Here is a 144,179-nt window from a genome sequence, read left to right on the forward strand (position 1 = left end):
TACTGAGAATAATTTGAAGGGGTTTCTGTGTTAGCAAATATAATCTCTTTTATTTAGACACACTACTGGTCTAGATGTGTTGCTATCACTGTATTGTTATCATTGCAGTGGTAATCCTAAAAGGAACTTGTCTTAAATGAAATCCCTTAGGAGTTTCACTTTGCTCTGGTAGGATGTTATCATATTATTTGAATTTCTAAATATGAGAAAATCAGAAGCAATGGCACACTGAAGAGATGGATTCACCCATGCCCTCTCTTCCTCCTGCTCAATGGGTGTTCAGAATTGAGGGAGGCTCAGCCTGTTGAACTCACACAAATGCCAAATGCTACTCACACAGACCTTAAAATTTCAGTCAGGATTGGACCTTACGGCTCACTACTACATTGATTACAGAATCACTGAATGGTTGAGGTTGGAAGGGACCTCTGGAGGTCATCTGGTCCAAACCCCCTGCTCAAGCAGAAAAGTAATTTAAGCAATCAAATCATTGTTTCAAAATTTGGAAATCTTATGAATATCAGTTACACTAATTACTGTTAGAAACCAGGTGAAAATAGCCCATATGCAACCAGGCATTTAAGGAAAGAAGTCCAAACCCTGTACCTTTCCTTATAATACCTATGGCTGTAACAACAGATGAACATTTTCCATGTTTCCACACCTCCCATCCCTTAGAAATACATGTATGTGTACACACAAACCCATACAGCAATTCTCTGAGACAGAATCCAGCTTTGACCATCTACTTACGTTCTTACCTATGCCCCATATGTTCAGCTGTCACGTTACCTACGGCACAGTCCGACATGCAAGGATGAGAGATAGAAGGAGAATGCTTTGAAGCTACTCTGTCAGTGTTTGAGAGTGAAAGATTATCCAACTGTTCTCAATAGTGCAACCAGCTGCAATGTATTCTCACCTAGACGTTCTTGAAAGCAAAGGTGTCTGGTCATCTGGAAAGGTGAAATATCCCATCATTTTACTCCCTCACTGAGGGGACACTGAGTGTGATTGATATGAAAAGAGTCCTAAACGAGAGGTCCCAGATGATCTTTGAGGTCCCTGGGGTTTTTTTCCCCAGCTTTGTTGACCAAGGAATGTAGGTGTTTTATAACTGAAACAAAGACCCCTACGCAAGTTATTAATATTTCAGGGGTATAGCAAGGGTACCATGGTTTGGCAGGAAATGTGAGATTTAGTTAATAATTTGTACTTTGTTGTTTTATTGCATTTGTCTTGTAAACTTTTCATAAGAAATAGGTAGAAATTTTACTAATTTGATATGGAGTTTGTCTTCAGCCTTTTTAGGAGTAAAACCAGAGTGGGCTATTTACCCAAGAAAATATTATTGCAAAGGAAAGTGATTGTCATTCGGGATACTGTCACCTCAGGAAAAAAATTATGGCAATATGATTAAATTTTCTCTCTCTCTAGGGTTTCTGTCAAGGTCAAAGTCATTTACACAATATGTCTGGGATTAAAAGACACAATTTTAATACAGAAAAAGGAGGTGACCCAGAGTGATGATTCACAGTGATGGAACCCTCACACAAAAGACACCTCCAGACTCATCACTCCTCCATCCTCTTGCAGTGCTCTTTCAAGCACTTCCCAAGCATTTCTTATGCTGCTTCCTTGAGCTATTTCAATTTTTCATCTCCACCTGCCTTTGCTTTCTTCACATCCTCCCTCAGTCTCCTTTCATCTGTCCAACTCTCTGGCTCAAGATCTTATACCAAATAAATGATAAAACATAACAACAAAAAATATATATATAAAAGAGCAGACACTGACTTCAAGCATAGAGTGAATGTAATGTGTGTGTTACAAATTGGTGACCTCAGGAAATGATTTTGTGTAATCCTTGACCTCTCCTTTGCTATTCCAGTCATGCTTGTTTCTGTCCTGGATGTTAAATCATGACTGCCACATATGGGGGGGAAGGCATTTTAATTATTATTTTTAGTCTTTCTGATCCTTTTATTCTGGCTCACTTTTACAGTGATGATAATGTATCATTGCTCCTTCTGACACAAATACCCCATTCTGACAAAAGTGTCTCTCCACAGAGCAATAGCGTAAGCCTGAGGCCCTGTAAGTCAGCTTTGCAGGGAAGGAGAAACCAGTGACACAATGTCTGGGTATATTCTAAGTATAAATTGTTTTGTTTACATATATAAACCAGGCCTGGTAGTAGAAGTGGTAAAACAGCACTTTGGGCAATTATTTCCTTAAGGAATATTTGCTTAACACCCGTGTTTAGTTGTCAGAGTATAATTATCTCAATTATAAATATTTAATCAGAGAAGAAAGGACATAACAAATACCAGGGTTCTCTACCTTTTTCCAGACCCTTATTCTAAAAAGGCAACATTACGTGTCTTCTCAAATTGAAAATTTGCACACGTGCTGGGAACTTGAAAAGCTAAATGTAAAAGTAGCACCTAGAAACACTTGCCATAATAGTATTTTCTTCTTTAGCCAATATTCCAGGGTATTTCTTGCTTGTCATTACTTCAAACTATTGGACTTTGACCCTCCTTTGAAGTCTGTGGCATATGCTGAAAATTAAGCAAGTTCTTAAGTGTTTAGAGGATTGGTTTCACTTAGAAATAGTCAGTACATTTAACTTCCAGCGCTAATTCTAAACTTCTGTCTTCAGCAAACTGTCTCTAGATGACATTAAGTGTACCCATGCTGTAATGCCGTGACTTTTTACGGTCAGTTATATCCTCTACTTTGACTGAGATTGTACCCAAAGTGGCTTATGATCAAAGCACATGGTTGTGTAAAGCCATGGCACAAAAGGTGGTGCCACCTTAAGCTGCCAGCTGTCAAGCTTTCAGAGGAGCACGGAGACCAGAGTATAAAGCAAATTACAGCTTTGGTCTGATAATAAATGCGTATGATTAGCCAAGAACTAATATGTGTGGATTAAAACTGATTTCTTAGAAGTAACTGATAGGACTCAAGATTTGTGATCAGAATTCTTGGCAGAATTGAAAATCGCAGCCCAAACACAGTGTGGTGAAGATTGGGATCATTTAGCAACTCATTATTTCAGAGTTTCTTTGGCAGAGTAATAATAGTTGTTCTTCTCTATCCCCTAAATCCCCCAGCCCTGGAAGATCTCACATCAGGTTTTTGCAGGAGAGTTTCTTTACCTATGGAGACAGATGGGGAGCCCGCTTCCTTACTCTAATGGGTTTCTGCTGAGCTGAGATCCTGCTTATCTATAGAAATAATTGAGGGTATGGGGTAGAGGAGGAAGCAGCAAACAGTCTGCACTGATTACCTACATAAATTTTCTCAGGAGCGAGCAGAAAGGATGGGTGATGGCTTTCCGGATAAATATTTTTACTTTCTCTGTTGTCCCCTTTAATGTCACTTCCATCTCTGTGGTACAGAAGATGGATTGAGCCTTAACAGATGGACTTCAGCCAAAGTGGTAGAAGAGGACTGGAGGGTTCCTTATTCCTTGTGCTCAGGGATTTTTTCTGTATGATGATACAATCAGAAATGGAAGACCTAAACTACAAGCTGCAAACTTACTTTTCTAGTGTGATGCATCCTCCCCCTCATATTAACACAATACTCATACAGAGACCTTGCAGTTGCCTTTAGTAGCTGGACAGTTTAGTTTTATGGGACCTGTGAAGTCTGTAGTCTGTTTGTCCAGGTATAAGTTGCCATCCACATAATATAAATGCACAGGACATAGCACTGAAATCCTGTTCTCCAGATTGGTATATCCCATTTTAAAGCAAATTGTTTTCCTCTATCAAGTCACACACCCGCTGAAGAAGACAGTGGGTCATAAATAGTGAGTTGCACGTCAGCATGCCAGAGTGTCCTAAGCAGAATACAATTATATTGGAGACAATACAATGATTGCAAAACCCTTAAATCTTTTCCTAACATTAAGCCTGCAATTATCCCACTGACTTAATGGGATTGCTGTCATAATTGAAGTCAGGCATTGCTTAGTTATCTTCATGATCATCACTCAGAATAGATAAGACAGTTATTAGTTTCCTTAAAAAATACACTGCATTTTATTAGAAATTCCCTGCTCTTTTGCTGTGTGGTAGGGTTTGAAGAAAAAAAAGAACTAACAAAATTTTTTACTCACTTGAAAAGCCTAAGTCAGCCTCAAGCCTTGAGTAGCTCTTCTGGGTATAGATAAGAAATACCTGTTTCTGGAGACAACATGCACAGAGGAGCAAAGTGATTAGTGTCACACCTGGAGGCCTTCCATTTGTTGTCCTCAGCAACCTGTACTCCTCATACAGCTGGCCATATGGGCACCTGTCCAGAGCCACGCTTAACACACCTGAATTTATAACAGGTTTTCTTACCCGCTGTAGTACTGCATTTCCTCCTTTTGGGCAGGTTACAGCAAAAGCATCACAAGGTACAAGAGTTGTTCCAGAACCAGCCATTTCATGAGTTGTTTCATTCTCTTTTTGGCAAGGTGAATATTTCAAATGAGATATTTAAGTTGAATATTGTAAATTGCCTTAATTATCTTAAATAATGCACACCGCTCAAAATATAGAAGATCTGGTGCTAAGGTCATACTAGCTTTCTATTGAGATTCGTATTTATTCAGTTACTGGGTAAGTTTTCCTATGTAAAGCACAGGCCCTCTCCTCCGGTCAGGGAAATTAGCAACAAATTTCCCCACAGAGTTCACTGTGCTATAGAGGTCTGTTAATGACTTCTGCTGAAGGCTGTGAAATGAAAGATGTCTTAGACAGTAAAATGTCCTTTAGTTCTATTTACATTGAAGTTATGTTTTTTTTCAGCACTGCAATATCCCAACAAGGTTTCATTTCAGATGAGTTAATGATGAATTTTTTTTGTTTTGTGGCCACATCAGAAAAAAACTGATTCATGTCAGAATTAAAATGGATTTTGGTTGCACACAGAGCAACAATGAACTGTGAACCAATAAAAAATGAATTATGAACCAAGTAAAACTGTTTTGCTCCACCTAAGCCCTAATTGTTTTTCATTTTCTTTTTTATTTTAGGTCTATTTGAAAGCCAAAAGAAAGCCACTTGAATTAAAAGATAATCTTTAGAAACTAAGAACAAAATATTTGGTCATTTTTGAGTTAATGCCTCTATATTTTCCAGTTCTTCCATCCCTCTTATTTCCCCGACTGAAATGAGTTTCAGTGTTTAGCCATTTTAGTATTTTAATTAAGTGTTAATTTCTGCTGCCTGTCTTACTCCAAAATTCCATTTCTGGGAGAATATTACTTGCTAACAACCTCCTTTTCAGCTCTCAATAGGGAATGACATGTAAAAAGTGGAGAAAGCACTCTGAAAATGATAGATTTCGTATGAGTAGCAGGAATAACTCAAACGTGTTTTTGTCAACTGGGCACTCTTGTGAGTAGTAGGTGAACGGTAATTTTATTAAGTAACCTAAAACCTAAAATCAAGGAGGAAATCAGGAGACTTAGAAGGCCTTCTACCTTTGACAGAACAGCCAAGTATTAGGACCTGACAGGTACGATAAAGAGCTTAGATGTTCTTCTGATATTGTTCTTAGCCATAAGCCCCCAGGCTTTGTTCTACATGCTTAGTTAAACTGTTTTTATCTTACATAAATCCTGGTAAGCTACTTTAAGACCCATCAGACTACCTCAATTGCCATTTAAGTGTTTTTTTTCTGCACTAACTGCTTCTTGTTAAATAGTTTGACATTTATGTGTCTAGACTTGGGTTGTTTTGATATTGATTTTGTACAGAATGATAATGGAGCACAGTGGCAATATTACTTTTGCTGTCATACCTAGTAGCAATATATCTCTCTGAACTTCTTACGTTGGGAGCAAAATCTACATACGTGTAGGTCTAAATTTAGGCAGTTCCTCAAAGCTAGGATTCTGCTTTGCTTATTTTTCTGCTGCAACTAACATTTCCTTCCTTACGGTGTTGAGAATCTTTATTTTGAGGGAAATCTGTCAAAATGCGGAGCTTCCAGCTCAGTGTCTGCACAGGAAAGATGATTGTGGTATCAGCTAACTCTCTCCCTCCCTCTCTCCCTCCCTCACTAATGACCTTACTGTGGATATGGAAAGCTGCTTTCTGTAGATGCTTAAAGTAGCCATAATAAGCCAATCACTTTTAAGATAGTTGCTGCTATCTGTTAAATGAGATGAGCTTTAGGTTGCCTTTTTTTTTCCCCATATCTTTTGCTGTTTGCCTACCTCAGATCAAAATATTGGAATGAGTCTCATTTGTCTGGCCATGATTTAAATAGAGTTACATAATGTACAACTCAGACAAAGATTTTTAGGCAGAAATTAAGAAGTCACTAATTTTCAGAAAAAACACAAGGTAGGAAATCTTTTACTATGAGATCCACAGGCCAGTAAAAGGAAAGTCAACCATCAACATTTTAGGAACAAAATAGCTTTACTCTTGAGGCATTCACATTAAATATTGTACTCATTTTGTATGCTAAAATTTCAGAGCCAAGCTGATGACAGTGCTGACCTTCAAAACTGCCCAGGTATTCGCCTCAGCATTTGTTTCAAGCCTTTGATAGTGCAAGGATCTGGAAGTCATCTTTTGTGAGTGGAAGGAAGGAGATTTCACATGGAAACAACTGCGTTAGACTTTTTCATGCCTTTTCTTCCTCTGCCTCTCCCACCGGTGTACAGGGGCTTCTGTTCCTCTGTCCTCCTCACCTTCTTTCCCCACCCTGCTGATAACTGGGGCAGTGGAAGCACATGGGGATGTGTGCATGGGGATGGCAGCTCAGCTGCTTGCCTACAGCTGAGACTCCTGAAGTCCTCAGTTACACAGTTTTCCAAGATGCAGTTTGTTACAGCTCTACCTTCCTGCCAGTAAGTAGATACAAGCAATTTCAAAAAGGACATTTCTGGTCTAAGCTAATATATCCTGAACAAGCCAGCAAATAAATCCACCAATATTAAATACACAAGTTGAGAACATGTAAGATAATAGTTTCCTATTGTTTTCTGAAAGTGAAGAAAATCACATATAATCTGCCTTTTTCTGTATACCTCCATTCGTATTAACTGGGAGAAATGTCTGTCCAAGATTCTCATCATTCTTCTTTTTCAGCACTTGTGTATGTAGAGCTTTTTATCCTAAGGAAATGAAAATACTGGCTGATGGATGAGGTCTGGCCAACCTTGCTGCAGTGATTTAGACTTCACATCCCTTGGCTTGAGGTTGCTGCCTCACAGTGAGATGGGCAGGAGGGAAATGGCCCCATGAAGCTGCCATCTGAGATTACTTCAACAGGAGTTGCCAAACTTCATACTCAAGAAACGGAGTGAACTTTAGTTCAAAAGTACTGAGTGCTGCTCAGCCATGTATTTACCCTCAGAAGATGGTTAAGTACTGCAAACCCCATGTTTTTATCAGTATGAAAATATAAGAAGCACCAGGCCATTTTTAGATTTATTTAAGAAATCGCCAGTAAGCCTTGGTTAACCATTCCACTCCCCATGACACTATCAATCTTAGTGGTGTTCAATTTGTAAATTATGTGTTTGTAACTGAAAAGAAAATCTCATGGGTATTTATCTCATTTGACAATGGAAATATATGGCTTACAGTCAGTTCTAGCTAAAGCTAGCCTAAATAAGCAAATCAAACCCTTTAAACCCATGGACTAAGGCCAAAGTCTCCATGTCCATTTGTGCATACTAACATGCTATTTTTGTTGAAACCTGTGATACATCTAGAGCTACCTTCAGTTTTCACCGTAGTGATGTAAAATGACTATCTCAACAACCTTCATGGCCACTGAGAATCTAGTTTCCCACTAATTCTAACAACATTTTAGGGCTTAAGGACCCTTGAATTATTTATTACTTTCCTTCTCTCAGATATTTTGTGTAGACTGACAGCCAAGTTCACTGGACATTTTTACTCCATAGTTGGAGTACAACTGCATAGTTGTACTCCAGACTGAAGGCTTGACTATTTAAAATAGGTATGAAATTTCCAAGGAAATATATCTATTCCAGGTGCTCTGGTGACTACTTCAGTTTCCTGTGATCCTTGTGTAAACTTGATGGTTTTGACTTCTAGCTGTAATTACTTTTACAGAGGGAAATGCACATTGCCTCTAGCTTTAGCCCAGCAATTCCTGTCTTTGTCGAGGGCTGTTCAGCAATTCCAGTCCTCTCTGGTTTCTTCTCAGATAAAAATTTCATGCCTGTGAACTTCAGTACTCTTTATAACTTCAAAATCATAGGCTTTTCTTATGATGAACATGACAGACCAGTACAGGTAGCAAACACATAGAGAAATGTTTCTGTAAGTCACGTTTGAGGGCCATATTGAGACATTGAGGCTAAAAAAGAGTTGGTATCAAATATACCTTCTAAAATTTCACTCTACATAGTAGGAAATATCCCCTTTTGATACAGTTATTTAACTTTGCGCAGCTCTATACATATACAAATCTTTTTTCATTTATCAACCAACAAGTGTGTCCACTTATTCTGGGGTCCTCAGGACTGCGACAGGATCCAGCCCCTCTTGCAGCTCCTGCCTCCAGGGGAAGGCAGCCTCCCGTCCATCCACGTTTCCCTGACTCCTGCCTTTTCTGAGCTTTCCCTGAAACTGTTTATGAAGAAGCTTCTGTAGATTGCACACCTTAGAATGATACTTAAAATACACTCTAGACATCATGTTTTTCTCTAAATTGGGTGTCTAATCAAGCTAGTTGTCCAGGCTTGCGCTATACTCAGCAAAGAGAGGTGGGAGCTTCTAGAGGGCTATTTCACTCAGCTGAAACTAGGTGGCTAAGACAGTGGCTGAATTACCCTCTGAAAATGCTTGTTTTAAATGGTTATCAAGAAAATTTGGACAACTAACTTAGAATAAATGTCTATCAGCAAAAATTAAGTGAAAGGAATCTCTTTATTAATTAAAATATAAGATACCGGGTGTTTCAGCAGTCTGAGCTCTCTGGAGTGCATTTAACTTGCCTAAATTTAGCCTTTCACTGTAAATTTCCATTACAGTCAGTTAGGTGAAACAGGTATTTCAAAGATCTTTTTCACCTGCTTTAGACAGCTATAATTAATCCCACCTACCAGTTTCAAAAGTTGTGTCACTGCTCCCACTACCATTTAATTTAATTCTTTGCTAGTGAGAGAAAAAAATCACCTAGAACTGATCAGTCTGCCTTATGTGATAAAAGATTACCCATTTAAATATTAATGTCAGTGTGACTCAATGCTCTACTCTTTCAGGCATTTGTCTGGAGCATGTCTGTCAGCGGAGATGGGACATCTTCCCTGTGTATGATGAGCAAATGTGAATGCTCCTCAATGTCTTTTCAGCCTGTCTGGGTAACCAGTGAGCTCCATACCTGAAGCTGTATAGTTATGCCGGCAAAGGACAAAGCCCAAATCTTAAAAAAACAAGTGAGAAGCAGACTACAGTAAATGGGACCTAGTCCTTTAGTGATGTAATTAACCATCTTGGAATCAGAATTAGCTCATGGGCAACATAAACCCATGTCTGTTTAGAGCCTAACACATAGATATCTTTACTGCATGGATAATGGTCTGTTACTGGGGAGTGGTAGATGAATAAGGTTTATCATCATCCCTAATTCTGGGTGAAATCTTAAAGTGGTTGCTGGTTGTGATATTTTATACAGTTGTGTGACTAATTTGACCTCAAATTGTTTTAGCTTAAGTAGTTTTGTTTTCATTGCATTATGTTTTTTTTTTTCTATTTAGTTGCTTAATGTAGTTAACAAAATAGATACAAATGGAAACCTTCATGGACCAGATGTTTCTTTCCTAGACTGCAAAGACCACAGGGTACATTAGAGACAACTTAATAAGCCTAATAACACAGTGGTGGTCCACAGAACCTGACCATTTTAGTTCTCATAAAGTCTTATTAAAAGGCCTAGTCCCATAGGCTTCACTGAAAAGCTCAGACTTGTACTTCTAGTCCATAAAATTGCTAAAATATTTTGGAACTTTTGAGGCTGGTTTGTAAACACTTGTCAAATCAGCTGAATACAGAAACTAGAACAGAGTAAGTAATTTAAAATGAGTCAGGCTGCCATTTTGGTGGCTGAAAATACAGCCGTATCGCAACCTGTGGACTTGCTGCAGCATCTAAAGGTCATCTTACACTTTTCTGTGTAGGAACTGACATGGTATTGAAGCAGCCACACGTTGCCAACTACTTTGGTAAAGCTTGCAATATAGACTTGTGATGAGTGTGGTAGCAGGAAAGTGTAGACCAGTGAAGAATGGCATGTTTCCTAACAGCTCATGTGGTGGTCACATGGAGAACTGGGGGTTCTCAGGGTCTGGGACTATCCTGGTGTCAGGATAGCTTGTAGGTCCTTGGACTGCCCACCCAGTATGTTATGTGGTACCATCAGCACACCGGAGGGTCATAGGCTATCTCTGCCTTGGAGGCGTCTGTCCATTATCTGCCCCAGCAAGCAACGGGAGGAGCTTGGGAGCTCGCAGGTGCTATAGCCTGGGATCGGCTGAGGTCTTGAATATGGCTGCAACTGGAAGCAAGTTTGGAGAGGCAATGACAGCTTTGGGGGAAGAGACACTTGAGGGTGGGACACTGGACAGAGGAAGAAGGAAAAGAAAACAGGCAGAAGCCAGAGATATCAGCTCAGGGGTACATCAGAAAAGGACCAGTAGACAGAAATGCAACATGAAGGTGATACCTACTGTGAAATAAAAATGGAAAGGGCAGAGGAAGGTAGCAATTTGGAAAGAGGAAGCAGACGTTAAAAAAAAATGTGGGGAGGGACATACATGATAAAGAAGACCAAGAAAAAATTGTATTGTTCAAGTCAGTACTAGCCAGAGAGAGCAAAGGCTGTGCCAACAGGGCCTTGCCCAGAATGTACTGTGTGTTTTAAGAATGGCTATATGTCATAGAATCATAGTCATAGAATCATAGAATCATAGAATCATAGAATCATAGAATCATAGAATAGTTTGGGTTGGAAGGGACCTTTAAAGGTCGTCTAGTCCAACCCCCCTGCCGTGGGCAGGGACATCTTCAACTAGATCAGGTCGCTCAGAGCCCCGTCCAGCCTGACCTGGAATGTTTCCAGGGATGCGGCATCCACCACCTCTCGGGGCAACCTCTTCCAGTGCTTCACCACCCTCAGCGTAAAAAATGTCTTCCTTATATCTAGTCTAAATCTACCCCCCTTTAGTTTCAAGCCATTCCCCCTTGTCCTGTCACAACAGGCCCTGCTAAAAAGTTTGTCCCCATCTTTCTTATAAGCCCCCTTTAAGTACTGATAGGCTGCAAGAAGGTCTCCCCAAAGCCTTCTCTTCTCTAGGCTGAACAACCCCAACTCTCTCAGCCTTTCTTCACAGGAGAGGTGTTCCATCCCCCTGATCATTTTCGTGGCCCTCTTCTGGACCCGCTCCAACAGGTCCGTGTCTTTCTTATGCTGAGGGCTCCAGAGCTGGACGCAGTACTCCAGGTGGGGTCTCACCAGAGCAGAGGAGAGGGGCAGAATGACCTCCCTCGACCTGCTGGCCATGCTGTTTTTGATGCAGCCCAGGATACGATTGGCCTTCTGGGCTGTGAGTGCACATTGCTGGCTCATGTCCAGCTTTTCATCCACCAGTACCCCCAAGTCCTTCTCGGCAGGGCTGCTCTCCATCCCTTCATCCCCCAGCCTGGATTGACACCGGGGGTTGCCCTGACCCAGGTGCAGGACCTTGCACTTGGCCTTGTTAAACCTCATGAGGTTCACAGGGGCCCACTTCTCGAGCTTGTCCAGGTCCCTCTGGATGCCATCCCATCCCTCTGGTGTGTCGACTGCACCACTCAGCTTGGTGTCACCTGCAAACTTGCTGAGGGTGCACTCGATCCCACTGTCTAGGTCATTGATGAAGATATTAAACAGTACCGGTCCCAATACGGACCCCTATGGGACGCCACTCGTCACCAGTCTCTGTCTGGACATTGAGCCGTTGACCACTACCCTCTGGATGCGACCATCTCACCAATTCCTCACCCACCGGACAGTCCACCCATCAAATCCATAGCTCTCCAGTGTAGAGAGAAGGATGTTGTGGGGGACCGTGTCAAAGGCCTTACAGAGGGCCAGAGAGACGACATCTGTAGCCCTTCCACTGATGTAGTCACTCCATCATAGAAGGCCACTAGGTTAGTCAGGCAGGACTTGCCCTTGGTGAAGCCATGCTGGCTGTCTCGAATCCCCTCCCTGTCCTCCATGTGCCTTAGCATAGCTTCCAGGAGGATCTGTTCCATGATCTTCCCAGGCACAGACATGAGACTGACCGGCGTGTCATTCCCCGTGTCTTCCTTTTTTCCCTTTTTAAAAATGGGGGTTATGTTTCCCCTTTTCCAGTCAGTGGGAACTTCACCAGACTGTCTTCAAAGGAGAATTTGGATTCTAGCTGCCTTTGATATCTGAATGATCATGCATTGTCTAAGTGAGCCTCAGAAATGTACCAGGGAGTTTTTACAACCCAGGAATTGGACAACCATTCCTGCTTTTTAATGTGATAGCAATAAACAAGTATCAAGTGTGGGAACAATTAAAAAATAATAAAAATGAGATGAAGAATACGGTACATGTTCGCTTCTCCCATAAAAAAAAATAAAAATCTCTTTGTTGGAAATTAGACTTTTTCCAGCAGGCTGCAATGATAAATAGGAATGGGTGTAGTTAAAATAAAAATAGCTATGAGAATAGCAGTTCTGGTTCTTTGTAGTCCAGTTGGAAACCACTCTAATTTAAAAACCGGACACATGACAATGGCAAAACATGCTAACTTGATAACTCACAGGCTCTACAGGTGGACCAACTATGGAGTTATAAGACCCAATAAAAATAATGGTTGGACAGATATTGAGTCCATAAAATGATGGCAGCCAGGCACACAGTATAATATGGTACAGATGTAGGTGTATCGCTCTGAACAGTTTGCACTCTATTTCAACAATAAAAATGTGTGATGTTTCCAGTACGCGCCACCAGCCATATGAGAGAATAAGTTATCCAGCTGTTTTCAATACAAAACACACCATCCTAAAATCAATTGATATTTCATACTCTTTGTATTCTTCTTTCCTGCACATGCAGGAAGTATTAATGGTGACATGATTGTATGTTACTGTAGTTTAACAAAATGATCAGGAAGACAAGCTATGTTAGCAACATTATTCAGACATTTAATAGCATTTATCCTTTTAACTTCATTATAGTGCAATGCCCCAAGGCCCAAAGAGAATTATTTTTAACATGACTTCAGACAGAAAGGAGTAGCTTCTCATATGGACATGCACTGGCCTCTTTACGGAGATATATTACCAAGGCTCCAGGGTAGAAAAATAAGGGGCTGCCACTTCTGTCTGTCTCCCCTCTGCCCTCACTCTTCCTTGCAACCACTCCATGTGGTCAGTACTCTCCGGTTTCTCCCTAAGGTCAGAAACAAAAGTCCCTGGCCCTGAGGCCTTCACAGCTGTTACCACTCTCCAGATGTCAGCACTCGCCTGTCCCTTGTCCCACCTTCCTCCTCCAAAAAACCCACCAAATCTATTTAAGCTTGCATCTTTTCCCATGTCCCCCTTCAGAACACAGTACGAGCCACCCCAAGAAACTGAGCATGTGTGCGTGCATGTGCAAGAAAAACAACCTTTTTCCCAGTGAGAATCCCCCCCTCCCAAAAGGGGAGGAGAGGGGATGAAGAGAAGGAAGGTGAAACCTTGTCCCCTCTTGCACACAGCAGAGCCATTGGATGCCATCAGATGTTGGTGATCCTGTTAGTCCCACATGGTACAGTACCCCATGTTACCCCCCCCGCCAAATAACCAGCCCCACCATCACCATTCCTCACTTGAATGAGAGCAAAGCTTCCAGCAGCACTGTTACTGCTCTGGAGCAAGCCACTGATAATATCTAATCATGTTTATAGATCTGACTGCATACTGCCTTGTTTTATTTCTTTTCCTCTTTTCCCCTTTTCCCCTTTACTCATTTAATTTGCTTTTTTCCCTTCTGTCTCCTCTACACTTCTTCATCACCCTTTGAGTTTTCAACCCTTTGCCCCTCAGTTCCCATTTTCCCGTTTTCCTTTGCTCAACTACTCTGCTGCCTCAACCATATTTTTTCTTTCGTCTCCGCCTTCACTTCTCCTCATCCCTAAGTCCATCCTTAATCTTTGTTTATTTATTTGGTGCTGAGGTTGGCTGATGACATTTCTGTAATCACAACCACTAGTGCCAGCAGTTACTCTTTTGCTCTTGCACCTTTTCCTACCTCTTAACTTCTTTTCCTCTTGAAACACAAATTTCAGTACTGATATATTTACACCTTTTCACCTCTTGGATGAGATAAAGGAGATATGCTTTGCTCTCAAAGGAGCCACTCTCTTTTCTCCCTTGTCTCTATAACAACATTCACTTTTTATGGACTCTTCTTTCATTTCAGTGATGCAAAGGAGAAAGAGCAAAGCCTATCTCAGTATTGCCATTCATGGATACTTTTCTTGCTTGTTCTTTCTTTCAGGGATCTGCACTGGGTTATCCACTGTCCGTGCAAAGAACTCAGCAGTTTTCATGGCAGCGAAACACTGTACATGTTGCTCACAGACCTGTCTTCCCCCATTCTACTATGATTCTCCCGTATGGACTTCTCAGCTATTTCCCATATTATACCTTGCTGAACCTGTAATTTTCATCATTTCTCTGAAGGCATCCATATTGTTCCTAGTTTTGTCCATTTTCTCACATGGTTCTTCCATGGACTCAACCAGTCTCATATCCAGTGTGCCACTTAATATTTAACTGTCTTTCCCCTAACATCTAGGTTAGCATTAGGTGCAGTTGCATGGTCTTCTATAGCTGTTATCTAGCCTCGTCCCTTCCTACTTCAATGTGTTCAATGCACTTCAAGTAAAACAATCCTTGTGTCTATCACTTTGTTCAGGTCATGCTCATCTCCCCTCCAGCCTCCACCCTGTTAAGGTTTTTTCCTCTCTTATTAAACATGAAAGGTGGTGTTTTTTTTTTTTTAAAAAAAAGGATCTTATACCCTTTTAAAACCTTATGTCCATCCTCTTCTAGAAAAAAGGAAAATACCAAATACCACACCGTCCTTCTAATCCTGCAACACACAGCCAGTTGGCTAGTGCACCAATCAATTTATATTTTCAACATACAGCACTTCCTTATTCTTCCAGTTCTGCAAAATTATTTGTAATAAAAATTACCCTTGACCCTGTAAGCTATTCACCTTATATGTTCGTACTAAGTTCCTATTTCAGCTACTGGGAGAAATACACATACCTGCCAGCTGATCTCAATGTAATAATATCCCAGTTTTTATTACAATAGTGCCATACTATTATTTCAAAAATCACTGTGCTGAACTGATGAGCCAGGGAAGGAAGAAATCCCCAGAAGTTCAGGACGCCAACCTCTTCCATAAACTAGGACTGACCTTTCTCAGATCGCTCCACTGACTCCAGCACTGGCAGGGTTGCTGAGGGATGGCAGCACTTTTTCAAGCAGGCAAACCTTCAGCCAGTTCCATACTGTATGAGCTAGTCTGATAGAGACAAGGATATATGTCTGAAGCTCTATCACTCTCTGTCTTCTACTTTTTTCGTCTTTGGATATTATGAGTAATGACTTCTGCCTTCTCCCCAGCTCTCGTTAAAACCTGAACACTTCAAATCTTTTGACATAGTCTCCTTGGTTGAGATTTACTACACCTAATTCTGGCCATGTATAAATATATGTTAATTATTAATTAAAATGATGCATTATGTTTAAAAATAGCTATTAGACATGAAGAGCGAACATTACAAAAATGCTAAAAAATCCAAACAATTAATTTTGACTATTCAAAAAATACATATATTATCCCTCAGAATTTGCCTACTACACAATATTGTTTCATGTTCATATCAAGAAATCACTTTAAAAGAAAATTATAGATGTGTAAGAACAAAGGATTAACACAGGATCATTCAGCTGATTTACATGCAATGGTAAACAACAGAGGCAACAAATATGGTGGGAATAATATGCCAAGTTGGCAGAACTTTACTGGTAAGTGTCCAAAAAGAGAAGGTGGGGTTTTCCCCCCTTTTCTTATCTTCTGTTCTACCTGGGTGGTCATGTATCATGACCCTGACAGCCTACACTGCTCGTTTTGGTAAGAGCATTGCAACATATTGTCCTCAGGCTTCCATTGCACATTTGTTCCCAGACGAGGCAGGTTGTTGTAGGAGCTCCTTGCACACCTCTGCCCTTTCCCTCCCAGCTGAATGAATGCATCACCCACATTGAGGACAACAGCACAATGGGCTGATGAAGGAAGGGGAAGATGAGGAGGATGGCTGAGGACCCTGCTGTACAGAACCCCAAGGAAAAGTGCTGCAAAGGGTATCAGAGACCACCACATCACTGTGGTGCAGGATAATGCCAAGGAAACAAGAGGATAAAATGCAACTTATGAGTGGGAAATAGCAGATGTTCTTCCTCAAGGGCATAAGCAGAACTATAATTACAGAAAACAACGACATCCTATCAAGCAGAAGAGCATTAGCTGTGCAGCTGAGAACACCACAAATAAATTGACAAGTATTATTGTTTGCCTTTTCATAAAGTAAGTAAAGAAAAATGACGCAGGGGCATCCCCAGTCACAAAGAAATGGGCATAGGGCATACAGAACAGGCTAAGTGCACAAAAGGAGAGAACATTTTCTTTACAAGGATACAACACGTCCAATAGCATATCAATAGCAAAATTGTACATGGTGTACTTTAGACAGAAGAAAACTTCATACACACTTCATCAGACCCCGGTGAATTAGTCATAGTCTACCCAAATCATAATTTATGTGAAAGTAACCACCAGGTCACAGATGTGTCAGTGCAGTCTCACTGCATTCAGTGGGAACATGCTTGTATGAAAGGCTACTTGGATGTATTTTTAAAGGATTAATCTCCAAGACTACAGTAAACTGCACTTAATGTATTCAAGCACTTACCCCCATCTCAGCTAACTAAGCAAAAAAACCTCCATGACAAATTCACCTGTTGTGAAACTATAGTTTCATTTTCATCATTCTTTGAATAACACATTGTTTCCACAAAGAAACTAACTCAAAAGGCACTCTTCCACTGGGATTCACTATATCCATAAACATTTGAAAGTAGTTTATTTAATTTCCTTTTTTATCAGAGTCCCCTTTTGATAGCAAAATACTGGTATGAGACTGAAGTGATACAATTCAGAGTGAAGCTGTCCTAACCTCCTTAGCCCCACTTCAACTTTGGTGTAGATAGATGAGAGGTGGGCTCAAGCCCAAGGGTGCGCCAGGTAGTCCCTGCTAGATCCATAATTAGGAAGATGTGCATCCACCCTTTCCTACTCTAAAGCTTATTCAGTAGAAGAAACTGAAATCTTTTATGAATCATCATCTACAGAACTGTTTAGTAAGTTCCAGTCAGTAAAAATGGTGATGTGCTACCAAACGCAATGGACATCTGTGCCACAGAAGGTATTATTTGAAATTAGTAGAGTTACACAGTTTGGCCTGTAGAGCCTTTTTTCCTGATATTAATATTGGGAAAAAAAATGTATCTTAACATTCAGAGCTGTCTTTGTTTGCAAGAGGAACATTACATTTTACTTGCAAACCAAGAAAATTTGATATGGGGCCATTGAAGTCAGAGCAAAGAATTGTTTGAAAATCCCATTCCAGTAGGAAACCTGATGATGTTTCTACGAAAGGCATCAACTAACTCAACAGATCTGCCTCTTCAGTGCATTTGGAATCATACCTGCAAACTTCCATAGGAAAAGCTTGTTTTGTTTATGTTTTGTTCTTTGTTTCATTGCAGGCTCAGCATAACCGTGGGAGAGGAAATTTGGCCATTTCACGCATCTTGCAAGGCATAAGTGAGTGCTGAGCTAAAAGGGTGGCCAGATGACAAATGGGGACAAGGACCTTGAGTCTGACCAGCTGCTGCTGCTCCAAGAAAGCAGTGCCGTTGGTGAGGGATAGGAAGTCATGATGGCTGGGGCTGGAGGAGCCTGAGGACACCAAACTTGTGCGAAGTCCCACGGACTGAGTACCCGTGGCAGTGATGCCACGTGCTGGGCTGATTCTGTTCTCTGCGTGTGTGTGCACTACTGGTCACCCCAGAGTGATCGGGACACTGACTGTTTGGGTGCAATGTCTCAGCTGGAATGGACATCAACACATGCTCACAAAAACTTTGCAGGTGTATAAAACAGACAATGACCAAGTCAACTGATAGACCTTGTGGCGAAATGGTGGACTAACCAACAGAAAACGATATACATATTTCTAGGCAAATATATAGTCTTTAAATACCATAAACAGATAAGCCCATTATGCTGCTTTACAGTTGCACTTCAGAATAGACTTTTTTGACTGTAAGATACAAAACCAAGTAATAACACTGAGGTCAGCTGAGTTGTATGGGAGCATTGGCCAAATGTCCTTAAGAACTGATGAAGGCTGCTACTGTGCTCTGTTAACCTTCATGTACAAAAACATCCCCCAACAGCCCAAGGAGAAAAACAAACCTGGAGCTGTTGTTTACTTTTCACTTCCCTGTCTATCCACCCTATTTTGATGTGCAATTGACGAGTGCAACCCCCACCCCTCAAAAAATATCCATACAGACAAAAGAAAAATCTTTAGTTCCATAAAGTATTAAATCGGCAAAGATTATCAAAACAATATCCTAAGGGGGAGAGAAATTTTCACTGACATTCTGTCAGCTGTCAATCATACACTTTTATTATCCTTGTCTGGCCTCTATAATTTGCCCTTTCTGTGGGTTAGGAGAGAAATTTACTCTTTTTACTTTCTTTTTTGGTTTATTTGTGAAATGGAAATTTTGCTATCAGCATCTATGTGATGATCCCTATGCACCTGAAATGCGGCAGCACATAATGCAGTAGGACAGAAAAGCAAACAAAGCATCCACAAACTAGAATGGTTCTCAGAAACACATTCAAAAAGTTCAAAAATGTCCTGTACCCCGCTGTTACTCACTGTTCTTCTTCAGAAACCTCTATCCACCTATTTCTAAACTCACTTTAAAAATCCCTATTTCTCACTTCCCAGATCAAATTTTCAGAGGCAAATGGAGCAGTCAGTCTTACATTGCAAAGTGGCTTTATGGTGGAAAGAAAGGAAAGAGATTAAGAAGCACCCACCTTTGCTTGAAGAGATTTGCTTTTGAGATGTTAAAATGGTCTTTGGAAAAAAAGTAATTAGAAAATAGTTTAGAATTATGAAGGAGTATGTGAATGATTCAATTTGTTAAGCTTGTTTTTTTGTGTGAATGGCAGTCTTGGGCAATGCCACCTTCACAGTATCAAGACACAAAGGTTTCTTCAGTTGGAATTATTATCCTGAACTGTACTGGAATTTTTTTTCTTCTCTGGCTTTAATGAAACCCTAAAGTTGATGACTATTTTCCATTCAAAAAGGGGAAAAAATATAGCAAAACTTTTGCATAGGTCTAGAGTGTATAGCAAAAATAACGTGGAAACATACTGTAAAAATCTGTTCATAATATATTTGCTGCATTTTAGCCAAAAGCCTCTGCCAAGATTTAATACTTCTTTGTTTTAAAAAAAGTGTTTTAAAAGAAAATAGATATGTAAATTGTGGATTGCTTCTTGGCAAATTATATTTTTAAAAGCAGAGTTGGCAAGTTAGGTTGCCTCTAGAGACTTTGCATCCTAAGTTTGGTTGTTATTAAAAAGAATTTAGTAGTTTAATTCTGGTCTCCAGTTGTCAACATCACAAAGTCATCACGCAGTCCCAAACTACTGCAGTCTGTGGTTAAAAGGAGCACAGAAGTGAAAGTTCAGAGGTGCTATTATTATAGGTCACAACTGACATGGCAGGTACTGGGGCAGAATTACACACACAAGAGATTGCATAACATCTGCTCACATTTTGTGTTCCTCAAGTCCATGTTACTGGTTTTGCTCTTTAATGAGCCCTGAAGTCACCCATTAAAAGGGCAAAATGTAGCTTAGGGAAACTAAAAGCAAGACGGCTTTCCTTTATTCCACAATGACCGGAAATGCCCCAATTTCCTATTTTATGATGACTCACCACAAGTTCTTCTTCTGAGGACCATCTCAATGCTTCTGAGGTCTCCAAGATGTCAGTGTCCATAACTCTTCTGCTGCTTTTAGTCCTTCCCACCCTCAACTTTTCTGCTGTGCCGGCAGGTGAAGGGCTTTTCCTTCCCTTTCCCCCTCAGTCTGTTTTTCCTGTCCTTCTGCAAAATTCCTTCTGCAAATTCCACCCCATTAACCTGCTTCATCTGGTTATTTCAGTGTCTGCCTTCCTTATCCCTCAGTGCCCATGGAGAACACTTGCAGCTTTCCTTCACTTCACATATGTATTTGCCTAATCCTGTGCTTCCATATTCCGTACAAATGCAATCCTATCCACAGAGTATTAATTCCTCTCCTTGTTTTCTGTGCATGTCTGTTGAGCAGTCCTGATTGACAGACCTGCTTGGAACCACTCAAAACTCTGACAGCAAAAGTGATTAACAGGTTAGGTTGGACAACTGATATAAATTCCATTGGAACAGTATATAAAAGCTTTTATTATTGTATATCTAAAAAATCGAGACTGTGTGATGGAGTCATGCCTCTTCAGCGATTAACACCTTGTAGTGGTTATTTATCATCATATATAATTTCAGTCAGGAGTCAGTAGCAGTCTGCTTTCTGTAAAATATGGTTGTCAACTGCATGTTAATGTGAGCTATATGTTCTGGAGAACTGAGACAGTTTGTCTGATATTTGCAAATTACTTTATCAGGCACGAAGAAGTATACCACTTTTCTACAGGTAAGGATTTCCCAGAATTATTGTCAAACATCTAGTTTGCAAAGACATAGTAGTTATTTCCAAAATATTGAGGAAAGTTATTAGGCTAGAAGTTCAGAACCGTCTTCCAAACTGAGGTCCAATAATCTGAGGAAGAAGAACTGAGAAGGGGGAAAATACGATCATGCATGAACCCTCTGACAAACCTCAGGAAAGAGGAACAGAAGTCTGTACACATCCCCATCTAAATGGGCAAGAGTGAACACAGCCTCACTGCATAAGCACAAGGTGCTGAGAAGTGCTTATTAAAGCTGCAAGTGCTTGAAACATGCTGGGATATCCTCTGCCAGATGTATGTGTCCCTTACCTCATCTAGCCTTCTGCAGGTTTTTTTTGTTTACAAGCCATCCACATGGCAGCGCCATTAAGCATGTCATAAAAAGACTACTCAAGTGGTTGTTTTGTTACTGTAATGAAATTACATGTTTTTTAAAACATTGCCATTCCAACTGCCATATGTTATGAAAACTCAAGCCTACTGGGATGCCATTTCATGTAAAGTTCAAGTGCCTTGCCGGTGAATATAATTAATGATAATAGCATTTTATTAGCTTTAGTTACAACCGCAACTAAAATAACACTTTGCAAGTCATGCCAGCACACAAAAAAGAAAGCAAGAACAATGCATCAGCTAGGAAGGAGACAGCTACTCCTAGCGATTGCCCTCCTGTCTGGCCTAACCAGCAGGGGTAGAGGATAATCCTTAAAAATCACTGCTATAGGGCATAACCGTTGCCATCAGGAGGAGAGCAAGGCGGGGAGTGACTGTTGAGGAGTGCTGCGGGAAGCCAAAACCAGACTGAACTGCAGGAGGAACATGCTGGAGAACCACACGAGCAGAGAAAGCTATAGCTGCTGTATGGCTGAAAAGGGTTTCTTGGCCAATTTTACAGACTTGGCTTCTTATTGCTGAAAGAAGATGCAGTGCTAACACTAGATGCTCGGCTGGCACTGGGAGGATGGTGATATCTAGAAAGACGGCCATGACATGCCGCTGGGATACAGTAGCCTCTTCAAATGGCAGAGCTGGAGCAATCACTGATATTAAACCCCCACAAAGCTAGATTTTCCACTACACAACTTCATCTTTGCCTCTCCAAAGTAATCTGAGCATCCTGATACATCCTGATACATCTGATGCCCCAGATCACAGCTCGGAGAAGACAAACAGGAAAGAGAAATAAGGGATGATAATACTTACAGAGGGGAAGAGGGTAGGAAAAAGTGGGCAAGGTAGAACAAATGGAGGGAAAGTGAAATGTTTGCACAGGTGTAAGCAGCTACACCAGAGGAGAGCAAACATTCAGGAAAAAAAAAGCTCTTAAACCCTGTGTGCTGCTGCTGATGTCCACAGGTCCTTGCTGAGGCTGCTGAAGCTAGTTAGATCTTTTGTGTATGTAGGAACCGTAAGATTATATGTGAACCTTTTCTTACTGCCTAGGAAAGAGCTAAAATATCCTGGGATGGATCCCATTACACTGTTCAGAACCTGGGAATACTCCAGAAAAGAGCAGTTTGGCTGTATCTGCCCACTTCCCCTTTCCATTCCTTGTGACCCTTTCCCACCTTCTGTGGTACTCACTGTAACGTATTACTGTCATCACAGGTCTGTTTCTGCTTAGCTAGTTACTACTAGTAGTGAGAAACAACAAAAATGATAATAAAAACTGCTTGAAACACTGGAGATAGACTGCATATGGCAAAAGGAAGCAAGATTTTGGCTGAAATCACCCCTCACCTCTTTCAAAATACTCTTTTAACAAAATAAATTTTCTAATGAATAACGTGATGAAATATAAAGCTAGTTAAGGAAAAAAATGTACTTCTATAACTGTTTTAAATAGGCAAGTTTAGTTTTTACATCATGAAGAGGGGTGCTATTCATTTCAATGAGTCTTAACCTTCCCTTAGGGTGGTGAAGCATGTAATGGAAGAACTTGATGCTACCTTTGATCATGTTAATTACCAGGGCAGGGTTTTATCTTTATATATGTTCAAAACATAGAAAAAGAAAATAAAGATATTGACATTTTAAAACTTATTTTATGTATTATAGCATTGCAGTTAGATAGAATCCTACTGTTAAAGACTTGACAGTTGACAAAAATATTTTAGTTAAAAGACAATTGACAAAAAAAGCAGCAGATGAGGGACCACTAGCCACTTGGATGGATAAGTATCTGAGGCATTTACTTTGTTGTAATTCATTCAGTATTACAGTAGACTTGGGAACTGAACCCAGATGTCTTGATTTCCAATCTTGTAGTGAAAAAGTTGGCTTTATTTTGCATCTGTTTATCCCCTTTAATAAGTTTTCCTGTCATCATAATGTTCCTGGGGAATAACAGAAATCAGAGCTACATGATGTTGTCCAAGAGCTGCAAGTTTCTACGAAATCATTGGTGCGTTGGCCTTCCGAATAAAACAGGGTATTACTGTCGTGTTTTCTGTGCACCAGTGTGACTGAAAAGCCCAGTGTGTGCATGGCACCATTTCTTACCACATCTACACATGACATAAAGGGAGATCAGAGCTTCAGTCTGCTGAACCTTCCTTTGCTTTTCCTGCTATCTCTCTTCCTGTGGCTCACTGGACTATTTTAAAATGAGCCAGTCTATACTGAAATGCAACCCTATGTGGGCTGGCTGCTCTCAGTATGTCTCAGTGATGTGCAACGAATTTGGTAGAGCTAACATTTCAAAGACCTCGTTTGATCTGAAGCTTCATGCCATCCAACTTCACTCTGATAAATCAACCAAAAGCTTCCTTGGCTCTCCTGACACCATCCAAGACAGGGCATCATTCAGGAGTCTGTCACTACAGTAACAGCCTTTGACCTTTTTGGCTGTGCTTTGCCCACTGTGACTGTTTGTTCTTTGTATTAGCTTAACCAGGATCAGCTGACATGGTGGTAACGTTGATGATTTAATCTTCAAAGTCTGATGACATTTCTTCAGTTTTGAACGATTAGAGGGGTAAAAAATCCCACCCTGTAAACTCTGTACCTTCTCATCATGTTTTTTTAAATTCCTCTGCAAATTATCATGGAAAGAAGACTAATAAATTTTAGAGGAGAAGGAGACAAAACAACGCTTTGAGATTCTTAGGAACAATTAATTCCACTTGAGAGGCACAAAGACAACGGTTTTTCACTATTGCTTTGAAGTAACACCATGCCTTTTAAATCCATAATCTGGGTGATTTGATGTTCTATGCACCTCAAATTCACTGCTTGCATCCCTTTGAAGCACACAGCAACAAGACTCTTCAAGCATCAGAAAGCCTTTCCCGAGACCTTGCAGGACATCAGATTTGAATTCTACTCCCCTTTCTCTCCTCAACTTCTTACCTAGCTTTTGCCATATTAAATGCCTGTTTTCTTCGTCCACATTTTCTGTCCTGTCCATTGAGATGGCAATCTTTCTGTGTCAGAGTCTGACTGACACAGGCACTGGTTTCATCTGGACTGCAGACTGACATCATGACAGATCAAAGCAGACCATTGACTCATTGGTCATAGACCTGTCACAAGTAGAGCCCGTGATTTCTATTGATGGGCTTATTCTTCAGAAGTAGGGCTTATTCTTCTTCTGTTTCAGCAGACAAGCTACTTAACTATTTGCTGGTTTTATTACAATATTCGCTATTTATAGCATGTGCCTGGTTATTCAAGGAAGTAGCACTATCACAATTTCCTACCTGGATGAGAGATATTCTTTAAAGAAGAGTATAAGAAATAAAAAGTCTGTTGTATAATTTTTATATAATTTCTCTATCATATTTTGATCAAATACTCCCAACTTCCCAAGGTCCTATATCTTATCTATCCCTCTTAACACCAGATGGCACACTGAAATAAGTGGTGTCCACATCCTTCAAGCAGCTGGAAACTCTCTATGGACTCTTGGAGAAATCAGGGCAGAATATTTCTGAGAAAAAACAACTTGTACCATACATATCTGGTATCGCATGTGTGACTTCCAGATACAATCAGAGATGAAAAGGAGTACAGCAGAAATTTCAATATGTATATTTGTTTAATATTTTTATTTTGGCATTGCTTAGCCTTGAATTTTTCACTGATAAAAAGGAAAGAAAACTTTTAAATACACATTGCAAAAATCTAGTCTCCAGTTCTCTCTGTGCTCTGTGGCTTTTCTTCAGCCATCCAGACCATCATTGCAGAATCTCTGTAAGGCCTCCAAACTGGGTCTAGTATTTACATTTACATCTGGCAGTACCTTTAATAACTCCTTGTACCTTCAGATTTTTTCTTTCATAAGTAGCTAAATTCATGAAGTCCCTGTCACCTATATCACTCCAAAATTCCAAATCTTCCCCTAATTGCTGCTCCTGACACTTCTGCTAGAAACATTTCTCTCTGGAATACATGCTTTTGCTTCTGCACTACACTGAGATTTTTGACTGAAGTTTCTATAAAGTATATTCTTAAAAACACTGAATTTCACACAGGGCATAAGAGGGTTTTATCGTTAAGTTAATGATGGTAGTATTAAACACCTAAATATTAAAGTACTTGGAATGCCACACTGTTGGCTTTGTTTTTTTTTTTAAATACTACTCACAAAAAAAGCCTGGATTGCAGTTTCTCTCTTTTATAGAGAATAACTATAAGGAAAGAAGCAAAAGAATGTTCTTACATTAAATACAGAAGAATATTTTACAGTAGTATTGCTTTCAATATTGAGTTCATGCATAATAGGGCATGTAATCTAATAAATGTTTCGTTCAACAGAGGATAATGTAAAACAGATAGAAATAATGTTCTCTGTCTATTGTCAAGCATTTAAATTGGTTCTCTACTTGTTGTTATATCTTAGGGCCTATGTCTCTAATGCTCATCCAAAACACATCTTAAGTTTCATGTACTTTCTCTTTTCTTCCTATATCCTTCCCCCTCCTCCATCCAATCCTACAGTCTTTTTATCCTCATCTTCATCCAATTCCCACCCATTCTCCTTCTTTGAAGCAATCTGCCTGCTCTGGCTTTGATCCAACTGAGTAATGAGCTGAAAAATCTCCTCTACAAGCCCTGTTTTTCCAGGAATCTTTTCCTGGTTATTCTCCTCCCTAGAATTCTCCACAGTCTTCTTCCTGAAATTTATGTGATGTTTTGAATTGCCTTTTGATAGTGAGGGTTGAAATCAGAAAACATTTCTGCAGAGGAACAGATCTGTACAAAATAGGTTCTAAAACATTTAAAACGTAATTCTTGCATTTCCTCCCTCTTTCATCTGTAAGCCCTATTGAAGATACCTATTACATTATACTATATAATGACTATAGACATTACAATTTGGACAATTATAAACCTACAAGCCCTACAAAATCCTTTGAAAACCATATCCTGACCTTTGAGTATTGTCCATGCTTGCTCCTTTTTTTTTTTTTGTGAAAGTGATTGAATTTCCTAGCCACAGACGAGTTAAGTGGCTACAACTCTATTTACATTGAGGTATAAACTTACTTGTCTTACTAAACCCACTGTGACAGGACTAAATTCTCAAAAAGACTAGCCAGTTAAGGTTTTCTTAATAGTGGAAATGCCACTGATTTTTTTTTTTTTTATAAAAGTATCACTTATTTAAAAATTAAATGGAAAATCATTGCCATCCCATTCAACCTCATTTGGGAAGTGGTAACAAAAATGCCCAAACCAAACAAACTGGAACCTTTGCAATGTGTCTGTATATTAAATAAGAGTCTCTACAGTGATATGAGTCAGAGTCATATCAATATAAATTTATATTTAGTGTTTTTAAAGAAAACCAATGCCCTTTATTAATTTAATGGTAAAAGACATCTTTGCAAGTTTCACAGTTTCTCCTTGCATAACAATTTCACTGCAAATCTGGGATCTGGTCTAATATCATCAATGCCAGTGGGAAAACTCCAGCTACACTTAGTGGGAACAGGTTCAGCCCCTAAGATTCCCTTTAGCCTTGTCCACAAGCTGCCATCAGTAAGCTACTCATTTGTTTCAGTTTATTCTAATTTTCAGTATTTTTTCACATCAGTCTTAGTAACTCTCCTGTAATTCTCAGGCTGTACCAATGAGACAAGGTTGTAAAAAGTAGCTCTCCTATACTATTAATAAGCATATAAAATTGTGCATCTGTAATTTTTGCAGCCATATAAATAGTATATGCTGGCAAACGAGGAATGACTGAATTTTCAGGCACGGTGGCAAATGGAAGGTCAATGTAAAAGGATAGTAAAATAAAAATTGTAGGAAGAAAAAGCCTATGAGGAAGGAAAGCTCTTTTATTGAGGAAAAGATATCAACCTCAAAGAAAGCTAAAAGACTGGCTTTTGAAAAAACCTAGGATGTAGCAAATGTTTCTCCAAATATGTCAAAGTCTGTGCCATGCAGCATGACATGCCATGTGACTGAGATATTCCAACTCTATCGTCCATAGAATCATAGAATCATAGAGTAGTTTGGGTTGGAAGGGACCTCTAAAGGTCATCTAGTCCAACCCCCCTGCCGTGGGCAGGGACATCTTCAACTAGATCAGCTTGCTCAGAGCCCCGTCCAGCCTGACCTGGAATGTTTCCAGGGAGGGGGCATCCACCACCTCTCGGGGCAACCTGTGCCAGTGTTTCACCACCCTCAGCATAAAAAATTTCTTCCTTCTATCTAGTCTAAATCTACCCCCCTTTAGTTTCAAGCCATTCCCCCTTGTCCTGTCACAACAGGCCCTGCTAAAAAGTCTGCCGCTTTCAATGTCCAGACATTGAAAGTACTAGTCCTTATACTTGCCTGCTTGCCATATGGAAAATATGACTTCCAGTAAGCTTGTAGCAGTAAATGACATACAAGAAGTTATGGGGACCATGTATTTATTTTGTGAAACACTATTTAACAGATACCACCTTTTATCCTAGAGGTGAATTAACTAGTAAGAGGAAGAGAAGATGAAAGTGAGGTACAAATCAAGGATAAAATAATCCCAGTTATGTTTTGGGAATTTTTTGAATTTAAGAAGACATAAATAAATAACTATAAATATATATGATGGCAGTGTATGTGAAATAGTATATTCACAGTCTAAGGCTGGGCTGCTTTTGCCTTTCACTGTAAACTTGAAGTGGCTCACTTAATTTCCTAGAAACTTTCTTTACTGATGTGAATATTACCAAGCAGAAACGTACTCATTTTCCAGGGAAAGTAAAAGGATGTGTAATCAAAACCAGAATTATTTCTGAAAGGAAACTGGCTCATTTTTAAAATGAAAATATGTCTTGCGTTAGGGAAGTGTGATCATTCTTGATTCTGTGATTTCCAGAAAGCAAAAACTCCAAACCCCCAAATCCTATTTGTGAAACAGAAAGAATAGAACTTTCCATACTGGATCAAACCAGAGGCCTGGGTAGTTCAATATCCTGTTTGTCACTACCTGAGAGAGCAGCTTCAGAAGAAAGCATGAGAACTCCCCCAGGGAGCTTGTTTGACACAATCTATCCCCCCCAAGATAATTTCTAAGGGTAATTCTAACTTCTAAAGTTGGGAAATGATATAAGCTCTTAAATTAAGAGCGTTAATATAAGTTTCAGAAATTTAATATAATTTACAAGACTTTTATTGAAGGTATTTTTGTATACTTCTGCGACTATAAGTCGCCCTTGCTTAATTTGGTAGTAAAGAAGTGTGTGCAGGCACATATATTATTTTAAGATTTGTAAGAAAAAGTTGCCAGAAATTACTCTAATCGTCTCAATATCTGCAACCAATTAAAGCATTTCGCTTATTTCTATTGATGGTTCTGAAATATTCAGAGGGGAAAAAAAAAAAAGGAAAAAATGGAGAAGAGGGAAAAAAAAGTTACCTGCTCAATGGTGAAGCAATTAAAACAACCCCCAAGTAGTGGGGGTGCAGCTATGTGATGCACGAATGTGTGGGGATGGCGAGCGGCGCTGGAGCGGTTGTGCCGTAGGGCAGGCATGAAGAGCCGCTCGGCGGGACAGGGAGATGCTACATCGCTGCTTTGTCAATTGCAAGCTGAAGAACATCAGTGACCGGCAGTGAAGCATTAACTGCGACGGCCTACCTGCAAGTGGCCTGATGCTAATGTGAAATGGCAGCTGAGAGCAGCTCCATACAACTTTCTCAGCCTCCCTAAGTAATTGGTAACCTCTGAACCCTGCTCACATGAGTAGCTGGGGAGAGCTGCTCCCAGTTAGGCAGAGAGGTCAAGCCAAAGCCTGATTGTCTGGACCTTCAAACATGTGACCTTCTTTCTCAAAACTTTCTTTCTCACACCTAAAGATCATGCCACTGGCCCCCAGAACTGCACTTTGATCGGTGCTTGGGGCGCTTTGTTTACCTTATGTATTAAGCCCCGTCAAATGTGCTTGAACTGTACAGTATCAATTTTTCCCAGGTCCTTTAAGTTTGGGCAAAGAGAAACTAGCCTGTCTTAGCAAACTTCTACCTTACTTAGTGCTGATCTTGGACTTTTGCAAAACTGACAGTATCACTAATCTAATCCTGATGTCTGCAATGAGGTTTAACACTTGGAACATCCAAATGAAGTTTAACCGGAGCAATTTACTGAACTTTTAGGTCCAGCATTTTTCTGGGGCATATTCTGCTTTTAGATTGAATATGACTGTATGTCCTGATTAGCGCAGTGTTGTGAAAAGTGGAATCAAAGCCTCGTTCCAGGCAGCTACCAGGTACTACAGCATTCCCAGTCACACTTAGCATTTGACCATGCATGCACTAAAGTTTTGCCAGGGCTTTTGAGAGGCCAAATCAAGTCTTTGTTTTTTAAACAGAAATGTAAAAGAATGGAAGTCAATCTCTGTTTAGTTTTTATGGGCTTTAAATATTTTTATTTGGAAAACCATCCAAATATTCTAGTTGCAGCACAAAACCGTTATTTCTTCTTTGCTTCCACTACCAACATTTTCTGGAAATACACTTCACTGGCTGATCATGCTCCTATGTTCCAGATAAAGGTTTCGCTACATGCTTTTCTCTGGCAGAAACTCTCCTGTTGCCCAGTATCCTCAACTCTAGCTCATGTTAAATATCTAATTTCCTTTAATAATTAAGAAGACAGTTTGGAGGCAATTATTGCTATTTCTCTCCTCCCTATTCATCTGCTCTACTATCAGCTTCTTTTCTTGCATTTTGATTTCTGTTTTCGTGGAAATCATTTTCAAAGCAGGTCACTAATAAACTGGCAATGGTCCTGCTCAGTGGTATTAAGAATAACTGTTCTGGCATTCTCTGATGCTGAATTTCACATAGCAATCACTGGCAAGCCCTACAATTGTTGCAAGTTTTACCAGTACAAAAGGACATCCCGGTACTCCAAAAATTTGGTACTCACTTAACCTAGTCAAATTCTTTTACAGTTTAGAAAGCCAGCTGCCTTGCAGTGACCGTCAATTTTATTGTACAAATCAATTTGTCTCCACTGACGGAAAATAATTGCAAAGCAAACAAATTATCCATGCTACATTGAACCCTATTCACTCCAGGGACACTGAGCTTACAGCTTGAGAAGATTTTCCTCTGCCTGTCTCAAAAATAGAGCTTGCTATTAAAAAAAACCCAACAAAACATTAAAAAATCTTACTGCTTTTACTCTTACTGCTGCTGGAGAACTTCAGTATATTAATTTTGCATTTGTCTAGGCATTAAGATGCCATTACGTGGAAGTTTTCTGAGTATACTCAAACCCAAGTCTATGATAGGGCTTTATATACTAAATTTTTAGTACAAAGAGCACTGTTGTTGAAAGTGAAGGATTTGGAAGCTGCTGAAGACTTACAAAGTCACTCAGGATCTTATGTAAAAGCACAGTCCAGCGGCTTTTTATATAGGCCAATATACACACAGGGATTTAAACTCCTGAATAGACTGTAGGGTTGGAGCGCATTTACTCAAATTTCACTCCTCAAAATTACCACCCTCTTTTCATCTGCCACTAGAAACACTTAAATTCCTTCAACACGCCTAATGCCCCAGCAGTTCTGCTCCTGCAAACCCCCCAAAGTACCTCTGCTCAGAGTGTGGGTCTGGCTGCCCTGCTTGGAAGATGGAGAACATCAGCTTGAACTCTACAAAGTGTGGGTGCAGGTGTCATTTCCCAGCAAACACCTATGAGTAACTAGGGTTTCCCAGTAAAGGTGGACCGCCCCTGGAGCTGGTCCCAGCTGGACTACCCTTACTCGAGCAATGCCATGTTCCCTCTTTCTCCCTCTGGCGTAACAAATATTTAAGTACTTTGGTGAAATTAGAACAAACTTAACTCCTCCTCAGGAAGACTGTCAGGCATAGGTTTCATCCCCTACTCCATGTCCCTATGAGGCCTCCCCAAGGACAGGGTAGCCTCCAAGGTGGTGGCTCCAGCCAGCTCCTGGGAGGGTTGAGATGAAGTCAGCACCAAATCCCAGAAAACTTTGAAAAAAGAGAGACCTACCTTTAGAGTAAGGTCTGCTCGTAAGCCCTAAGGGAGAGGGAGGCGCTTCATCCGGCTGGGAAAGTCATACAGCTGCCAGAAGAAATACCTTGTGCCTTCAGCACTCCCTAAGGAGTTGGGAAAGTCCATGACTAAAATTTTGTTGCCTTTGGGAGTCAAAGTCATAGTATCTACTATAAGTGCAGATCACAAATGCCAGCTCACAGTCCTAACTGAAGATGTCCAGCTTCAGACCATATAGTCTTTACATGTTCTTACCCTAAATTCAATGAGTAGAGAGTTCAGTGCCAGGCCTTGCAGAGTCCTCCAGTATCCAGTGGAAAAAAAAATTATATCCAGTGAAAATAATAATGATGATAATAATGATGATGATGATAATAATAATAATAATAATAATAATAATAATAATAATAATAATAATAATAAAAAATTTACTTCCACCTGATTAGATTTCAGGTGCTGAAGGTGAATCTTCTCATTTGAAATACTTTCTCATTTTCCAATTCTAGCTCTGTGGAGCTATTTATAACCAACATTCAGTGGTATGGCAGAAAAAAAGCTGGGTACTTTCAGTATTCTCTGCTATCAGTAAATTTCAAAAGAATAGGATCACCTTACCTATTTTTAAATAAAAATGAGCGCTATATAAGCAGGGCTACCGCTGGTGTTTCCAGTTTGTCCCACAGATCACTTGGGTGGTAACTTCTTGCTCCAGTAAACCAGTCATTGAGGCTGCATTTCATTCCAAATGTAACTATTTCATTTCACTGCCTCAGCATTTCAAATAGAGATGCCACTTGGTAAGAGATGCAGCAGTAAGCTGCATTTTTTCCAAGAGGTGACACTGAATACAGTGTTTGATGAAATACGTCCCGCATAGCTTCTGTTTTTTAAAGGTGATGTTTCTAAGACATTAGTCCTGTGGTGTCATTCTAAGTGAATATTAAAGCCTATTGGATTGTCCATTTTTCTTTATTATTTAGTGGAAAATTTTAGCAAAATGTATTAAATTGTATTGATATAAATTTGTCAGGGGTAGGTTGGAAGAGATGTCAACTTTTCTAAATTGTGGAAATAGGCACTCATTATTAGAAAAAAGTTGTAAAATTACCTCCGCTGAGGAAACAGTGACGGTAAAAAACCCTACTTCTTGTTTGACACCGTAGAACCTACATGAAAGAAAAGCCTTAGGAAAGCTCTAAATGCACAAAATGGGGCATGGACTGGGGTAGAGCTTCCTTCTTCTTAGGTGTCAAAGCCAACAAACCTTTAGACAATCAGCAGCGAGAAGCCAGACTTCCTCAGTTCCAATGTTCATCAACCACCTCAAGCTACTTACCAGACATGAAAGAAAAAGAAAGGCCAAGAAGTCAGTGGAGGGAGTTACAAAATACTTGGTAGCATACAGCCTAAATTCTTTAATGACATTTTTAGTAAATGTTCTTGCTGCCAAATGCCGTTTGCTTCACCATCAGATCTGTCTCCATTAATAATGTGTAACTCCACTTCAAAATTATTCCTATAAAGCACTTTCATAATAGCAGGCATTGGCTTTGTGCATTGCTACAAAAGTCAGTAGAACTTGGTTTTTGTGAATGTATGGAGTTCTTTATCTGAACATTTGCAATTTAAAACATCACTAAGAACTACAAGAATTCCTGACAGAAATCCATCCCGAGAGAGGCTAAAGTCAAATCACTGGAGACACATTTCTGTGATCCTGACCTGGGAAGAACGTTGCCCAATCTAGTCTATGATGGGAAAATATTTGAAACAGGGACAAATTCCTCATTGACCTCCTTTTCCTCCACTGAGCTCACATTCTTCACCTCCACTTCATAATTTTTCATGGAACCAGAAGAACAACATATATTTTCTCCATATGTTTCTGCTCAACCTCTAGCTGCATTTGAAGAGAGGTTAACTTTCCAAATAAGAAGGGGCAAGAGTATAAGCTCCACATTTGTATAAGAAATAAGGGGCAAGAGTATAAGCATTCAGATGCTTGCAGGAGTAGAAGGTCTGAAAAAAATTGAGAGATTTTCAAGAATACATCTTTAATGAGATTTCCAGGAGGTCCTTCAACTGCTCCCCAAATAAAGTGAAATATTTTTGCCTATCTTAATAATGTGTCGCTTGATATCTACTTTCTGCTGAAATTAAGTGAAGTTTTGGAAATTAAAATCTGGGAGGAAAAACACATGTGTGAGGAAAAAAATAGACAAAAGGATTTGTTTCACCCACTCATTAACATGCCAGGAATGGTCTGTGAACCACCTTTATTATCACTGTAAGCTAATACTAATTACTGTATATGTTAAATTATAGATTAAATATCATAGAATAAAACTTGGCACCTAGTGGGCATTTTAGAAGAATTTCTATTTAAACATCAGATATTTCTCTCTCTCTTTTTGCATCTCATTTATCTGCTAAACACTAAAAACATTAATTATGTGGCTATCATAACAACATTATGTAAAAGGAACCAAGACGAGCACTAAGCTCAATCATGTATAAAGTAAACAAACCGCAAACAGGCAGATGGCACATTTAGGACCTGACTCTGCCCTGTGAAGTCATTTACTGTTTTAAAACTGAAAAAGCAATGTCTGCATGGTCTTTGTCACTGGTTTAGCAAAATCATTTTAAAAACACCTTTTTGCTCAAACTGGTACAACCCTGCTTGCAATAGCCATGCTTCACAGGCTCTGCACAAAAATTTATGAAGCACGGCTTTCAGACCTATGCTGATTTAATGTTCAGGTAACTCCTTTACCTTTAATGTGTTTCCTCCCAATTCCCACCTGTAACTCTGAAGGATAAGGAAGCCCCTTGCACTCATTTAATATTTCATTAATTGCATTTTAAATCCACGGTATAACCATGCACTGCTACTGGGAGGATGAAAGGAAACACTGTATTAAGATAATATTGATTCATTTAACCAGCATAAAATGAAGAAAAGGTCAAATTGGGGCAAAGCTGGTGCAAGCAAATACATCCCTGGCAGTTAACTGTTGTGATTCAGCTACTGACAACTGCAGGAAGGGCATGGGAAAAGACTCTCCAATGCTCTCGAAAGTGTGCCATTAGTCTGTTCTTTGGAGTCATCAGACTGCCTCGTGTCGGCTTTTGCCCCCTAGGCAATCATCACAATTAATTGGGCATGCAATTTATCATAGACTAATTAAGTGGTTTCTACTGCATTTATCACTGCTTGTAAAGTGAAGGAGCTCATTCTGGCTTTTTATTTATATCACTGGCAAGGCAGTTTAAAGCATATGGATTCATCACTTCTAGATGGGTATTAGATTCCCAGCAACTGAGCACCTTTGCGCCCAGGAGGGAATGGCAGTCCACCTCAGTGATCTGGGTCAGATGTGTTTGCATTTGCAAGAGTATTAGGCTGGTTTCTGCAGGAAAAGATCTTGATAGACTTATGGGTGATGTGGGGGTGTGCGTATGCATGTGTGCTCATGCAATTATCTCTACTTTACACTGACTTTTGGTCAATTGCAATCAAAATTTGAGAGAGGGAGAAAGATCTCAAAAGAAAGAAAACCTGCTAAGGCTCCCACCGAGAAGGTGACTTTACAGTGAGTTTAGCCCTGCTTGGACATGGGGGGATCTTCTTGGGAACTCTACCTTGAGACACAAATCAATAGGACACCAGACATCCTTGGTTCCTGTGCTCGCAGAGTTATGCGTACTCACCACTGCACCTCTGTGCTGTTATAACTTTCTGCCACCACCAGAATATTTGCTTTGCTCGTGCTGATCTGGGAGTCATTCCGCAGTCGTTAAAGAAGATGGCAATTTCAAATGAAATCTCCTTTGAACCAGAGTCCATATTTACAGCTATGTCACTTTTAAAGACAAGGCAGATCAGTGGTACCTTATAGTCATGGTGGGGTAGAGTTGCTTTTGAAAGGTGTTTTTTCACCAGAAATCTTTTGAGCAGAAGCTCTGCTGGCTTATTCCTACTGACATTGCTAGTTAAGCCAAGAGCATTCACATTTGGCTGCCTTTGCTGGTGCAACACATCCTACAATATTGAGCCAGTGTAGACATCCCAGTCTCCCCACCATTGTCTAAGAAAATAAGACCTGAGCCAACTCCTTGGCCCACCACTCCAAGGTCAATGTTGATGTAGCCAGTCAGACACTTGAAAAGCTCCAGGAAAGTGAGTACAATAATTTTTACTATTCCAGAGTTTAGCTGTGGGGAATTATCTACAGAGGAATGAATTACATAAGGTGATGAAGGATGGAAGAATTTGAATCTAAATGATAAGACGAAAAAAATGTTCAGCATTGTTTCTGTAATTGGCATAAGAAAGCAATCTGTTCTCCAGCAAGATAAGGCAGCTTAGCTACTTTATTCGACTGTTAGGGCATCTTAGCAAATACTTCTGAGTCCTCATAATGACTACTCCCATATGCCCCAAAGGGTTGTGTGGTCTATTGTCTTAGTCTGCACACTGCAAGGTTGACTTTACACACAGAAAATGAAGATTGCAAAAGGATTCCTCAACAAGGAGACATTTCCCATTTGGTCTTCAGCTCCTCATTGTATTTCCCACCCACTTAACTACAACATTTATTTTTATAAACCAAACTGCCAGGAGCATGCCTTCACCACCCTTTTGCATTTTTAACATGGACTAAATAGAAGGAAACTGTCTTGTGTTATGCCAGCTTCAAAACTCTGCATTTACCTCCCGGTTCAAATAGATTTTCAATCACCATTAAGGGTGGAAGATGTATTTAATGGTACAGCTATACTGCACACTACTATGTTGAGTGGTGATAAGTTACCCAAGTTACCTTTAAGCCAAGTATGTGTGGGCACTGGAAGTTGTCTAACCATAGCCGCATTGAGCTCTTCAAAGTGTTTTTTCTCCTCACTTTTTGACATGCTGCAAGTTTCTCCCTTTTGCAGTAGAACAGGAACTGAATGGATACTAGCAGCAGCAGGAGGAAAGCAGAAGAGTCCTTGACCTTTACTCCACCCCAAGAAGTGTCCCTAAAGAGATATAAGGCTTAAAGTTATCACACAGGCTAGTGTAGCCTGAAAAACTTTCTCAAAGCCTAGAGGCCAATACGCAGTATCTGCTCCATGTCCACCCTTTGCCAAAATCCAATAGCCCATTCCTACTCAAGAAAGCATTCAAACTTACATTCATTGAGGGGCAAGTGGCCAGTTCCCACCAGAGGGATTTCTCCACCACAGTTTCTGAAAGTTGTTCCTAGTCTCAGCAGTGGGGCTTAGCTTTATTTAGGTAGTAAACTACAACACCATCTTAATAAAGCTAACAGCATTAAAATGTCTGCAAACTATGGAAATCACTGCCTCAGAGTAGAATTGAAGCAGAGTGCTTGACAAGAGTTTAACATAACGGTTGATATTAAATAGCTCAGGAAGACATCCACAACGATATAATATGTTAAGGGGTTATTTTAAAGGAGATACTGTTTTTTAGACATCAGAACTGTATGCCTTTATATAAGCTCACAAGTTATGATTTCCACCACTATCCATTACTGCATTTCTTCCCATAACGGAGAATTTCTGAGAAACCCCTGAGCAGACAGGTCTTTCAGAGGACTGAATACAGTGTATCATGTTGCTGTTGTTTCCCATCAATGAAGTAGGCAGAGGCTGGATGAGAGGAGGGTAGAGGGAGAAGCAGGGAAAGCACTGCAGAGCAGTGTGGACCTGCCTAGGAGCATATACACGGCATGGGTGGTGTTACTGGACAGCAACCTTTAAGAAAGTCTCCCCTCCTACCTTGAAGATATTCAAGCAGTATCAAGATACACTTGCAACTGGAATTCTCTTCTGGATTTTATACAAAGTTACATAGGTGTTCATGATTGTACCCACAAACTTAAAGGCTAAGATCTTCTTAAGGGCAGACATTTTAGGCCAGATGATTGTCCCTGTCTCTAACAGATTTATTTATCTATCTGATGTTTCAATCTATTATGGTCATCTTTGTGTAAAGAAAAGCTAAGCATAATAGCTGATCCACCTTCAGGCTTCTCTCAAAGAGTATCTGCAAAAACAGCAACCATTGTACCTCTGTTAAATGAAAACTTGGCTGTACAGACACTATCCATGAAATGAAAAAATTGCATGCTCCTTGCACAGCTCCTTCCCTGTCTCCTGAATATTTCTACCTATCAAGTCTTACCCAAAATGCTTTTCTAATCAATCATTCAGGGTCTTCATAAGAAATTTGGAAACACACTCCCTGACTTGTAAAATATTCTGGACTCAGACTAAGTGCCAGTCTGCATGTTCATAAAAAACATCATGGTAAGCCACAGAGACTGAGCTCCATTCTGTTTCTTTTTTTTGTGATTGAACCAGACAGAGCTGTGCTCTCTTACCAGTGCATATATGCTTCATACCGGCGATTGGGTTTTGGTAGAGTTTTTACATATAAACATATATTTCTACATGATAAAGTGATACAAAAAGGATGTGAAATGGTCCTTGGCAGAATTTGCCAGTATCCTTTAAAGGATGAGATCCTCAAGTATCACCTAAGCCCTGGGTATTTGAAGACTACAGACGACTTAGTTTTGTCAGTAAAGTTCTCCAGTAACCTACACACCTGCTTCTGTGTGTGCAAGAATTGTGCCAGAAGTAGCCCCTATGTTGCAAAATGTCTTATTCCCCGCTTGGGAACCAGCTAGAGTTGATGATATTTGCGTCTAAGGTAGTCATCTCATAGCCAATGGAGAGAAATACATGCAATTTTGGGACAATCCATCCTATTTCAAGGCAGACATGAAGTAGACCTCTAGTTTAGGTGGATAATGACTTGAAAGTGCCTAATTCCCTGCATTAGCTATAAACTAGAGCTATTATCTTGTTTGCATATATTTACATTAATGTCTAGTGAGATGAAGCCCTCCACAGGTACTCCACCTCTTCACATATCCAATCTAGTAAGTGTATTCAACACACTTTAATAAGAGTGAGCTACCCCCTGAAAACAGAGAGGATAGCCATGGTATAATGTTCTGTCTTTTTGCATTTTTTAATTGAAAATTTATTTATACAAAAAGCGTAAGAAATATCAAGTAGCTTACCCAGAATGGTTTAGTGATCAGAAAATGGTCCAGTTAGAGGGAAAATACGTGACCAAAGCACTTTTCATGGAGGGAAGAACTGAACATGCAGCAGCTATACTGTAAACGTTGGGCTATTGAAGACAGGGCTCTGCCTTCTCTAGCTGGGTTTTCAATGCAAGTTGACACAGCCACTGGAGTTTTTTGGATGAGGAACATGAGTGCTGACTGGACCGAGCCTTTCAGGGGAGGAAAGTCCAATTTGTGAATCCCAGCAGATACTGAAATAGGAGCCGTACCCCTGAGCATGCCAAGACTGATGCTTTTGAGCAAGCCGACAAGTAGACATTTAAGTGAATGTTATTAACATCAGAAGCAAAGTAACCTGCATACTTTTGGCAGACAGATTGGAGTAGCTGAGCAAGGGTCTGAGATTTTAAAATTTGGATTTGTCCAATTCCTATGCCTAAAATGAAATGGCTTTCTGGTCATAAATGCATTTTCGTATGTCCTCTACACAAATAGGACAAATGTTTTCTTAGTGATTTCAACTGACTGCAGTGATTTATTTGTTAGAGGCAGATTCACCTGCATTCAATTTTTTTAAGTAAGTTTCTCCTTTCTCCATTCCTTTCTTAACATTAGTGAAAAAATAGAAATTTTTTCAAAACAAACTTCTGTTTTCCCGATTACCTACTGGAGGGCAGAAGCATTACCTTGAACATTGCATTAACCACACAACAGTGTCATTTTAGCTGCCTTTTCTCTGTTTCGTTTGCTTCCTGGTAGCCCTAACCGCTAAGCCTTACTGCTGCTTTAACCTGCTCAGATCTCACCTTTGATTTCACTAGTAATTCTGTTACTGAAGGCTTGCACCTTGTGAACTGCCTAAGTTTGGTATTTTACATTAATAAAAGCAGCAGAACCAACTAAATCTCTTGTACAGTGTTAATTTTTGGCAGAAAACTCACATATTAATATTTTGGCCACATCAATATTTCATTCAATTTAGCTGATAAAAAATTTATGAAGAAAAATACCTTAGGTTTTGTGACCCACCTGCTTTTGAAGCCTTTAGTATTTGACTTGAAATAAGGTATATTTATCAAGTCTTCAAAAATCAGAACCAATTTAAATAGACAATAACACTTTTTTATTCCTAATGGCTCAAATATCTTTTTGATAGCAATAGAAAATAATAAGTAATATATTATATAACTTATAAGCCATTTTTCTTTATATATGCATTATATAAATATATACCTCTGTGTATGTGTGCGTGCACATGTGTGTGTGTATACATATGTATAATGTGTGTGTATAAATTAAGAGATGTTGCAAATGAGCATTCTAATTTTTGGAGTTCTCGTTTGTGACATTTTTAATTTAATAAATATAAAATCCCTTTTCTGGTCTAGCTTTTCATTTAGAGGATTGTCCATGTGGGTACAAAAGAGTAAAACATTGTGGGTTAATAAAGGCTCGTGGCATTTCTGTAAGCCTAAGGAGGACTCACACCATGGGCACAGGGATGCAGAGACACTTGGGGACCTGCCTCAGTGCTATCCGAGCCCTGGCAGCAGGACATGATGCCATCCCAAAGCTGAGCTCTGGCAAGAGGCTCTTTTATTTGTTCAGTTGAGCACAGACACAATCATCTTGTTTTATTCTGCTCTCCCCAAAGTGCTGGTAACATCAGCTCAATTTAAGTATCTTTGCTTGGGGAATGTGGCCAAGGCTGCATTCAGAAGCACTTTGCAGCACTGGAATTGTGAACCAAATGCAGCCACATCACACAACCTTTGTCCACCTAACTCAGGCCCTGCCTAAAGCTGCTAATGTCCAGCAAAAAAATTCCTATAAAGACAAGGGCTCCCTGCCATGACCTGTCCCACCTGGCTGGGGAGGATTAGCTGCCAGCCACAAGGAGCACCGTATGGAAGTGACCACTGGTCTGATCCAGACCCGTGTTTCCTGTGTTCCTCTCTACTGAGCTGACTATCTCAGTGGTGGGTATGACTTCCAGTTAGTCCAGCAAGAGTTTTCCTGTGGATGCAGTCCTATCATCACAGAAGTGCATTTTTTTCTTCTTTCCCCAGGGAAATAACTCTGCTAGCCTTTGGGCTAGTTCCTTCGTTCCTCTTGGGTGTCAGCTGTGTCAGCTGAAGTCCTCACCACCCTCCTGCCCTGTTCACACCGCCCTGCCACCCAAAAGGTCACCATACCCCTGGTCTACTGATCACCTGCCCTGGCTTCTCATGATCAAAAAGAGCCAGCCAGGACAACAACTCTGTGCCAACTTGGTTTTTGTAAAAAAGTGTTGTGGTTTAACCTCAGCTTGCAACTGAGCACCACACAGCCGCTCACTCACTCTCCCCAACCCCGGTGGGATGGGGGAGAGAATTGGAAGAGTAAAAGTGAGAAAACTCATGGGTTGAGATAAGAACAGTTTAATAATTGAAATAAAATAAAATAATAGTAGTAGTAGTAGTAGTAGTAGTAATAATAATAATAATAATAATAATAATAATAACAACAACAACAAATGAATACACAAAGCAAGTGATGCACAATGCAATTGCTCACCACCCGCCGACCGATGCCCAGCCAGTCCCTGAGCAGCGGCCCCCCCCGGCCAGCTTTCCCCCAGTTTATGTACTGAGCATGACGTCCCATGGTGTGGAATGTCCCTTTGGCCAGTTTGGGTCAGCTGTCCTGGCTGTGCCCCCTCCCAGCTTCTTGTGCACCTCCAGCCTTCTCAGTCGGTAGAGCATGGGAAGCTGAAAAGTCCTTGCCTAGTGTAAGCATTACCTAGCAACAACTAAAACATCGGTGTGTTATCAACTTTGTTCTCATCCTAAATCCAAAACACAGCACTGTACCAGCTACTAGGAAGGAAATTAACTCTATCCCTGCCGAAACCAGGACAGAAAGATTTACATTTTTGCCTGAACTGGCTGATCAGAAGGGATGATAAAACCAGCCTTATCCATGTCTGATAATCCTTACCATTAGATGGATTTACTTCCTACTAACTCTTGTGCAGTCCAGTTTCTTAATTTCTCCTTGAAGTTTGTAGTATATTTAGGATTAGACTGGGTATCACTTTCTCTGAACTGCACAGGAGATAAAGTATTCTCCAAGGCTGAGTAGCAGCCATACTGTCCAGTCTTCCAATATACAAGCTATTGTTTTTAGAGGTCACCTTCTCCCTGGATTATATTCATATATAAATATGTGTTGCCTATATTCCTTTCTTTGTACATGTACGTGATCTATCTCCCAGAGATTTACCTCTTCTATGGGGTAAAGGTTTTTACTTGGCAGTCTGATTTTTTGGTAGATTTATGGACTATTTTATAACTACATTTGTGACTGACATTAAGGTTGACTGAGACACCCAAAGTATGACTTAATGATGTTCGTTTGAATACTGGGTTATATGGTTCAAATATATATTTAGCTGAAATATTATTACAGACATAAAATGTTACTTAATGTCAGTGTAAGAGCTATGCTGTCTTGTTGTTTTAGTTAGCGGTACATTGCTTTCTACAATATATTGCTGCATACTTGTCTGTGATTTTTATCTATGAAACTTTATTTTCTGATGACAAATGTTATCTCTATTCCTGTTAAAGATGAATAAAGCACTGAATTCTGAAGTAATTTTTTATTAATCTAACTTACATGGGTTTCACCAGTCTACTCATCGTTAATCATGTATTATTGCTATCATCTGCATTAGCTGTTACATGTGTAGCTTTAATAGAAATTCCCATTTTAAAATGAATCACTGCTATTGCACCTAAACTAATACCATTGTGCAGCTGAGGAGAGCAGGCTATAGTAAGCCATGGATGTACCTGAACGAAGAATAAACACAGGGCTGTTTCAGCTAGCCTACTAGTCACTGATAGTCAAGCAAAAGTTAATGGAAATACATGCTAAAAGAACTGCCTTTGGTTTCTATGTGGTTGAAGAAGGCAAGCCATAAGACCCAATCCTCACCCTATTACCACCTCCATGCACAGTCTTAAACAATCCGTTAGCTTTTTCAGCAGCCAGTTTGCTGAAAGGACCGCCAGCAACTTGTTGGGAGACAGCTCAGGCCTGCTTATGTAAATTCACAAGCAAACTTTGTCCTCATCATAACAACATCTTTTTTTTTAAGGCCCTGATGCTTAGGAGAATTCAAAACGCGTGTTAAATACCTGCTCACAATATAGAGGGCATGTCACTCAGTGCAAAATTCATTGGGACGTGCAGACACTATGTGGTGGGTTAACCCTGGCTGGCTGCCAAGTGCCCACCATGCTGCTCTCTTGCTCCCCTCCTCAGCAAGGCAAGGAAAGAAAAAGTTCGTGGGTCGAGATAAGGACACCAGTTACTGTCATAGGCAAAACAGACGACTTGGGGAAGATTAATTTAATTTATTGCCAATTAAAAATAGAGTAGGATAGCGAGAAAGAAAAACCAAACTAAAAACACCTTTCCCCCACCCTCCTTCTTCCCAGGCTCAGTTTCACTCCTGACTTTTCTACCTCCTCCCCCTGAGCAGCACAGGGGGATGGGGAATGGGGGTTGTGGTCAGTCCATAACACTTCATCTTTGGTGCTCCTTTTCCTCATGCTGTTCCCTTGCTTCAGCGTGGGGTCCCTCCCATGGGAAATAGTCCTTCAGAAACTGCTCCAGCGTGGGTCCTTCCCACAGGGTACAGTCAGGAATGGACTGCTCCAGTGTGGATCACCCACGGGGCCACAGGTCCTGCCAGAAAACCTGATCCTGCCTGGGCTCCTCTCTATGGGGTCACAGGTCCTGCCAGGAGCCTGCTCCTGCACAAGCTCTCCATGGGGTCACAGCTTCCTTCAGGGCACATCCACCTGCTCCAATGTTGGGTCCTCCACGGGCTGCAGGGTGGATATCTGCTCCACCATGGTCCTCCATGGGCTGCAGGGGGACAATCTGTGTCACCAGGGTCTTCACCATGGGCTGCAGGGGAATCTCTGCTCCAGTGCCTGGCGCACCTCCTCCCCCTCCTTCTTCACTGACTGTGGTGTCTGCAGAGTTCTTTCTCTCACATGTTGTCACTCATCTCTCTCACAGCTTCTGCGCATTTTTCACCCTTTCTTAAATATGTTATCACAGAGGCACCACCAGCATCGTTTTATTACAAGCAATCAGGAATAGCATTACAATTAGGGAATAGGGTCGCAGATGAGAACCAGGAGCAGGAGCACACTCCTATGGAGATGAACTATCCCTCTTCAAAGTCAAGAGCGTAAAAGAGGCCCCTGAGTGTGGGGCAGCCGCTGCCCTGCATGAGTAATATGGCGCAGAGCCTGGCTTATCTGCTTAGGCTCAGCAGCAAAAGGAAGCAACAGGCAAAACTAATTTGGGATGTTCACATGATGTGGTGTGAAAGGGTTGTGATGGTTGCCCTGCTACAGAGTGGGCAGTGCTGTGCATGCCAAGCAGCAAAGCTCAATCAGCTACAGCACATTGCTGGCTGTGAGTTAGGAAATACAAAGCCTTCAAAGCCAGGCAGAGATTTAGAGCCTTACCAAATTTCTGTGCCAAAAGTAATAATTATGTTCTTAAAGTTTCTTGTAAATTTACCTCTTAAACTGTTCAAGGTTTAATTTCTAATTATTGCAACACTGCTGGTATTTTTGTACATGTAGCTGTAGGATAAATGGTGGTAGCCAGTATATATTGCATAGCATGTATCACATTGAATAGCCTGAGGCTGCTCAGTGAATTTTTAATGAGAAATTAACAGCTTTTGCATTATGGCAGGAAAAAAACTTTCCTTAAAACAGTAAAACAAATCAAATACTGTAATTTAAGACTTTTATCTGATTATTCAAAATAACGATTACTAATGAGGTAGAAAAGAGGAACAAGCCTGTTTTTCACACACTAAATCACAGTTCCTAAAAGGGAAGAAATAGAAATTAGAAAGATCTTCCTCAGAACATAAGTGGATACAAGCTGTAAAATGAAGTTTCCATCCTGCAGGAAACTGATATTTCAGAACTGTGCTTCTGTATGAATCATGAAAAGCTAAATATCCTGACTTCATCAGAAAGGAATTTTCCACTGCCTCTTCCTTGTAAATTTCATTGAATTACTATTTTTTAAACAAAAAAAGTCCTAAAAATGCTTAATCAGATCCAGCATAGAGCAATGCCAGTACTAACTGCATGAAAATAAAGAATATGTATCTCGTGGCAGAAAGAGAAATTGAAAGGCATGCATGTGCATTACATTACTGAGTGCACAAAAATGTTTAAATTCCATTTTGAAAGAAGGAAGTTAAAAGCAATATCAGCATCCACTATCCATATTCTTTTAACTCTATTGTTAGAAGGTGATATAACCCCTTAGAGAAATATTTAACTTCTAAGTCTCTTCTCCCATCATTTAAAATAATCCCCGATAACAAAGATTAGTTACAGATGTATACTGATGATTATTTTTTTGTTGTTGTTCTTGCCTCCTTTTGAAGTTAGGACCTATGTACTGAAATTATAGATGTATTTCAAAGATATATATGTAAATTTATAAAAATATTTTAAAAATGCTACATCCCTTTCCATAATCCAGTTCCACACAGACACTGCAGTAGCAAGCACCTGCCAAAAATTCCTATATTTATAAAATTATTAATTTACGTGTTCAGTGATATGACCACACCTTGCCAGCTGGCCTTATTAGCTATTAACATCTCCGAATGGGATGGGAAAGTGGTATTATGCTTCCAAGCTTTGCCCATGAAGGCAATCTGGGTCAGTCCTGGTATTACAATGAGATGCTTACTGACGATGTGCTCAGCCTCTTCCCCTATACCACCATGGCCACACCGACACTAGTGCTGCTGTACCAGTGTGACACTGGTGGCCCCTGGGAGCCAGGAGGAGCTGCCAAATGGGGAGGAAATCCCCCATTCGTCACGCGCTCATTTAAGCAGACCTGGAGCCAGAAACGACATGGCCACCAAAAAGCCCCTACAGAGAAGCCCTTCTTCTGGTGTCCCCCATGCATAATGGGTGGCTGGAAGCAGCACACCTCCTTGCTGATGTCCGGCTGCCCCATCAAGGAAGCTGATGTGAAGCCCTTTGGCAGCACAACTTGAGACTACATGACATCAGAAAAGACAACCATCAAACGGGATCTCTCCTCCAACATGCTGTGAAGACAAAGACAGCAGGGGAAGTATACAACCACCTCCCCATCCACTCCTTTTATATCGTGGTAGCTTCAAAAGACAGATCTTACACAGTGAAGGAAGACAGTGTGGGAGTACCTCTGACAGGAGCTTTGTAAAAAGGTGTATCAGCTTTGGCTCACATTTCCATTCAAGCCACCCAAATGGCTCCGTTCCCTGTTGCTCCTCGTCTCCTGAAGGCTGAATCTTCAGTGCTTCGCTGCTGTGGTGGGGCTACCCACCCATCACAGAGATCTTCCAGTCTGTCTGGAGGCATTATCACAGAGACATACAGTCTTGTCTCACTTTGATGGCTGCTTTCGTAATGGTTAAAGACATCTCTGGCTTGTTTTTGAATTGCAGTGCAATACTAGAGCGATGGACACAAAGAAATGGCATCGGCTTGGCAAACGCTGCTCGACAGCTGGTTCGCAGGACTTCAGAACAGACTGCAATGTTGTTTTGGAGTGCTTCCCTTTAGCTGCTAAACTGAGGCATGATAAGGACTGTATAAGCGCTATGAAAAGTGATAGCAGGAAGAGCTTCTATTAGTCAGTGATACTGACATGTAAAGTTTTGTTTTCAGGCAATTGAATTAAGACATCTTTCTCTTCTTTTCTATCTTTAGGAAAATAAAGATGCTTCTTCCTATACATGGGTGGCCCAAGACTGGAACATCACTTTGTTACAGGAGACGAAGATGTCAACAGCTGCAAACTTTCTGCCTTTGTTTATTATTGTATTTTTGATCTAAAAAGATTTTATGAATGGAACAAACAGATCCAAAGCTTCTTTGGTATAATGCATGCACACAACTTGTAATTTATCTCATGATATTTTTTGTATGTGTTCTTGAATTTTTTCTGCAATATGAATGTAAAAGAAATTGCACATATAACATAAGCAGACCTTTCTCTTTGCTCTTTATGCTTGTAACGTTGTTAGTTAGATTTGCATGCTTTGACTTGTTGGGAAGATTCATTGCTGGCAGAGCGATGAGGTCTGGACAGTTGGCAGGTCAGAATGTTTATTAATGTGATTGCTTTGTGCAGAAAAAGTTTGGCTCCATGGTAGAGAAGATCCCCTCTGAAAGGAATATGGAGACTAGGAGATTAATTATTAAGGAGGATGTTACAAAAACATACATCAATACTGTTCAATATGTGGTTGGAAGGTAATTGAAAAAAATTATGTAGACTCTGACTTAAAAGGAGGGGGAGTCTCATGAACACACACTATAACTCCTGACAGCACCGTCTGGCTGCTGAACTTGTCACGCTCCAAAGTAGCACTGGAAAAAGGCCAAGCCCAGTCTGTAAGGCATGGTTTAAGCATGATGGAGACTGACAGGGAACTTTGGTTGGTTTTCACTTCTTTCCTATGTTACTTGTACTTCAGCTGGAGGAGGGCAAGTTTCACTGAACCGTTTCAATCCCTCTTTCTATTCAGAAAGTATTTAATGTGCTCCTAACTTTATATTCCATTAAACCCTGCACATGAGCATCTTCCAGAGAGGTGCATCAGAGAGCTGATCACTGTGTTCATTTTCATGCATTAATTACAGAGCTGCCTGCAGCTGCTTAGATTTCACCACCACTCACAATCCCTTTAACCATATTATAGTTCTGGAGTGAGTTGTTTGGGGTATTTTGTTGTTGTTGTTTTTTTTAACAGAACTATCTGATATTAAACACACATTTCTTGATTGAAATAAATATTGAAGAAGATTTATGTAATCCAGTCCAGGGTACAAATTCAATCCAATACTTTCTCTCTCAGATAAATGTAGAACTGAATCTATATTAATATCAAATAAAAATGGAAAGGTGATACTAATTTTGGTTGCATTGTTATTTGGCTGGTTTTGATCCTTCCTCCCTTCCTCCCTCCCTTCCTCCCTTCCCTTCCCTTCCCTTCCCTTCCCTTCCCTTCCCTTCCCTTCCCTTCCCTTCCCTTCCCTTCCCTTCCCTTCCCTTCCCTTCCCTTCCCTTCCCTTCCCTTCCCTTCCCTTCCCTTCCCTTCCCTTCCCTTCCCTTCCCTTCCCTTCCCTTCCCTTCCCTTCCCTTCCCTTCCCTTCCCTTCCCTTCCCTTCCCTTCCCTTCCCTTCCCTTCCCTCCCTCCCTTCCTTTCCTTCCTTCCTTTCCTTCCTTCCTTCCTTCCTTCCTTCCTTCCTTCCTTCCTTCCTTCCTTCCTTCCTTCCTTCCTTCCTTCCTTCCTTCCTTCCTTCCCTTCCTTCCTTCCTTCCTTTCTTTCCTCAAAGCATCAATAAAGATGTCCTAATTCTAATCTAAACTCATGGATTTCTGAGAGCCACCCAGGGAATTCTGGCAGTCTCTTCCACCTCCAAGGAACTGAAAACTGAAGATTTTATCTTACGAAAAAATGAAGTAGTTCCAGAAGACTGAGGCATACCTTTTCCCAAGAGACTCATAGTTGCTTCAGTGCACTTTAATACATCCCATCTATACAGGCTGTTACGTGTGAACTAGCAGAAGTCTGATCTTAACTTTCTTTCTGCTGGACATCTCTTTTTGTGGATGAGGTAGAGAGACACAGGGAGGCTACTCTTGCTCTATCATACCGATTTCACATTAGTGATGTAGTAGTATAGAATATTAGTATTTCAAGCTCTCTCAAACATAACATGTCTTTACAAACTTCCTAGAAAATCATCTTTCCCCAGTCTTGACTGCCATCTGCTATTTCAACTCAGGACGCGGGAAAGAAGTGGATTTTCTGCACAGTCATTCTCTTTTGCATTTCAGCTGGCTTGGGTTTACTATGATTACTTGAAAAAAATCTAAGTAGCCCTGTAAGAATCTAAGAAATACTTATAGGAAGCATCTTTCTAAGTGTGCAAGACATTATGTGCATAAAAAGAGCAGCTAATAGCCAGCAGTTTGGCATATTGTTCTGATTTTGTTAGCTTTATCACTGTTTTCACAGGACGGTGGCTTTGAAAAAATGACCACAGAAAACAGTAGTAATACCCATTACTGGAAATAAAGTCTGGAGGTGTATCTCTTGCTTGCTTATCTTTGGCATATTTAGGATTCAGGGTTTCTTTAACTGATTAAGCCTGAGCAAGGAACACTTATCCACGTGCATGCAGTGCATTCACTCCCATATAACTAATTTCTGTTAATGCTATGAAATTGTTTTCTTTCATTTTTACATAGTTTCCAGACCTGCAGACATTCAAGTACATAAATAAGACTCCTGACTTCAATCAGATTACAATTGGGAATGAGGTACTTAGGCATGTGCAGCACCTGGTTGCAGAATTAAGATCATTCATCTTTTGGGTCTCCTTAGGCAATTATAGTGTGAGATATGTGCGCATGGACGATAGGATTCATGCAATGTGGGCTTCTTTACCTAAGATGAGCAAAAAAGCTGTTAGAAATCAAAGGACAATCCAGACAGCTAATGCAGCAGCTCCTGCAGTAAGTACATCAGCTCCAAACAATCACCCTATTCACACACTGCGGCATTTAGATGAGGAAATACTGTGAGTATATAGAGTTCATTAACCAGTTCAAGCCAAAGGGAAGTGTGGCCCTATGTGTTTCATCAAAATTAAGGATATTTTTTTGAATCACCCTAAAAAAACATTACATCTGATGTCTGAGAGAGGACAGCATCTTGCAAGACCGCTATTCACCTAGCTTTACCCAACTATCTTGAAAAGAAGTTCATGGCTTCTTTGGTGTCTACAAGTTTCATTAACAAGTATGTAGACTCAAAACGATGCATGATGTTAACAACCTTAGTGTAGTATGTCTCATTTTAACCTAAATTCCTCATTAATTATTTCATGTATTTTTCTATGTCATAGATGTGTGTATTTCCAGCAGTAAAAGTATTTTTCAGTATTTTGCTGAAATAGATTAAAAATCTATTTGCTTATCAGATTAAAAACTGTTCAAATTATATTAACATTTAAACATCATAAAGATTGGATATTCAGACTCCTTGGAACAGAGTTTACATTCCAAGCATTTTTCTTGATTTGATGGGCCTACTCCTGGTGCAAGAGATTTCAAAGGAGGAAGGCTGCAAAGATTTAACACTTTTAGTACATATGTCTTCAAAGGATAACTTCTGAAACTTGGGAAAATATGTCATTGATACTGAACTGCCTATGAGCAGCCCATCCTACTGAATGTGTTACTTACTCAGATGCAGATTTATTTCCAAATTCCTAATACCTAATGATTTTCTTTTTCTGTCCAAAATCAATGCTAATATCACACAATGGATTTAAAAAAAAATCATTGTGAGCTGTATTAGAAGAGTTAATGAACTGAATTTAATATGCTAAAGTAAGCATATTAGAGGAAAGAAAAGACTTCTGAATGTTTCTGAAAGTTGTTTTTAGTATATAGTCATTAATGTGTTAAGATGTACAAAAATGCATTAAAAGATCAGGAATATTTTCCTGCAGGTACTTAGAAGCTAATAAATAATGAATGTGATGATTAACTACATGGGCAGAAGTACAGAGCGTTACCAAGAAAAAAACTGCATAAAACCTGGCGTTTGAAGGGATGTGCACCATTGTTTTTAATATATAAAAACACTTGAACATACTCAGTTGTGTGTGAAGAGAAAACAAAAGAAGAAAGCGTGCTTGAATTAACATTGTATTTTCAAATGAAACAGATTTAAATATTGCCAAGAGCAGTGAGGGCGTCTGAAGGCGGGTGGAAGGGCAGAAGAGCCAGGTGAGCAGAGCACTGTGACGCCGTTCAGTGCTGCTTGAGTAGCCACAGAGGTTTGTGCAGGTCTAGAGAGCTGAAGTAAGACCACCACCAGGGCTTCTCCCTGCCCGGCGGTGACCCGCCTCGAGCCTCGGGCTGCCCGTGTTGGGCGTGAGGGTCAAAAAGCTCCAGCGGGTCATACGGGTCATACATGTCTTCCATCGACCGGCGGAGGAGCTTGTTAGGCCAAGCCTCAACAGGTCGCAATACAAAGTCGACTCGCCCAGCCCGTTTCATCTTGGCAGGAAGGGTGACCCTCTTCATCACCCGGCTGTATCCCACCGCTTGGGCGCTGATTATGTATGTCCCCGGCGGCAGGAGTCGCCAGTAGTCTCCATCAGCAGCTTAGGAAAGGTAAAGGCACAACAAAACTGAGCTTAGTTTTTAGTCTTGCATCCTTTATAGTTACATATTCACATACAGACACATGCACAGATAGCACAAGCGTTTAGGGGGCAGGTTTTGAAAAAAGTTCAGAAGCAAACTCTTGAATGTCAAAAAGAGACTCCACCTGTGAAAATCTGGCCTTTGGGAACTATTGGAGTAAATTTCACATAGAAAATGTCAGTAACTGCTGTGCCTGTATCATGGGGAAGGGAAGCTTTCCCTTATGCTGCTTTCCCAGGGGTACAAGGAATAACTCCGAAGAAATCAAATGAATTTAAAACTATATGAAACGTAAGAAAGTGAAAGCAGAATCCAGGCTGAAAAAAAAAAAAAATATATATATAGCATGTCTAAGGAGCCAAGAAATCCCTGCTTTTATTATATAACATTCAATTACTTTGCAGACATTATAGCACCTAAGACTATGGAGTCGGAGCTACAGCTGGTATAAATTGCCATTAGTGTAAAATGGATGTAAATTTCCTCCAGCTGAAGGCTAGAGCCTGCAGGGAAAAGCAGGGAGTTTTAAAACAGAATATTTATCCTTCATTTTAAATTTCCTTTATTTTGAATGGTAAGTTTTTCATCTCAGTTAATATTGCATTGATGTTATTTTCTCATGGAATTCCTCAGTCTTTTTTAACACAAATTAAAAGACATTTTAATCATATGACATTCTTAACCCCACCTAACTCAAGAACAAATACTCCTTTTTCCTTCAATGTAAACACATTTTTTATTTAATTCTTAATTCTTTAAAGGTCCACTGCCAATGGAAAGCCATTGTCTGGGAAGAAGTTTGAAAAAGACCCTAATTCATGCCAGAGTCTCCCACCAGCCTCAAGAATCTGCATCATCTCCACCATTGTATCCCCTCTAATGTTAGTTTTTTTGAAACCTGGAAAGCATCCACTACTTTAGAAACCATTCTGGCTTTACGAATTGATTCAACAACTATCATTAGAGAAAATGTTACCATTCATGTCTTCTATTTTGCACTCCTATGGCCTACCCTGTTCTCACTGAAATCAATAATAAAATGAGAGCATTGATTTCAGTGAGAGCCTAAAAGCTCAGAAGTTTATGACTGTGAAAATCAGCAGTTGCATATGCCTCAATACCTGTTTACCAGCTGGCGACAGGTATAAAGTGAACATAATTCAACGTTCTCATTTTTTGCATTTGATATAACTATTGTCCAAAAATCGCATATATTCATGCGATTTTCCACATGACCAAAAAAAGTTGCCTGCCCTTCAACCAAGAACAACAGTTATTCCTGTTGTTAAAATCAGTGTGGACCCTACTCTAATGTCTACACCTCACGCTCACAATATTTCAACTACCTTATTCTATCAGGGCTCCGCGCCTCCACATGCTGAGTTACAGCCCCTGAGCAGGGCTATTGCCATATTCCCCCAAACATGAAACATAAAGGTGGGTTTCTGAATCTCACTGAAGACACATTGGCTTTGATGGACAGCAGGCAGTTCCAGGTGGAAGTTTTAACAGCAAGGACTGCGTCATCCCAGAGACACGACAGACTCAACAGCCAGTTTGACGTGTCTTCCCTCCTGTTATTCTAGAAACAAACCCACAGCTGAACCTTCAATTCTCCATTAAGGTGCCATTTCTATCAAATACGACAAGACTTTTGCAGGTTAAGCTCTCAGTGCTTTCACCCTGCCCCAGGAAAAAGCTCAAACTAAAAATATTACCTGTGGTGACATCATGCTGGATGCCCCTGACTGAAATACGAGCATTTTTTATTGGGTTGCCGAACTTATCAGACACAATTCCTTTTATCCCCCGATGAACCTGGCAAAGCAAAGCAAAGTTAGATGGGAGTCATTTACTATAGTACCACCTCCTCATCTTCTACGAGGAAACCCCCGTAGAGAGGAAACAATGTTCAAGAGGTTCAACCCGTTACAGAGGCTCTCGGGCGCTAAAGCCCCTTCAGATCACTGCCTCTGTTTTGGGAGCTCCAAGGGGGCTGAGGGAAAGGAATAACTGAACAAGAGCTTTTTTGGGCTAGGTATGTGGCTCTGAATTGAGCGTCCCTTCTCTGCACAGATCACTGGCACCTCATGATCTGACCACAGTATTTAAAGACTGTTCTGAATGTCTGCCCTAGACACAGAACCACGAACAAATGAAAAGTTAAGGCTTTAAAAAACAATCTGATGCTCTATACACAATGAGAAGGCATCACTGGTGCTATGAGTGAAGTTAATTCAGCATGCAGCAACGGCCCTTTAATCTATTCAAAGTGCAGCACTAAAAGATGTGTGAAACAAATCAGAACCAAGCAGAATTATTAGCTTTCACACAGTACCGCTTATCAAAAAATACACTGCCATCCTGGCAGTAGAATCAATTAATGCGGGTTGTATAAGGAAACCAGGTCTTTAGTATTAGTTGAAATATATAGTTTTCATTTTCTTTCACTGAATCTAAAAGGATCCCAAACTGCTTAGAGGTAAAGAACCAAAACTGAACAACTGTCCTGTGATAGACACACTGCTACTAATTTAAAGTAGAGCAGAAGCATAAGAATAAAATAAGAATAAGATGGATACTTTTATATTAGTATTATTTAATGTACAATCTTTAACACAATATTTGTTAATAATTCTCAAATACACTAATGCACATTAATCAACATATAATATTTAAGAAAATTATCAATTTGTTAATATTCTTATTTAATATTAGTGAATAGGAATAGGTGAGGGAATTCTTTAGCTGCTTGGGACTCATCATCGCTCTGCTGCCTACACTTCATTACATGTCAGAACGTTGTGATAGCAGTGTGTATAATATCCTTTTTCCCTTCTCTACAAGCACAGAACCCAGCTGCTTGAGGTGATGAGAAACGTGGTTGGTGACAAACTACAGAGCGGTGTGAATTCTGTCACACAAGGAGGTGCACAAACAGCTCACTATATTTGAAGTTCAATAAAACAAAACAAAACAGGAAGAAATCCAAGTATTTAAACATTAAACCTCTTAGGGTTCTTCTTTTGCAACCTTCTGAAATAAAAACATTTTCTATTGGAAACTCTATATGACCTTTTTAAGTGAAAAGTGATTCCATTTTGATTTTTCTCCTGAACTGCTATGATCAACTTGAGCTGTTCTTTACTTCACTTCCCCCCACCCTTCTTTCTCTTCCTCCCATTTTTGCCTCCACGTTATCCTTTGTCACAAAAGAAAATTAGATAAAAAGAACAAAGCATCAAAACAATGGAAAAAAAATGTTTGCTTTTCTGTTGGAATATAGAGATGTTTAAAAATAAATACTAAAATATCCAACTTTACAGTAATTCTTAATACGAAGCTGGGAAAAAACCCTCTAGTCTAGCGACAGCATTTTTTTATTTAAGGTGAGGCTGTGTTGTCACTGCTCTTGTTAAATAGCCGTTCCATACTGAGTCAAGCTATTCACTAGAGGGTTTAGGAACGACTCAGTGTAAGGACTTGAAAACTGTCCCTTAAGAACTATTATGATGAAGCACTGCAATTTGTTTTTCAGCATGGTCTTGAGGATTTCTCATATGGATAGTGGGTAAATCTGGTCAGAAGAGTCATCTCAGACCCAAATTTAATTTACAATGAAGACATACTCAAAGTAGTATGACCTCATCCAACTTCAATAATAATTTTGCAATTACAACATGATGGGATAAAAATGACAAAATTGAAATTTCTTTAACAATGTCGATTTGTTTTGATCTAGTAAATACACTGTTTTTGGTTTTGCCTCAAGTCTGCGCCACATAAGTTTGGGAGAGTGTTTTGATACCACGTCTGATGGGGAGAAGAGATCAGCGTTTATGAAAATGAATTCTACTTCTGCGTGTTAAGCCAAGTAGATTTGTACACACACCAAACAGCCTGGTATATATCAGAATAAGAAAAGTTTGAATTGGTTATGGCAGACTTAATCCTTATCGGGAGTAATTCAGTCATCCTTATCTACAAAGTTGTTTTGCTTACTGTCCTGCATTTACTCAAAAAGCTTTTCCGGCATAGACTTCTACAGTATCTCACACTATAAAAATCTTTACATCTTGAAGACTTCAACTGCAATATATATGGATTTAACCCAGCTCCATTTGGATTCACTAAAACTCATTTTCATCAGACAGCTGTAAAATGAAATGAGTTTGGTGGTCTGTACTGTAGACTTTATTGAATGATAATACTTACCACAAGTAGCAAAAGGTTGCTTAGAAAGGCCATAAAAACACTCCTAACAATTTTAAATTACTGCGTACTCTATCAAAATAAGGCATGACAGAAAGCTAATCTACTAATGGCTGAAAGATGAGCAACTTCTGTTTCTGTGTTCACTTACTTATTGTCAGTGAGGTATTTGTTTTTGCTGAGCTTAAACTTACTATTAAAAATGACTTTTAAATGGCATGTTTCAATGCTCACAGACATACAGTTGCTCCTTTAGAAGATCAGGCTTCAGATCTTTTTTAACTACTTTCCCCAAGAAATCAAGCTGAAAAGTGTGGAAACGGCATTTCTAGCAGGATACTTAGAACCTCTCCATTTCAGCTGAATCTAAATCTCCTGCTGCTGTGCAGTAGGGTTTGGGCCACAAACATGGAATATGGAAAGGAAAAAGTTCCAGAAGCTCTTTGGAAAGTAGAACCTTTTGGTTTATTCTTCAAGAGAAAGGTTGATTCATATTTTTCTGAATATGTGGGTTTTCTCTAGCATTCCATTTTGGACAGTTGATTTATAATGTTGTACAAAGTATTGACAGACAATTCCCTTTTCCACTGTTTTCAAGGCCTTTACAGTCCTCAGTCTCCATCATTCCTGCAAGGTAGGCAAAATATTATATGTGTGTCCCGCTAGACAAACTGAGGCACTGGGGTCCTGAGTGGAGTGTGATGATTGAGTCGGTGCTATCTCGTTGATAACTAACTGGGGAAACAGTAAAGAAGTGAATATTGACAAAGAATGAAGAAGAAAAAACCTAAGCACAAAGGTCTGTAAAAGCAGAGCTGTACCATTTCCATGTAATTCAGAAGGGCATCTCTGTTTTCATGCCAGATTGTAAACAGTTCTTCCTGCAAAGGAAACTTTTCACATCCTACCTCCACGGTAACTTCAAAGCAATTTGTGTGAAGGTAATTAAAATCTGCCATACCTACAGGTTTAAAAAGAAAAAGGAGAGATCATGAACAAGCCATTTTACCCTTAACTGGAGCTTTGCTGTTGCAGTCAGCTGAATGCAATCCCTGTGGGTGTGGATATACATATTGTAAAGAGTGTGCACGGCCAATACATAAAAAGTATTCAACACATTCAGAATTCTACAACTCGTTTCAACTACAAATTAACTAATGACAACGACACTTCTTTCAGGCAAAAAAGCATCATTTTAAATTATTATTCACCTGACCAAGAAGCAGCGATAGAGAGATAAGGATTGGTTAATCATGGTAATTGGATAATCGGCTGTATCAGAGGTGATTGCCAAGGGTCACCAGCAAAGATATGACCTTTTGCCTTTAGTATGTTCAAAACTGTTTCTGTACAAAAGAGACTGGATATAATTTTCAGAAGAATGTAAGCCAAAGATATTTAAACCTAATTCTCACTCATGCCCCAAAGCTCTCTAAATGCCTAGTTTCAACATAATTATTTGGGTATCCAGCTGAGTCCTATTTGAAAACACAACTGAAGCACTGCTGAAAATTTTATGAATGCTGATATTTCATCCATGCCACTATTTCAGGACTCCTGAAGAAAACTAAATACTATTATTGGGGAAATCAAATTAGCAACCTCAGCACAAATGAATGGAATGTTTGTCTCTGTTGTAGTTTCTCCTGAAAAAGAGTTTATTTAAACTGCACTTGCATAGTCTGCAGGAGGGGTTCAAATTCATGTTGCTAAGGAAAGAGAGCATAGCATTAAGCACTTATTTCTACATTTCAGATTTTAAAACTAGAATGATATTATATGCATGACACATTTGACCCTTGTATAACTTGTTAACTTTTCTCAGGTCATATCAGGGCTGAATACATCCCATGGTATCTGAATATAAATGTTACCAACATCCATTTTGGTACTTAAATCCCTTACAGGTTACTTTTTGCAGGGGTCTGACCTAAAGCAAACTGAAATGAATAAAATTGTTTCTTTCAAAACCTTGTGTCTCATAAAGGTCATATAGAGGTTTTACCTCACTTGATATGATGGTAAAGTGGTTTTACCTCCAGTGAAGCTGTACCACTCAGCACCATTTATAATACCTCCGCGTTTTACAAAATTTCCACCACAACGAAGTTCAGATCGGTCCGAGATGACTGGATGTGCATCTGCATAGGTTTTAGCCAGCATTTTAAACATCTGTAACAAAAGGGTTTGAAATACATTTGCTTTTACAAACTGTAAACACTGTCATTGCTGCTATTAACTATTGCTGTTGCAAGCCCAGAAAACGAGCCACCCTGTGTCCTCGACGCTGATGGAGGGGGTGAGCCTCCGTGCAAGGATATTCTGCCAGGAAGTTTTCACTTGTCCTCTTCTCCAAGGTCCTTCTCTGCAATCCAATTCATTTAGCCAGAGGTAACATTAAATACCAGTGGATTTTGTGATACTTGGCTTCAACCTATCACCTGGGGCAGGATTAGAGGGCTTGTTTGGTTGTAATTCAAGTCCCAGGTTTTAAAGCTGAAATTAGCTCTCCCTGTAATGTTTTATCTCTTGCTATTTTTACCGTTTCAAAAATACCTACTCCAGCCCAACCAGATCTTTGCATTGGCCGCTGCTGTTTAAAACAGACAGCGTCAATTTGCTTTGCACTTGTCATTCACACAGGACAACCTGCCAGTCTGATCTCAATGACAGGTGCTTCTTTGTGGGGCAGAGACCATTCCTAAAAAGCAAAGGACAGGATGCGGTGATGGAGGATGTCACCACTGATTTCCTAAGAGTGTTGAGACTGATGAAGAGCAGAGGAGTCACCACCCAGAAAGGAAAAGTGACAGGTACATGTAGTGAAGACAGAAGAAACAGCAGTGATCTGCAGAAACCATTTCTTTGAATCAGGTTCCTGCCATTTTTCTCCAATGTTTATTCCAAATTTGTTCAGAAATCCCCCCTCTCCTTTTTGTTTATTTGAACCTCATCTACAAAAGCTATAATTTCAGATTTCAACATTGAAATGACAGCAATTATCAGATACTACTAGATCCTACTACTCAGCATCATGAGTTTCATTGCATATTGCTTAAGAGAACATGTGCAAGAAGTTGGGTGGCTAAAATCCTATTTTTAGAAGTGATCCTAAAACTTTATCTTTGAAGTTGTCATCAAGGATAAAGACCAAAATGACCAAGCACACAGCTTTCATCTAATATTTACGAATGTTTCTAATAATCACAAAGCTGAGCCAATTATGGGATCGGGTAGGTGACCAAGGAAAGGTGGAAAGAGAGTGATATGTAAGTGTGAAGACAATTTACCAAAATACTTCTGATGACCAGACACTAAAAATCCTGATAATACAAAATGCTTTTGTATGTCCCTTGAGTTTCTATGTGCCTAAGTATTGCTCAGCCCAGACAATTATGCCTCCTTCAAAGTTCTGCTGGAAAGAAATGGATGTTAATTAAATATCGTAAGAAGAACTTTTACTGCCAATAGTTTGGCGTTAGGCCCGATATCTTTAATTTCTACAGGAATTTGGGTTCCAGTTCTGTGGAAGATATTTGTTAAAAGTTTAGAAGGTGCCTATGTGACTTAGGAGTATGCTCCTCACCTTTCCCAAAGACATCTGCAGATGTTTTATTTCCAGTGACCAAGTCTTTCTTCTCTTGTTTCACACCAAGAGGCATAAGGCTTTTGCCTGGCCACTGGTGCAAGTGAACGAAGATGGGTGGCAGTGAGAAGAGAAAATGAGAAATCCAAAATCAAGTGAACTTGATTTAAAAAAAAAAGTTAAACTTTTTTAAAAACAAGTTAAAATCTGTTCAGATAGCAATATGCTTATTATCACTTAGCAGCTAAGGTATGACCAGTCACGGACCTCAAAAACCCTAGACAGTTAGGTGTAACGCAGTGGAACAAAAAGGGAAAAAACACAGAGGAATCCTTGTGACTTTGGAAGCGTGATGCTTCATTCCGTAAAACGGGATCAGTGCTGTTACCTTGGCCAGCGCTTTTACCCCACTGATTATCACAGGTTGGGTTTTTCAGAGGGAGGGAAGGGAGTGTTTCCATTCACCAAAGGGAGTGAACTTGACTTGGTGTACACCTTTCTGCTCCTGTGCACACTGGCATCAGTGCAGCTTCTTATGTAACACAAAGCAACAAGAGTCTGCTAAAAAAATCCATCTCCACAAAAGCCAAAAATGGGATAGTTCTGGATTAGGTGAGCTGAACCAGATGCAAGTATGTGAGTGTAAGGACATGGTCCTCCTTGGTCCCAGCAGGTACCAGCCCAGGCTGCGATGCAGGCTAAAGAGGCTTGAAATCCGCAGCGTCTTGGATTCTTGTGCTATCATACATACACCATGAGAGACATAGGGAGGTGGCAGCACCCAGATGCATTTTCAAAAGGGGCAACCTGGTTTGAATGTACTTTGCAGAATTTGACTTTTTAATTTCTGGCCATTATCTGCACTGCAGCATTTCACCCTGGGCTGCAGCCAAGGGTGCAAACTTGCCTCATTTTCCCTTGCATGGCAAACTCGACAGGTCAGCGGTCAGAACAAGGGTTATGGCTAATGTATGGCAGCTAAAACAAGCTCCTATATTTCAGGATGCAGGTTCCCCAGCAGCAGCAGCTGCAGATGACATTATTTAAATGCAGGTCACTTCACAGGTACAGGTTTTATAACTTTCTGAGCAAAATTTAAAGTGATGCTGGTAGTGTTGTTAAGGTTCCTGTGCTGACTCATTTGAAAAATTGGTTTTAATTGAGGACATCCCCAGCCCTCCCCTGTATGTTTTAAACTTCCAAGTTTGTAGCCATCTTCTCAGGCTTCGCAGCCACTGACTATGCAGCAGCCACCGGTGTAAGGTCCTGTGTCTTACACTGTCACAAACCAGGGATGCCATTAGGGCTTGCCCAGCTGCTCACTGCATTGGGATGGAGCACTTTGTACGTGTGACTGCATCGTTTCACTCAAAACTCCCGTGATGTCCCTGACTGGAGATGATGGAGGGACTGCTGTCCTTCCATCCCACAGGCGAACTGCTTGATAAGGCACACATGGCCATATTCCTCCACCATCTACACATAAATCAGGATACGCCTAGCCCAGGCGATGGGATATAAGTGCACAGGTTTATCATTTCCCCTAATCCTCACCAAGAGCTTCTGTAGCTTTCATTACGACCCATCAGACATTTCTTACATGGGCTTTTTACTGTGCAGTGCCTGGTCTATTTTATTGCTAAATCATCGTCACACATGCATAGTCAGTAGGTATTGTACGGCTCAGAAAAAATGGATTGATATAGAAAATGTTTAATAGTCATAAATATTTAAATATTTAATAGGTGCTGGTGAGAACTGTCACTTTAGAAGAAGTCAGCCCAGAGATACGCTCAAAGATAATGGATGCTTCAAGTCAAAGATCAACTTCTGACTATTTTCAACTGCTGTTCGTTATATAATGTTCCACTGTTTCTTAAGAGACCAGGGACATTTTTAACATACGCTAGAAGGCTTAAAAGCTAGCTGTTCTCCTAGTGGGCATGTCGGCAATGAATACTAGATTGAGGAAACCAAAGGGAAATAGGAAAGATGGCAAAATATTTCACAGAAGATTTGCAGTGAGTCCCAAATGGGGAACTTTCCAGGGACAGAGAGGGAAAAACCATTCCTGTTCATCTGACCTGGTAATAAATGTTACAAGGCTGCCACCATATGGCAGCCAGCCTTTTTTTTTCCCTACAGATTCCAACAGAAAATAACACTGCTGGTCAGCTTGTTCCTTTTCTTCTGGAAATCAGTGGTAAAAATATCATAGTCATAAAAATATCATAGTCTTCACCATTTAAATAATAAAAGCCTGGCTTTTCCTAACCTGTGCCTTGTCAAATCATGTTTGGCCTCAAAAAACGTGCGTAAATCTTTACAGATCAAGCTGATAGTGTGTAAATGATCCTATATTTTCAAACATACTAAATAAATGTATAAATCATATTATATATATGTGTATATACATGCATTATATATACAAACGTGATTTATTACATATTTAATACATACATGCATACATATACACACTTGTAGACATACAATCTAAATAAATAAAAGTTTGTTACTTGTTAAAAGAAAAAGTTTCCATAGTTACACACGTGGAAACCATACTGATATGCTCACCCTGCAAAACCAATATTACCTTCTCATCAGGTGTGGGGGAGAACATTTTTTCTTCCATAGGATGCCTTGAATAGTCATAAGGATAGGTCACAACTAGCTCACCCCCATGGAGGCTGGCAGAGAGCACGAATGGGATAGACCTCAACCACTTCATGACTGCTTTCGTCTCAGGGGCCACCTGAAATCCAGGAGAAAAAAAATCTGTGAGGAGTCATGCAGCTCTGAAGGGATTTGGTCCTGGGCAGGACGAAGCCCAGCAGAGAAGGGAGTGTGTCAGACAGAAGAACCATGAGGCTCTTGGGCTCTTCCATCCCAAAGGTTAATGGGGAAAGAGTGTCAGTTTGCTCCAGGGAACAGATGAGACACCCTGTTCACTGTGGAAAAACGAAAAAAAAAAGAAAGAGAAACTTTGACAGAAGAATAACCTTTTATTACCGTGACATTTTCAGCAGTTCAAAGTGATGATGGCAGCATTTTAGACTTGAAAAATCGTAGTGTTGTACCACTACTTGTAAACCAAACTCCTTATCTAATTCCATTTCTGAATCAGCAGGATTGACTTTGGATGGATAAATTGGAATATGGGGATCAATCCCCCCGGCATGCAGGAGGCTCCTCCATCCCCTTTTTCTGAGGAATAATTTCACGGACCTGCTCTAGTGTTAGTTAATTCTTAGGGGTAACAGTGTCATCTGGTGGCGGCTCCCTGCAAGCCCAGACACATGCCAGTGCCCTTGGAGGAGGTGAGGCTCCTTTCCTTGCAGCTTGTGAAGTTACCAGGGGAAAAGTGGGTGAGGACAGAGGCTGCTAATCCGGACTCTGCTTTGCACAAGTGCAGATATGCAGGTTTTAAAAAAATGAGCAACATCTGTTATGAGGGACTTAGTCCAGCATCTATACAGGGCTGCTAACATTGCACATCACCCTTTGCTTTGATTCCATCAGCCGTTAGAAAATCATCCAGCCAGGATCCCAGCGTGGCTGATGACTAGTAACAGTGAATCAAGACAGCAATGTGCAGGAAAAAAAACACAAAACAAACAAACAACAACCAAACAAACCAAAACCCTGAACATTAGGGTTGCAATAATAGTAATTCCTGTTTTCTTTGGATCAGTCCCTATTCTGCTATTGGTAAATCACAGCTTTGGGGATGCAGTGGGTAGCACAAACATAGGTGTGGAGCAGAGAAAAACACTGTGAAGCAAAGGTGCACCATGGATGTATTACAGCTCCCAGCAATGAGGTAGGAAGCAAAGGGTCTCAGGAGAAAGCCACGTCTAAATACAGTTTTACCTGGAATGATTTAAGAAGATATTACCCTGCCCATTCCTGACCTACGCAGGAGGCTACCACCCTTCAGATGCCGCAGTTATTAACTGAGTCCTCCTAGTTTTCAGGTTTCCTTGAAATGCCATTCTGTAGTCGTCGAGCTGCACTAGTGCCTCCAGCCACTGCAGGTATACTATTTGAAAAGGCTGTACCTTGTACTTGGGAAGAAATAGGAACCTGAGGGTTCCCACTGCTGTAAGGTGAATCATTGAATCAGTAGTTTGTGGTTAGCATAGGGACACAAGTCAGACTGTGCCACTTGTCCTCACGAGAAACAGGCCAGGTCCAGTTTATCTATCAGCCTATTGGTAGCCTCTGAATCTCTGTGTCGCAACCCTTTCAACCTCAGTATTAGAAAGAGGCCACTTAAATAGAGGATGAGATGTAACAGGTAAAGTCTGACCAACTCAGGAACACACAGAATGCACTTTGCACACCAGAAACCTAACCAAGGTTTTTTGTATAATTGGGAAGATTAGACACAGAGTTTCCAGGAAGGTCATGACCTGAAAAACATTTTTAAAAAGGCAGATAAAGGGCACTCCGAAAGGAAAGGACAAATGCTCTGCACTTTTTGCAGTCTCACACACCCACTCACACAACACAGAGGTAGGAGAAGAAAACAGCCCACCAGGCTTTGTGACAAGGAACCTGGCAGTGTCTGAAGAATGCTACCTGCAGCAGTCAAAGTATTTGCTTTTCTGGTCTTTGTACAGTGCCCTGGGATGGTCTGATAATGACCTTTATCCCAAGGGAATTTGGGACTGAACCAGCCGCTCTCAGATGAACCCTGAAAGTGCTTTGTTCATCCTTTGAGCCCATCTCTTCTGAAGAGCAGAAGACCCCAGGTGGCTTGTAAGGGGCTGTGAGCGGCACTGCCTGCCCCACGGGCCCCTGCTTGGGGGTGCACAGGGTGGCTGAGGAGCTGGCAATAAGCCTGCATCCTCCAAGCCCCACAGCACCAGCACTCCCCAGGAAGATGCTGCCCCAAACTCTCAGCAGCTCCCTGCCCTGTCTGCAGCTGCCCCAGCTCCTGCTGCCCAGCCAGAGAGGGCATGCCTGACGCCAGAATCAGACCTGCTTTCAAACAGCAGTCTCGGGCCTCGGTAAGATTTTTAAGTTGCTTCTGCAATTCAGTGGGCAAGGGTGAAATGCACAGTTTTACTCAGAGAGCTCCTAAATTCAGTCGCTCCCCCTGATTAGCCTACTGGCTTACTAGATACCTGCACAACCCACAAGACACTGCTGTGTCACAGGGCCAACGTCTTACTGAAGCGAATGTTGTGGAAAATCAGGAGGTTCAATGTCACTGTTTTTATCCTAATAGCGTTTCAGTGACAACATGTACAGTGATTAAGGCTTTGAAATATGCACATCCTGGTTCAGCTCCACTGGATGATATCAGATACTATCTGTGTCACTCTGACCTTTGACTATTCATAGACTTTTCCTTTAATGTGGGTTTTGATCTTTTTTTTCACCAGGGCTCTTGTTTTTTAGTCAGAGGAGATCAATTTTAAAGTATCCATCCCACAAGAACAATTTTAGGCACAATTAGAAAACGGCTAAATTATTTCTGTGTAAGTACAGGGAATGGCCACTACCCTTTTTAAACCTGAATCTCATTTCTGTCAATTATACTGCAATTAGTCACTGTCTCCATGGCTTTCAAAGATTTCTTTTTTCCCTTTTAGAAGCAACCAGACTCATTTTTCTAAAGACTATGCAAGCCTTCACTGGCACAGACTTCCAAATTCTGTTTGAATCAAGCCAATTTAACTGACTTCATTTCAGATTAAGACTGAAGTCTCTCAGTCTGAGCCCTCAGACCACTTATAACAATAATTCATAATAGTGGGGAACAAAACATGCTGTACAGCAAGGGTTACGGGGAGGCAGGAGCTGTCCTGAGTTTATGGGGTTGGCTGGGAGCTCGCTTTCCATTTTCTGATCTTTTTACAGCACCCTGCAATACTCAGATAATTACTGTAATAAGGCAGGTAATAAACACTATTAAGTAAATGAAAGCTGAGAGGCTGGTGTTGAAACACCCAATCTAATGCTTTTGCGTGCACAAAGCCAACTACTGTAAGAGCCATGGGTTCATCTGCCTGACAAAATTGAAGCTCATTATGGGAGAGCTGATTTGGCTGTCCTGTGATACCACCGGCAGAGGAGAGGGACTTGAGGCTGTGAGACCGCTTACTGCCAGGTTTCTGAACCATGTGAAACTGCAGTCGTCAAGGAGATTTTGTGGTGCCATCCAGGTCACAGGCAAATTGGTTCCCTCATTTGCTCTGCAAAGCACATAGATTTGGAGATGCTTTGGGTGTTGTTTTGGTCAGGACCCACTTTGGGGTCAGGAGAATATCTAGAGGTTCCCTGAGGCTTGGTGCTGTGAGGAATGAATCATTGGACCATCACCTTATCTGAATTTCTTCTTCAAAAACAAGAAAAGCTTTGCAGGAGAAGGGATGTATTTATAACCCTGGGTCTGCACCCACTGAGGCAGAGCTCAGACAGAGGGTGATTGTGTGCCAAGGCTCCCCGGTCCCTTGTCCGTGGTGACAGACACCCCTGGGTGACCAGCACTAGGGCAGAGCTGGCCGCAGCAGTGGGGGTAACTGTGGGAGAAATGTTAGGCTGTCTCTATCCAGCCCTCTATAAACTGCTATGATGTTACGCAGTGTCTAAGAAAGCTAAACACATGGTTGTGAAAATGACTTGGGCAAGTGGCTGCCTACTGCTGACCATCCCAAAGACCATCAGAAGAACCAGGGCAGAAGCAGGACTCAGAAGAGGGAATGGGGAGGTTAGAGCCAGAAAATCCAGAGAGTTATGGGGACTCTGGGCTGCACAGTGTGAGACAAGCTCACAGCTTGCACTGGGCACTGGCACAAAGAGGGGTCAAAGCCATGTTTCTCCTTCCTCAGTGGTGCTTGGGCCTTCAACCCTGCACCTCTGGATGCAGAGAGAGAGTAAGTACACGGCTGGAGGGAGATCTCCATCCTTTCCTTCATACCTCAAAGTCTTCTGCACAGCCACTATGTCTAGTCTGAAAGGGCAAAAGTAGCTTTCCTGGATACCTCCACAGAAAACCAAAGGCATTTTCAATGACTTTTTTAGGCGTGCCAGGCACTCCCGTAGCCTGTCTGCACATAGTTCAGGGGACAATACAGCCCATGAAAGAGCTCCCAGGAGACTGGCACCCTCACTACTGGTTCTGCAAAGGGCCACGCAAAGAAAGGACTCTGTCTGGTAAGTGAGATGTTGCAGACACAATTTGACTCATATCTTTGTGGACAGGCTAGTGGCAGTGCTTGGTGGCTGAGCTATACAGCCCTGGCAAGAACTGAAGTAAGTGGCTGAGAGTTCATGCTCCTAAGGCAGGGAACATCTCCCTTTAAGCATCTCGCCCAGGAAAGCGCATACAGTAACGTGGGTCAAAAAGCCTGGCAGGTAACAGACCTGCAATTGCATGGAATGGCCAGCCTTGGCAAGGTTGAGAGCAAGACAACACTGGCTGTCAAATCACGAACCCAGTGAGAAGCTGTGACCAAGAAAGATGGGCTCTGCAAGAGTGTCTGAAATAGAACAGTGACTCCCAGTAAGCTAGAAACATATATACATATATGTTTATAGTGACTGTTGGTTTATTATATATTTTTAATTTAGCATGTTCTTCTGAGTAAACATTATTTTATGTTACAAAAGCTGGCAGGTTCCTGACTAACTGAATAATCTTGTTTTGCTCTATGGGAACAGGATGACAGATAGTGAACTAAAGTGAGCCATCTTCAGAGAATTGCTGTGAAACAAAGGCATCCCCAGTCAAAGTCCTGGCTTTAGAGGATGAGGAAGAGGGTTTCCTAAAAAGAGAACAGGGATGGCTCCGAGCCTCAGTCCTGCATGGGAAAGCAAACCCGCTGGGAGACCAGGTAAGACTCCATAGTGCAGCCAGCTTGGAGCTCACACTGCTCACACCTGCAGTGCTCAGGTCCTCTTTGCAAACAATGTAGTTTCACACCAGGTATCTGCAAGGCTGGGCTTAACCCTGCTCCTGAGATTCTTCGTATTTGTTCATACACCATTCATTTGTTGAAGAAAACTTTCAGTTTGACAGCTGGTTCTTAGATGTACAGCCATGAAAACTACTATGCACAAATGGGGTGAACCAAAACTATTATCTCTCTAGACTTTTCTCCTAAAATCCCCTTCTTTTTCAGCTGTTTTCATTTGACCTCAGGCTCCACTCCACATGCTCTCAACCCTTCTTTCCCATCTGAGGCTCTGCACTCTACTTGCATTTACCAGCTCACTGTTATCTCTCATTATTCAGTCAAAAGTTGGAAACTATTAAGCCTGTGACCTTATACTCATGTAGAAATCTAGTGACATGAGCTAGGTTCTGTACAATTACATGCATAAAATAGAATAAACTTCTTGAGCTTAGTTATGATAAAAATCAGTGGTCTAATACAAAGTGCATTACTGAGCTTTTCACAGCCTTGCATCTTCATATGCACATTATCCTGAGAAAGTGAGATGCTTTTATCCAGAGCTCACTACTGTGAAATGGGGTACCAAAACACTGGGGCAGCATCAGAGATGCCTTTGGGATTTAGACCTGGCTTCATATGAGATCACCTGCAGCAGAGCAGAAAACTGAAGTATGGTCTCTCAAATCTTCTGCTAATACACCAGCTGCTGAAACAATCCTGTGCCTCACCTGTCTGAGGCTTTGTGATAGCAATAAAAATTGAATTAGAATAAAATGAGTTTAAAAGCAGAAGAAATTTGGCTTCCTGTGTTTCTTCTTTTAAGGTGAACTAAGTTCCCATGGGAGTTGCTAGTGTCGGGGGCTGCCGGGCTGCCAGTGACACAGGTAGGACTGAGCTTTGCATTCCTGAACATCACATAACGCGAAGCTTAGTGATGATGAATGCGAGGCCCTGCAGTGCTGCCTCCATCCTGCTCCCCAGGACTGGAGGCAGCAGCAACTCTCCCTTCCAGCACCACTGCAGCCTGACAGGCTGTTTCCATTGCTTCAGCTGGTTACAGTCATTTATAACCATACTTTTTGTGGAAAGCTGATGCCACACAACTTCACATGAAGCCTTTGTATGTTTTCCAAGGCAGAAACCACTATTGCATCAAACCTGTGCAGAGCTTAGTGCAATGAGAGCCAAGTCCATAAAGTCTTTAACATGCTACCACAGTTTAAATCACCAATGATGAACCATTACACACTCGTGACCCCCTCCTAACAGTCACTATTCTTAATATAAAATAGTAAAATCCAAATTATCCACAAATTTTCCCAATGATTTGTGACACCTGCCTCTTTGGCCAGACCTACACCATGATTTTTCTTGCCAATTCTGAGCCTGTCCAATTTAGTACTACTTATAAAATCTGATTAGCAGAGAATAACTTCAGACCAAGCAATCTCAGTTTCTTAATTCCTGACTTGCTCTGTAGTATATGTGATTTATAAAATTTGTAATTCATACCTTACCCCACCAGTAGGATTGTGGAATGGGGATGTGGTCAAGACGGGCCCCACGAATCCCGGCTCTTCTGTAAGCCTCAGACGTCAAATCAGGGAAATTTCTGTTCAGGTCCAAGTTCTGAGCTGTCTGTCGTCCAATGACCCATCCATTGTAACCAGCTCCCTAATTTGTAACATAGAAGCCAACCTCAGAATAACTTCCTGTCTCAAAATGTCACGTTGTGGAAATTGTTTAAAATGCCATTTTAATCAAGGGGAAGTTTTAAAAGAAGTAAACTGAAAACGTCTATACTGTTAAAAAAACACACATATTAATCATTTTTTTATCCCCATGACCACTAACGCACTAACTACCATGCAGGAAGCATTTCACTCACCAGTGGTGTGACTCATGAGAGGAACACAGCAGTTTCTTACTGAGCACAGAGCAGCATGCAGAGTGGGTTAGCGGAGGAGAAAAAGAAAATACAGCTGACGCTCCAAGACAAGAATGCAAAAAACCCAGACTCACACAACAGACAGAGCTCACCATATGAGCAACACAGAAAAAGAAAGGTCCTATTTTCGTGCTAATGGTGCTCGCGATAAAAGTGAGGTGAAAAGAAGAATGTCAGGTAACATATAATAGAAGTTGTGCTTTCACAGGTCTCCTTCAGGCACCAGCTGATCTCTGAAAAGTGCCATCCCTTATTAAAGCATGATAGTACAGAAAATATTCACATTTTATTATACCTGCTCTTCTACAAGAGGAAGAATACCTATTCCACAGTATTAAACTACATTTCCTTATAAAATAATTTAACAGTCATTACAGTGAGTCAGTAGGCATTTTGTTTTAGAACTGATAGCAGAGAGTGCTAAATGTGTGAAAAAGTAACACAGTCATTCCCACATCATCGCATGCAGGCAGCAAAAATGACAAACATGGCTCTGATTTCCTCTTAGCTCTGTTCACATCATCTTTGGAAAGCAACCTACCACCAACCAGGCTGGGATTCTGGCTGCTGATTAAAGCTCCCTCCCATATGTGACACTCCCCTCCCAGTTTGTCCTTTCCCATGGGGAATTTTAGAAGCATGAAGCACTGAACATTTCCTTATAAAAAGTCTTTTACCTCTTCTGCAGCCAGTTCATACCCATCAGGATTGAGTGAAGGTAGGAGATGAATTCTGGTGTTATTAATCAAGGTCTGGATGCGAGGATTCCCGAGAAGATACTCCGAACACAGATACTGTGCGAGGTATATTAGCAGTTCTTTCCCCACAACTTCATTTCCATGCATATTGCCAATGTACTTAAATTCTGGCTTGACTGTGGAATATGAAGTAATGAGATGCTTTAGTTTGATTATACCTGGATGGCTTCCAAAAGCAGAGTAACCCAAATAGCTTTCTGATGAGTCAGAAAGTTTTATTTACACTAATTTAATGCATACATTCCTGTAAATAGCACACCAGTTCCAGGTGAATTTCCCTCCATTACAAGTCAGTTCAGCAACGATTTAAATAGTGTGAAATAAAGTCAGTCCATACTTTCAGGATCCCAAACTGTAAGAGGCAATCATTGCTCTGAGCTTTTGCTGGACTCACCATTAATTGTGAACAAAGAATGTTGCAAACAAAAATGTCAAGCCACGGCTGGGAGGGAGCAAAATACACCCCTGGCACTCTCACTTACCTTGGGCGGCTTCAATACCTTATATTGTCACAGATCCTAGAAATGACCTGCAGATGTGTAATATATTACCCCTCCATTTGGAACAGAAATTAGGTTGTGCATAAAAAGGGGCTTTTAGGCTAAATAGCCTTGGAATAAGACTATTAGAAACATATAACTTCACAATTCCCTGCAGTTAGTCTCTCAATTTCCATCCTTCCTTAGAGATTAACAGAAAGTAGAAAATGGATGCTCTTTGGAGACACCCTTTCCTGTCTGTCCCTTCATCTTCATCTTTGATCCTGGCCAGCCTCGAGCACTAGACACTGGAGGAGGGCTGGCACGGAGCTACTATGCCAGCTTGCTCAGGCTGGCAAAATCTCCAGCTCTAGAGCTATTTCCACCCTCTTTTATGCTGTCCTGAGCAGCATGAAGCAACAAATTTAGAAGGAAATGCTAGGTAACCTGTTAAACTACCATGTTTTATCATGCCATAGCACAGTTTAAATTTAAAAGCCTGATTCATAGGCTTTGTGTTTTCCTGGCAAATGGAATATCAGCTTAAAAAGACACCTGCAACTTCTTTTCTTTACACAAGAGTGGAAGGATTATAGGCCAGGAAATAGTAATGTAGATCTTTGCTCTGTTAAAGATGTCTACTGGGATCTTGATCAAGTTTAAAGGCATGTCAAAATACCTCTACGCCATGCAAGGCAGCGTGGACGAGAGTAAACAAAGCTAACACCAGTCTTCGCTGTCTTCTCTGCCTCCCCTGCAGCATAGCACATAGAGGACACAGTAGCTTGACCTGAGATGATAATCTCAATAAAGTATTAAGTCAGATGTAGTTCAGTTCTGCTACACTGCTGAGACTGCTTTGATGCTGGCGCTAGTCTGATGAGAAGCAACATGAGCTTCTTGGTATGCAGCAATGGCCACAGCAGTCCACCAGATTTAGTCAGGTACTATATTTGAGCTGGGAGCTGGTAACTGGAAAACAATACCTAATACTCCCCAAGAAAATGATCTGCATTTTGAACAATTTAGAACATTTAAAAATCTGGCCCTTACTGTCGCAGTGATGAATCTGCAAAACAGAGAACAGCACTGTTCCCCTTTGCATAAAAGTGTGAGGACAGATATTCCAAAGGTGTTCAGGCACTTTGATAACATAAATTCCTGGTATCATTCACCTGTTACACTGACAGGTACGGCACTGACCTGAATCTCTGTTCAGGAGGATTGTTTTCTGTGCTGCATTGCCCTTTTTTTATGTGAATGTCCTACTGTATCTGAGGCCTTCTCACAAGTTGTACATATTTTAGGATGTGAAGGACTATGTTTAGACTAGGCACAGGCATTACTTGTAGGAAGTGCGTAGGGTTTGACAGTGCAGTGATAAATAAAAGGAGACTGAGGAAGTGGTAGATGATGGAGAGGGCAGGTCAGTAACAGAAAACTATCCAAACTTCTTTGTATGCTGGGCACAAATAAGTAATAGCCATATCACTGCAACCAAGTACATGGTCATACCTCTAGGAACAAGGAAAGTCAACCATGGTCATAAACTGAGGTCATAAAGTTAGGAAATTGCAGCCGGACTGTAACTGCTACAGTGAATCATCAGCTATTGCTGTAATTCAGGAACACAAAGGAGGAGAAATGTTTTTGAATCAATGTTTTTTGCAGTTTAAGTGATATCCCATTAAAAGGACCTGTTTTCACTCACATAATCTGGAGTTCCCTCAAGCAACCTGATCAGCACTGATATAACTCACGCAGTTCATGGTGTCCAGGCTTGGTTGAAAACTCAATCACAAAAAGATCCTTCCCTTCAAAACTGCGACCTATGCTGTAAGTTGTTGCAATATGGGAGCACTTAGAAGCAGTCTTCTTCAACGTGCTCACCATTTGGGAATATGAATGGTGTTTGAACTGAATAAAAGTTGCTGGCAAGTCTGAAGGCAAATCTTCCTCAACTTCTACTTCTCCTGCAAAGAAAAATTGTAACACGGTGTTTAAAACCATGGTACTCAGAGGATTGTATGAATGCCTGCACTTTTCTGCAAAATACCTTTTTCAGTAGTAGAATAATAGAAAATACAGCCACAATTAAAACCTTAAATCTATGTAGTACATCCTATACTGTTTATTGTGGCATATTTTGTTTGCAAAATCATACAAATGCATATGCAAACTGACAAATATTTTGTGCAACCTCTAGTTATAATTTGGCCTTTGGCATGCTTAGCACATTGTAGTCACAAAATGTACAGATTTTTCCCTTTGAATCTGGTGGATCAAATTCATTTTTTATGAGATTCAGCTGTCTTCAGCTATCTGGATCTTCTTCAACCAAACAAAAATCTGTGACAATCATTAATGAGATTATTTTAATGAGCTGTTAAGCTTGTCAAGTAGTCATGAATTTATGAGTGCATTAAAGTTTCAGTTTTTAAATAAAATATTTCAAATATACAGACAGCTATCACACAGGGCAGGGCTTATCTAAGTGCACACTGGCAGTCCAAACATCTAGCTCTGAGCTGCCTGTCTTGATGCTCTTTGTGTATGAGGGAGAGAAATAGATGCTTCTTGAGCACAGTTTAATTAAGTGTTTAAAATAGGTGGAACAAAATTAATCACACCTTACAGGTGTCTATAAAAATGACAAGCTGAGATGACAAGAGGAGAGGTTTTGTGCCATAGACATGTCAAGCTGAGTGAGATGAGACCCTTCCCATCTAGACGAGTAAGATGTGTCAGCAGAGCTTCCTTCCTTACCTCGCAGCTTTGCCAGCGGGTCAAAACATCCCTCTTCTTCCCCAGCGAAAAAGCGGTCACAGTCTAAGAAGTAAGGCCAAGCCATGTCTATTGCATCAAAGGCAGGGAGGCAATTTTTTTTCAGGTTTTCACAGACATGCCTGCAGGGCTTTATAACTTTGTCCTTTTCGCACTGCGGGGCCAGCACCGAGCAGCCCAGGAGCCTCAGGTCCGGATTGCATTCTCCCTGGAGCAAGTTGTGCAGCACGCTGATGAGGATGTACTCGGAGCTGTACTCAATCACTTCTCGAGACTTCTGATCCAGAAAATTAGGATACATTGTTTGAGTATAGGCAACATCAGTACAAGAACTTAAGGCAATGTCCACGCATTTTGCTGTGAAAAGGAGATGAACATATGAAAAATAACTTGCTTTGCTGACACTCTGGATAGTTCAAAAACACGCTCAATGAACTTATTTTTTTTGTTCACAGATAGACTGGAGGCAGTTTGCAATACTCTCAAATGAATTTGATGTCTAAAACCACTTATAGAAAGATGATGGAAAGTATGCTTGGTCTGGAGATTGATTGCGAACAGTTTGATGCAAGTAGATGTCATTCAGAATTCAAATGGTATCTGACAATTTGATGGGGCACCAGGGGTTATCTGATTTATAAGCACTGTTCCTAAAATAAGATTTATTTTGTTAATTCAATACCTGAACAGCAATGAAAGGACAAATCCCTGGCCAGAAAACACTGGAGTACCAGGCCCACATGGGAGTTCATTTAACAAATAGCTTGGAAACCACCAAAATTAATAAAGCCTGGTTTCCAAAGGAAAGGTTGTCTCATACTCAATTAAATCTTATCTGATTTAAATTAAGAATACAGTTTGAGCTTATTAAACACCAGAGAATCCATAAGAGAGAAAAATCCCCTGTTGAGGTGTGAATTTGCTGGTGTCTAACATGGGAAAAACTCAGGTTCCTGAATAAAGTGTATTTGTGGTATCACTTTCTCCCCTGTCCTTGCCTTTTAGTATGGATTCACTGACGAGGTGTGAGATCATATATATTTTTTTCCTTAGTGGAGAAGGTATCAGTAAGATATCTCTCTTCTTTGCTTGGCCCTGCAAAATTTGTAAGACTTTAATATCTCTGAAACTGCAGCCCCTCTGTGAAGTTTGATTGAAATTGCCCAAAGAGATCAAAAGTTATTCTGGGACTTGACTCAGAGGCAAGCAGGCCCATAAATGTGCTTACACATATATTTTCATAAACCTAATACATTTTAAGAAATCAGGTCAAAAGGTCTTAGGAAGGATAAATGTCAGTAATACCTTCAACCCACTCAGAGGTGAAAAGGGAGTAATAGAGAGATGTCTCTTCATAAAATTACTGATTATTACAGTAATGGGCCTACGTTTGAGCCTCCTTCTCTTGCTAATGTCTCTGGCTGGTAACGAATACCATTGTCACAGCAGCAAAATCCTACCTTGTGTGAAAGAGATCATCTCTCTAGGAACAAGACCTACTATAGCACCAACATTGGAAAACTTGTCAGGAAATAATGAAGAAATACTTAAGGTTTTGAGATTCTCCAAGGACAGCAAGCAAAGTTACATCATACCTTTCTGTACAGTTTGGCATTGACCTGCAAATAAAGAGGAAAAAAAAGCATTATGGGGCAGGTATCCGTGGTAGCTCCTTCATGTTAGGAATTGTCCAATCTGGTAGCCCCACAGAGGCTGCTGCAGCTCTGTGTCCTGAGGTCCAGCCATACCAGGGACAAGCACGTATTCCCAACAGGCACATTTACATATATGCACAAAGAGAAAACACAGTACAGGCAAACACAACCAGCACCAAACGCATCATCCTGTTCCCCTTTCTGGCTGATCAGGATGAAAGACCATTGATGGAAAAGAAGTACAGGAGGATCCCTCCAGTAGCTCATCTTAGACACACTGGAACCCCAGTAGCTAGGCTCAGTTTAGCCAGTAGCTGGCCCCGGGATCCACTGATCTCCCAGTTGCCTCATGCGCTGACACACATGCTGGTCTCTCTGGTAGCTGGCCCAGACCTAGGGTCTCACTGGTAGCCAAGTCCCAGACGCCATGGTCTTCCCAGTAGCTGGCTTGGATGTCCTGGTTCCTCCAGTAGCCAACTCTGAGACCCTCCGGTCTCTTCAGTATCCAGCCCAGGATCACAGCCACTTAAATACCCAGCTCCCAAATCTTCTGTCCTGTCCACTGCTAGTCCAGCTTGGTGTTTGCTAGCAATTGCACACACTGACATACACACTCAAGGCACACGTACTCTGGTCCCTCCAGCTGCTGCACCCCAGACACACAAGCCCCTCTGACCCGTGGTCTCACACCAGTCGCTGGCATGTGGAGCCCCATGCACCTCCATCCACACACAAAAAAAGAGAGACCCTCACCCAGGCAGAGTTGGAAATGGAGTTTAATAAGAAGACAGGACAGACTGCAGGGATCAGGTGCAGGGCATTGCCAGACAAGCACACTGACCAGCCAGTCTTTGATCCACTTTAAAAAGGGAGGACTTTATAATATATCTGAAGTGTGGTTGTGCAAGAAATCAGATCTATGTTTGAAAAAGACGTTGAGCTGCCCAGCCCTGACAACTTGACAATATTTCTAGGCATGCTTAAAAACTCTAAGTTAGGTGCCTAGGAAATTTCACTAAGGAAAATGTAGGTCTTTGGTAATCTGGTTTAGTCTAAAAGTCCATGTGAGTCCTTCTGTACATACCAAGAGGCCTTATGGATCTTCCCTTAACAAATCTATTGGTCCCACATAATGCTGTGCATACCTTCTTGTAAAGCAATTAAGCCTTTGGTGGATATGAGGGGACGTATTTCTTCCCCATCTTACTTCATCCTATCTCTAGCAACTGTATTTTATAATCCTTTTAATAACATCTTAAAACTAATTATTTCCCTCCCCAACTACTCTCACGGGAAAGCTTTTCCAAAAGCTCACTCCTCTAATGGCTAGAAATTGCCTTTTAATTTCCTGCCTAAAAGTATTCGTGGCCAGTTTATATCCATGCGTTGTTGTGCCAGCATTGTCCTTTAGCTTAAATAGCTCTCTGCGCTCCCTGGTGCATGCCTTCATCGTGTGTTTGCAGAAAGCAATCAGATCCCATAAGCTTTCTATTTACTAGGTCAAATAAACGAAGCTCTCTTGATTTTGAAGGAACGTGGTTTGACAACCCAGGAGAGGCCTCTTTTGCTCCTGTAGCCAATGAATCTACATTGCCCTTCTCCAATACTGGCAACTAAAGAAAAATATCGCTACCAAGGTATTGGAGCTGTTTTCACCAGTGCCTCATAGGAGCTAAGCCACTACATGCAAGCTTTTTAAACACCAACAGGTCTGCTTTCCTTGTGATGTATTGGGGATATAGCTGCGTTGCTATTTCTTCTAACTCTCACTGGGGGGACGGGCATCTAGCTTCTTGCTCAGTGAATTGAGCATTTGTCCTCGTAAGACCAAATTCATTATGTTTTCTTTTTTTCCTACTAAGGAAAGTTTAAACTTCTACTCCCGGCATATTTGTTTAAATGTAATCATCTGCATATGCGTTGCTAATGAGTTGATCATTCTTTAGCCAAAATAAAATCATTATAATGAGAACAAAATTAACCCTGGAATTTTATCTTGGAGGGAGACGTTTAATTGGAAATGAGTCTGGTTCCATATTATGAATTGTCATTGATCCACATTACCTCATAAAATAAATGAGGGATCAGAACTAGCAGAAACAGCCCATCTCCAACACCAGTAAGTTCTGGTAAGCAGCAAGCTGGAAAAAATTATATCCATACAAACTCCTTTCCTGGCTTGGTACTTTATGCTAATAGCCGTAAACAATACCTGGTTCATCAACAGTGCCTTCCGTTAGAGGATTTCAGTGTTTCCCTTAGTTAGGCACAATCCCCTCAGTGAGTTAGTTATTAAGGTCAAGGCATTTCTAAAAAAGCTTCAGATCAGCCAGATACTGCATGTAGTTGTACATCTGGGGATAACCAAGGAATTAGCATTGTGTACAGTGCTAGCTGGGAAAGAGAAAGGAGTGATCTCTTGTTAGTAAGAGCTCCAGCAATAAATCCTGCTGATAAAACTGGATGACACTATCCTCCCTGAATCTGGATAGTCTTATATCCTAACTCCATCACACCCACAACAACTTGTGAGGCCTTGCACACAAGTCTGGAGCCAGCCAAATGTTCCATACAGAGGGGAAAACTTGGTGTGGATGGGACTGGCTTGAGTTCAGCCATGTCCCAACAAGCAGAGTGACAGTGTCTCTGGTTATCACAAGGGTCGTTAGCAATGAATCCCCTTCATTACTTCAAAGGGTGGCTAAGAAATATTGGACACTTTTTTTTTTTCTCCTCAGCAGAAAATTACTATATTGTAGCTATTATTTTAGACTAGAGGGTCGTGTGTGCTGAGTGCAGTTCTTCATGGGTTCATCTGGGGAGTATGAGGGTCTTTCTACAACTGCTCACGTTTCCTCAAAGGTAAAAGGCATTTCCCCCTACTGGCTCTGTGACCAAGCTACAAATGTCCTTTTTGTTTGTCTCCTCGACATGCACTGATCAAATAACGAAACTGAGGCACACACGATCTCCCAGACCACTATTACTGTGCAGGAGTGCTATAGCCATCAGTCAGTTTGATACGTGGCACAAACCTGTTCTCAACAGTGTCTCAGTATTCTGCTTATTCAGCTGGAGCAAAAAGGTATTCTGGCAACATGCTGGAACAAGCAGAGGAAACCAAAGGGAAAATGCAGCAGGCGGGGTCTGGGCATGGTGCTGCTGCTTCCCCCTGCTCTGGCTCTCTGAGCAGCAGCAGTCTTGCTGTGTTTAGCAGATGTCTCTTTCTGCCCAGCTGGCCAGAAAGAGCTGTGTCGGGAAGCAAAGGATAGCTGATGGAAGAGACATGCAAAATTTCGCTAAGTCATATGCTGTAGCTGGGTTCATAAGAGGACTGGATCGTTTTGTGAGCAGGAGTAGGTGTTAGCACAGGAGAGCTAAAGACAGCTCTGGTTTCAGACTGCCTGCTACCTGGCTTCTACACTTTGTTATTTTTACCATACTTACAGGGAGAGGCAATCTATTAAGCAACACAGCTATTACTCATTAACAAAGATGCTGACTGAAGAGGATAGATTTATTTTTAGATGAGGAACCCAAATCCGTATAAACATTTCCCATGGCAACTGAAGTTGTTCATCTCAGTATGTGATAAGCAGGGGTGATTCTTCAACACAGGGTAAAGCTTTTCCACTACTTTTGGCCCAGAATGTCCCTCACAAACTCAAAGCTACCAAGACTCACTCATTGACTAGCAGCAAAACTGACTCCCTCCTCCTGGGTCCTAAACCTAAGCCTCGTATTTTCGCAGCACACCATGCTGTTTTGTCCCTGTCTCTCTCTGCCAGAGACATCTATGCAGCTTCTTCTGCCGTCTCAGAGGCCAGCTCTACCCAAACTGCAGCACCTCTCCCCACCACAGTCCCCTGCAAGCTGCCATGTGAGCCATACATCAGCCACAGCTCTGTCGTGTAAACACCCAGGAGTGAAGCGGCTTGAGCTTCCAGGTTATCAGGAGTTAATATATATAAAAGCAAGAGAGAAAAGGTCTGGTTTATACCAGACCTTGCTTTATAGCAAGTCTTAAATGTGCAAGTGTTCTGATGTGGTGTTTGGACTTTTCCTATGTTTCCTAATGCCAATGCTTGCATATGTTTTGGAGGGTGCGGCTCTGCAAGGGCCAAAGATAATTCTCCAGTGCGTGTACTTATATAAATAAGTGTTAATGCACGTAACTGGAGAGCAGTTCAGAGCCTGCCTGCCTGGAGAGCAGGCAGCAGGAAACTCTCCAAGGCCAGCTCCTGAGCTGCAGCTGCACGCTCTGCCCCTGCAGCCCTGCACCCGCGGGGTCTGGGTCTCTGCACACAGAAATGACCAACAAATCTGTGTCCCCACCCATTATAGCTCGTTTTGTTGAAGCTCCGGCAATGCCAGTTAGAAGAGTTCAGCCACTCCCTTTCTCTTTTTCATAAGAGGAATGACAGGCAATGACATACAGAGTTTCTCAGGTCTTCAGATTAACTTGGCAGGCTTCAGTCGCTGCTTCTTTTGTGCTTGAAAGAGACTAAACCTCTTCCATTTTTTGAGCAGACGCTTCCCTCGCCTCCTCTCATAGTCCCATCAGCGGGCAGGTTGGTACAGAGAGACCTTTTTCTTCCCGACCCAGAACAGCCTTTTCAATTTTTTATGTTTATTTTTGTACTCTAGCTATTCCACCAGAGCTACAAAAGTCCTTTCAGTAGCACAGCTTCTATTTAAGATTATGGATAAAATAACTTATTGAACAGGAGAAAAGCCATTTCAAGCTTTCTGAGCCCTCTCTATAATACACGCTTCTGGTTTTAATTTGCAAAGGCAAGCTTGAAAATCTACAATGCAGCACATACATATTTTACTGCCAAGCTTACATTTTTTCCCCTTGATGATTCAGCACTGAAAGAAGCAAGCTGCTGTGATTAACCCTAACCCAGACAATAGAGCTCAACAGCTTCTTCCAGTGCCATGGCTTGGCTGGTTGCCTTTTTGAGAGCAAAGCCAACAGGAGACTTGTGCACTTGAGGACATGGAATAAGCCCAAGGGCCAGTCTTAAATTCAAAATATCTAAATCATTCAGTGAGGCTTACACAATTGCATTGTTATGACTGACAGATCAAACAAGATTAGATAATTTATCTTCTACAGACCAGCACACCCCCTACCAGCTTTCTGGGTTTCTTACAATATTGTTTTAAACTGGAAGACATATGTATTCATTTTAGTCTGTCTACAGTAAAAACCTCTGCTTTTCCAGACAAAGCATTTCAGTTTCTGATCATATTAGCATTACTCTCCTTGCGGTTCTACATGGTTCATTGAGTCAGTCTTTGCAATGCTAATCTGCCTTGTAACACTAAAGAGACAAAACTCGGTATCAGTGGTAATATGAAAACACTGCTGGGCTGTACCATTTTGCAAAACATTGCAACAACACCTGCAAATGGCAAAGCACAGCCTGCCTCCGGAGCCAGCTCCTGGCTACAGCACGAGGACAAGAGAAGGACAAGATCCATTATAGAATACTATAATGGATCAGAATTGCCAGGAGGAGTGTGCAGGAGGAGTGGAGAAGTAAGGGGACTAGTGGCAGAAGAATGAGGCAGTTGAGTAGCTTGGCTGGGGAGAAAATTGTTGAGCAGAAAGCCCAGGAGAGAAGGCAGCTACATATCAAAGGCATACATGCAGGGGCAGAAGTGGAGAAGATCCCCAGCCAGAGAGAAGGAATTCCAGGAAAACTGGAGGCGAGAAGAGTGATTGCAAAAAGCAGCCCACGTGGTGAACTCCTTTTTCCGGATACATCAAAGCTTTTGTGAGTAGAGGACTTAATTCCTGTTACTAATCTTCCACTCCAGCAATTGCCGTAACTGCCCCAGGGCAGTGATGTGTTTGCAAATGGGCAGAAGCAATATGCAGGAGCCCTACATGCAGGCAGTGAGACAAGCCCTGTTTCAGCCCTGCTCCCTCACATGAAGAAGCCTGAAAGCACCTGAAAGAGATTAATGCCTAATCTGCCTTCACTTTGCAGAGCAAGAACACAGCAGGAAGACGCAAGCCAGGATTCGTTGTTAATCACCCTTCTTTCTAACCCACCTGCTGCCTGGCATTCAGTTAAACACCCGTTTTTATTGAATTACTGAAGGTGTTTCCACAGCAATGACAATGCAAACAAACAGGACTGTTTCTCTCACAGGACTGGTCTGGGGCCTGGGATAAGTTGCTGAAGCTTTCACATGGGTGATGGGAGTTCACACAACCTGCAGACCACAGGTCAATCTGTGCAAATGCACTCCAAGACCTGCCACTTGGCAACAGCTCAAAGCCAACCTCAGTGGTGGCCAACAATTCTCATTTGTTTCTAATTGTCCAGATGCAACTCAAACAGGGCTGCAGGAGCCTAAAAGCACTGAGGAAGAGTATTCTGTCTGCCTGTCTGTCCCCATATTACAGTGGAGATCTGCTACAGGCCACCTGACCAGGAAGACTGAGCGGATGAGGCCCTCTATAGACAGGTCAGAGCAGCCTTATGCTCACAAGCCCTGGTCCTCATGGGGGACTTCAACTACCCTGACATCTGTTGGAGGGACAACACAGCAGCACATAAGCAATCTGAGAGGTTCCTGGAATGCGTCGATGATAACTTCCTTCTCCAAGTGGTAGAGGACCCAACCAGAACAGGTGCTACGCTGGACCTTGTTCTCACCAACAAGGAGGGGCTGGTGGGGAATGTGAAGCTCAAGGGCAGCCTGGGCTGCAGTGACCATGAAATGGTGGAGTTCAAGATCCTGAGGGCACCGAGGAGGGCGCACAGCAAGCTCACTAGCCTAGACTTCAGGAGTGCAGACTTTGGCGTCTTCAGGGATCTGCTTGGTAGAGTGCCATGGGACAAAGCCCTGGAGGGAAGAGGGGCCCAGGAAAGCTGGGTAATATTCAAGGATCACCTCCTCCAAGCTCAGGAGCGATGCATCCCAACAAAGAGGAAGTCAGGCAAGAACGCCAGGAGGCCTGCATGGATGAACAAGGAGCTCCTGGACAAACTCAAACACAAGAAGGAAGCCTACAAAGGGTGGAAGCAAGGACAGGTAGCCTGGGAGGAATACAGAGCAATTGTCCGAGCAGCCAGGGATCAGGTTAGGAAAGCTAAAGCCCTGAGAGAATTAAATCTGGCCAGGGATGTCAAGGGCAACAAGAAAAGATTCTATAGCTACGTCGGGGATAAAAGGAAGACAAGGGAAAATGTGGGCCCTCTCCGGAATGAAACGGGAGACCTGGCTACCTGGGACATGGAGAAGGCGGAGGTACTCAATGACTTTTTTGCCTCGGTCTTCACCGGCAAGTGCTCGAGCCTCACCGCTCAAGGCGCAGAAGGCAAAGGTGGGGACTGGGAGAACGAAGAGCTGCCCACTGCAGGAGAACATCAGGTTCAAGACCATCTAAGGCACCTGAAGGTGCACAAGTCCATGGGACCCGATGAGATCCATCCGCAGGTCCTGAAGGAACTGGCGGGTGAAGTTGCTAAGCCACTATCCATCGTATTTGAGAAGTTGTGGCAGTCTGGTGAAGTTCCCACTGACTGGAAAAGGGGAAACACAACCCCCATTTTTAAAAAGGGAAAAAAGGAAGAGCCGGGGAACTACAGGCCAGTCAGTCTCACCTCTGTGCCTGGGAAGATCATGGAACAGATCCTCCTGGAAGCCATGCTAAGGCACATGGAGGACAGGGAGGTGATTCGAGACAGCCAGCATGGCTTCACCAAGGGCAAGTCCTGCCTGACTAACCTAGTGGCCTTCTATGATGGAGTGACTACATCAGTGGACACAGGAAGGGCTACAGATGTCGTCTCTCTGGACCCCTGTAAAGCCTTTGACACAGTCCCCCACAACATCCTTCTCTCTAAACTGGGGAGCTATGGATTTGATGGGTGGACTGTCCGGTGGGTGAGGAATTGGTGAGATGGTCGCATCCAGAGGGTAGTGGTCAACGGCTCAATGTCCAGACAGAGACTGGTGATGAGTGGCGTCCCACAGGGGTCCGTACTGGGACCCGTACTGTTTAATATCTTCATCAATGACCTAGACAGTGGGATCGAGTGCACCCTCAGCAAGTTTGCAGGTGACACCAAGCTGAGTGGTGCAGTCAACACACCAGAGGGACAGGATGCCATCCAGAGGGACCTGGGCAAGCTCGACAAGGGGGCCTGTGTGAACTTCATGAGGTTTAACAAGGCCAAGTGCAAGGTCCTGCACCTGGGTCAGGGCAACCCCCGGTATCAATACAGGCTGGGGGATGAAGGGATTGAGAGCAGCCCTGCCGAGAAGGACTTGGGGGGACTGGTGGATGAAAAGCTGGACATGAGCCAGCAATGTGCGCTCACAGCCCAGAAGGCCAATCATATCCTGGGCTGCATCAAAAGAAGCGTGGCCAGCAGGTCGAGGGAGGTCATTCTGCCCCTCTACTCTGCTCTGGTGAGACCCCACCTGGAGTACTGTGTCCAGCTCTGGAGCCCTCAGCATAAGGAAGACACGGACCTGTTGGAGTGGGTCCAGAAGAGGGCCACGAAACCAATCAGGGGGATGGAACACCTCTCCTATGAAGAAAGGCTGAGAGAGTTTGGGTTGTTCAGCCTGGAGAAGAGAAGGCTTTGGGGAGACCTGATTGCAGCCTATCAGTACTTAAAGGGGGCTTATAAAAAAGATGGGGACAAACTTTTTAGCAGGGCCTGTTGCGACAGGACAAGGGGGAATGGCCTGAAACTAAAGGGGGGTAGATTGAGACTAGATAGAAGGAAGAAATTTTTTACGCTGAGGGTGGTGAAGCACTGGCACAGGTTGCCCAGGGAGGTGGTGGATGCCCCCTCCCTGGAAACATTCCAGGTCAGGTTGGACGGGGCTGGGAGCAACGTGATCTAGTTGAAGATGTCCCTGCCCATGGCAGGGGGGTTGGACTAGATGACCTTTAGAGGTCCCTTCCAACCCAAACTATTCTATGATTCTACGACTTCTGCATGGTACCTCCCTGCTCAGCCCCCACTCAAACAATGGCACCTGTGACATTTATCCAACATTTAGTCCAGGCTTGAGGAGGGGATAGCTATCACACGGCCTGAGGAGCCCAAAGGGGAGCACGGTAGGTATCAGCCAGACAGCACCCCCAAACAACCACTAATTGGCTTTGTGAAGGGAAAGGCAATGTCTAGAAATGTTAGGCAATGTCTAGAAATGTTAAAGGGAATCAACTATTACTCTTACTAAGTCTTGCTAAACACCTAGCTGTGCCTTAGGGCAGTGGGGTTTTTGTTCAAGTTTTGACTTCTATGTATTTACACATCCACGCTTTAAAAACGTCTGAACAAGTATTCTGAAGAAAACTTTGCCTTCAGATTAAAATCATGCATAAACTATTTCAGCAGTAAAAGGATATACCTGTGTATTATATTTTCAATATAAACTTACTTTCCCCACATAAGTGGCTGTTTCTGATCCCATTTCCCATGTTAGATGTAGGTGAAGATCAGAGTTGCTAAAATAATAATTGTGTAGAAATACTAGAGTCAGTGGCGGGAATCCAGAGCAGCTCACATGACTCGGTGATGACAACCGGGTTTACGAGAGCTGGAATTTCTCATCTTGTGAGCATGCATGATGTAGACGCTAGTTCTGCATTTTTTTGTTTTGACAAGACTTGGACATATCCATCTCGGGTGCAGCAGGCGAGATTCCTACAGCTTAGGCTTTCCCACACATGGCGGCACAGCACTGTGGCCACGCTCCATGCCTGCACCTGCCCGTGCCAGCCACAGCAGGATGAAGGACCCAGCTGGCACCACTGGCCCTGGGGCAGAGGAGCAGACCCCAGCCCACTGCCAGGTCACCCAGTGCAGTCACGTGCATGAGAGCAGTAGCAGCTGGAGAGGGTCTGCCTCTGTGTGCACACACACATGGGTTTCAACCAGGAAACAGGCATTAGAAATGTCAACAGCAGGTGAACTAATATGCTCAGGTCCCACAAAGCTGGGGCCAGCGTGAAGCTCATGGAGGGAAATGGCTTTTCCCTTTCACTTAGCAAAAGCTATGGCACACTGTGGAGATGGGAACAGCAGAGAAGGAGAAGGGAAAGGTGTAGCATCTATGTGTGAAGACACTTTTTCTGTCAGTCTGACTTTCCAGAAGACAATCAGTCTTACTCAATGCCATAGCTTAGAGAGGAACCAGGGCCACAAAACCTGTTCTGGGCTCCAGAAGAAATACAGTACCTGTCCCCTGCCTCCCACCCTGGTGATTTTTCCCTCCCCAGCTCTCTTCCTTATACCTCCCCACTCCCTCCCATCTCCAGTGGTTAAACTTGGAGACCCTCAGGATGGGGCAATGTCTGGCTGAGGAGCAGAGCGAGGCAGGATGATGGGAAACACCAAGGTGCTTGGGAGAGGAGGAGGCCCACCGGTGCCAAGCGTGCCATCCAGGGCAGCGCTGGGAGCAGCGCTCCGGCTGCTTTCCCACCTCCCCAGCTTCAGATCAAACAGCTCCGGTCCTCAGCAGTGACATCTGACGGGCTCTCCCATGTACCCGAAACACCTTTCCGCTGCTCAGACGGGGAGCGGGGCTGGCAAAGGCTCAGGTGCGTTTAAACTCAGTCCAGCTCCGGTGTTTCCCCAGATGCCGTCTGTACAAGCTGAGGAGCCCACACGGTGGCACCACAGACGGCGGCGCGGCCCCGAGCCGGTCGCGGAGGCTGCTCTGCAGCGCCCAGCGCCCGCTGCCGCCCGGCCCCGCCGGGAGCGGGGACCCGGGCAGCGGCAAGCGCTCGGGTGTTGCTTCCCAGCTCACCCTATAAGCCCTGAGGGTTCGCACAGGCACTTGAGCACTGGCGTACCTCTGCCCTAGAAGTCCCCAATAAAGCGCTCTCTGAACACGAGTGATCGGGAAAGGTTTTGTCGCTGTTACTCTTCAGCCTTAGCCTGACCCCTGGTAGCATCTCGGTGGTAGAGCTGGACCCAGTTGCAAAGAAAGTCACCTGCTTTTACTATTTCAAGGCATGTGACTTCAGCCTGCTTCTACTTTGTTTTTATTTTTGTTGTCAGTGATGGTAAAGTGCTGCATTTCACTAATCACCACAGGAATACATGTCAGCAGCAGAGACATGCACAACTTGGATAAAACAGGAACCTGTGCTATTAGCTCCCTCCACCAAAGGAGAAACATGCTAAGCTGTACTTTTCTCACCCAAACTAGAGGCTATGAGGCCAGTAAAACTCATCAGGGTCTGGAAGTGCTGCCTCGCAATGGGGCAATGTAGCATCTTATCACTGGGGGAGACAGTGGCTTACTGGCTCCCCAAGCATACAGGACACAGATGGGGAGAAGGGATCTGTCCTCTCTCAGTGCTGTGGTTCCCAGCTGCTGCTCAAAAAGCTCCTAACAGTGTGTGTGATGCCTGTGCCATATTATGGGGCTGGCTGACAGTAATCATCTCCTTATTTTACTAAACAGAAAAGCACAAAGCATTTTGTAAGGACCTTGATATTGTTAGCCATGTTTCATTTTGGTTTCTTATTTAAAAAGAAAAATCAGTCACAGCAGAGCAAATATGACCAGGAAGGCCAGGCAGCCCGCAGAAACCAGCTCCAGTCTTGCTGAGAGTCAGTGGCACTGGTTCCCGCTGCCCTTCTCTCCTGCACAAGCAGCTCCAGGCTGGTCTTCTGCAGAGCACTGCAGGTCTGGCCACCGAGATCCACAGAGATCTGCACAAGGGATCCCAAAACAGGGGAGAAACTCCCACTGCTACAGCTGAAGGCATAACCTACTGCCCTGGATGTTGAGGGGAGACCCCTGCAAGGTCTACTTGTGAACATGTGGAGCACCGCAGTTCCCTTTTCATGTGGCCTGATATGATCTTATCTCCCCTTTACAAAAGGAAGATCCTTGAGAAACCTGGCAGGTCTCTCAATGTCCAAGCTGCTACTTTATTCCCTGGTCCAACATCCCTCCGGTGTGAAGTGTGCCCCTTCCTCACGTTGCACACCATGTAGTGATGCTGGCAGCTCACTTTCCCTACCACTAGCCATCCCTCTAGGGCCATATTCAGCAGTCCAGTCCCACAACATGCAAGGTGTATTTCCATCACCTGCCTTTCCTCAAGCCCTTACCTAAAGACAACACAGTTGCCAACACGCACAAAATATTCTGCCACAGCAGAGTTACCCCTCGATGATCCCTACATTTGTGGTTGCCAGGATTAATACCCCATGGCAAAACTTTGATCAGCTGGAACCAGAGCAGAATCATACCTCACAGAGAAAAGGCATGCTGCAAACCACACATTCTCTTCCTGTAATTGGCTGTAAATAGTCTACAACACTTCTCCTTGTGCAGCTTTATCCAAAAATAAAATCCTTTCAGGCTGTGGTAGACCTCACTTTGATGTCCGTGGGAACAGCACTCTCAAATTATATGCAGTACACGGCACATGGACTGCATTGTGGAGCAGTTCAATGCCAGTGACAGTCTACGGCTTATATTTAAGCACTGAAATATAGCTGAACTTCCTTGGGTAACATTAAGGTCAGTTTCAGGTTAACTTATCCCTTCCTGTATTCCCATAAAATAAATATTTTTCTGAATCATTTTGAGTTTGAACCCTCTGAAAATAGTTTTCCTGGAATAGACCTTGTCTTTCCATTGTCCCCACATAAGTGAAATCTGAATTAAGTCTTCTTGATTAAAAAATACCATGTATTTTTAAAAGATACTGTTAATATTTTTTTGTTAGTCAACTGGTTACTGAACCAAAACTTTTCAATTCTTTTAGCAGCATGTTCTTATCTAACCTTGATTCTAATGGGTAAATCTGCTTTTCCAGCCAATCAACTCATACAAATTCCATATTGCTTATAGCAAGCTAAAACACACCCTACAGCTGTCAGATCCTAATAAATCTTCTCATACTTTGGACTTGAAATAAGTAACCTAAAGCTGAATGTAAGGAGATTTTTTCTTAAGCAGAAAAGCACACAGAAGGTCAAAAGTTCATCTTCTTGCAATCTGACTACCACATTCCTAGAAGGCAAGGCCAGAGATGGGGCAAATCCTCTGCATTCCCCACGACAGCGAGAGGGATCCTACCAACTGGGAACTCCGTAAATTGACAGAAAGACATGTCTACATGTGGCCTTAAAAGACGGTGATGGGGAAACATTATATTCCCTTACATCCCAGACTTGTTTTTCTGTTGCAGAGCCACACCACCACCTGCCTTCCCATCCATGCCTCCCAAGCACAACCCCAGTTTCATCACTGGCAATCTGCAGATTTCCCAAGATCTGATCCCCTCATCTCTAGCGGAGAGTGACAGCTCCTGCCTCCCTCGCCTCAAAGCTAGAGCCCTTTACTCTGCTCATCTCCAGGAGAAGGAAGGAGAGAAGAAGGGGGACTTTCGGGGTGGTTAGCCTTACCTAGGGTCTCCTGGCCGGTTTCACAGCGGGGCGCCGGCTCGGTGGCCCTAAGCAGCCCGCCGAGGAGGAGCAGGAGCCTCAGGACCATGCTGGACCCCTTTACGCAGGCAGCACAGTGATGTGGCACTCGCTGCCTGATGGAGCGGCTCCTCTGCTCGGAGCCTCAGCGAGGCTCTGGCTCTCCAAGCTGCAGAGGAAATCAGTGCACTGCAAGGGCATGCCCACGTCTCATAGTATATGCAGTCCAGGCGTCAGATTTCAGCTAGCATTTGAGCTTGGAAAGCAAAAGGCTTTGAGAAAGAGAGGGAGGAGGAATGAGCTCTCCCTCCCCTCTGCCTCCCGACCGTCTGCCTCTTGCAGCCTGGTTTACAATTTCATAAACAGCTTGAGTGAAGGGGGGACCCTGCAGGGATGCGCCTGCCTGCTCCTCACTCACGGGTCCAAAGCTTTTGGTCTTCATGCAGCAGTTTTCCTAAGTGACATGGGAGCTTCATTAAAGCATGTCTCGCTGAAGCCGAGCACGACTGCCTAGAGAGAGCAGGGCGAAAAGAGACAAACAAGCAATCGAAAGCAACTTTCCTCCCAAAGGATGGTATTTCATAACCCACTTAACTGCAAGTTTAAAACACAACACGACAGAGAAGGCACTCTAAGCTGCATCCCCTCCAGCACAGCAAGAATGGGAACCGACAAAACAGCCACCAGGATCTCCCTCTGCATGCTCTTCCTGGGCATTTTACTTAAGATAAGAACCAGTTTACAGAAGCAAACTTGGGGGGATACCAGTCTTTTCTGTCTATTCTTAAAAAAAACAACTTCACAAAAATGTAGATAAGATCCCAGAACAGCAATACAGGCTTTAACTGGATGGTAAATCTATATTAAGATTATCTTAATTTTTTTTTTTTTAGTTTTTTTTGTTTGGTTTTGTTTTTTTCAGAGAAATATGTATGTTTTTGTCCCTATGCAACAGGTATGGTGGAGAAGCTTGCCTTAGGTAAGATGTGAACTCCTCATTTCTTACCTACACATCAAAAAATATCCTGTATCACAGGAAAAGGAACTTTTCTTCAAAAATCTAGACCAAAACAGACCAAAGCATCCTATCTTTCCAGGCAGTGCATGTTCCTCTGAGGACAGATACCTGCTTACACATGAGAGCAGAGAATCTGTCCTTGCAGTCAGAGCACACTGGCTCCTGCTGATCACTATCAGAGAGATCGGTAGGGAGTTATGATGCTATATGATAATGTAACCAAATAAATCCACCCATAGGGAAACACACTAAAGAGGCTGGTGGGGCAGGAGAAAGCTGTATGTGTCTTGAAAAGAAATTGGTGTCTCATATTTGAAAGAGGTTACACTGCTAGATGGATTGGGAAGCTCAGCAGTAAAGTACGTCCTCTGCTGCCAGGCTCTCCAAGGGAAGGTGGCTTTTCTTGCCTCCAGGATTTCCTACTAGATTTGGAGACTGCAAAGTCTGCCTTGGGAGTAAACAGTACCAAAACCCATCAGGGTTCAAAGAACAAACTTCTAAGGACAAGAATATTATTTAGCTGCCTTTTTTCTGCCCTGATCACATAGCAGCATGTCTGGACTTTGGGGGGGGGGGGGGGGGGGAGATAGTACCAACAGAGCTCTGAAAGTGTGGTCTCCAAGGGCAGGAGTACTTCACCATCTGCCCAGCTCCCCGGCAGCCTGCAGTCAGCTGCTCTGAATACCAATCTGCCACATTTGTACCTGAATGGTACAGCCAAGGGTGCGTCTGAGCCCAAGGTTTGCTGTGTGCCTGGGCCGTGCATTTTGTGTTAAAGGGAGAGAATGAGGCTGCCCAGATCTAACCTAAGTGATGTGGCTAAATTCTTTACAGCAAAAAAAGGCTGTGGAGATTATACCTACAGACAGAAGCTGGCCTCCAGTCCTTGGAAATGCTGAAGTCTTTCTTGCAATTTTCTGCAGCCCTTAAGAGTATGGAGTGACATCTCCCCATACATCCCAATGCTTTTTGAGGTGAGCTCTGCTGCAGAACTAATCCTTCAGTAGCTGTAACCCCTCAGCTTTCCCCTTTTCTGTCTTTTTCTCGTTGGCATTTTCTTTTTTTTTTCTGCCTGTGATTTCTCACTCGATTTCCCATCCTTCAGCCTAGGCACTATATCCTCGTGAGAGTCTCCTCCCCTCCACTGCACTTCAGGCCACCAGCCCCAGTTTAGATGCTACATACTTTAGGACCACATATTTTAAAATACCAGCAAACATAAGTCCACTTTACCGGGATCCCCCAAAACATTTTGCAAACCACTGACACCTGCTTTCACCAGCGCTATTAGCCCTACTGTGATACTCCACATTCATACTGTGCTCCATATTTATCTCAATTACTAATGAGACAAAGTCCTATCACACTGGGAATACTGACTCGGTGTCATTTGGGAATGTCCATTCGTTATTTCCCTGAATTAAATGATTGTAGTACACATTATATCATTTCTTGTTCTCAAAATTATTGTATCCATCTAATATTATTTGTAGCTTGTCTATGCATTGATTTCCACACACACGCCCAGTTCAACCAGCCTTTGGGCCATTACATCATACTCATCAGAATCAAATGGAGACAGTATTTTCTCTGCTTTGCATAAGGCAGTACAACTTGGTGATTAACTTGGATGAGCTCTGGAACAAAAAGAACATTGTGTCTCATCATCATAGCAATATGCTCAGCCTAATTAGCCCTGCCAAGGGTCAGGACCCCTTGGCCTCAGTGCAGGCTTTCCAGGACCAGAGCTACCACTTTTACACATGGCTGCAACATGGTACCCTCATTCCTGTGGGTCACCTTGGGTTTCTTTATGACATTGTCTAGAGCTACAGGGTGGTTTTAAGGGGCCACCATCACAGATGACAGGAGCAGAGCTCTACCCACGCTTTGTGCTTCCAAGGCTACATCCTGCCCCACACCATGATCGTGTACACTTGGGCTGCCTAGAAGCCATTTGAAGCTCTTGTCTTCCCATTTTGATTTTTCTTGACTTCCTTAAAGGATCAAGAGGAAGTATTGAGCAGGAGGAGACACAGAGGCTTTTGGCATTACTGTCAGAGATTACCCATACCCGAGGCTTGCACATCCAGGTTTGTTCCAAACATGAGAATGGGAGAACTGGCCTGGCTCAGAGTTAGCTCACCCCCTGCAACACCAGGGTACGGTGTGCTGTATGGCTCCTATACATACCAACATACTGCTGAGTAAGCTCTGCACGGGTATGCACAATGAAGGAGCAGTTGGTTCAGTAAGTTGTATGGTTAAGGACTATTCAGTATAACAGAATAAACAAGTAACAAGGAAAGTGATAAATTAAACCCACAGATACTCAAGAATTAATGAGCAGCTGATGGAGACATTAACAGGGACCAGAACATGTTGGTCACTGACTGATGGGCCGTTAAAGCAATGATTTGGGCACAGCCTTGAAGAGGGTCAGTCTGAACTTTGTCACTGATAAGAAACATGAAATGTGATTATCATTAATATTATGGGATATTAGAAGTGACTTCAAGGACCATGCCAAACTTATTATGGCCTGCTTAGGGGAAGGAGCAAAGGGAGGGACCAGAGTGGATCAGGGAGGCACAAGAGTAGGAAAATCAGAGAGGAGGGGGATAAAGGGAATGGCTGCATGCAGGCAGGCTGCTGGGCAGTATGCTCATCTGACTGAGTCCTGTGCCTGTTCCCTGCAATCTAGTCTATTTTCATATTAAATCCTTTGTTATTTTTTTTTTCCCCTACGTAATCTCCCTCTCTGACCTAGGTGTGAGTACTGAAAGGTCAAAGTGCCAGCAACTGGAGAGACTAAGGTGTAAGCTGCAAGGTCTAGGTGTCAGCAACTGGAGAGAGCTGGATGTGTTTATATTTCCCAAGTGAATATAATCCTATGCCCATATGTGCGCATGTGTAGTTTGCAAGCAAATTTCAGTCTGGATTAGCAGGCAAGCAGGAGAAGACTTGCATCTGGAAAGACTCAAGGTCTGAATCAGTGGCTGGGTAAGGGGCCCAGGGTGCAGACATGGCCTGAGAGCTTGTGCTGATATTTGAGGGATCTGTGAATGTGAGCGTACATGTGAACCCAAAGAACGGGAGCACGTGTGTTTTCACTAGTGAACCTCAATCCTGAACAGCCAGAGAGGGGCAACAGGACTGGGCTCTCTGTACTTACATTTATGTAAGTGCTGTTGGTAAAGACAGGGCTCTTCTGGCATCGTGCATGTGTATACATGTGCGCGTGCATGCCACTGTGGGACTCATCCTCGCTGCTGGCTGAACCTGCAATTGGAACAGCAGTAGCTGCACCCTCAGGTCTGGGACAGAGAGACCCCTGGGCATTAGAGCACACCAAGGAAGGGGGAATCCCCAGGTCCCGATTGCCTGGATCTGGCACCCACAAACATCACATCCTTAACAAGCTCCACTGCACCAGCTAAATAAAACCCTCAATAGCCAGCATCCAAAAAGCTCCAAACTTCTTTGTTTCTCAGCTTCCAGAGGCCTTTTACATTCAAGCAGGATGTCTATTTGGTACCAAGATAAAAAAATTACAGCATAAGTAGAGTAGATGGGGGCCTAAGAATGACATTAAGGTAATTGGCAACAAAGGTAAATTTATCAGTTTGTCACCACCATCTATAAATGTTTCCATGGTTGCATGCTGTAAGGCATAGAGAACAGAAGGTTTGGAAGGGTTATTTCATTTACTCTTACCTTAGATTGCCTGTTCTTTTCCTCCTTTCCAAGGGATTTGATCCCAGGCTTTACAGTGTGTCTTTCTGTGAAGCTTCGTCCATTCCTCTGTGCATGGTTGCCACCCCTGGGTTCCCCTGTAGACCCGCACCTTTCTGAGGAGAACAGCAGTTCAGCTACTGCTCCTCCCACCCATACAATATTTCCAGCCACCCAGCATTTCTACCTTGTTTGGCTATTTTTCAGCCCATTATTAGTACTCTGTATATATCATCTGCCCTTCTCATATGTTTGTTGTGTGTTAACACTGACTATATCAAACAGGACTACTAGCAGGTATTGCACAGGGGCATGACCAAAACCTAGAAGCAGTAAAAGCAGCTAGAGGAGGGATGGTTGGGAATCAAGGGATTTCCCCACCTCTGTCTTTTCATTTCTGGGTTTTAGTAAATCTTGTAGGCATTCCGGGGAGTTGATACCAAGTTCTGGCTTAGGCTTAAATATATTTGCCCCAATTCTAAAAGAATCTTAAAAATGAACACGCAAATTCCAGAGTGATGAGCAGATGTAACAGCATCAGCTGGCTTTACACTTGAATCACTACAATAAAGTTAAATAATTTTACTAGCTCTTATTGCTGACTACCTCTTTCCTGACCAGACCTTTCTATTAGCCTACAGTCCACAGTACAACAGCAATCCAGAAATCCTCAGACAGGACTAAATACCAAAACTGGTTTATGTCTTCAGCAGGTACTCAAAGTGGGATTAAATACAGTACATTTAACTTGCTTGCATTCTCATGACTTTTACTATTATCAGAGAAATTTAGTAGAGGGATATATCAGACTCAGACTGGTTTTCATTACCTGGTTCTTTTTATTTTGGCTCTGCTGATAGGAGGCTGAACAGTAAACAGAAGCAGTGCTGTCTAGATAACTGTTTTCTGAAGGACATAAACAGACCAAGAGCAGATCAAAATGCTACATCGTGGCTTGTTATTCTCTCCCCCGCTAGGTGCTAGTGAAGCTGGCAGAATGGTGTATGGCAGCACATCACATCTACTCCAGTACAAAGTCAGCAGGCATAGTTTTAGGGCTTTACAGCAGTTTAAATTAATCCAGGAGATATTTTCATTTTCACAGCAGAAACCAATCCACATCCTGCTTTTTTTCCCCCTCTTTCAGTTTCTACAGAACAGGGCAGAGAAGAGGATCTGCTCTCAGGACAGACAGGGAGTGAATTAGCAACTTCCTGCAAAGCAACAGCAACTCTTTTAAAAAAACCAAACAATTATTCCACCTGTCTTTGCAAGACCTTACCCCCCTACGCCCTGATTGTGCTTCATGCAACAGCAGAGATCTGAGAAAGGCCCACGAGGACTTCTCTTTCAGCTTCTAGGTGCTAAGTTAAAAGAGGAAAACATTTGTTCTGTAAACAAATATTTCTAATTCAGATTAATATGCATGTGGATAAGAGAAATGGCTATTTTACTGTAAAGATACACAGACTATTCTGAGCTCTGTATTTGTTAAGAGGAGCAGATTTTTTGGTCTGTTTCTCTGTGCCTTCTGGGACCATCTACATTATGCTTGGGGAGCTTTTAACTTTCTCACAGAGAATTTTTTCAGCAGTGCCTTTTATGTCAACTTTCAATTTGTTCCCCTTATGACCCACAAGATTAAACCAGCTTTAGAAACTGCCACACAAACACTGAGTGCCAGAAATTTGGTGGAGAGACTAAGAGTAGAGAAAAAGACCACACAAACAGGAGTTCTCCTACACTGTACCCTAAGAGTTTAACCTAGAATGGATCATGGACTGCAACTTTCTACATGTCTCAAATACTTCACAAATTCCCTGTAGCCTCTAGCCGTTATTTTTGATCATTATTGACCAAGTCCATATGTGTACCAGTGCACTAGGGGGGGAAGAGTGATGTTCTGGTAGACCTCCCCAGAGTGAACCAGTCTAGCCATGCTCCAAAAATTAATTTTCCTCTTATGGCTCCAAAATTGGACTTTAATTATTTTCTTTTTATTTCTGACATTTTGGCATGTTTTGCCAATTTTTTCCCCCCAGTTTTTCCTAATGTACCAGAAACAACAGCAAGTAATGAGTGGGTGGGTTTTTTTCCCCTATTAATATTAGGGTCACAGATATTTCTTTCCTCCCTGGTTAAATGTAATAAATATAAATAAGTAAATAAATTTGCAGCTCTTGGAAAAAAATTAAATCATTTAAATTCAATACAAGTATATTAAATTCTGTTTTCATCTTCTGACTTGTCAGAGATTAACAAAGTCAATGACTCACAAAATTAGTTCCTCATACCACTTCCAGGTGATCCACTGAACTGATCCCATCATAATGCAGAGGAATGCAATTAAAGCAGGAGAAGGCCTTACCATCCTAGGAAGATTCAACTGAATACATGCCTTTCTTTTAGCATACCCTTCAGGTAATCTCCGTGGTTACTTGGGCTAATCAGTAAGAAATGAAGCCACTCAAAGTTTCTTTTGATGACAGGAGAAAATGATGCCTAGTTAAAATTCAGCCATGATCAAAGGCACAAGGGATACAATAAACTGGAAGGGAACCTGGCACCAGATGGTAGAATGAGACCACAAAGGCTCCCTCTTATTGCTCCCACATGTAAAGCAGCAAAGCAGGATTACTGCTAAGGGGTTACTAGTAATGCATTTTGTGGTCTTAGTTCAAGATGAGGCCCAAAGGTGACTTTGCCCGACTCCCATAAAGCAAGAAAAATAATACAAATAAGTCAGTGACTCATATAACTGAATATATAATGGCTACAAGGAAAAATAAGTGTGCTCAAAAAAGATCTATGCTGAGAACTAAAGGTCTTTCTTTTCTTCTGATCACAGATGGAGTATTAAAAATTAATGTAAGCTCTACCAGAAAAGAGCTTGACAGTCCTATTTTGAGACTCATTTCACTTCATCTCTTTTTCCCTGTCTCACAGAACATTAATGCCAAAACATTCAAAAGAAGTCCTCTAGGGCTTGCTTTGCACATTCGCAGAGGCACTGGGAAGCATTTTGAAAAAGTGACTTTGAGTGCTTTAGTTTGTACATACCTGATGGGGGAAACACTTAACAGACCCCAATTTGTTGAAGGCAGATCCTCTGCACTTTCCAAGAAATCAAGCCCTTCAGAAAACTGGGTGTCAAACTCAGGCAGCAAGGACCAGTAGCCATTTCGGATGATATTGGCATGAGAGCTCTGAGGATTTCAACTTCACTTTCAGAAATAAACTCCCAAGTCAAATCAAGACCCAAGCCTCACAAAGTCAGGAGAAAGAGGCTGTTAAACTAGTTAAAACCAGATGTTTTTAAAGGTATTCAGGTACTTTAAATTACATATCAGTATACTAAGAGTTTACATCCAACTAAATATCTGGACTTTAAGTGTCTTAAGATTTGTTTTCTATATCAAGGCTCCAAGTCTTTAGAGTGGCACAGCCTAAATTCCCCCTAAATAGAGAGTGTTTTAACAGGTAAGGAATTTTAGTTCAGTTTTTAGTTTCTTCTTTGATTCAAAGAATTTACAAACCATCAGTGGAAACTAAAGAGACCAAATATAAAACAATTGTAAGGTCCATTTTTTCCAGACAATCTTTGGAAGACATTATCTCTAGCCTGTGCTATTCAGGCGAGCTCCACTTGCCATGCTCAGATTGAAGATGTGCTGAATTGCCCACAAAGGACAAAGACCAAAGGTGGTGGATAGGGACGGCAAAGGTGGAGAGACCAGGTTGGAGACCATCCTTGGGATCATGCAGGATCCCATGCAGGCGGCATATTCAGCAGCATGATACCCAGCCCCGCAGAGGCATCGCAAACAGCCTGCCTGCTGCACAGAGAGCAAGCTGACCTCAAGGCTGTTCTCCCAGCTTTATCAAAGTCTACATGGGCATAACTCGTGCCAAACCCATATGCAGCATCTCAGCTAAGTTATTTGTAAGGAAGTAATTAGTTCCTAGATATGAACATCTATTTCAAATGTAGTTTGTAACAATATCTGTGGGGGGGGTCACTGGTTCAGGGCTGCCTTATGTGACTTGTTCCAGGGTTCAGCTAGAGAGCTAGAGTCCCGCACAGCGCTGCTATGTGCCACCCTTCTGTCATGTTATTGTTCATCCAATGACATTAAAAGCATGAGTGTTTTCATCTCAGGAAAAGCGTTAACAAATTGGAAGGTATTTGGAGAGAGGTAACAAATAGGATGGGTGCTTAAGCACTGACTCATCGTGAGAAATAATTTGAGCTGCTGAATATGTTTTTTTTCTTGGCCAAATACTAATTGGATATTCAGGAGTCTGAAAAAATAAGTTGTGTAGGACAGGCCAAGCCACAGTTATGAAGGGTCAAGAGAACAAGAACAAGGCAGTCAGGGAGAGTAAAAGAAAGGCTATAGGGTCTTAATTACTAGCCACAGGCTAAACTCTGGGAACAATACCAGCCATGGGCTAAACTCTGGCAACAGCTCCATCAATTAGTCAAATCCTTCCCCCTGCTTTTCAAAAAAAGCCAGCATTTTGGATTAAAACCTCTGCCAGTGTAAAGTCATCTCGTGCTACTGATATCATGACGTTGCTCTGGTTAAAGATCTGATCCAGAACTGCTAAGTTTTGTACAGATATGAGGAATGCCTTATCATCCACATATGGAACTAATCCCTATGGGAGAGGTTTCTTCAGCCTACAAGGCTTCAGAACAAGACCCTTAGCAGCTCAAAAGCTGTCATTGGTTGTCCTAGCCACGCTATTAGCTCCCTGAGCTACTGCAACAGTGAGCTCCTTATGAGAACTGGGGATTTGTATTTTTCTAATTTCCCTCAACTGTTCATTTCACTGAGTTACCCTCTACTCTTTAACTATTATTAGGGAACAAAAAAGAACCAGTGGCTCAAAAAGATTAACTTTACTTGTCAAAATTTTAATTAGTCAGGGCCTTCCTTTAAACCACTGCTAAGCAGGACACCTTTGGAGCACAGATATACAGTCAGATTCCTGCAGGAGCTGAATTTTTCCATTTTCCTACAGATTACTGTGTTAGACACAGCTCTCAATAGCTCCTTCTTTCTCCTTGAAGTAAACTACGTTGCACCAGGAGGCAAGTCCAACCTCCAGCTTTCATCTGTGACGAAGTCAGGATGTCAAGAAACTTTGCTAGCCCAGAGCAAGCCATTTACATACTCCCCCTTATGTTGGACCTGTTTAGCTTCAAGTTGCCAAGCAACAGCTACCCTCAAGACTCATCAAATCAATGCAGCAGCAGTGTGGGTAATTACAAGGCAAAAGGTCCTGGGATCCATTTATCTGTTTTTTCGCAGATTCATATCATGAACAATTGAAAGTCAAAAGGTGACTGACACTCTAAGGGCTGAACCTGAGAGCATCAGCATTGGAATTGGAGGCTATGAGCTGCCAGGGCAATAACAGACATTTAGACATTGCAGAACAAGCCCAGAGAAACCCACTATGCATCCACATTGGGTAGACTGCATTTCCATCCAGTCTTCCCCTTCATGAGGCTTATTGGGACAACAGGTGGGAAGTTTTCTTGAAGCTCCAAAAATAAGAATTTTATTTTTATGAGGAATTCATTCTGAACACCTTGATTCAGCCAGAAAAGGTTATCTGGTAATTTCATCTGAAAGTGAAAATGTGACAGTAGTCATATTACTACTCTGTGTGCCACTGACTGCAGAAATTAGTAGGGTGTAATCCCAAGGGACAAAATAGATTCAGTAAGATTCTTGGTTTGATTCTTCTGCCTGCTTTCTTTGTCGAGCACAAGAAAGCGAGTGGCACAGCTTCCTTTCTAGTTTATTTAATTTGCATGTTACAATCCTGCTCAGCTGCACAAAATTAAAAACTGAAAAGGCTGTCAGTGAAAAAGTAATTAAAAAACAACAAAAAAACCCACAGAAAACCAAAACCACAGGAAAAAAAGTGAGAACGCTACCACAATAGCCTGAGGGAATGCATCAAGGAAAGAAGGGGTCTGAATAGCCTGGCTTTCAGGTGACATGAGAAACCAGAGGGCAGGTAGAGACTTTAAAAGGTGATGAAGGTGAAGGAAGCATGGGGATTGACTGAGCTTTCAGCAGTTGCAAAGGGAGCACAGGCTAGCAGAGATGCAAAGAGCAAATGCTGCTGTTCCTGTGTCTGGTCAGCTCTAAACCCAGAGATGAAAATAACTGAGTAGATGGGAATTTATGAATAGTAAGAATAAACAGGATTTTTAAGAAGGAGGGAATGAGCCCCGGGTTTGAATCACTTTTCAAAACCGCTGCCACAGTGCTCCTCTGGGTCTAGAAGAAAGGAGCTTACAAGCACCGAATTTGTTTGGCTGGAGTGATTGTAGATGCTCAGCAAGCCACAGGTATCCATCAGATAGAGGACAGCAGGGGTGTACACAGAGAGACATGAGAAAGCTTAGGAAAGGAGAGGGCTTAGAGGTGTAAGTGACTGTCAGAGGACTGGAGTGCAGCTTCCTCTATAGCCATACCATCTGCATTTTCAGTCTGCTTAATATCCTTATGTTATCACTTGAAGAAAAACTTACACCTCTTAGATTACGTTTCCATTCAGTGCCGTTAATGTGTTTTGCTAGGATATACAAGAATCCAAGGATTTTTTTTTGTTGTTGTTGTTAATGTGATTAATTCAGTGAGTAGACTTCGTAACTGGGCTGGTCTTAAACGGTCTTTTGGAAAGATTTCTGCAAATTCACACTTGGACTCTACTGATGAAAACCTTCAAGTAAAATCTCAGCTTACCTCCACCTGAAGGCTGTGAAACCAGGATCTTACCCTTAACGTATTTTCCCCTTCAGTTATGCCTCTGCCCACTAACAAAGTAAGCGGGACGTAACACATAGATCGGATATAAGCAGCCCTCAGAAGAGGAGCAGGAGCATCATCTCCCCCTTTATAACAAGTGCCCTACCCACTAAACTTCACCATCATGTACACGGGGTCCGTGCTGTCACATACACAGCATCTCAAATTCTTGTTTGTACAGAGGGAGAGCAGGACCCCTTTCTACCTAGCTTCCAGCCTGGCCAAGGCAACATTCTCCAAGAAGAAGAGAGATCCCAGCCTGAGCTCTCACACCCAGAGAAGAACATTGAAACTCCATCTAGAAAAGCATAAAAGGGAGCTGTGGCTTCAACACATGCAGCTGTGTTTTATGAGTAAGGGGTGTCTGTCACTCCTTTTTACATGGTGCTGGTGTGGCAAGCTCCTCAGGGTGGAAGGAGGAACATCTTGTTCTTGTATCCTAAATAGCTTTCTCCCAGAATTCAGCTCCACTGTCAACTCTGAGGTATCCCCAGCCATCATCAGAAGCACATTTTTAAACACCTGCAAAACTTTGAGCAAGAGATCAACAGACAGATTCAGGATGAAAGTGTTTTCCATTCCTAGGTATCTTCTAAACCGTGTTTCATGCAATTTGATCTTTTCTTGGCTGTGTGGTCTTTCATCTGTCTGTGCCTCACGTCTCCTGAGAAAAGCAGTTCTAGTACTTCCCTGGCTTCCAGCAAGGTAGTAAGAATAAAAAGATAATGAAGTATTCAGACTGCTGTGTGGGGAGCCCAAAAGATATTTTAAATGCCTAAAGCAGGCTTCATCAGCAACGACAATAAGAGTTTGATTAGGTGAAAAGCCAGATTTTGAGCTGAAAGCCAGTCTGAGCTACGCACCTTTAAGGAGTGATCAGTAGTCATTTGTAAAACAAAGGTCACGTATCACCAATCGACATTTTGTTTTACCATGAATAAGGACAAATATGAAACAAAAGACCTAAAAGATGTTTAAATATTCTCGTGAAGATGCACACACAAACCCAATCTCCAGTCCCATGCCATGGAGCAAGGGCACTGAGCAATTTATTGGGTTTCAATAAAACATTCTGAAAATGTGCATCAGGGCTGACAGCTGGAAGCAAAGAGATCAGATATGTAAAGACAGGAATTATAAAAGTGAAAAGAAGGTGGTAATGAGTCTGCCACTTAAGGTCAGGCTTCACTGAAATACAATTAGAGCGCTAAGCCTTTGGTTGGAAAAAAAAAAATTCAAACTGACAAAGTCAGTTAAGTAAAGCTACTCTAGGGTTAAGCATGAGGAGCAGGGGTCTTCTTGGAAAGCATTGCAAAATTTCAATCCATTTGGTTTAGGAAAGGAAACTTGGAAACTTAAACATCTGCTGGACAGTTTGCTCCAAATTTGCTGGATACAAACCTGTATATGCCATGTGCAAACAGTAGGGTGCAGTGAAATGGATGAAACACACACAACAAATAACTTAGGTTATATCCCAAAGGGGATTTTTTGGGTTTTGTTTGGAGAGTATTTACTGTCCACAGTGGACTGCTCAGCAGCTTGCACAGGCAATATGTGATAGTGGATTAGACTCAGAAATGAAGATGCTTCAGTTATGATTTATAACATTTCTGAAGGCATCTGGTTAAAAAAAGTGGTGTGAGTGGACTGGAATGATCTGTAGTTCTCAACACTCAAAAATACCTTTAACTGTATGGACCCTATGACATTTAACATACATGCTTTGCAATATGTTCCATTTGCATAGAGAATGTGTAAGAAGCCTGGCTGGGAGCAACTCATGGTTCATGCATTGCTCACTGACAGAAAAGAGCAGAAGCACCTAGTTTGCATCGTGCACCCTCATGTCCTGGCAAGGAAAACCTGCTGGTAAAGGGAGAAGAGCCAAGGATATGCAGAAATGGGACCAGTCATTTGACCTGTGTCACAACCATAAGACACAGGGAAAAACAGCTCCAGCTAAGAGAAGGAGCTGGTTGCATACACTGTGCCAGGTGACATTTTGCTCTCCCAAGCTTCTGGCACTGAAAGGTATTTGTATATTTACAACCTTTCTTAAGGTCATCTCTGCTGTGTCTCCAGCTGAGCCATTAAATATTAATTGGACCTGCTTTCCAAAAATAAAAAACAGAACCTCTAATTTACTTGTGTAATTAACACCTCCCACAAACCAGGTGTCCTCCTGAACCAGGCTGAACCAGCCATTTGCACTTCACAATCCTGAAACATGCTATGTGCTTTTGAGACAGACACACAGTTGCTTGTTCATTCTGCGTGCGTGAGTGCACATAATTATTTTTGGGGAAAAAAAAGGCCTTAAATACAACAGAAAATATTCCCTCCAGGTGATGTAGTTAAACCTTCCCACTCACACAGGATAGTTCTCTTCAGTTTGGATTTTGGTTGGGGTTTTGGTGGGGTTTTTTTAAGCACTTTACCTAGATGAGGTTGAACATCTTGTCACAGGCCATTTTATTCAACAAGGCTCAATGCTGCTAAATTTCTCAAAGAACTCAAATTTTAACCCATAGTTGTAAAGAGCATGATCACTCTCTGGTCGTATAAGAGCACTTACATTAAAGAACTTTGGTTCCCACATGCTTAAACATATAATAAGCCTAACATTGCAATTAGCTCTGAAATGTAAGTTCAGTGCAACCATTAAGACAAGGTAGGTATGTATTCAGTAATCACTGAACTGCACAGATTATTTGCAAAAGTTTATTAGGTGCTGATTTACCCAGATGAATGACATGCCTGCTCTTCAGTGAGGCTAAGGAATTTGTGGAGTGAAAATCCACAGAACCCGAGGTCCTCATTGCTCAGCTGCCATCTAAGCTCAGAGGCACATCAGTTTTCAGTATTGCACAACCCAAGAAAACTAGTTTTGTTTTTGCACTTGGACTGAAGCACATCTATCTTGTCAGGACTTAGCAGACTGGGATCCAGCGCATACCTAAACCTTTTGGGAATCTGTAGTCTAAGCACTACTTCACCTTTATTTCCTCAGAAACTCAGTCTGACTGTCAGTCTCAGAGCTTACCTGCAATATAGGTGCTCGGCAAAAAAAAAAAAAAAGACATTTCTATTTCCTTTGGAAGAGATGACTCTGTGATAAATAAGCATCAGAGCACTCACCTAGGAAACAAGGCACGCAGACTCACTTCCTTCCTCTGAAAAGGCAGATTCGAAACTCCATCCTGGATCTCACCAGAAAATATCCAAATCATCAGGCTTGGACATACTTTGGTGGAGATGCGTTAAGAAAAAAAAAAAAAGAAGCTGAACATCTCCTCAGTTGCATGGACTCATTAAAGGTTTGTTGTGCTGCAGAGTTTATACTCTGACTACCATTAGGATGGGGGTGTCACCCAGGGGAGGTGCAGTTCTCCACTCCAGTCTCTGCAGCCAAAATACAAGTTTGAAGAAGGGGAGAGGATATTTTTTGCTGATTCAGATTGCAACCATGAGCTGAAAAATCACAGCCCCAGAGCTTTTTGGGCTCTGCTACTAGAAAATGGTGCTTCTCTCACACAGTCTTTTAACAACTCACCATCATTTTCCCTAAGCAGCCACAGGTGGGTGACAGCTCCTTCTGCTAGGGAAGTCATCCTATCAGGCAGTTCCTGCTGACCCCCGTGGCATTTCCAACTCCACAACACACCTGCCAGGTATTTGCCAGTCTCTTGTCTCCTAGCAAAAGCCACTCCAGGCCTTTGGGCAGGAAATCCAGATAAAGTTTTCTAGAGCACTATCTTCGAGTTAGCAAGAGTGTGTCAATGGCAAGATGCCATTTTGGATATCACACTTCAGCTTTGTTGGAAATCTTCTGATCCAAACTAAACCCTACTGTCAGGACTGTGTATCCAAAGTTTGTTTTATCTAAAATATCAGTAAAAGGGAATCCACAACCTTGCCACCCCTGGTGAACGCTCCCATCATGTAAGGTATATGTTCTCACCTCCAATATAGCACTAAACCCTTTGATCCTTTTTGCAGCATCTCCAAAAATGGGGACAAAGTGTGGTTTCCCCCTACCTCCTCCTATCCCCGAATAACCTAGAGCATGGTGAATGAAGCACCAAGCTAACAGGAGTTTTGCCTATATCAGGAAGCTGGGAGAATGAAACTGAGACCTCTCACTGAACGCTTCCTACTTGGTTAGAAGAGTAGAGCAAGCCCTTCTCTGGTGGGGAGTGGGTGGAGAGAAGAAGGGAGAAGGAAAAATTTACCTGCAGAACTGGCTGTGCATACTGAGCAGAGGAAGATGCCTTCTGGTAATGCTAAGCAAGGCACTTAAACTTCATTGCAAATCAAGATTGAGAGGACTACAGCTGTCCTCACCCTTCCTTAGTTTCTGGTGTCTTTACATCTGGAGCATACTGTGGACCGTAGCTTCCTAATTCTCTATGGAAATTAAATCTAAAAGGCGTTCTGGAACACCCAGCACAGGCTCAAAATCTTGTTTGTTTGGCTGTTTTTTTTCCATCTAGATCTAAGCACCTCCAGAAATGTTCACTGCTTTGTGAGGTTGAATGGTATTGTAAAGTGTGTGCATGATAACACCCTCAAATGGCATAAATAAGCTTCATTAATTAACTTAATAGCAGATGTAGCAGTTTAACTATGTCCTGTTTTATACCTTTAAAATGTGGCTTATAGTTTAATAGCTTTAGAAGTTTATTACTGTAATAGCTTTGAAGTTTATTATTTTTTTTTCTCCTCTACTATTTTCTTGATACTAAGATAGGAAAAAATCAAAGTAAATATTTATTTCATTTGTATGTCTTGGAGGTGACTCAACTGTACGTAACATATTCATTTCTTAAAGTGAGCACCATTTTGTTTAGGAAACCAGAAGTAAGCTAACAATTGCAGGTATCACTAAACTCATGTTTATTCATAGATAAATGCTGTAGTCTATCAAATCTTTTTGGCACAAAACCGGCAAAAAAAACCCTGAAAATTTAGCATCCGTCCCCCATCCCCCCATCCCCCCCCCCCCCCGAGATATCTGGTCCTTATGTTGCAGCTGAAATGAAAGACTGAAGCATCAGGTGGCAGAGGGGGGAGGCATGTGGAGGCAGAGAGGAAGACAGTGAAACTGGAAAGATTCCATAGACAACTTTTTTTTTTTTTTAAATACTGTATTTACACAAAATTGGAGAGAGTACAAATACTTTACTAAGAAGACAAAACTGTTATAGTACATTCAATTTAAACACAGGCAGAGCTATAGATGCAAAACACAGAGGCCTAAGGTACTTGCATGGCAAAAAAAAAAAACCAACATCAGAATGGCCTCAGAGATTAAAAGCAGGAGATAAGAGAACATTGTATTTGTTACGCAGCATCACCTTTCCTTGACTTCAACGGGATTGCAGTAAGGCGCTCTCCTTCCTCGTTGTGGATGGTGGGAAAAACCCTCTCGGTGTGCTGACTGCTCAGCACTGATTTTACAAAACAGTTAAGTGCGTACTTAATTTTCAGCATGGGAATAGAGCTGTTAACTTCAAAAGAAATTATATTTGTGCCTAATCGCATGCTTATATGCTTAGTTTGACCAGGAATAGCCTTCTCAATGCTTAATAGGGTCAAGTCCATTGTTACATAAAAAATAAGTGTTCCTTACTGTCTTCTTTCTTTTTTTTTGTTAAAATATATTTTAGAATTGCTTTATTTTTTCCCTTAAGTACTGATTAGAAAATAGTAGCTTATTGAATGCCATAGAATATTTTGATTCATATCTTATATAATCAAAAGAATATTGTTCAAAAATAATTACCACATTTTTCCAAAGCCTGTTTAGATTTAAAAATAAATAAAAGAGAAAAATACATATAATAATAAAGCAGCTTTGTGTTTCTAGGCATTTGGCAGCAGGTCTGTTATAGTATCTCTCAGACATCTCTTGGTATCAGTTAAAATCACCAGATTAATTGATCATTATAAAAGAAAAGATTGTACAATATTATTACAAGCCACCAAATATAGCCAATGCATGAAATATCTTACACATCATATATCCCTTAAAAAGAATTAATATATTTTAGCCTGTTCTTTGAAAACAGATAGCTTCTGAAGTAATATATCTTAAACACAGTGGTATCTGCCACTTCTACCGTCTAGCTGATTTTTTTTTTTTTTAATAAAAGCTTGTTTGAATAGGACTACTAGCTCAGTGATGGAACTACAGTGCTATTTATCTAAATTCCATATATGTCTTTGTTACTGTTGCTGCAATTATGGTAATCACATACCATTGAAGTGCTAAATATTAGTAACTCAGATATGAGGACTTTGGTTACGCTTGATAGAATACTGGCATATCAAATATATGTACCACTTCCTAAAGGCTATGTTACAATCATGATGCCTAGTAATAAATAATAATAATAACAATCTCAGATTCAAAGTGCTGACCCATATCACTCACTTGAGGCACCAATACAATAAATCAATCAATTAAAAGACTTATTTGTAATGTTCAAAACTAACAGAGCAGATCCAGGGCTGCCAAGTTACATGCGCAACACGGTGCACTCTGAACCCCTCCTTCCAACCTGGGGATTCCTGTGGTCCCAGAAGACACTGGAATATCACATCTGATGTGTGACGCTCCAAAGCATACCAAGTCTTCAGAAACGCAACATTAAAAGCTCTCTAAGCTTCTCTGAAGCCTCCAAAGGCTCTCTTAAACTCCTCAGGCCTACTCCATTCACTCAGGGACAAGGCTTTGCCATATATTGTACTTGGCTGCAGACCAGGGAAGAGCCTTTCATGAAAGTCCACAATGAAATGCATCGCATTAATGCAGCTTTCACACCCTGGAGACACTGTCACCACTGTCAGCATGAGAGGGAAAAGGCAGCTTTCCAGCAGCAGCAAACACCTGTCTCACTCAAAGGGGAATGTTTTTCATGTTGTTAGTTTGTTCTGTGCAAGCAGTAATCGTTTTCAGTGTCGAGAGAGCTGTTGTACCCCGATGATGGATACAGGTCCCTCTTAAGTATCCTATTGACAATGTTGATCAGAACTTTTTTGTACTGTTGACGTAAAAGTGAGTAAACAAATGGATCTGATGCAGCCTTACTGTAGGTGAGGCACTTGCTTATAATTCCCCAGTAGTAATTTATGGTAACAAAAGGAAGGAGCTCTATCAACCTGTTAAACATTAAAGAGAGATGGAAACACTTGAGTGTTATATTCACACTGAGCCCAGTGCTGAACTCATGCTTCATGAAACATTAAAGTAACACTTATTTTCTTACAGTACACGGTCCCTGCAGGAGAAGGGCCCTGTACTTACTTACTCCTTGGATTCAATAAAGGCAAAGGGACCTTTCCTAGCAAGGCCACTGGGAGACAACAATCATTCCCTCTATGGAAAGAGAGAAGTGTGTTTTCAATGTTAATGCTCCCATACATCAGAGATAAGAAAATGCTGCAGTTTATTGCTTACTTTCTGAATTTAGAGGGTTGTGCTGGTAAGTGGTCAAAATCTTGGTGACATAATTGACTACCCCTCTCCCATGGCAAGCTTGAGATAGACATATGTGACTTGGGGCATCCAGGCTCACTCAACTCAGTTGCCTAAGTACAGCTGTCCAGTGACACTTGAGACATTTGGGCATAACCTCCTTGGCATCAGGCTGCTGCTCCTGCAAGTTGTGTGTCTCCTCTAGGTCCTGTGTCATATCTGCCAAACTATGTAAAGGTTTTGGATACTATGCATCATCTCAAATGACACCAGAAACCTCGTCTAGATCACTGAATCCACCCCCTCAGATACGGAACAGTGAACCTGCATTACACCACTGCTGTGAATTATCACATAAGCAAAGAGGATTCATGTTTGACCATTGTAGTATGAAGAACAACACGGCAGTATCTCAGAGAGATTTGGGTGGCACTTGCAATCCCATAATATGCTTAGGAGCACAACTGCGTCTATTTACCTGTGAAACTTTCTGTGTGCACTTGTCTAACCGCTAGTTTGGCCAAAGAAAAGAAGGAGACAACACTTTTATCATCATTATATGACCAGCCAGCTGTCTCCAGACCTGTCTCCTGGTCTGTGCCTCATGGCTGGTTAGTGGCCTCAGCACCTCAGTTGAGATGGGTGTATTAATCATGGGTGCAGAAACTGCAACCGAGTTAAACAATTTTTCCACAGAAGTGAGAGCAAACCATCAGATTATTCCAGCGAATGTCTGGCATACAGCTCATCTGCAGTGGGCAAACTCTCCAGAAATGTGGAAAGAACAGGGTGAGAAGTTTTTATTTTCTGTACAACTTTTGTGAAACCTTTTGCAGGACCAAGAATATACTATTTTGCTATATTCATTCCAGAAGAAAACAAAAATACCATGAGATAAAATAGCCCTTTTCTGTACCCTAAAACATCACTGTTTGAAGACGTAAGATGAGAAGCTTCCTCAAGCCTTGAAGAACCTTTTGGCCTCTTTCCAAAGTGCAGAGCTCTCACCTTGCAGGGTGTTGACTTTTGAAGCTGTTCCGATCCCTCCGCATAGAAAAGCTGACTTACCACCACTACGACTGAACATTGCAACAAGTGGTTGAACTCTGACAGGAAAATTTCCCATTTGTATGCATAAAAGTGAAATCATTCCTATGGCAAGTGCATTTAAAAACCAGATGACTTCTGTTTGAAGCTGCTTGGAAAAAATTCCAGTGAATTCAAAACAGAGAGAACAGGAAGACACAAAATGTGAGGAATAAATAAATGTACCAGACACAAAATGTGAGAAATATATAAATGTACAATAAATGACACGTGCTGCATGGTTGCTTAGGTTTGTCCCATCCTGTATATCATCCTAGTACAAGAAGTATAAATTTTATATTTACATGATTGATGTTTTTATAAAGACACTAAATAAGAAGAGTAAGGTATCTTTCAGTCATGAAAACAGATGTATTGCTATGTTTTTCCTTTAATGTATTATGGGCCCAAACATAATCGCGCTGAAGCCAACAGAGGAAAAATTACACAGATTGTAATAAGATAAAGGGCCTGGCCAAATCAAGTCAGCCTTAGAAACATCCATCTGAATGCATCTTAGTATCATTTTCTTGTTTTCGGTGCTTTTACAAAAAAGATTAAATTCATCTGTCGGCTCTTAGTGAACAGATGAATATATTGCTAATGATCATAATCTCATTCAGATTTCTGAAGTGAGGAGAAAATACTGAGCTCACAACGCAACCTGAGTCACCAGGCCAAAGAGCAAGAAAACAGGGGAGGAGATCTCTCACATTGCCTCCATAGAGATTGCTTCAGCATCACCCCCCTAAAAACCAGAATGGGGGAAGAATGGAGAAACGGGCATGGCAGCAAGTCCTCTAACCTCACCTCCACCACCACCGTTTATCTAGTGCTGCCTGGACACTGTCTTGCCTTTGGGGCAAAGAGCTTTTGAGGATGTCCTCCCCAAATACTTCCTATTTTGCTGTCACTGAACTACCTCGGTCCTTGTGACTGAGACAGAAGCTGTACCTTGACACACACATTTATATAAATCAACCCTCAGTCTTCTCTCTAGTGACACAAGAGATACCTGTTTGTCACACATAGAAAATGCACCATCTTACATTTGCCAAATGCAGGGTCTGAAGACGGAAGTCACTTTTATTTTAGAAGTTTATGAGAAATATCTCCACCCTGAAAAATGTAGCGATGCTGGAATTTGCTGAGCTTGGTAATGCTCAGATGGAAAGAAGATGGCAAAATCCACTTTGCTCAATATAATTATATCCTGATTATGGCAAAAGTGAATAGAAAATGACTCAGAATGTACTGAACAGTGATCAATTAACCTTTTAACTCGGTGATGTAATGTTAATATTTGTAATAATCCTTTCAACTGCAGAAAAAAAAATGCAGTTATCCAGACAATCAGTCAGCAATCCCTTTCAACATATAAATGGGCACTGAAAGAAATGTCATCCTAAAGGTTAAAAAACGTTGTCATTTTTGTGCACTGGCCTCAATCTGTCCCCCTACCCATGTAAGAAAAGGGCAATGACAATGACTGTAAATGGCCTATATATATGTGAGTGTGTAAGATCAGTGCACTAAAGCTGGCCGATTTCTGTAAACTGGTGTGGCTGCAGATGCTGGCAGCTTGGCAGCAACCTTGAGGAAGCCCTCACCAGGGTGGTTTTGCAAAGACTAGTGCACCTTCCTTGACAGAAGTCAGTTCTCTTCAAGTATGTCTTGAACACACTGTGAAGTGGGAAATAATTTAAAAAATCACTAGTGAAAGATGTAGCCCATTTCAGTTTAGAGATGAAAGGCTAAATCCTGAGGTGCTGCACTTCAGTAGAGTTACATTCGCTTCCAGCTCACTGATTTATGCAAGATTTAAAAATAATAACCATATGTTGTATAAAGGCTATGCAAGTACAGAATGAGAATGATACATAACTACTTAAAAAGGTGCAGACCACTGGGGTGGATGCCAATGATTCCGACCAGTTGAGAGGCATGGTGTTTCCTATACATTTTAAAAGTCTAATTATTGGTTTTCCTGGGAGATAACTCTCACACCTCATTACAAGGCTGTGCTGCACCATTAGCAATATATTTACAGACATTAATGTTTCCAGACACAAAGCTTATCTGACAAATTATCAGCCTGGATAAATTTAAATTATGTCACCTCAGCTTCCAATAGCAGCAAGTTTGGCCTTATGCCTTAAAAAAAAAAAAAAAAAAAGACCTGAGCTAATCGGGAAAAGCTGTCTGCTTTCCTCTCTATTGCTCGGGTTGTGTTAATAAGGTAGGGTGGCGAGTCTTTTAAACTGCTTTCATCTCCCACTGGCATATAATTAATTCCTGGTACTTGTCCTAAAAGCCTCTTGCTCTTGGCAGAGGCACCCAGACCTGGCTGCAATGAGGAAAGGAGAGCCAGAGGCTGCCGAGGCTTCGCCCGGCGGCTGGGCGTGTGGGCAGGGTGGGCGTGTGTGTGAGTGTGAGAGCGTGTGTGTGTGTGTGTGCGCGCGCTCTGCCCCTCAGAACCGGCCCCGGGTCTCTATCAGGCTCTGGCACCCCCAAATTAGCTGTAGCCCGCCCCCCCCCCGCCCCCCCCCCGGGCACCTGCGCATCAGAGGGCATATCGGTCCCGGAAAGTCCCCCACCCCAAGAGGCGATACTAACCTGGTGATAATGTAAGGACCAAAACAGATCACGAACGACCCTATAAAAATACTGATTTTCTTGGTAGCCCGCTGCCTCCTCCGTTTCTGCTCATTAAGACAGCGCTGCTTCACACTGCAAAGGGAAAAGAGCAGTCGGTGGGTTAAGGCAAGAAGCAAGGAGGCGAGATGTGAGCCCAGGGGAGAAGGGAAGGACTCGCTCCCGGCCCGAGAGCCCCTGCCCCGGGGGAGGGGAGGGCAGCCCCGGCCCCGCCGAGCCTGGGGACGATCGCACTCACCAAAGCAGCGGCTCCCTGTTAAAGGGAGCTCGGGCAAGTGGGAGCACCCGGCGAGCGGGACTAGCATTTAAACAATGCAGGCTACAAATGCAGAAGCCACCGTCTTCTGGCACTATAAGCAGCGTCTGAAACTAGAGGCAGAAGCGTTCGCCATGTGGCCGGGGCAGGCAGGAGCGCAGGAAAGGGTGCCGGGGAGGCAGGACATCCTCTCCGCCCGCGGTACCTACCGCAAGTGCCCCGGGGCTGTGAATACGAACACGCACGCATTACCTGGGGTGGATATCCACCAGCAAAACCAGAGTCTGCATGGTAATAATGTCTATCCGCTTGCAGTGGAACCGGGCAACTTTCAACACCTTTAAATAGGTGAAACACAAGATCACCAGCGACAGCATGAAACTGGTGGAGTGAAAGACGATGGTGAACACTGTAAACCTTCTCCGCTCCGTCTCTTCCTTCAGGTGCAAGGTGCAAGAGGCATAAACGCTGCTGTAATCTACCCACGAATAAAACAAGGATACCAAGGGGAACGTGAGGGAGTGGAGCCACGAGTAGCCCATCAGTATCACAGCGTCCTTATACCGCATCTTGCTGGTGTAGCTTAAGGGGAACACCACGGCAATCCATTTGTCGATGCTGAGCGCTGCCATGCTCAGCATCGTGTTGGAAGTCAGGAAAGTTTCCAGGAAACCCACCGCTTTGCAGACGCAGTCCCCGGGGGGCTGCTGGTTCCTCAGGATCCCGAGCAGGGTAAAAGGCATGTTCAGGACGGTGAGGAGCAGGTTGCAAAAGGATAAGTTCACCAGGAAAACGCCGGCGACCTGCTTGCGGATCTCCGTACTGTAGACGAAGCATAGCAGCACCAGGAGGTTGGAGAGCAGAGAGACGACCAGCACCAGCACGAGGAGCAACGCCAGCAGCACGCCTGCCAAGTCCATCTCTCAGCGGGTCGCCGGGAGCGGGCGAGGGCGGGAGGAAGGGGGCATCCGAGCCGGCACCGCAGCCTCGCCTGCCGCCGCCCGCGGCCGCCCGCGCATGTTGCCGGCGGCGCGGGCCGGGGGGCAGGGGGCCGGGGGAGCGGGGAGCAGAGCCGGGGGCAGCGGGGTGTAGGGAGAGGAGCAGGGGGCGGGGAGCAGAGCCGAAGGTGCGGAGAGAAGGGCGAGGGGAGCGGGGCTGGGCGGCCGGCGGGGGCAGCGGGGAGAGGACCCGCGGGAGAGCGGGGCCGGGGTTCTCTGATAGCGGTGCCAGACAGCGAGGGAGCGGGGTCCGGGAGGAGCGGGGCCGGAGCCGAAGGTAGGGGCGCCGGGGCACCCTTCGACCGGAGCCGGAGGTAGGGTGGAGGTCGGGGCACCCGGGAATCGGAGCCGGAGCTAGCGGGTCCGGGGCGCCCGGGGCTCGGAGCCGGGACTAGCGGCGCCGGGGGTAGCGGGGCCCGGGGGAGCCGGACCGGGGGTAGCGGGGGTCCGGGGCCGCGGGGCCGCGGGGGTAGCGGAGAGCCGGGGCCGGGGGCCCGGTGTTCGCTGCGCGCTGTCCGCGGTGCTGAAGCGGGCGCTGCCCCGACGGCCGCGCCGCCCTCGCTTCAGGCCGCGGTCCGCGATCCCCCCCGCGCCGGAGCCCTCTCCATGGCCCGCCGCGGCTCCCCGCTCCGCCGGGCGCCCGGCCTCCTTCAGGCACTGAGCATCTTCCCCCGGTGCCCAGCCCCTGAAATACTCCAGCCGCGGAGCCTCCCGCGGCGACTCATGCGCAGACGAGCGCCTGCGAGGCACAGGCTCAGCCAGGGATCGCGGAGTCGGTCTGATCCACTCCCGGACCGCAGGCGAGAGCAACAGGAAGCCCAACTTTCCGCTGATGCGCAGCTCAGGAAGGATCAGACCTGGCGACGAGTTGCTAGTAGTTTAATCCCTGCGCTGTGGTCAGGCACACCCTGAGCGCACCGGTTGCGTCCAGCATTCCTGGAACCTGTCGAAAAGCCAGCGTCTGTGCCCCTTGGAAGGTTCCCCCCTCCATCTGAGGGATTACTTGCCCTTTTCCCCCCTTTTATTTGATAGCACCTAGAGGAGCTATGGTTGCTCTCTGGGCAACCCATCGGCCAGCAATGAGGGATGTTGCTTGGTTAGAGACTTCACTTTGGCCGCTCGGACTCACACTTTTAAAGCCCCAGCTGGCTGAACAAGTGCCCACATTAGGGTGGTGCTGGCACATTCTGTGGAAAACTAAAGTCTCTCTCTTACCATTTTCCATTTACACTCTTAACATGACAGTGCGATGGTAAGAAAGGTTCTTTCAGTTATCACATTGTGGCAAAATCTGAAAAGACAGACATGAAAGAGGCCAGAAATTCTCCCTCTGCACCTGTTAGGAAAGTGGATCACACAGCTAATTCCCAAAGATGCCATAAATCTTTGTCTTAGATTAAAAAAAAAGAAATATAAAAGAAAAAAAGAGGGAGTAAGTTTTGGTGCATCAAAACACTGGTACAGAAAAAAGCTGCCGTGTCTAATCACTGTCACATTTTACAGTTGATTGCCACAACTGACATGAAGAAAAAGGAGAAGAAAAGGTAGCTTTCCCAGTATCCAAAATGACTGTTAATATCCTAAGGAAATGCTGTATTCTGTATATTGTCCCTACAATGTAGCCTTGTCACGCAAGTGTAACCAGTGTGTGAATAACTGCACATAAAACTGCTTGAAAGAGCCTGAAGGCGATGGTGTTTGGTTGGTTGGGTTTTTTTTTTTTCCCCAACAGCAGTTACAAGTTTTGGATCAGGCCCTAATTAAAAAGCTTGCTATGGTAAGTTATATGTCTTAAGGAAAGAGCAAAGCAACAAGACATGAGATGTGTTATTTGGAAGAGAACCAGTACTGTATTATTCCTCCGGATGGAAAGAAAATGAATGTTTTCTTTGATCAGAAAGCTGTCATTTCCAAAGTTAAAAAAGAGCAGATACTTTTGACAGTGTTTATGCTTGACAAACAAAAATCCAATATATATCTGTGTAAGCATTTGAGAAAAAAAATCTATAAAATCATGACAATACCAGTTCTCTCAGAGTTCAGTTGTTGCATTTCTATCATCGGGGAACCAACACTGCACAGAGGGTTGGGAAGAACTGAACCGTCGTGGGAGAAGCTGGCTGTATCGATGCAGAGCAGAGGTTCTGCAAGTACTCCTCTCCCACAGCAACAATTCTTAAGGTTCCTACTAGTCAGAACCCATGACCTACCTTTCATTTAATAGTATCACAAGGTTATGGAGCTTTTATGTTAGCCATCTGGGATTAGAGGCTGTCTGAGTAGTGATGTCAGGTGGGGTAGATGCTATTTTATATCATCACAGAGACAACCTAGATGTGCTGTTCTCTTACTGTGATAGCTACTTAAGAAGCTATTTCCTGTTGGATTCAGACAGAAGGCAACTTCTGTCTCTTTCTTTCTCTCTTCTACACATACACACATAATTTCTCTCATACAGCCTTTTCAAATGAAGAATTAATTGTTTCTGAAAACTAATGGAGAAAGAACACATCAAAATAAGACAAGAAAAATAAAAAAAAAAGGTGGCAAGTAGCAGAAAGCCAGCAAAAAAATTATTCTGCTTTTTCACATGTACAGTGAGTTGTATGGTCCCCTGCAACAATATCCTGGGCTCAAAGAGCCCAGTAGGAATGACGTTGTTAGATTTCCCCCTTTGTTTTCAGTGGACCTTTCTCAATGTGATAAGTTAAGCATATGCCTAACTTCCTGTGGGATGCGGGTCCTCTGCTGACCCTTTCCCATTTACAGGCAGCAACCCATAACACTTCATACCAGCCACCTTTCAGTCTGATGTTCAGATGCCCATTTACAGCTTACGAGGCTGAAAACAGTCACCCGTGTGAGACCAGAAGGCTTGAACTTGCCACTGTGGGTTTGCAAAAGCAGGCGTCTGCCACCTTAGCCCCTGAAAACACATATACTTATGCTACCTTTTTGCATATAAGCAGACACACGTAAATCACTGCAAATGTTCACAACAGTCATACTAAACACACATATTTTCCCAATGAAGATCTTACAGTATTTACTTCCATAATCAAGGATGCTGTCTTGATTGAAACAGGGGACTGTGGAGACTGGTGCAATACAAATAAGAAAAGGAAAAAAAAAAGAGGTGCTTGTCATTAATTATCCTTTAATAGACATAGACTATTCAGTTAGCACAGATTAGGTAGGTACATGAGACTTTTCTTCTAATAGCTGCATCATTCGTAAAATCTACACATTCATCTGTTCTAAATATTGACCACAACTTATTGGATTTAATGGTTAATGGACTGTATTCATTGGAAAGGAATAGGGGAGGATTCAAATTCCCTTTTAGTTTCACTCCAGGAGAGATGTGTCATGCAAATTTCAATGTAGATCACAACTGAGCATAATTCAGCTCTAATCAATGCATTCTGCAATGGCTAGGAACACATTTAATTTGGTTCTAATTTTAAGAAAGCACCATGAAAGAAGGAGATCTCAAACAAATTATATCAAATAATTTGCAAGTACAGAGAAGAGCAACCCTTTCCCCCAGATTCTCTTATGATAGGTAAAGAGAGGGAAATTAAATTATATTAACCAATATGGAGGGGAATGGAAAGACTCACGAAACTGATGTTAAGAACAAAGCTTTTCACTTCTAGGCCATTTTCTACAAAGTGACCCATTTCAAAAGTGAGCAAGAATGGTTAATACCCATGAGATTTTTCAGCATGCTCTGTAAACAGCTCTGGTACTCATAGTTCCCAACAAGCACATGGAAATATCTTCTCACCACCACAGTGGCAGCAGGTGTGTTATAGAATCATAGAATCATAGAATAATTTGGGTTGGAAGGGACTTCTAAGGGTCATCTAGTCCAACCCCCCTGCTGTGGGCAGGGACGTCTTCAACTAGATCAGGTTGTTCAGAGCCCCGTCCAGCCTGACCTGGAATGTTTCCAGGGATGGGGCATCCACCACCTCTCTGGGCAACCTGGTGTTACTGTTGTCACATTAGTTTTAGTTAAGGGAGCTTTAGTGAAGCCAGAGTCCTTCAGTCCATCAAGACTCAGCAGCAACTTAATTCTTTTTTATTCCCTCGTTCTTTTTTATTCCCTCTTTCTTTTCAGAGTCCTGCTTTATTATGATTTGAACTATACGGTCTTTGAGCAAGCAGGGGTCCTTACCTGCTAGATTCACACAGCTTTTATTCTTTCTGGAATGATGAGACAAATAAGCAAGTAGATAGTAGTAACGTAATAACTGACATGCTGTTAGTCTCTTCAGAAAAAATGCACGGCCTGACTCATCAGGCTAATACAATTCTGCAACACTGTTCCCGTGGCAGAATTCCAGTGGGCATATTTAGCACCTGTGGAATAGCTTTGTCATAAAGATCTTCCTAAAATGGAATAAAGCAAAACTGAAAGGTCTACACATTTCTCCTGTAGACCCTACTTTGCAGGGGAAAAAAAGCATGTGTATTTATCATAACTACCTGGGAAGGGAGAAGAACAAAAGAAATATGAAGCTCAACCATGCAGCAGTTCTGCCGACTGAAATTACTTCAAAATTGCTTAAATATTGTAATGAAGAATCCCATAGTTCAACAGATAATCTTGCAGGTGTATTAAAACTATACACTTGCAAAAATGTTTCAGCTCATATTTGTGTTTATGCAAACTAGACATATTCCTACAGTCTACAAAAACTGATCTCAAAACAATTCAAGCAGAAAATATTTTATTTTGGAGAATGGAGCTGAGGTTTGAAGAAACAGGTAAAAATACCACAAGAATAACTGGTGAGACCACACCTCAAATACTGTGTTCAGTTTTGGGCCCCTCACTACAACAAAGACATTGAGGTACTGAAACGCATCCAAAGAAGGGCAACAAAGCTGGTGAAGGGTCTAGAGCACAAGTCTTATGAGGAGCAGCTGAGGGAACTGGGGTTGTTTAGCCTGGAGAAAAGGAGGCTGAGGGGAGACCTCATCGCTCTCTACAACTACCTGAAAGGAGGTTGTAGCCAGGTGGGTGTCGGTCTCTTCTCCCAAGTAACACGCAATAGGATGAGAGGAAATGGCCTCAAGTTACACCAGGGGAGGTTTAGATTGGACGTGAGGAAAAATTTCTTCACCGAAAGGGTTGTCGAGCATTGGAACAGGCTGCCTAGAGAAGTGGTTGAGTCCCCATCCCTGGAGGTATTTAAAAGACGTGTAGATGTGACGCTTAGGGACATGGTTTAGTGGTGGACTTTGCAGTGTTAGGTTAATGGTTGGACTCGATGATCTTAGAGGTCTTTTCCAACCAAAATTATTCTATGATTCTATTCTTGATATTTCTTAATGGAAATGGAAGTGCACAGATACTGGAGGATGAAAGGAAAGCAGTAAAATAGTCACAGAATTCAAAACAGTTTCAGCTGAAATACAGTTCTCAAAATGGATATATATGGATATGTGTCAATGCTTCCTCTTTCTTTCACCAATTCATTTTGTCTTCCTTTGCCCCAACACAAGGTAGCAGGTAGAACCAGCATTCTGGATAGCAAGATTCAGCTTTGGAATAAAGCTGACCAGATTTTCCTAGGGTACAATGTAAAAATGTGAATGCAAAAATATGCTATTCTACTGAGCAGCAAAATATATTGATTTCAGCAAAGTTTGTGTCAGGAGGTAAAGAAACGCTAACTAGCTTTTACACCCAACACCTTTGCAGATATGGTGCAGGTCTGAAATATTAATGGAGGAATACTGTTCCCTCGAGCAAATGGCACAAGAACTTGAATCTCTGTCTTCCGTAACTCAGTGTCAAGTTCTTCAAAATACCTGGACTATGCCAGTTCTTTCCTCAGACTAGTTCTACAACAGAGTTACTTCTGATTTAATGGAATATTCAGGACTTGGGCCATAACCAGAATTTTTCATTTTACAAAGGTACAATTCTTCTGCAGTCTTGAGAAAAAATAAAATGGTCAGTGGATTCCTACTGAATCCCAATGTAAGAGCACATGTAACCTCCTTCCATTTTCATCTATTTTGTCCACTTCTTAAGGCTTTGGTATATTGATAGATTTTAACCTGACAGGAATAAAAATTAAAGTGCATTTTTCTTGCTATTTTTCCACAGTGCCTCACAAACACAGTGGATCGTACTAGCAGTGCTGTACTACACCAGCTTTTTATAAAACTTATCAAAGCTGCAGGCATGTGGATGAAATTCCCAGGAGTCTTTTACTGGCATTTTCAACAAATCTGACAATGTTTAGCACTCCCAGGGGCGAGCAAACATTAAATGGCATTTTTCAGAAACTGCTGAGGCAATTTATTTACTGTTGCAGTGAAGTTTCAGGAGCCAACATATGAAAAAACCAGCATGTGTTCTGCTGTACTGTAGAAATTCTCCTTTTCCTGCCTTACTTGCTGTAAATCCCCCCCACGTCTTACACAGATGGTTTGATTCTGCTTTCCTTGGGTCAGTGCAAACCCAAGATAAGTCCCTTAAAGCCACTGGAAAAACCAACACAGTGGAAATGAAAGCAATCAAATATAAGGCTGCAGAAACAGTATGAAGATTCTACGATGGAGGCCATTTTGGTTATAGTTATTTATTATACAGAGCACTCTCAGCAAGCACATCAAGAAAAAAATTAACCCCACCTTGTGCAGTGGAAGGGCTGATCTGACAGAGATCACTGCTGAGCTGCTCAGGGACAGAGGTGTGCAAAGCCCTTTGGATGGCTGTAGAGGAAGCAGTGCATGCACACAGCCAAGAGCTCTTTCCTAAGCTGTTTGCTCAGGAGCAGTTTAAACAGATGTTGAATCAAAGGAACAGAGAGAGCTGGGCTTGCAGGATGGACAAGTCACCATGGGTTGAACTCAGACATGACCAGAGCAGCCACAGCGGGGCAAATTGCTCTGGTATTATGGCACAGTGCCTCTCGGCTCTGCAAATCCCCTCCTACAGGATGGAGATAACTTATCTCCTCATGGATATGCAGCAGACCAGTCCCCATAATTCAGGGCAACAGCCCTGTGTTGTACAGAGTTGACCCTGCTTCTCTTGCCCCAGCCCTTTAGCCTTCACGCATTAATCTTTCTGCGGCAGGTTCTTGCTTGAATACCTTAAGCAATAGTTTGCCTTTCCCTAAGCTATCACTGCAGAGAAGTTTCTTCACACCCCCGCTAACAGGTACAGCTTCTATTAGTGAAGGTAATCAACTGGCACCGTCTGCTTCAAGGAATAAATAGCAAGATATTTTCTACAGCAATTCTGTAATATCTAGGTGCTGTCCTCCCATCACTCCCATCCCTTTCCTCTGCCTACCCACCCATCCACCCACCCCCACATCCATCCGCAGGAACAGGTTCTTGTAGAAAAAACTGGCTCAGAAGCGACTTCACTCTAAGAAATGGAATTGGCAGGTAATAAATAGGCCTGTACAATGCTGCTTTCATAAAAACACTCTCTGGGGCTAAGACGTTTAAATGTGAACACAGGTTACTGTGCATGCACAGCTATCTCGGAGTCTCTATTATCACGTACCTTTCACCGCGTGTTTCATTGAGTGTATTAAAAAAACCCCAACACCGAAAAGCCCCCCTTTCATTAGGGTAAAGAAAGAAAATCAAGGAACTGCCAGGACAAAATTGACACTGTATAATGCAAACTCTGTGCACTAGCATAGCAGGGGTACCCACAGTAAGTGATGTTGCTTAGGAACGATAATAACATGTAGCCCCAAATAATCCCCTCTGATTATGCAGGGAGAGAGACTCAGCCTCCCACCAGAAGCATACAAGTGAAGAATATCACACCCCTCTATGGGTCTCACTCTCACCCTTACCTGGGATGGGCTTTCATCTGGAGAACATGGGACAAGTCGGTCCCCAGTTCTGCCAGGAACCCCGTCGCAAACAAATGCTGCCAAAGTTGATAAGTTCTTCAGAAACGCACAGGAATGAGGAAGCGAAGCACAAGCTGGGGATCATGGTCCTTTAAAACCATTCCCCTCCCCAGCTCCACACCTACCTTTGCCCACCTATGTAGAAGGCCACAGGAAGGGCTTTCTTCCCCAATTCCCCCTCTTCCCCAGTTCCCAAGGTGGAATAACCTTGCCCTGACATCTCCCGTGTCTGTGGTCACAGGGACTTGAGTAACCCTTGGACTGGACTCTTGCTTGTTTCCCACATAGCATTTTTGCATGTTGCTTCCTCAAACCTTGGTCCGGAGGGAGGATGGTGGGCATGTACGTCTTTCACAGGTAGTGAAAGAAGAAATGCCACCTGCTCCTTCTCTCCACAAAGGCTCTGGGAGATTATCTACAGCTGAAGCTCTCTGTTGTGCCTGGCTAGGCACAGTCACTCAAAAGTACCAGAAAACTTACCCTGTGCTCTGTCTGACCTTCACTTAGGAGCCCAGCGCAAATCAATTTTTCTCAGAACAATATTTTTTCCTCCTTATGCTGATGAGGTCCCTTGAGTTTTGTAACCTCTGCAATTTCTTTGGAGGTGCGTTACAAATTATTAATTTATTCTGAATTCTGAATTATTATTTTTGATAAATATGTTCATTTTTATGCCTCTTAAGGTCATTTAGGGTTTTGTCTCTTTCCTGGATAATTGTTTTCATTAACATAGCAGTAGTCTTAGAAACAGCTAAGCAGAGCTTTGTACCCATCATCTAGCTTTATGCAATGAGTTGAGCAAATAAAAATACACTGGTCTGTTGTCATACACAGAGCAGTTCTGGGCAACTGGTGCCTAGAGCTGCTGTGAGCTCTCCCTGCCACTCCAAAACAGGTCCAGCTGCTGGTACTTTTGACACAGTAACTTCAAAAAAAAAAAGGAAGAGACATCTGAAAATGCCTTTATTCCCCACAAAAAAATGTTCCAGGAGTTGGGAAAGGCCCCTCAGTAGCCGGGCTAAATCAGGTGTAAGTCTAGGATAGGAAATCCTTGGGTTTAATTCCCTAATCTGCCTGAGTAATCTGGGGTAAAAAAATCTGCCTTTTTTAACCCAAACAGGTGTCTGAGCCTGCAGAGGTCAGTAACCAAATTGCTAGGTAACAGAAGGCAGACATTTCTTGTCTACAGTTTAGTGACACATTTGGAAAGTTTCATTTTGTTCTGATGTTGAAGAGAAACAAATTTAACATCTTGAAATGTCTCACAAAATTGCTTTCTGTCCATTCCTGACTAGCAGCCTTCAGCCTGTGCCCTCATTATCTTGTATTTTTTTAACCATCTTTACCCAAAGTCCCACTCCTCTCACTTATTTGCACAATTTGGTGTGTCCCATCTCATATTTACATCATCAAATCTATGTGCAGGAGAGATGAAAATCGCTGTCCTTTAGTCTCTGCCTATGAGGTGCCACCCCGCTAGGGGCCCCTATACATTACCCTTATAGAAACAGCAAATAATTATACTTCTCTGCTATTCAAGCAACATGTGAAATGTGCAAATTCCTTAAAAATCATCTTCTATGAGCATGAGAGATAGTCATCTTTGGTCATGTGCCTGATCATTCAAGGTCAGTGATGGGAAGAAGGCACCATACCACGTGAAAAATGTGCCAGGTCAGTGGGGACAGCTTTTGCCCGGAGCAGGAGTACGTGGCACCCCGCTTGCTGGAGCTCAGTGATTAGCCTTTGAGCGCTGCATTGGATGGAGAGCAGGGATGGACCTCAAACACAAGTCATGGTGGACTGGGAGTAAGCTACATGGAGTACAGGCTCTGCTGCAGAAGAGTAATCGACTGTGACAATATATTGACATAACTGATTGCTGGCCTCAGTAACCAGGACACTTACGAGCAGCATTTCGCATTGTTTATGAATGGATATATCCAGCAAAAATGTGCCAGGAACAGCTCTTCAAGCTCATTTTATAAAATCCTCCATGTTCTTTGAGGTTATGTATGTGCTATTCCTTTCCAATTATATTGCATAATTGTATTTGAAAACAAGGTGTTTGCTAACTTTAAATGGATTTATGCAGAACAGCTTAAAAGATAGCATTGCCTTGAAAGTTGTGTTGGGTTTTTTTTAATTAGCTAATGTTAAAAATCAATAAGCAAGGTATATTAAGAGGATTTATAGATCATAAAACCAAATAAAGGGAACAGCTATGATAATTTATTCTGACATTCTGTCAAAAATGGCTATGATATTATCTTGTTTGGACTACAGCATAAATAAAAATCAATCTTGATGACAAAAATGTCTTATGCGGGGAATGTATTGCAGGTTATCCACCAAATTTGTCCTGGCTGATTTCTCTCACTGTTGAAAAAGGTATGGCTTATTTCTGAACTGCATATGTTCAGCTTTAGCTTCAGGCATGGGATTGCTTATACATTTCTTCACCAGAAATTCTACCTAAATTCTGCTACTGTAAACTAACAGATCAAATTCACCAATTTCCAGTCCTTAATTTGAGCCCTCTCCAGTTGAACATGTGCCTTTCACAGTGGAAATCACAATTAAGCACAGATGTGCTCACAACAGGTAATACCCACCACACCGATTTTGGAGATACTCTGTTATATGTGAAGGCTTATATTAAACAACATCACGCTATGGCAGCAGATACAGCTGATTTCAAAGTTACCTGAAAATCCTTGTTACAGTACTTTCTTCCCAAGTTGAGAGGGCTCTTTCTTATCAATATAAGCTAAATTAAATGGCCCTACAGGTATGATTTTACGCTGGCTGTTTCAAACCATATACTGTATAGTACTTTTTATCTAGCTGAGTGATCTGGACCACTCTAGGTTATAGAACTCTCCTCTTCATTGTTACTTATCTCCATTCTCTTTTTGAGCTGAAGCTTTTATCAGTGATCTTATGTTATCTCCCAAGTTCCTCATCAAAGTATTAAATATCACAGACCAAAACCAATTTCCCATGATATTCTATAAGAAACATAATAATTTGATGGTATTCCTCAACTTAAAATTGCCTTTTATGTAAATTGATTTTTATAATAACTAGCTCACAAATAAAAACTGACAACCTTATTCTATTGTTGGAGAAAAAAAAATACTTTTATGAAAGTAATGATTGAAATTGGCCATTTCTACATTCAGAATCTCCAAATATAAGTGACACGCAGGATGGTTCTGCAGGCTATGAGGAGCAATCTTGTAAGAGAAACAAGAGTTGCAATCTCATAAAACAATGCGTGCTGTTTTATAAGACTAGCATTTTTAAGAGAATGTTAGTGGCTGCTGGAGGCGTGGGGAGGCTTCCTGATCTGTAAACTTTATTCCTGTTCCTTCTTGAATGTGGTACAAAACCAGTTTTGCATATTTTAACCTGATGAAATTCCTGATGATTCCAGGTAAAAGCAAAACAATATGCAGCTGAGGGCAGTGTTTCCCCCTCTCCAATAGACAGGTGATCGGCTCATGCCCATTCCCTTTTCTTCCTCCAGGCTCAGCTGGCCGTGCAGCTTTCCAGCAGTGCTTAGGCCAGCAGCTCTGCTGAAGTCTCAGTTTCCTGGTTCCCAAAGGCACTCAGTAAGATTAAACTGGAGTGACTAAGCATGTACCTTACTTTTCCAAGTGGGTCTACAGACAAGGACAAACCCTCGTTTCTGGTTAAACTGATAGTGCTTTCCTCCGGTTTAAGTAGCAAAAAATAACATGAAGACAAAATAATAATAATAATAATAATAATAATAATAATAATAATAATAATAATAATAATAATAATAATAATTATTATTATTATTATTATTATTATTATTATTATTATTAAAGTTTATAATAAAAATGCAGGATCTAGAAGAAGGATCTGTGTAAACTGGGAAAAATAATGTCTAAGTGATCCAGTGTAAGGTTATTTGGTTTAGTTGCTTATTTGCATTTTATTTATCTTTCTGCAGTTTGGTTTATACTTTTTTTTTCTAGGTCTGCCCTCTGTCCTTGTATGATATAAGTAGCAGAAAAAAACCTCAGAATTTTAAGTCTTTTTTCCCCTCTGGGAATGTATGTATTTGGCCACACTGAGAATAAACTGCAGCATCCCAGCATCAATTTCTCTCATCATTGATTGCTTTTAATTATTCTCAATTTATAGCATTAGTGCTGGAAAGCAAGGGGTGTCATATTCTGGGTTCTTTTCAGCTGGCTAAGCATTAATGGATGATGATTAATAAGAAAACCTCTCTGCCTTGCCAGTCCAGGCTAAAAGAAAATTGGTTATTTGGCCAATGCATGTGTTTATTGTCCACATATCTGAAAAAATGAGCAGAAGTAGCAGTGTAGCTATATAAATGTATGTTGCATTAATTAGTGGGCTAACGTAGACACTCTTTTTTGCTTTGTTCAGATTAAAGTTCATTTTCAAAACTGGTTCACAACCATTTTGCCAAGCTGAATACATTGGAGGCCTGTTTGTTATGAAACTGTACCCAAATACCGACATACGGACTGGTAAGTGCTGTTCTCTATTAACCAGCTGGTTGAGAGTTGGGTGGAGGATGGGGCAACAAACAGTCAGAAGATAACAAATAAGGCCATAATAGATCAAGATACTCAAAGGGTCATGGCATTTCTCATTATCCTGGCTTTGAAACCACTTGGTCCATTCCCTTCATGTCAATGGAAGTGGAGTGTGTTAAGCCATTCACCAGAAAGACTTCATATTTTTAGAGATCAAACCTACATTTTCTCCCCTCTTTTAAGTGTGAAGTAGAAACATCCCCCAACACCCATCAGTAAAAGCTTACATTACAACACCTATGAGTACATGATCACCTGCCAGCTCTTGACCCAATTTTTTGATGGTAAAAGGCTGCATCCTTTGTAGCTGCTACAGAACTCCCAAGATACAGATGTAACAACAAGTTTTTGCACATGGTGAAATAAGGTTAACGGGTGTGCAAATATATAGGGTGTCGTTTATTATGTCATCATGCTATACAGTTACCAATTCTCAATGGTACCCATTTATTTATGCAAAATTATTCTTTAGTAAATAACTCCTCTCTGATTGAAGAGGAACTCAGATTTATCACAAGCTGAAGATCTAGCATTTGGGAGAGTCCTATGAAACAACTGACATATCGTAAGGTTGTGTCAGGGTAAAACTACAGTGAAATGATTGTAGAATGATTCTTAACTTACATGCTCCTCGGCCCAGGGATTGTGTTTGTCTTTGTGTTTGCAAAATACTCACATTTTGAATGCTAAGGAAATTCTCAATAGTATGAAAAATGTTTATTTTTACTCTTAGGTTTTCCAGTGGATTTCAGTGAGCCTGTAATGGAATAAAATGGCTCTAAATATTTTCAACAAGGAAAACATCTAGTACCTCTCCATTTTTTAGAAAATTCTGCAGGTTTGGCTGTTTCAGTCTTTCCTTGCAGTCAAGCACAGTTCAGTTTTTTGTTTGTTTGTTTTACTTCTCTGAATTTCCTTGGATGTGTTTCAGGTGATGTGAAGAAAGCAGTCTTTAGGAAGGATGTAGTCATCTTGGAGCTATAGAGAAAAGGCATCTGTGTTACTCATTGGATTTCTGCAATGCCAAGAGGTGGCTCAGAACTTCACTATACAAACTGCTGTTCCACCACACAACAGGTTCTTTTTCCATAGGAAAAAGAAGATGATTTCAAGCAATAGTAGTGAAATAATTCTGATCAGCATGGTTAATAGCTAACATCACAACAAAATTAGTCCATTACATCATGACTTTGTATACACACTCTGAAGTCACTGTCTTATTTTGTTCCTGTATCATATTGCAAAGTTTTGTATAATGCACTTCTTGATTATTGTCAATAAATCATTAAATTTTTCCAGTCTTTTGCCTCTCATTGCATTTTTTATTATTAGGTTCCTTGGGTGTTTTTTTTTGTTGTCGGTCCCCCCCCCCCTTCCAAATTAATCTTATTTCTAATCTCTTAGCCCTGTATTTCCACTCTTTTCAGGACTTTTGATCTCTAGACCTCAAAAAGAGTAATAAACTTCTGCAAAGCTATATATACTTCAGTCTTTCCAGATTTGGGTCTCTCTTTTTAGCTAATATTGAACATGTTTATACTCTTAATATAATATAATGAGATTTGATTATTTGCAGTCCCTACAGTATATGCCACTAGACACGTATCTTTAACACTGTGGAAGGAGGACTCTTTGTCACTGCCACATGTTTACAATCTGTCAGGCAGTTTTCAGCCCACATGAGTATGCTGCTATCCAAGCCAATCTGAATTAATTTAGCAGTAAGATTTCATGAAACACAGTGCCAAGTGCTTTACTGAACTCTAAATATGTAACATCCTCAATTTTCCCTTCACACATTTATATTAGAATGGGTGGTGAGGGAAATTTTCAGACACATGCATATGTAAGCATGGAACCCATTAACTTTCACTTACAGTTTCACTTCGATTTACAAAGTCATTTAGGGACCCAGTTTCCATTGGAATCCCGTTGTGACTTGGAAAAAATCATGCTTGCATCAAAAAAAGAAACCACATCTGCAAAGCAAGGCTTAGTCTTCCTAACCTTTCTCTATTCAGTGCCTTCCCAGCTATGCTATAAGAGGAAAACGGACTATCCGGCAGATCCTGGAATCATTTCAACCCAAAATAATGTCTCATATCCTCTTAGGAAGAAAAGCAACCATTGCTGATGGATTTTTTTCCCCATCTGCTGTGCAAACAGGTAATAATCAGTAGGGTCAGTGTTTTGGAAAAAAAATCTCTTCAAAGGTACTTTTGTCTCTCATCTGTATTACTGGAGAAGATTGTCATAACTTCAGTGGTCCCTGCGGGGAAGATGAAGCAAGCTGCATGGTAGTCTTCCAGGACTGGTGTGTCAGTGGGGGATATGCTTCACAGCATTTTGAACAGCACGAGTTAAAACAGAGTAAAAATAATGAAATAATCCCCTGAGAACAGAGTGCATGTAAGGTCAGAGCTCTGACAGGGCACAAGTATTTGGCTGAGAACCGCTACTGTTCTTGCAGGAAAAGATCAAAAATAAAAGAGTTTAGCAAGAGTAACTTTTAAACCACTGTGGCTCTTAAAATTGCTATAACTAACTCCATGCGGTGGTTCATTATCAGCATGCAATTCAAGTAATGGACTTCACTTACATTTTCAACAAGTTCCCTTTGCACCACTCTGGCAGCATGAAGAGGGTGGGCTTTGAACTGAAGGTACAAGTAATCATTTTATACCTCTTTAACTTCCCAGAGCAGCAGAAAGAGGTTTTGACATAAATATGAAGCAACACCCTGTTTCACGCTATCTTGGTTAGGAGAGAAAATATTGCGGAGGTACTAGCAGTGATTATAGATTCAGGTGGAGACCTGGGGGTCCTGATGGACATCAGGCTGAACATAAGCCAACAGTGTGCCCTTGCTGCAAAGGCAGCAAATGATATCCTGGGCTGCATTAGACAAAGCATTGCCAGCAGGTCAAGGGAGGTGATCCATCCCCTCTACTCAGCACTGGTGAGGCCACACCTGGAGTACTGTATCCAGTTCCGGGATCCCCAGTGCAAGAGCGACATGGGCAGACTGGACAGAGTCCAACAAAGCACCACGAAGATGTTAAAGGGACTGGAGCATCTCTTCTATGAGGAAAGGCTGAGAGAGCTGAGCCTGGAGAGAAGGTGACTCAGGGGACCTTATCAATGTATATAAATACCTGAAAGGAGGGTGCAAAGAAGATGGAGCCAGGCTCTTTTTCATGGTGCCCAGTGACAGGACAAGAGGCAACAGGCACAAACTGAAACACAGCAGGTTCCCTCTGAATATCATGAAACACTATTTTTATTGTGAGAGTGTGAACACTGGCACAGGTTGCCCAGGGAGGTTGTGGAGTCTTCATCTCTGGAGATAGTCAAAAGCCATCTGGACATGGTCCTGGGCAAGTGGCTCTAGGTGGCCCTGCTTGAGCAGGGGCATTGGACCAGATGACCTCCAGAGGTCCCTTCCAACCTCAAGCATTCTGTGATTCTGTGACTCTGTGACCACTAGAAAGTATCAATCCACTAAACCAAAGTTGTTGGCAGGATTGTGTCTGTTTTGATAAGATTTTAAAGCAAGAAGGTCATCAAGGTTTTCTATCTTTAGCTTTCCTAGGTAGAAAGATCATCCTCTTCCCGTTCTGCCGCAACTGAGCTCTCAGGTAGGATGAGAGAGGAAGATCTTTAAACTTTTGTTCTGCCCAATTAAGGTCAAGGTTTTATCCCATCACTTATCTGTCCTGATCACCACTACAGGTGAAGTTCTCTTCCTCCACTTTCTCTTAAAAAACCCCCACAAATAATAACCTTTATTTTCAAGACCATCAGAATGGAGACAAAGGTTGAAACCTCAATTTATGCTTGTGACACGTTTGTTCCTTGGTCAGCTGTATTCATGACCTACAATTAGAGGCATTGTGCTCTCCATTTACAGGAGGATCCATATCTGTTTGATATGCTAATTGCTGCTGGATTTAATCGCTGTGTTTAGTACAGAAACTTTTCATTGCATTTTTCTATGGAATTTTTTCTTGACACTATTTAATAATCCTTGTATTTCAGCATTATATGTTTTCACTCTGAAGCCGTGTCCTCATTTTTATCACATTCCTTACTCTGCATTCCTCCAGCTTAAAAAAACCCACAATTTTTGTGAAACTTTCAAATGCTGGGCTTTAACTTCTCACAGGAATGGACCCAAGGTTGGGATTAACACCAACAAAACCCCCAAAGTCATTGATAGAGTTAGTATGTATGAAACTGAATTTCATGGGAAGTCAGTGGACTTGAGATATCTCAGTAAAGCACATCTTTCTGATGTCTTTTTGAGGTAGAATTGGCAAAACGTACTCATTAGTGTCAGCATTACAGATAAAGGCGTGTCTTAGAGGAAACACTGGGTTACTAGTTTAGCTGTGTGCTTCAGCAATGTAAACAAGGCACAGAAGACACTATTTCCTGCAGAAATTATGTTGGTGACCACATTTGAGAGAAACAGAAAAAATAAACAAAAAATGGAATAGAGTAGTCATAACACAGACAAAACACTGCTTGACAATAATTGTTATACGTGTTCTGTCAACTTTTATAATAGATTGTGCTGGGAGGGAGTCTGATGTCTGTCCATTAGTCCTTCTTTCCAAACCAGTTGCCCTTTCAGTAACAGGGGTTTCCCCTTGGGTCAGACTGCCAGGCGTAGCAGGTTATTGGGGTTTTGCTTTGCTGTGTAGTTTGAAAAAGGACCCTCTCACTGAGGTTGTTCTCCTGGTTATCTTCACCTGACAAATTTCCCACTGTTACAGGTGTCTAGGGCACTGGTGACATCCTTGATGCCTCCTCCTCTCCTCCTGCGCTACACTGTGGTTTTATGGCTGTTGGCCTTTCATGGTAAATGTTTTAAATTCATTATTTAGATTAGGGAGAGTTTTCTGACTGTAACAGCTTTGGGGGCAGGTATAGAAACTGTGTCTTTATGGAGCCTCCTGGACATCCACTTTGTATATATAATGGCCAGTGACTGCAGGGGTGCATACATGGTACACAACATAAACCTGAACAGAACAGCATTCACTCATCTCAATGCTGATGATCTGATCTGTATTACTCATGAATTCTTGACCTTTCAGCCAACTAGTATTCACCGTGTCACTTAGACACTTCATGGTCTCCATGAAAAATATTTTTGAAGTTCTCCTATATATATGCCATCCTCACAAATCTGGACTCTCCTGTTTAATTCTTTGTACATTTTTCCTTATGATCATCCACCCAGGAAAGTGTTGCCTCCATTGAAAACATATAATTTTTTATAATTCAGACCTTTATTACTTTTATTTCTCCCTTTCTATCTATTATTCTTGCTGTAATAATAAGCACACCCTTCTGTGTCTGACCAGCTTTTGGCATCATGGGTTTCTATTAGCTGTGCACAGATTGAAAGTTTTAGAGCAGCTAAAAGACATTGGCAAGAATCATGCATACTTAAAATAATAATAGCAGTCTTTTAAAATCAATTGTTTGAAAATGGGCATATGAACAGAGAAAATAAATATCTACATCTATAATGTTCCTGCTTCTCTAATTTGACATTTCCCCCCTCAAAATCGCTACCAATTTTCTGTTCCTTACACCAGATTTTAATAATTTGTTCTTTTCTCATTTATTGATATTAAAAGCTCTTGGGTTTTTCTTGAGAATGCCAAAGCATGTCAGTCTGAGCACGTGCAAACAGACCCGAGCTGGTTGGATATAAATCCATAGCAGCTGCAGAGCCTGGTGCTGTGCCTAAACGTGTAAGGAAGCACACCTTTGCTCGCAACAGCGCAGGGAAGTATGACTGTGCTGACTGACCTACAGCCTACAGCAGAGTTACCTTCTGCCTATCTTTCCTCAGCGGTGACATTAATTTAGGTTCTCTCTCCTTACCCTCTTTAATAGAACTAGTAAAAACTTAACTATGGCCAAGGCTTCTACCCCCGGGTAGTAGCGAGTGAGAGGCTGTGTGGAGCTTAGTTGCTGGCTGGGGTTAAACCACGACATCCTCTTTCATTTTTGGTTGAAACTGGCCGGTGCAAGTTATTAGATGGGAAATGAGAGACAAGTAGCACGACAGCATTTCCTTAGGAAACCATGTAAAACATTAAGAATAAAAGATAATCAGGTAAAATGCCAGGTGTAAGGAATATACATTATTTTGGATATGCTAAAGAAATCTTATTTCCTTAGGTTTGCTCTTTCATTCTCTGGTTTGGAGAAGGAACTCTGAAATTTGGCAGAGGCAGAAAAAAATGTGGGCAAGGAGGAGGAAAGTAAGCTTGGTGCCTAGTCATCGCCATGTGAATATCTGCTAGATATTGCCATCTTAAATGCTTTTGAAAAGTGCATTTTGCCATGCCTAGTGAACTTGCATTTAAACAGAAATCAAACCCCTTTTGCTTCCCACAAGCTGGGCTGTTGCCCTGCCTCCTGCCCACAGAGAGCCTGAGAACCAAGCATCCCCCCCAGTCCCGCCGTGGCAGCACTGCAGCCCTCAGAGCATCCCCCATCCAGAAATTTAGGGAAAAACTTGATTTACTCTAAGACAGATGTTAACAAATGTTCTGGCATGTTGTAAAGCCTGGCCCTGATATGGAAAGAAGGAGCTTGTCTCAGTCGTGCTTTAAGCGACGGGCAGCTAGGCAGGGTGTAGGAGGCAAAGCATCTAATTTGGATGCGAAGGGCAGAAAAGCCAGAGCCAAGGAGATGAAGAAAAGCAAGTTGGCAGAAGAAGCATAATGAGCCTATTTATTAAATTGATACCATGTAAGATGACCAAAGGTGACAGAATCTGGATTAATTAAGACACTAATCAAAATATTTCTTATCAATTGGAAAGCCACCAAGTTAGCAGCTGTAAAGTCCCAAGTATACTAACATCAACCTTGGGGAGCAAATCAATTGCCAGTTCAGGAAGCAGCACTTTCCCATTTGTGAAAATGCCAAGAAACCCATGGCCACAACGTCATGCTGAGAAGTCCTTTACAGACACACAGATTTATACATTTGACTGCAATTTCATAGTGCATTTCTTGTCCTCCTTACAATGCACTTTTTTCCCCTCCCTTCAGTGAATTGCTTTCTTTTGTTCCTTAGGTCACTGATATATAAGGGCTCTGGTATGCATCAAAAGCCTCACCTCCGTAGAGTGTTGTGAACTGAAGATCCTCTGTTTCCCTTCCTTCTCTCAGAGATTTTCACTTTTGATTTTTTTCATTCCTTCTTGACATTACACATTTGCAGGGACATTACCACAGAGACACGCAAACCTTCTGATAGCTGTTATTAACTTCTGTCTCTACTATATTAGAAGAAACTCCATAGCTCAGAAGAAATCATTTATTTCTGTGTATAACTATTAAATAATTTTTAAAATGTGATTAAAAATTTTCCCCCCACTTTTTTTGTGGAAAGCATCTGGTAAGAAGCTGCAGGCAGTTTTTCCCTGTCTTAGGCTAATTGCCTGCAAAATCTTATTGAAATAGCTCTCTTTTTCCAAGCCGCTGACTCCAGTCTGCGAGCAAACACAGGGCTCTCCCCATAACACCCATGGTTTTACCCTCAGAATAGACACTGGGTTGCAGCATGTGGGGTCTCACAACCCACAGTACTTTCCCAGATGTAAGATCTAAGTATGCAACTCCCACCATTGGATCATTTATTTTGTCAGCTGTGCAGGGAGTTTCTCCCCACTGCTAAGACTCTTTGAGAAGGCATCTGGAGGGCCATCAGGTTCTCTTTGTTTATTTTCATTCCCCAGGCAGTTGTTTAAAGACACAGTTTAACTTCCTGAATAAACTGGCAAGTGGGGTTATAGGACTGATTGTAAATATATATATGTATATGTAGGTTGTAAATATGTGTGTGTGTGTGTGTATGTGTATGTTTTTGTATATGTATATACCCTACAGAATTCCTGAAGTTGCCCATTTCCAGGAGGTGGACATTATATTCATTTCATAGACAGAGATGGGAGTTAAAAATAAAGGAAACAGTTAAGCAAAAGAAAATCTGGACGACAGGACAGCCCTATGGCAGGCCCAGAGGCAATATGCAAAGCCTCCGGTCTTGGATGCTAACTTCCTTAGGGAACAGGTGCCACTGCTTAGGTATTTTGCACAGCTTGACACCTGCCTACTGGAGTTAGCATCCAAGGAATGGACAATTGCACGTGACTCTTTGCCCTTCTCTTGTGAGGACTTAGAGACAAAAAGGTCAGATTCAGATCTGGAACTTGACCATTTAAGAAAAGTAATTGAAATTGTCAATTCATTCTGTTCCCAGTAAGAATGCTTCCCAGTTCCCCTGTACAGGAAAACTGAAAGGCAAAAGCTCTGCCTTTTTTTCCCCAAGATGTGCAGGAAAAAAAAAAAAATTAGTTCTAGATAATGTTTGCAAACATGTAAAAAAAAAAAGAAGGAAAAACTAGATCATGTGTACAGCACTAGCTTAAATTCAAGAAAATAGAAAGTTAATGTTTCTAATAAAATCAGATATAAAGCCTGGTCTCTATCTCCTGCCTTTGAAAGTGGAAACTCAAGTTAACCTTATCATACAGGGCTGTCTTCATTATCATGGGTTTGCAAATATTGAGCTGAAGCAAGAAAACCAAAAGGAATATCTAAAAATGCATATCCAATATTTTCCCCTTCAATCACAAAAATTCCCATTCTTAACAGCAAGTTTAAAGAAAGTGTACAGCAGATACATTTATTTTTATCTATCTTAGTTTGAAAATTTTAAAAAAATTGCAAAAGATTAATTTGGAAATCAGCCCCAAGCTGTTCTGTAAATATATTTATATTATTAGAAGATCATAGATCATAGAATCATTAAGGTTGGAAAAGACCTCTAAGTTCATCGAGTCCAACCATCAACCCAACACCACCATGCCCACTAAACCATGTCCCTAAGTGCCTCATCTACACGTCTTTTAAATACCTCCAGGGATGGTGACTCAAGCGCTTCCCTGGGCAGCCTGTTCCAATGTTTCACCACTCTTTCAGTAAAGAAATTTTTCCTCACGTCCAATCTCCTCAAGAGTTCTTATAACAAACCTCAATACACTTCATAGAGCTGAAACATGTTGAAACATGAACTGAAAATTTCAGGAAACTTTTCAAAATGTGATAAAATTAAGTATGGACCTCTTCTGTTCATGATTATTTTACAGAAACATTACATTAAAAATGTGACCTTTTTATTTCTTAAAAAAACCCTTATGCTAAGAAATTACAGTAAATGATAAGAATATGTGAATATGAACACACAAATGTATAAATTTTCAATAGAATGTTCAAAACCATTTTAAAAAGTGTACAATCTGTTTTATAACTGCAGTGTTTTATAACTTGTTTCATATGCTACACATTTGACAACAGAGGAAAAAATCCAAAGAATATCAAGAATCATTAGGAGAAATTTTGCTTTTAAGAGAGAACATTTTTTGAGCAATAAAAAACAGGTAAGCAGTTCCACTTGGCTTTAGACAAAATGTATTCTTCTAAAGAGCTATATCTGAGTCCTTGATACAAGTACACCCTTTTTCTCAATCTCTGTCCTGGCAGAGATTTAGCATATTATACGACCCAGGAGTGTGTGGGGAAGAACTGCTTTTATCACTCAGCAGCATGCTGGTAGCTATAAGTTGTTAGCAATAAGTGATGCAATTAAGTGTTTCTTGGAGTGATCTTCATACATAATTATGGTTCCATTTTGAACTACGCGTCACTAATAACACTGTACCTGCTCTGTAATTAAGTGACTACCTTGTATTTCTGATGTACTCACAAGCTGTACAGCAAGAACAAGCTACTCCATGGCACTGTAAAAAGCCATCTCTCACTGAGACGCAATAGACACCATCTAGTCAATACAAAATGTATTTTAAATACGGTTTCCAGAGTTAGCAGGGATCAGAACAACTTTTTTTCCCCCAACAGTATAATTACATTTCAAACTTGAACATCTTGTTGATTTTCAACAAACATTTTAATTGCAGCACGCAACCTTTCGATACTTCTCAAGTGCAAAATGCGGTACCTATTATTTGTTATATACGTCACAGTGGACCCTAAAGAGAGACCTCAGCAACCCGCCGAGGAAGCAGCTACTCACACAGAGCATCAAAGACCCTGTACTTCTCATGGTGGGACATGACCAGGTGGGACCTACCACTTAAGGAGCAGACCCATAAGATCTATATACCTATGATGCACTGTTCACAGCTGCCCAAGGCATTTGTTAAATTACAATACTTCCAATAAAAAAAGTCAACAAACAATTAGCCTGAGAAGGACAAAGACGTTGCAAGATGTATTTTTATGTAGAAAACACCTGGGTTTCATGATAGGGTCTCTATTTCTTTCTGAGAAGAGTAAGGGAGACCTTCATTTTGCTAGAAAATGTTGATTGACAAGAGTGTGTTTTCCAAACAGCTGAAGACGGGTTTTGTTCCAGTGCCAAACCAGTTCAATTCCTGATCTCAAAAATTGTTGCAGCCTCATATTCCTCCCCATGCCTAGCAATCCCTTGGCAGGGCACCGTCCCCTGCAGTCCTTCCCGCACCTGGAGGAGATGCATCAGCTGGCACCGCATGGCTGCCACCAGCGACCGTTCAGGAGAGCTGAATTACCCCGTGCAGACCCATCTGTCAACATAAGCGACTGGAAAAACATGTTTCCTGAGAAGTGTCTGGGGCAGGGGAACCTCTCTTTGGCACAAACCCTGTTAAGACAACCGTTCCTGAGCTGAGGAGGTCTGCTGCAGGCAGACGACGTGTGCTTCTGCAGCAGGAACACACCTTTCACCTTGTGATGTTTTTTCTCCCCCGCATTATGCACAGCCCAGTTGTGGTCACCCTGACCTGTGATCGCCCGGAGGGAAAAGCGTGTCTCTTTTTATTTATATTGTCTGCCTCAGCTGTGTGCCTCAGCCGTGAATCTGAGTGCAGTTTTTGTAGGTACCATAAACATTAATAAGAGCAGTGAATATGAAGACAGAGTGCTGCTCTGTCAGTAATTACAGGTTTTTCAAATTACATAATTTCCTAGTTCATATTAGAAAAGTGACTGAGAATTGCTATAAATGTAAACATATGGATGTGGGTGCTTCTTTCCTGATATCAGCATTTTCCTGAAAGCAATTTAAATGAGAGAAGTGAGAAAGGAATTTATTTTTAGAGTGTGCTTTCCATAAGTGTTTATAGGGCTGAATGAAGTAATGCAGAAGAAGTTTTCAGAATAAAGAGTGCAGTCACCTTGAAATGCACACTAATATGAATTTTAAATAAAACTCACAGCTCCATATTAGCACAAACACTTTACAAAATATTGAGCTGAATGGCACAGCAGTATTTGGACCTTTCCAATTTATTCTTTCTAACCTAAACACTGGCTTTTTTGTGGGTCCATCGATGAGACCTTCACGAGTTTTAAATGGCACGGCAGATACAATGACATCCCAGTGCTTGTTTGAGGTGAAAGACACCGATAAAGGGTTTTGTTGTGACCATATAAAATTTTATTTTTCCCTAAGCTATCTGCCTTTCCACTCACTCTGACTGCAAAGCCTGTGTTGCAGATTCAGCTGTATTTGCACAAATGCACTTTAATCAGTGGACTGTAAGTGGGAAGAACTGAGGTACCAGCTCACACGCCCCACTGCTGACTCGGCTGTGACGTTCCTTCATCTGGGGCAAGCGTTAGGCTCCTTGCACTTGGGCATATTAAGTGAAGGAAAGAAGGGCAGTGAGGTCTTAAATCCATAGCTCAGAGATGCTATCTTAGAACAGAAAATGCCAGAACTTCAGTTTATAGAGATTTTCCCACAGAACAACACATGGGGCGGATGTCCTCATGAGGAGGGTGGCCTTAGTTTGATACCATGTGGATTTATTTCATTTCACCAAGAGAGTTCTTGCGGTTGAACACTGACTTTAGGAAAACCATAAAGGCCTGAAGGAAGAGTTTTGCAAATGGGAGGGGTACAAAATACCCTGGGGACAGCCTGTGATGGAGGAAATATGGCCAGTTCATTTGTGTTACATATGGAGGTTGACTTACTGGAACAAACAAAACCACAATTTTGAAACAGCTTCATCCTACTAATAATTTACATTGCAACAACAGACCTCAGGCATCACCAGAACATTTACTTTGATTTCAGTAAGTTTGGGATCAAATCTTTCACATCCTCATCAGACCTGTTGAGAAATCAGGCTGACAGAAAGTAAACTCCCCAGAAAGGTTACAATGCCTTAGACTTGGTTTAAAGATTAATCCCTTTTTTTATCCATGGGCTCCAACTGACAGGATTGTACTAAAATTCTCCAAAATAACAGACTTACAAGCAGTAACCTCAGGTGCTTTTTGAGTCAAAGGAATATTTTTACCTTTCTGGGTCATTAATAACTTTTTTTTGCCAACAGTGATCTGTGTCAGGTTTAAGTCCCACTGTAAAGCTTTTTTCACTAAAACTAGGGAAGTAAAAAAGAAAAGGATGACTGGCTTATTAGGAACAGTTATGAGTAATAGGAATGACAGTGGCTAAATGCAGTTTTGCTATTAACAGAAGTGGCTAAATGCAGTTTTGCTATTAACAGAAAAGAGAAACAAAGTCCACCCACTTGCTGAGGATGAATGTGTTGATGCTGTAATAGAGACTGCATGTGGCAAATAAAAACTTAAATTTCAGGATGCATAGATTGCATCAGGGAAGCTGGAGAGGAAACTGCTGTCCTGCAGGTCAGAGCCCCATTCAGAAGTCCACTGGGTTCCTATGACCTTGTTTCCCATCAGGGTTGAGGACCTTCAGAGGACAGCCCAAACTGAGGAAGCCTTACTGGTTTCCAAACACCTCCTTTAAGGGCTTCCACTTTATCTGCCCAAGTGAAATCTGTGTGAGATGCCGTCAGCTGAGCCAATGTCCTTAGCAGGAAGCTGACTGGTAGGCAGAGAGAGACTGAATAAACCGCTTGGTATATTGGCAGCTCGTAAAGCCAGGGTGAAATCAGAGTCATTGCAAACCAGACTGTTCCTATGCTGAAGGGAGAATAGAAAAGGTCTCTTTCTGGTGACCCCTTCAGATGAAGTTAAGCTTCCTTTTGGGGGATGCAGAATCTGTATTCTGAGTCTGAAAATGAATACTGTGGGTTTGGTGGCATATTGTGGGACACGGAGGAATGGGGGCTACAAAGCCATTATGACAAGACATTAACAAAATTAACAAAAGGATCTTCAAAAGATACAACAGACATGGAGCCTATCTAACACTTTCACACCAAACTCAGCTGTCCTCAGTCCCAGTGCTGAGCTGAGCCACAGGTTCACGGAGGCAAAGCTGGTATTCTTAACTCCTGACTTCGGACGTGCCCAGTCCTTCCTGGCAGGCAGACATCTCTAGGAGAAGATTCAGAGCATGTAGGTTAGGCAATCATTAGGCTATTAAACGAGGTGCTCTGAATCATGCTCTGCAGGAACATACCTCTCTCCATTCTCTACCTGCGCAGCATAGATTCCTAATTAAGCTACAGTGAATACCGACCTGAATAATTAACAGACTGCTTACTGCTGGGCAGTCATGAGCTGGGATTTATTCTTTCGGAGTCTAGCGTAAAGCCCAGGAAAATAAAGCCTGCTCCTGAAGATACCAGTGTATGACTCCAGGCATCCAAGTAGCTTTTTTGACTTCACTGTAATGACTTATATGCGTGAAGTGTCTATAGAACTGGTGCTTCAGCTGAAGTTATAAAAATACTTCACAACCAATAAAATATGACTGCTTCTTTTTTTTCAGATAATAACATTCATCAAAATCCACCAGCAAGACATATAACTCAATCTGTTAACCCAAAAGAACATTGCACTGCTCCAGCAACTATTGATAGGGTGTTTGTTGGTTTTCATTTTCTGATAAAATTGTATTTTTTGGTTCTTTCACACAGTTGCACAGTTCACTAATGAACTGGATATTGTCCTGGAATGAAAAGAATTCCAGTTCTATTATTTCATACTCAGTTCATCCAATTCATCCTGGTCATCACCTGTTTCTCTCCTCTTTTTGTCTTTTTTTGAGGATCTGTATTCTCTGTGCATATGCACAGCAAGTTTTCCTGGGATGCTCACCAACGAGTAACTTTATTTACAGCAGAAACAGCCAGACAGAGAGACTCACGTTGAGATCGGGCGTAGGCAAGCTTTCTTGGCAGGAGCTTGACATGGCTGCATCACTCAAAGCATGAGCTTCAGCAGCATTTGTTTATATTTGAGGCACAAATATATTTTTCAGTTCCTGAATTCCTGCTTTCCAATGTACTTTAATAAACTGTAAAACTAAACGAAGCCAACACAAGATGATTATAAAAATAAAATTAAAAACATTGTGTATCCTGTCAAGATGGCACACAGAGCATCCACTTGTAGTGCAAAGGGTCCCAAACACCACCCCATTTATTCTGTAGAGCCCCATGCTCTCTATAGAAAGAAATTTTTAAAAGTGACAGAGAGATTCTTGATTAAAGAATGGCTGGTAGAAATTATGATTGCTTGAACAGTGCATGCTTTAAAGTGAGAAACACCATCATGGCTTTATCTAGGACATTGAGTTGCAGTGAGGTTGCTCTGTGCTGAATTTCAGCAGTCAAGGAAAGGTTTTGAATCTTCTTTATTTCTGTGTCAGAGAGTCTGATAACACACTGGATGGCCACAGGGAAAAATGGGTTTTTGTAGCTGGGGAAGGCCAGGATGGAAGTCCTGACTGTGCTTTCAGCCTTGTCTGGGAGAGGGGAGAGGTGTACTGTCCACTGGCCGTCAGAGAGCAACTGGTAGGCTCCAGCTCAAGGACCTACCACTGCTGGCAAACGCGCCCACTCTTAAATGCATCAATCCTCCTTATTTAAAAAAAAAAAGACCAGTAGTTTCTGTAGATTCTTCTAGTTTCTTGTATTTTATTGCTTCCAGTGTTTTTATCAAGTCAATTAAAAAGCAGGATTATTGACATCCACCTGCCCTGGAGGTGCTTGGGGCCCCTGTGCCAGCTCTTCTGAGAAACCCACCTGAGTCTGGCATAAACACGTGGGGAAGCCAGCCCGCCTTTTGGCTTGCCAAGAAAATGAGTCGATGGTGTACCGTGGCTTATTGGAGAGGTTTAATGTATTTATCACTGAAGTGGACTTTCAGCCAATTCGTTTGGTTTTGCATGCTTTTTCTGTGAGCTTCGCTGAGGCAAGGTTAGTGCTCAGCAGCTGGAAATCACATGTTACGTGATCCCAAATAGCTTATTATCATTCTTAACAATTCTTAATCTAATACTACGTATTAGAAATACTCGTATTTTTTTAGAGAGAAATTAAACCCACTGAACTACTCAAATTTCAAGGGAAGAGGAACAAATTGGTATATTAAAACTTGCCCTTTCATTTTAGTGTCTTGGGTAAGTCTACAACGGGAGCACATCCATTTGCCATTTCCTTCCAAGCAGGAGGCAAGTGAAATTGTACAGGAATGTTGTTTTACCATATTTTGATGTAGATTTTTAAAATGTTATAGAAATGCCTTAACCTGTGAGAATTCCATCATACAAGGTGGTTGGTACCTCAAGAAAACCAAGAAAATAAATTTTCCGGTCTTACAAGAGCTGTGTGATCCAGAAGAGCAGGAGAAAGTACTTATTTGCAAAATAGTTGATGCCCCAAAATCTCTGGTGAGCATCTGTCTGCTGCTGGATGGCACCTAAGCTGCCTTTTCATCTTCGCTGATACCCAGCAGCAGAGTGCTGTGGCAGCTCAGTTTCCTACCCCATCCAACAGGCATGGGGCATGTCCAGCACAGCCAGGAACACCCCCTAAAACTGGGTTGCAGTTGCTTTCTCCTTACAACCCAGCCAGTAACAGCAAAATACAGAGAGATCTGGAGGCCAAGGAGGGTGAGATCTGAATCAATGTGGTTTTCTCTGCTTTCTGTTGGGACTGAGCAACAGTGTGGAGAGGGCAATGAGACTGCTCGCTTGGAAAAGGAGAGGAAGCACACAGCTATCTCCTCGTGATACAGACACACCGGTGCTGTGGGCCTGAATTCAAAACACCCCTTTAAGCATTACACATTCAAAAGTCTTTGAATACAAAGGCAAAAAACCCACCTGGGAAATAACCTGGAGGAGAAACTCATCTAAGGACTCTTAGTGTCTTGTACTCATATAGAAGACAAGCTATAAAGCCATTTTCCACTTTTTTCTCCTCAAGACTATTTTATGACACAGCATCCATAGAGACATGGGGAAAAACCCCTCCCCATAAACATACTTTTTCTCTGGTCATTCTGGGAGGCTGCAGCTGTGGGGTTTTTCCTCCTTCAGACTGAAGAAGGACAATAAATATACATACCTTGTGTAAGAGATACTGCCATTAGACAGCTATAGACAATAACAAAAAAGGCATCATATAAAAAAAAAATAATAGAAAAACCCCAAAGCTTCCTTAGTTCTTCCAAATAACCAACAAGGGTTACTATTTGCATGGTAGGGAGCTCAGCGTGGGTTACAGGTGGCTGAAGACTTGAGTCAAGCTAAGCTCTGAAGAAATAAAGGATTTCAGTGACCTTCCTATCACGTTTTTCATACTAACTTTAGGCAGCTTCTTACCAGCCGCATGGGGATTTCAGACCATCCAGAGGTTTTCTGTAAACTATAATAATTAATAATTACAGTTTTCTGTAAACTAGAATAATAAACTATAATAAATAATTTGTAAATTTTATATATGTATATGTATGAAAATTACATACCTAAAGATGTTACCTACCTAACTCTGGATTTTAGATACTGTCTATGGACTAGGTGCTTAAAACCAAGGTACTGCAATACTCTGATTTTACCCTTAATCCAATGCACAGTTCCATTTATCCATCAAATGTAATAACCAAAGATAAGTGAAGCATAATGATGTTTATGAAAACAAGCAGTCCCTCTAGGCTGCATGGAGTATTCTATGTGGAAATTTATTTCCTCATCAAAAGAAATCTAATAAAAATCAGCAACAGTGGAATAAGTTCCTTCACTGCTCTTCCTCTTACTCAGCAGGAAAAATGCACTGGGAGGAGAACAGTGAGAGTTTTTGTCTGACAAAACATTTTTCAGCTGTCAGACACAATGAGAAGTATCATTTATATACAGGTTATAATGTATAGACAGAGTGAATGAACATTTCAAAGTTGAAAACTTTAGAGTGGAAGTAATGAGTTAGTCATATTGCTTTGCAAAAGGCATAGTAAATTCAGCCTTCATTTTTTCAGTCTAGTTTATGCATTTGGCTTTTAATATTAGGATCAAGATTAAATCTCTTTCTTTGAAAAATAAAGTCTCCACTGTCTGTGAGCCTGATACAGGAATTACTTGCTAATGCTCTGTTCCCTGTATTTTATTTTTGTTTTTTTCATGCAAGAAATCAGAGTAGGTGATCACAATGGTCCTGCCAGGTTTAAGATATGAATAAAAATGAACAAATTTGACATTATAATGGAAGTTCTTTTTTTTTTTTTTTAACTTGAAAGGCAAAGAAATGCAAATTCAATCCTAGGACAGTGCAACATTTAATGTCTGAGCACCTAACTGTCTTATATCCTAGGTATTTTTTCCTGTCATTTTAAAATAAATTGGTTCCAGTTTTTGCACTTAATAATTTTCTCACATAATAATTTATTTCTTCAAAACAAAAGAATACCTACATTGAAACAAACCACTGAAAAATAATCAGAGTTTTCATTAAATGGCATTAGGGTTCTCTGTACAGCTTGAGACTTTTTTGGACTCTGGAGTGTTGAAATCTTGTATCAGTCCCTGGGATCGCAGGTTGGGACCCCAGAGACACATGCAGGTTGACTTCTGTGTCAGCTGGAATGTCACTGTAGGAGAGTGGCCAAAGTGGCTTTTAGTGAAGACGTCATTCAAGAAAAGTGCTTCTTGCTGCCTGTTGGAAATTACAGCCTTTTTTTAGGATATTAACTAATGACAGCCTGCTCTTGTTGTTCAGTGCAAGTAATTCAACAGCTGACTAACACTTGAATCTTCCCTGGGAATTTTACTGGGGACTAGATTTCCAGGAAAAAACATTATTTTATTCTCCTAGTAAATCTAATTAATCACTTGTTAAATACTCCAGCATTTTTTTTAACTGGACATATAAGCACAATTAATCCAAACATTAAAAAGAAAGACTGGAAATACTTATATATTTCTTATTTCACAGTAAAAACAGGGAGCACTATCAGTGTTTTCACTGACAGCACTATTCAGTATTTTCAGAATTATTAACTCACTGTTCAGCTCCTTAACTCATGTTACCTTGGACTCCATCTCTTACTCAAACCAGGGATGTGCTTTTTTTTAAGTAATGACATTATGCCACTTTCTTTGGCCATGTAAGTCTCCCACTGACTTCAGAGGTCAGACACAATGATGCTAGGACCACAGGATTTGACTCGTGAAACATCACCTGCAGCTACACTTGGATGTCTAAATAATAAGACACCTCAGAATAAAACCTCTGCCCCAGGAACCCAAAGACTTTTAACAGTAATAGGCAGATTTGAGGCAGTTTTGCACATTTACAGTTCATGCTATTATAAATGACTTGAGAAGTCAGCTATAAAGGCTTAACCCTCAATACAATAAAGAGGGACAATCCTAGTAAAGGCTACAATTTATTCCCTTTTCCTCCAGTGATGCCTTTTTCTGTCAAACTCACATTAGCTTCTCAGTATGTTCTGCAAACGGAGACTTGCAGAAGTACACTGGTAATGGGAACAAGTGAAAAATAAATTAAAGAAATGAAGAACAGATTTTAGAGTGTTTCTGTTGGTGAAGGATGAAATGGAAGCAATAAGTAGAACAAATAAAGAAATGCAATAAATGAAATGAAAGCTGAACATGTCAGCTACAGAGTCCATTAAAGCATGGGGGGTTGTACATTATTTTAAATAATGAACGCAGACATGCCTAACCTGCATATCATTGACAGCATCATTACCAAATAAAATCTTTAAATTTTAATCTGTTTTTTTCTCTTTTTTCTAGAAACCTCCTGAATTAACCAGTCACTTCTAAGATGAGAAGTAAGGACAAAGATGAGTACAAATAAGTCAATACCACAGGATCCTTTCTTACAAAAAAAATAGGAAAATGATGGCCAGGGACAGACAGGTGCAAAGGCTCACGTTTTGATTCATACATTTTCCTTAGTAGGATAATGCCTCTGAATCAATACTCCTGAAAGTCTGAGTCGGATTTACAAAGATGCTCCATTTGTTGTACACTTTGCACTGTTCTCCCAAGCTCTAGCAGAGACTGCTGGAAAACACAACAAACAGTGCAGATATGTTGGCATTTCTTCTGATAGACATTGTCACTGACAGATACATTGTTTGGCTGAAAGTAATAAGTATTTTTAGAGATGCTATCATTCACATTATGGATAACGTTAATTTATTAAACCTGAAAGAGAAATTAGAATCAGCTGGTTCTTCATTATTTGTGTTATTTTTTTATTTCTTCTTAGTTTACAGTAATGGTGAACTGGTTTATGGTTTATAATCAGCTTTTAATCAATGTGCCCGTAAAACTGGCATTGGAAGAATTTTAAAATAGCCACGGCTGTAAATAGCGCTAAGAATATTGATCTAATAACGAATGAAGTGGTATTAACTGTAGTCAAAATGTAATCTTCCTTGCTGTCTAGGGAAAGTTCCAAAAGAAGAAAGGAGGCAAGCTGAAAGCAGTACATGGTACAGGAAAATCCCTCCCCAATCCTCTCCTGAGTGATGCTGAGCGACTTTCACTCCTACCACCATCAAGTGGTGCAGAGCCTCCTGTCACCTGATGGGAAAACACCTATCAGGCCACGTTGCAGGGCTGGACTGCTGCTGGCCAGTGTGGGACAGTAAATTAAATATCACCGATGTCATCAACTGTAATGGGTA

General features: G+C 41.8%; 2 protein-coding genes across 2 annotated transcripts; both read right to left on the minus strand.

Annotated features, from left to right (window-relative positions):
* Positions 1-50,251: 50,251 nt before the first annotated feature.
* On the minus strand, positions 50,252-87,698 carry CPZ (carboxypeptidase Z). The gene is made up of 11 exons (XM_076337573.1): positions 87,611-87,698; positions 74,130-74,153; positions 72,517-72,891; positions 71,511-71,723; positions 69,191-69,387; positions 68,078-68,239; positions 61,252-61,410; positions 57,109-57,244; positions 55,894-56,033; positions 52,579-52,678; positions 50,252-50,817 (listed from the first exon to the last, which is right to left on the minus strand). Exons 1-11 carry the CDS (start codon positions 87,696-87,698, stop codon positions 50,462-50,464), a joined length of 1,950 nt encoding a protein of 649 aa, XP_076193688.1. The 3' UTR covers positions 50,252-50,461.
* Positions 87,699-104,365: 16,667 nt separating this feature from the next.
* GPR78 (G protein-coupled receptor 78) lies at positions 104,366-111,648 on the minus strand. The gene is made up of 3 exons (XM_076335866.1): positions 110,947-111,648; positions 110,400-110,513; positions 104,366-106,381 (listed from the first exon to the last, which is right to left on the minus strand). Exons 1-3 carry the CDS (start codon positions 111,612-111,614, stop codon positions 106,144-106,146), a joined length of 1,020 nt encoding a protein of 339 aa, XP_076191981.1. The 5' UTR covers positions 111,615-111,648; the 3' UTR covers positions 104,366-106,143.
* Positions 111,649-144,179: the final 32,531 nt, after the last annotated feature.

This window comes from Aptenodytes patagonicus, chromosome 4 (assembly GCF_965638725.1).
Source record: "Aptenodytes patagonicus chromosome 4, bAptPat1.pri.cur, whole genome shotgun sequence".
Taxonomy (NCBI): domain Eukaryota; kingdom Metazoa; phylum Chordata; class Aves; order Sphenisciformes; family Spheniscidae; genus Aptenodytes; species Aptenodytes patagonicus.

Excerpts from the sequence above, each read along its gene's own strand:
- CPZ (XM_076337573.1), bottom strand. The coding sequence starts at position 87,698 with ATGGTCCTGAGGCTCCTGCTCCTCCTCGGCGGGCTGCTTAGGGCCACC. Across the intron at positions 74,154-87,610 it reads AACCGGCCAGGAGACCCTAG|GTCAATGCCAAACTGTACAG; the intron begins GTAAGGCTAACC and ends CTTTATTTGCAG. Across the intron at positions 71,724-72,516 it reads CCCGCTGGCAAAGCTGCGAG|GAGAAGTAGAAGTTGAGGAA; the intron begins GTAAGGAAGGAA and ends TTTTCTTTGCAG.
- GPR78 (XM_076335866.1), bottom strand. The coding sequence starts at position 111,614 with ATGGACTTGGCAGGCGTGCTGCTGGCGTTGCTCCTCGTGCTGGTGCTG. Across the intron at positions 110,514-110,946 it reads CTGGTGGATATCCACCCCAG|TGTGAAGCAGCGCTGTCTTA; the intron begins GTAATGCGTGCG and ends TTCCCTTTGCAG. Across the intron at positions 106,382-110,399 it reads GGTCCTTACATTATCACCAG|GTTGATAGAGCTCCTTCCTT; the intron begins GTTAGTATCGCC and ends AATGTTTAACAG.